The 139628-nt window shown below is 45.2% G+C and overlaps 8 protein-coding genes and 1 long non-coding RNA gene across 11 annotated transcripts in view; 4 read left to right on the plus strand and 5 right to left on the minus strand.

Annotated features, from left to right (window-relative positions):
- Window positions 1-524: 524 nt before the first annotated feature.
- GAS7 (growth arrest specific 7) lies at window positions 525-54896 on the plus strand. Its single transcript, XM_079323164.1, has 14 exons — window positions 525-665; window positions 4019-4142; window positions 16788-16859; window positions 18407-18492; window positions 21792-21845; window positions 29666-29755; window positions 32262-32377; window positions 37761-37835; window positions 40399-40477; window positions 41573-41701; window positions 43462-43585; window positions 44614-44693; window positions 45959-46057; window positions 46783-54896. Exons 1-14 carry the CDS (start codon window positions 633-635, stop codon window positions 46894-46896), a joined length of 1275 nt encoding a protein of 424 aa, XP_079179290.1. The 5' UTR covers window positions 525-632; the 3' UTR covers window positions 46897-54896.
- Window positions 54897-61040: 6144 nt separating this feature from the next.
- Window positions 61041-86909, minus strand: GLP2R (glucagon like peptide 2 receptor; the record flags this gene model as incomplete). The annotated part of the gene is made up of 13 exons (XM_079323160.1): window positions 61041-61358; window positions 63494-63535; window positions 67683-67821; window positions 68357-68445; window positions 68922-68991; window positions 70096-70156; window positions 72141-72300; window positions 72809-72965; window positions 73543-73649; window positions 75191-75312; window positions 77260-77364; window positions 79695-79788; window positions 86805-86909. The coding sequence occupies 13 exons, from the start codon at window positions 86907-86909 to the stop codon at window positions 61041-61043; spliced, it is 1569 nt and encodes a 522-aa protein (XP_079179286.1).
- Window positions 86910-89235: 2326 nt separating this feature from the next.
- Window positions 89236-98408, plus strand: LOC306810607 (germ cell-specific gene 1-like protein). Its single transcript, XM_079323361.1, has 5 exons — window positions 89236-89596; window positions 91185-91232; window positions 93485-93637; window positions 95659-95770; window positions 97665-98408. Exons 1-5 carry the CDS (start codon window positions 89287-89289, stop codon window positions 97918-97920), a joined length of 879 nt encoding a protein of 292 aa, XP_079179487.1. The 5' UTR covers window positions 89236-89286; the 3' UTR covers window positions 97921-98408.
- A 2271-nt stretch (window positions 98409-100679) lies between these two features.
- On the minus strand, window positions 100680-111556 carry DHRS7C (dehydrogenase/reductase 7C). Its single transcript, XM_079323812.1, has 7 exons — window positions 111395-111556; window positions 110773-110928; window positions 106389-106501; window positions 104332-104542; window positions 103978-104070; window positions 102099-102254; window positions 100680-101609 (listed from the first exon to the last, which is right to left on the minus strand). Exons 2-7 carry the CDS (start codon window positions 110924-110926, stop codon window positions 101401-101403), a joined length of 936 nt encoding a protein of 311 aa, XP_079179938.1. The 5' UTR covers window positions 110927-110928; window positions 111395-111556; the 3' UTR covers window positions 100680-101400.
- A 3739-nt stretch (window positions 111557-115295) lies between these two features.
- Window positions 115296-116396, plus strand: BLOC1S3 (biogenesis of lysosomal organelles complex 1 subunit 3). Its single transcript, XM_079323653.1, has 2 exons — window positions 115296-115336; window positions 115889-116396. Exon 2 carries the CDS (start codon window positions 115892-115894, stop codon window positions 116369-116371), a length of 480 nt encoding a protein of 159 aa, XP_079179779.1. The 5' UTR covers window positions 115296-115336; window positions 115889-115891; the 3' UTR covers window positions 116372-116396.
- Window positions 116397-117157: 761 nt separating this feature from the next.
- Window positions 117158-120176, minus strand: CCDC61 (coiled-coil domain containing 61). 3 transcript variants are annotated; one of them, XM_079323734.1, is made up of 14 exons: window positions 120036-120176; window positions 119377-119537; window positions 119215-119297; window positions 118962-119119; window positions 118763-118891; window positions 118593-118668; window positions 118437-118519; window positions 118237-118349; window positions 118064-118142; window positions 117892-117956; window positions 117724-117802; window positions 117591-117654; window positions 117430-117496; window positions 117158-117341 (listed from the first exon to the last, which is right to left on the minus strand). In XM_079323734.1, the coding sequence occupies exons 1-14, from the start codon at window positions 120053-120055 to the stop codon at window positions 117244-117246; spliced, it is 1275 nt and encodes a 424-aa protein (XP_079179860.1). In that variant the 5' UTR covers window positions 120056-120176; the 3' UTR covers window positions 117158-117243. The 3 variants fall into 3 exon arrangements, with proteins under 3 accessions (XP_079179860.1, XP_079179859.1, XP_079179861.1); XM_079323733.1 differs by having other exon boundaries at window positions 120069-120160; XM_079323735.1 differs by having other exon boundaries at window positions 119377-119553; window positions 120036-120099.
- Window positions 120177-121415: 1239 nt separating this feature from the next.
- Window positions 121416-124521, minus strand: LOC306810803 (ADP-ribosylhydrolase ARH1-like). The gene is made up of 7 exons (XM_079323791.1): window positions 124448-124521; window positions 124158-124381; window positions 123410-123508; window positions 123234-123339; window positions 122620-122699; window positions 122367-122550; window positions 121416-121862 (listed from the first exon to the last, which is right to left on the minus strand). The coding sequence occupies exons 1-7, from the start codon at window positions 124456-124458 to the stop codon at window positions 121490-121492; spliced, it is 1077 nt and encodes a 358-aa protein (XP_079179917.1). The 5' UTR covers window positions 124459-124521; the 3' UTR covers window positions 121416-121489.
- A 2428-nt stretch (window positions 124522-126949) lies between these two features.
- LOC306810814 (ubiquitin carboxyl-terminal hydrolase 17-like protein 6) lies at window positions 126950-131748 on the minus strand. The gene is made up of 11 exons (XM_079323802.1): window positions 131738-131748; window positions 131261-131461; window positions 130711-130821; window positions 130527-130629; window positions 130321-130388; window positions 130103-130173; window positions 129478-129560; window positions 129132-129243; window positions 128737-128877; window positions 128422-128522; window positions 126950-127697 (listed from the first exon to the last, which is right to left on the minus strand). The coding sequence occupies exons 2-11, from the start codon at window positions 131445-131447 to the stop codon at window positions 127157-127159; spliced, it is 1518 nt and encodes a 505-aa protein (XP_079179928.1). The 5' UTR covers window positions 131448-131461; window positions 131738-131748; the 3' UTR covers window positions 126950-127156.
- A 7213-nt stretch (window positions 131749-138961) lies between these two features.
- Window positions 138962-139628, plus strand: part of LOC306810737 — a 4519-nt gene continuing 3852 nt past the window's right edge. Inside the window, exon 1 of the long non-coding RNA XR_013776542.1 lies at window positions 138962-139628. This exon is cut by the window's right edge and continues 1036 nt beyond it. This is a non-coding gene — a long non-coding RNA (uncharacterized lncRNA).

Raw genomic sequence — 139628 nt, forward strand, 5'->3', positions numbered from 1 at the left:
TTGCCATCTCTCTATCGTGTGGTTTGGTGCTGAAGAGCTCCAGTGCCCTATCTGCATTTCTTGCTCATTGCTGTTTCCTCTCTGCTGTGCATTTATCAGGAGAATTCCATCCCTGTGTTTCTGCAGGCAGCAGACAAAAACCACTGCTTGTCATGTGGAACAAGACCTGTTGGGTGGCTTGCACATTCCCCTGCTATGTGGAATTCTGATCCTAGGAAATCTCATGGGAGAAAAGTGCTTGTTCTGTTGGATTTTAGCATTTTGTGAAACACTTTGATCCCTTTTCCAGGCATCAAATGCAGATGGAGGAGGATTTCACTGGGGTCACACGTTTGCTGCTCACATTGTTCAGGTTTCCTGTTTCCTCGACAAGTGTTGCAGAACATCCTTTCCGGGTCCAGATTTGCCTGTCCACCACCATGGTGACAGCAGCTGGTGACACTTCCAGCAGTGTCAGTCAGGGGAGTGGCCTGAACATTTCTGAGCTCAAAGGCTATGTAGGAGTTGGAAGGGTTAGAAAGCAGAAGGGACTGCAAGCCCATGCAGCCTGAGCTGGGGCAGGGGTGTCAGGGTCCTGCTTTTTCTTTTTATTGGAATAGAGCAGAACTTCTAGAAAGACGTCCTCAATCTTGATGGAGGAACCACAAGAAGTGCACAGCTCCCTGGTAAGCTTTGATACTTATCCTCATGATTGGCAGATTCTTTTCAAGCTGAGCTTTTCTTCTACCTCTAGTCCCTGCCTGTTGCCCTCTCTCAGCTGGTCTGCAATGCTCTCTGCTGATAGGGAGCCTCCTCTCCATGCAGATGTCCTCTCTTGTGATTTACTGTTCTCAGAAATTATCCTGGCAATAATTGTCCTAAAATAGGAACAAGAAATCAAAGAAACAGTCCAGTATTGCTGATGTGTCTAAGGGAGAGGTGCATCTACACATGGGTACTTCTAAGCACTTTCTTTGTTGCATGTGGCTGGGAACAGGGGTGCCCTGGTGGGAGCTGGGTTTGGGAGAGCTCTGAAGCCTGTCTGTGGGTGCTGGGCCAGATGTGGAGCTGTGCCAGATGTGGAGCTGGCCTCTTGGAACACTGTGTGCCAGCCACCTCTGCTCCCTGTGCAGTGCCCTGTGTCCCAACAGCAGGACTGCCTGTCATCCTGTGCCATGGTCACCAAAACTTCTCCCACACAGCTGTGCAAACATGGTCCCAGTTGAGCTGTGCTGGTGCAAGAAGAAGGGACTGCAGATGCCTGGCTGGGACAGGGTTGTCTCTGCTGAGGAAAACAGCAAGAAAATGTCTCCTTTTCCTCAGATCTCTTGTTTTGGCAAAAAAAAAAAAGGATGATGTGGCTCTCTGGCACTCTCATTTCTGAAAGGATGGCTGGCTGGGTGTGCCTAAACTGTGAGGTACTTAATCTGTGGTGCATTATAATGCCCAGGCTCATGTGCATCCATCCCAGATCTCATCATCCCACACTATCTATGCCAGACCATCCTGGGCTCCTAAATAATGAGAATTATACTTATACTGATATGGCAAGGGGGAATGGCTTTAAACTGGGAGAGAGTAGGCTGAGATTTAGACATTAGGAAGAAATTCTTTACTGTGGAGCTGGTGAGGCCCTGGCACAGGGTGCCCAGAGAAGCTGTGGCTGCCCCTGGATCACTGGAAGTGTCCCAGGCCGGGTTGGACAGGGCTTGGAGCCACCTGGGATTGTGGAAGGTGTCGCTGCACGTGGCAGGGGGATGAATGAGATGATTTTTAATGTCCCTTCCAACCTAAACCAGTTGGGGATTTGTGTGGGCAGCGTGGTGAGGAAACCTGTATGAAGTCAAGTTTTGTGTCTTCTTCTGTTCCTCCCCTATGCCATTTTCAGTTCCTCTTTTCCCCTAAAGCTGCTGTTGGAGTTGGAATCCAAGTGTTGCTGGGAGGGGATTGCACTTGGACCAGTTAGGGGCTCTAACATAGAAATGGTCCCAGCACTTCCTCTGCAGCCTCCATGGGAAAAGTCCTGCCTAATAGTGAGTGACATTGCTCATACATACTCCATGCTGTCTTAGTTTCAGCTCACATGCAGTTAGTTTTTTTTCTAGTAGCTTGTACAGTTACAAGTTTGGATTCAGTATGAGAATAACGTTGATAATACCCTGATGTTTTAGTTGGTGCTCAACAGTGCTCACTCTAAATGGAGGACTCATCTGTGTCTTGGGCTGTGCCAGCAAGGAGCTGCAGTAGGAGTCAGGAGGGAGCAAGGCCAGGACAGCTGACCCCCACTGTCCAGAGGGATATTCCACACCACAGAACATCATGCCCAGTGTATAAATGGGGGAGTTGGCTGGAAGAGGCTGCATGCTGCTCAGGGAAGGGCTGGCTATGGGTGTTAAATGTACCATGCATCACTTGTCTTTCTTGGGTTTTATTCCTCTCTCTTGTTTCCTTCTGCTTCTTTTTTATTTTCATCATTATCATTATCTTTTACTTGATTTCAATGATTAAACTGTTCTTTTCTCATGAATTTTACTTTTTTTTCCTGATTCTCCTCTCTATCCTGGGGTGGGAGGCAGGGAGTGGGTGGCTGTGTGGTGCTGAGTTGCTGGCTGGAGTTAAACCACAATACATGCACATAAAAGCAAACTGTTTCCCATTGTTTACAAGAACTTCAGCATTTGGCAGTGCTGAGATTTCCTCCTGACTGTCATTGACAGAGACCTCTGTGCTCACAGCACTTCTTGATTGGCAAAATCAGAAGCAAAGGTGTAAATATTAGTAACCAAAAAATAGAATTAGCAACTGCAAAACATAATGCTTGTATGCTGTTTGAAGCAATGCATGTTTTGGCAGGGACTACAGCTGAAACACTGTGTTGACTTTATACTGTTTCCATCCAGTATTTGCTGGTATTTACTGTATACCATCCACATCTGTCTCTTGGCTTAGCCTTTGTTTAAGAATGTAGCCATGGCACTCACCTGTGAAGGAGCTCTGCTTTTCCTGCAGTCCAGCAGAGAGGCATGAAGCAATACTGAAAATGTGACTGAAAGGATGTTGTGGCCATTCAGAGCTTTCCTTAAGCAAACTGGTAATGTCTGTCCTTGCAGGGCACTGGTGCTGACTGTGCAAAGTGGAGGAATTCCATGGGACCCTGGAGTGATCAGAGCTTAATGGTGACCTGCACATGGAATCACTGTACGATCTTATTAAGAAGTAGGGGTAGTGGGAATGAAGGGACTTCAGTTCCAGAAGGGAAAGAAGGTGTTAGGTACAGAAATGGCAAGCATGAATCAAAAATGTGTGAAATCTGGATCTTCTGAAACAGAACCCAGGGCTGGGTTACCCCAGATTCTTCTTTTTGAGGTTTTCATGCACAGCAGAGCTAGTTTGGTGTATCTTTGTTATTTTCAAGGCCAGATATCTGTGAAGGGAATGTGAAGGAACCAGCCTGCTGCTGTATTCTTCTGGAGCTGGTACACTCCCACACTGCAGAGTTTACTTTTCTTCAGCATGCTTTTACAAACAATAACAGGGGACCATTAATCCCATGGTGGAGGAGGTGTCCCAGGATTTGTTCCAGTACTCTGTGCTATCCAGTGGAGCTTACTGGGAGAGAGTCTGGTGTTGTGGTTCAGGTGATGATGCCCCTGTAAAATAAATTGTGACAGCATCTCCATGATCAGTGCTTTCATCCACTGGTATATTCATGGGAAGGTAAAGGAGGGCCAGATACCTGTCTCTGTTTCTCAGACACTTGACCATTTCATGGTTTGTGTTTTACTGCTCAACCAGAGTAATTTTATTGGACATTAAATACAGAAGGTTTCATTTCTTTCCCAAATGGTGATTTCTTCAAGGCAATGTTGCTTCACGTTCTGAAGCTAGAAGAGATGAAGGGAGAAATGGACTGAAATTCTTTGGGTATATCGGAATCTCTGGAATGCCAAACCACATCATTTCTTCCCAGCTGTGTGCCTGGTTAGAATTTACATTATCTAGATATTGACTTAATAGGATTTTTATTTTCTATTCTCAGCAGAAACCCCGAAAGGCAACTCCTCAGCCAGGAGAAGACACCTTGAATGGCCACCTTCCCCCTGGCTGGCAGAGCTACATGTCTCCCCAGGGTCGCAGGTACTATGTGAACACCTTCACAAATGGTAAGTGGGGGTGGATTTCCAGTAAATGTTTCACCATGCCAGCACAGATCTGTTTCAGGAAACCAGTTTGCTAGTTGATTTTGATAACAAAAGTAGCTGCAGAGCCAAAGTAATTAATATGACACCATGTGAAAGAAAATACAAGAAGATTATGATACTCTGTCATCTTAATTCTGACCATCAGAAAACATCTGAAATGTTGACAAAAGATAGAGAATGTAAAGTAGAAATACCTCTGTCATAAATGCTTTAGAATCTGAAACACTGTTAAAGATGCAGTTTTTACCACATTTCCTATTTCCTTTACCTGGAGATATTTATGTCTCTATATACATGTACATATGTCTCTATGCACATGTAAAGTAGTTTGATAGAACATTGGATATCACTAAAACACCATTGGGGAAAACAGAAACAGTGAACTGGTCAGACTCAGCTTGCCCATGGAGACAAGGAAAGAAAAATGCATGTAATGAGACAGCACAGACAAAGCTTTCAGTCTGTATTTGTGTGTTCTAGTCACTGTCATGTTGAGAAGCAGATTTAACTCATGATCTTATCACCTGCTCAAGACCTGTCAAACTTGTACCACCTCCACTTTACCTGAGACTCTGTGTCAACCTGCTCTTCTCACCATGAGCTCACAGCAGCATTGCAAAACAGGGTCTTGTGACCTGCAAATCCACATTTCTTTAGCAAAAAGAATGCCATGAAGGAGGAGGAGCTCACCTTGTTCACAGGGAAGCTGCAGCCATCAGGAGTGACCTCTGGCATTCCTTTAACTCACTCACAAGGGAGAGGGCACCTCATGATCGGTTCAGGGGCTGATGTGTTTTATTTCAGAAGCTTTTGGCCCAGAACTTTGCCAAGTCATTATTTACTGGAGTTGGATGCACTCGCATCTTAAAGGAAGCTCCCACTAGTAGGTGCATTTCCATTTAACCCTGCCTTCATTTTGGGGCACAGTTTGCTCTGGCTGATGGGCAGCATCCCCTGCACAGCTGGGAAGATCAGCAGGAGTCAGATACCTCATCCCCAGTGCAGTTCAAATGTAGGGGAGGAGGTGATTATACTCACCATCACTGTGGTAGACCAAAACTCACTGGGCTGAGGCCAGGTAAAACCAGTAAGAGGCAGAGCCTGTTTATTTTGTGCTAAGAGCTCTTGTCACAGGGACCCTGCCTCAGAGCAGTGGGGGACTGGGACTAAATTTCTCCATAATGTCAGACAGTTTTGTACTTCCCCCACAAAAGTTACAAGTAATATAACAAGGGCCAATTTCCATATCCTCCTTGGGAGCTCAGGCCAGAAACCAGGAGATTTCTGATTCCTCTAGGAAGGGAGGATAACTTTGGCACAGGCTGACAAGGGAGGTGGGGCAATCTCTGTCCTTGGAAAATCTCAGAAACTGGCTGGACAGAGCTGTGGCTCAGCTGTTGTTAGCAGTGATCCTGCTCAGAGTAGCTGGGCTGAAGACTTCCAGAGGTCACTTCCAGCCAGTCTTTCTCAGGAGAGTGCCCAAACCACCTATGGTTATGCTCTCAACTATTACAGTGTTGTGTGGTTCTCATAATAACAGTATGTAAGAGAGGGTAGAAGTGAGATTTCTGTGTTCTGAGTCTTGCTTTAGGGATCACTTATTCAAGTTCTGTTTAGATGAGAATCTTTTCACCAGACTGATCCTAAGCTGGCTTTGAAGTTAGGCTTGCTCTTTTTCCTATGCTGGACACAAGAACCCAGCATTTCTGAGCCTCCCATTGTTCTATGAGGGCTGTAGCATTTTGTGGAATAACAGGAATCTCCTGCAGCATGTGCAGGGGCACTCTGACTACCCTCCAGCTTAGTTGGTGTTCCTGGCAAGCTCAGTTTATCTAACCTGCTCAGGTAGAATATTCTGCTGCCTCAGAGTCTTCTAGCTGCATAGACACTGCAGCTGGATGATATTGCTTGAGAGTGTTTTTGCTCTGGTTGGGCTATATTGCATGATCAGACTCATATCTCAAATGCCTGTGCTTCCTCAAGGTGGAATATGTGCCACAAAAGTGTCACTTGTGGTGTCATCTAGGTTTCAGACAATGCAGAATGCAACCTCCAGGCCTTTTGGCTGGAGTGTGTGGTGAAGCCTTACCCAGTCCTGGCATGAGTGGCTGTCTGGACACTATTCTGATTTAATCTGACTAATAAGTTTTGACCTCTGGTCCCACAAAACCTGTAGTTCAGGGCTATCCATAGGCTCATGCTGGTCAAATTTCATGTTGCTACACTTTCTTCCTTGACTGTGCTGCAGAGCTGGGCCTGTTGAGCCATGCAGTCACCATGAGGTCACATTTGGCATGTGAGTCTTGCTCCTAACAGTGGGACAGCACTTTGACATTTAGAATGTACTCCCTGGGTTTGAGCTATAGGGTAAGTCAAAGACAATATGCTATAAGCCTTAAAGCTGCAGTCCCCATCTTTCCTGTGGCAGAGCTGCATTGACATGGGTAATGTTTACTGCCAGTCTCCCAGACTGGACTGCTCACTGCAGACTTGTCTGAACTGCTTATTTGTGCTGTCACTGCTGCAGCTGCTGCTGGGACTAGCAAGATAAACACTAGCAATGTTTGTCATGAGGACATGGTGCTGGCACACATCTCTGTCACTTCATGGGCCTCTGTCCTTCCTGGCCTCCTTAGCACCATTGTTCAGCATCAAGGTGTAGATGTACTTCTAGGCTGCTCTCTGGTCACCATTTACCAGATGATGAAAGTACACTGAAACATTTGAGAGAGGTGTCACTGTTTAATGCACGCACATGGGAGCTCAGAGGTGAGTGGAAGACAGCTGGCTGGCCTTCAGTGGCCTTCACAGATCACTCCAGCCTTCAGGGAAATATATAATTAAAGTTCTCCTAATCATCATTAGCCACTGACAGCAGTTGGGGCATAATGCTCGTGTGTAATGTCACAGCCACTTCTCAGATCTCCCAGGGACCAGGAATCTCTTTATAGAGGGAAGGGAATGAAGGGAAGGAAGGGAGGGAGGGAGGGAGGGAGGGAGGGAGGGAGGGAGGGAGGGAGGGAGGGAGGGAGGGAGGGAGGGAGGGAGGGAGGGAGGGAGGGAGGGAGGGAGGGAGGGAGGGAGGGAGGGAGGGAGGGAGGGAGGGAGGAAGGAAGGAATCCTGTCCAGCTGCTTGCATCCAAGGGTATTCCATTCATGGATGCAGCTGCTGAGTCCCTGATGACAGTATCGTGCTGCAGGGCACCTCTGATCCCACTTTTCCAGAGTCCAGAGGGATGCAGTCTTGACCTGCCACTAAATGCAGTTAATTGCTGGAGTGCTCCACTCTGGCTTTTCCTTCAGGGCTGGTGTTAGGCAGCAAATGTAGCCCTGCATTTTAGGTTGAGCAGCTCTGAGGTCTCTTGGAGCCTGGGGCACACAGATCCATGATCCTTTCTTCTTGCACATGTCCCTGAGGCATTGCTATCGTACAGCCTCCCTTTGGTTGCCCCTTCCAGCACAGGTCTGTCATGCATGAGGTGGGAGAGAGCCACACAGCAGCATGGTGAGCACACTGTGGGAGCTCCAGGCATTGGGTTCACTGTCTGTTCATGTAAATGTTGTGTTTGGACATCCTCACAGTGACATGTCCTTCACTGCAGCACTCCTTGGTGCCTACCAGTTGCCTTGCCAGTCAGTGGGAGATAGATCCCAGGGCAGAGAGAGGGGATTCATCCAGCTCAGGGCTGTGGCTAAGCCCTGGGTCAGGTACAGAGCATCCTTCTGCCCTACTCTGGGGCCTTGCTGGCACCCACTGCCTTTCTCAGGGGGAATGCTATCAAGAGCAGGCTTTCTTGGCAGCTCTGTGGCAGTTTTAGCAGTTCCATCATTGAAAAGCTCTGGTGAGAGGAGGTATAGGCCTTCTTGTGAGGTGGGACTGTGGCTAAACATTTACCCAGCATCCAGGCAGGGTCTGTGGGTAGGGGACCTGTGTGAAGGAATGCAGTTCACTGATGGAAAAACAGGTCCTAAAAGCAAGAAGGCAATTTGAAAGCTGAGTAAATGGAAAACAAAGTGGGGACCATAGTTAAATTGCAATAAGCTGCTGCAGAACTGTTTGCCAGCTCATCCTCAGAGCATGGGGATCAATGGTCCCTTGTGCAAGGGGAGTTTGTCCTGAAGGGAATCCTGCAGTGATCTGCCTGAGAATCCATTCTAGGCAGCATTTCCACTGATGAATGGCATGTTGACATTGAGAGCACTTTTCAAACAATAACTTTTAACTGGAGCTGGGAGAGAACACGGTGTTCTCCCCTGCACAGAACAGGCTCAGAATTCACAATCACCCTGGAATAGGAGGATGCTGTTCAGTAAAGATGCATTTAGGATCAGAGATTTCAACAGAAATAATTAAGTGGCAAAGACAGGCAATGGAACAGTTTACAGATGAAGACACTGGAGCTCTGGAGGATCTGAAGTTGAGTGAGAGCCAGCAGTGTTGTGCTAGTACAAACCAGCCAGCATTTTCCATTGTATAAATAGGAGTGTTGTCTGTGAGGCATGAGGTAAGCCTCCAACTTTACAAGGAAATTATAAAGCCTCAGCTGGAATATTTTATCTTGTTTGGACTCTACACTTCAGGAAATATGTGAGTCAGTTGGATAAAGCCCAGAAGAGAGTAGCAGAAGTGATGGAAGATGTGGAAAACATAGCCTGTGGGTAAATGCTAAGAGATTGTGGGTATCTGCCCTTAGAAAGCAAAGATGTGGACAGGGTCATGAAAGCAGGCCCAAAGTGCATGAAATGCCATTAGGGAGAAGACTGTTTGCAATGTCTGTCATCACTAGAAGATTTCAATTTCAATTTGAATTTCAATTTTAATTTTCATCACTAGAACACATTTCAGTTGCAATCAGGGCAACTAACCCTTCCAAGCTCTCTTGGAAGTGAAGTGTGGGAGTGCAGAGCTGCCTGGGAGTGAGTCTGTATCACTGGAGCAGGTTATGCAAAACCATGAAAATTCACACTGGCCTTCTCTGGGATAGAGCAGGGACAGTATGATATCCTGAAATTCCTGTCAGGCCTGTTTTTTCAGTCTGTAAAGCCTGAACTATGTGAAAAATATTTATCAATGTAGAAACTGACAAATGCCTGGGACTGAATGGAAGTTGCTCTTTATTTCTTTTCTGTGTATTTTCCCAACTTTTCATCATGTCTAACCAGGCTCTTGTCACTCATCTGCTGCTGGTTTGCTTTTGTTTTGCTTGTCTGAGCCAAATAATATGAGTTCAGAGGAGCATTTCAGCCTTTGAAGGAGGTCAGCAGGCTGAAACTGTCCAATGTCTGGTGTGCTGGAGCTCAGTGCTGCTCCCCAGATGAACTCTGTGTAGTTCTCTCTAGTTCTGTGCCCTCTTCCTAAAGGCAAGAGGTGTTGGGAGACCTGCTTGTCTTTCTGACCATGCCTGTGGTGCATCTTCTCTGCCTCAGTGCAGAAACCTGTTTTTGGGTTCAATTGTTTTGTTGCTGGTAGTGCTTGAGCTATTCAGAAGTGGTAACACAAGTATCCACTCAGTTCCTGGCCGGGGAAATGGGATTATAGGGGCAAGTAACATCCTGATTCTTCTGAGCCTTCAGAATACAGCAGATGCCTCCCTTCCTGTGAGGCTTTACTATTATTGTCACCATTGTTTCCAGTGGTTGATGTCCTTCCACACTGGGATTATCTGCCTTTGTTATATATCTTGACCCTGAGATGAGCTCAGTTGGTCAGAGCAGGGTGCTAATAATGCCAGGGTTGTGGGTTTGATCCCCACATAGGCAATTCACCTAAGAGTTTGACTTCATAATCCTTCTGGGTCCCTTCCAACTCAGACTATTTTGTGATTTTACCTGACTGTAACAGTATTTCCATTGTGTGTTTTTGCATGGTCTAATTTGTCTTTACAGGAAAAAACACAAGGAATTGATTCTTAGGTAGAAAGAAATGAAATCTATGAGACAGTGTTCTTATGTGGAGGAAAAATGTTAGAAAAATCAGTAATGAAGGAATTGGGGTGACCCTGGAACAGATGTGCAGAGGTGACAAACAGCACATTCCTGTCTGTCTCCACTTGATATCCCACCAGATAAACACTTCACATTTATCATCCTTTGAAGCAGGTTCAGTCTTGAGACCTTTGTAAAGGCATCTGAGCTGTAAATGATCTGCACAGTGTAGCCCAAGCCAATTTCAGTGTACCTAAGGTTTTCTGAGCATGGCCTTGCTACAGGAAGGTTGAGTCTGCAGCAGTGACATTCCAGCTGGGTGCCTGGCTCCTGCCTTGTGCAACATCTAGAGACATCCCTGCTTGCCATGTCAGAACACAGGAAAGAGTGCCCAGAATGCACAGCCACTACGTGGTTAACGAGTTGCTCAGTGTCTGTAGGAGGGGTTTGCAATTGTGTGTGGGTGGTAGATTCAGCAGGAAAATATTTCATTATGCTGAAGAAATTCTCTGATGGGCTGCAGCTGCAATACCTCTTGCATTAGTCAAACAATAGCACTCCAGCTACCTTGCCCATCACATTAAAGATGGGTTATGTACTTGTGACACCAGTGTTTGTGTGGCTTACTGCCACCTTGCTTTCACAGCTGAGCTCAATCTTACATGGTATGTTCTTATTTCCAGCCTTTCTTGTCATTTATGTAAGGTCCTTCCCATTTACTGTACACCATTTATCTCCTGGAAAGCAGGACTTCTGCTTCCATGTTATCTTGATCCTAATTAAGGCCCATATATTCTTATCATCCCAAACATCATTAGTAAAATGCCAGCTGCAACAGTAAGTTCTGGGGCAGTCTTGAAATGTGTGGCTGCAAGTGGTAATTTCCATGAGAGGTCTCTGAGCTGAGGGGTTTTATTCATACCTCACCAGGTACAGTCAGCTCCTACTCTAACTTGTGAACTGCAGCTCAAAGAGTAAATCCTCTATGGAGACACCAAAGAGATGTCAGGCATTTTTATTGCATGTTTTTTCTCACACAGTTAGAACATTTCAGTGGCAATTTCCCTCTGATACAGGATGCCCTAGCTAAAGGGTGATATAGGAACCTGTCTTGGTAAAGTGGCTTAAAACCTGGAAAAACAAAGCCTGTCTCAGAAAGTGCTGGAAATAGCATTATTATCACTGCTAAGCCTGCAGTAAAGGGCTCACTTTTGTCCCATGGTGTTTGCAAAAGGAGGGGCATGGTAGATATCCCAGTAATCATTTTGAAAGATCAAGTGAGAGCTCTTGTCAGCAGCTTTTCCCGTGCTGTGGAGGTGGTGACAAGCACCTCTCCATTCCACACGTGGACAGAACAATTCAGGAACTCCTGGATGGTGCCTGTCTCCATGGTGTGGCTTTCAAGACTGAGGTCAAAAGCTGTTTGGCAGCTTCAGTCTCTCTTTTATTGAACTGCCTGTGGGATGGAAGTGGATTTCAGCTCTGACACCACAGCTCCTGCTGAACAAGTTCATGTGCTGCCTGGTATTCTGCTTTCAGCACTTGTGTGCTCGACTCTCATGTTGGATGCAGGTGCAGAGAGATTTGCATTAGTCAGTTCTGCCTGCTTTTTTTTGTCTCTTTTTGTTATGTGTAAGGAGGGAGGTAAAGGCCACATTCCTGGGAAGCCCATGGAGGAGTGTGAGGTCACTGTGTTGCAGTCCACAGGCTCATGCATGGGTTGGTGGTTTGGGCATTTTGAGCTGACACTGATACAGGTGGCCCATGCAGGATTCAGTACTGCAGGGCTCAGTGGGCCAAAATGTGGGAGCACAGAGATGAAGAAGCTGCTGTGTTGAATCAGGAGAGTCCACAGCCTTTGGTCTGCAGGAGGTTAGGTCTGGTCTGAGTCACTTCTGTGAACTGATGCAGAGGTGAGACCTCCTTATTCCAATAAAACACAGTCTTGTGCTACATATCCTCTGTGGAATAGAAAGGAAATATTTTCATTGCACCTTCGTTCACCCACTCCTGCTTCAAAAGTTTTGAATGGTTCTTACCAGTCTCAGGGCATTCCCTCCTTACATACCCAAACCCCCACATTCCCTTGGCCGTTCCTTTGGGCTCTTTTCTGCCACACACATTATCAAGAAAAAAAGTGCTAATGGAAACTTTGCCAATTCATCACAATTGGGGGGAGATTTTAGCCAGAAAGGGGACATGAGGTGCAACCCCTGGCAGTTCTCTGCTCCTGGCTGGTGAGGCAAGGTTCAGAGCATGGTGGCTCCAGGCAGATGGGAGGTCTGGGCTGGGAGTGCTTGCTGTTAGAGAAAACCTGTTTCCAAAGCAGGGCTGATTGCCCTCCCTCTGAGTCACCGGGCCAAGCAATCTTTACCCTTTGGGGACCCATGGACAGGCCACAAACCTTGCTGAGAATCTATGGAGGTGCAGTGGAGAAGCACAGAAAGGTCATGGAGGGTTTGCAAACCATCTGCAAGGTGTTTCCTGCCTGCCATTGGCAAGAGTCAAGTGAATCCAAAAGGGAGAAATTAGAACCTCTTCTACCTTTCTGCAGATGTGACTTCTAGTTCTGCTTCTTTTCGGGACCATTTTGGGAGCAGTTTCCAGGGTTTCTTCTTGTGGCATTGATGGGGGGACATGTTCTGTTGTTTTCTTCATCCCTGTCTGTGTACCTTCATCCTTGACCTGTGCAGCCTGCACAGCTTCACATTATTCAGGGCAGAAACTGGGTTTGGAGCTGCTCAGCCTCACAGATTTATTGCTGTTAAAGCCAAAATAAACTCCAAAAACTATTTATAAAGGTGTGAGTTAGCACCAGTGGCTGGGTGACAAAGAGCAGGTGCTACAGATCCTTAAGATCAGGAGAGGTTTCTGCACAGTAAGCAGACCCAGAGGTCCACTGGCTTGATCTGCCCCATTCTTGTAGTTTAGACAATGAAACTATGGAGCATTTAGTTCCAAAAATAGAACTACACATGACAGCATGCTGAGGTACTAAATCCATTCCTGAAAGGAATATAAGCACATTTGTGAGGGAGTGTGCTGGTACATAAAGCCCTGACGTTTGGCTGATGATGTGTGTTCAAACTGGAAAGCAGCTCCTCTGACCTTAGAGTGCTACTGAAATCATGGAAGAGGGACCAACAATTCATTCTTCAGCTGCCACAGTGTGATACAAAAATCGTCTGCTTCAGGATATTCTCACAAACTGTGGTTCTTGAGTAACACAACTAACCCAGAGTGTGTGGCTCTGTGACACATCATGTCATTTCTCATTCTGCCAAACAGAAGTAAACTTACTTCCCTCAAACACCACAGGTTTCCACTTTTCCTTTGGTAGGAAATGTTTCACCACTTCTGTGATAACCCTCTCTGGTTCTGTTGGCCAGCAGAGCTCGGATCTTGTAACTGTTTTTCCTTCTACTATGTCTTTTCAGTTTTAACAAGTGGTTTTCTCCTGCCTCACTGTTCACTAACAAAATTCCAGAGAACCACGAATGGTTTGGATTGGAAAGGACCTTGTGCCAACTCCCTGCAGGGGACACATTCCTCCAGACCAGATGGCTCCTAGCCCTGGCCTTGGGTATCTCTCAGGGCTGCAGTACTTCTTTTTTTTAACAGTCCTCCTGCACAGTCAAGAATTGTCTGCAATTGTCTGCTGGGTCATCTCTCTCAAAGAAACTCTGGTTATTCCTTCCCCACACTGCCTAAACGGTCTAATCAACATGTGGCTAATTAGGTAGGACAGAACTTGGTGTTGGTCTGCCAGTGCTAAATTGCACCCAGAGTAGGTGGCTTTAGCTTGACTGGAACATCCTCTGGGGAAAAACTGTGTGGGATATAAAATCCAGGCCAATATGGAATCTATTCCTAAAAGCCAAGATCACTGTTCTACCACAAGTTACAAGTGGTTTTCTGATTTTCCAAGCACCAGGACTGAAGGCTCTCTGTGGTGCTCCCAGACAAGACTCTGCCGTGGCTGGATCAGACAGTGCATTATTTCTCAACAAGCTTTCTCTGTGTCATCCCCCCACTCATTCCAATCCCCACTCTCACTTCTTAATCATGACTAAGCTGCAGAGAAATTTGTAATGTCACAGTTTTACCTTGGTAAATGTAGTTGCTTCCAGTAGATGGCATTCCAACAGTGCAGTCCTGATCCAGATTAGTTTCTATGCCTACTTGATCTGCCAGAATAATCCCTGCACAGAAGTGGACTTTTTTTCCTCCTAATGCTAAAAATAAATAGAGTTTAAACACTCTTGGTAATTTCCTACCCAATTAAAGATTTTTTTTTATTTATTTAATTCATTTTATAGCATTGGTTTTTTATTTATTTTTCAATGTGTTTAACTCCAGAGTAATTTTATTTTGGAAAATGTGTCAAGACAATTATTGCTTTGGATTGGATTCACAAATCTGCTAACCACTGGACACTGCTCTTTCATGTGTGAATTTTGTGCCCTCAAGTTATGTGTCTGGGTGCTCTGTGGGAGAGGGGAAGAATGAGGCACTGCACAGCAGTTCCACAGCAGCCAGCAGGCAAAGCAGAGACCAGTTACAATTATCAGCTGGTAATTTTCACAGAATCACAGAACATTCTGAGTTGGAAGCAGCCCATGAGGATCATCGAGTGAATGGCCCATACAGGGATCAAACCACAACCTTCATTTATTAGCACCATGCTCTGGCTAACTGAGCTATGTCCCTTTAACCCATTAATACATTTCATGTATATTTGGTAGGTTTTTAGGTACATTCCTTGGTAGGGTCTCAGAAATGCTGGAGACAGATATGCTTGTGTGAACCGCCCAAGCCAAATATGAAGGTAACTTGTTTTACTGCTGACATCAAAGTCAGTGCTGGCAAAAAAACATTACTGCACTGAGTGCACTGGGGCTCAGCATCAGTGGGCATCACATTCCCTTTCCACACATCTCAGTTCACATTATTAATTAATCAACAATTCAAATTCTTTTAAATCTACAAAACATATGGGTACTGTATTGTTTACCTTTTCCTTACAGTAAATGTAAATCTTTATTTAACCATGCACTTGTGGATTGTAAGCCAAGACAAGCTGACTCATAAAAGACAACTCTTTGCATTTGATTTTGCTTCTGTTTAGTTAAGACACCTCTCAGTGCTTCTTTATTGACCTAGCGTGGAATTTATTTACTTACTACCCAATTCACAAAAACAGGCTAAAATTTAAATATTCCCAAGTGACTCAGCAAAGCTTTTAGTTCATCAGATTTTGCACTTGTAAGGGAAGAAAAAGCTCAAAGGATTTTGGCATGGGGAGGGGGTGAGAGGGGAAGGCTGAGGAGGGGCAGGGTGTGTCTCTCAGGGACATTACAGGTGTGGGGGGTGGCACCTGCTTCCATTGGGATCTGTAATCCTGAGTTCTTTCCTGAAATAAAGGAACCCTTGAGGACATCTCTGTTACATATATATATATATTTATATATATACACATACACATAGACATCTATATGCATATAAATACATATATGTATATACAAATGTGCATGAATCTATATATAAAAATAGGCCTTTTCTAGTTCTTGCAGCATGTTAACATCCTGCTTGATGCCCCAATAAACACTGACCCAGGACAGGAAGCCTTATATGGCCTGAGAGAGGTGCTCACTGCCAACCCTAAACTGTTAATTCTCAAGGGCTCTCCTCCATCACCACTTGACCATGGTCACCCAGAACACTGACACAGATGCAGCATTTCAGGCTTTGGCCTGAAATTGTTGATTGGGATTTTGGAAACAGCAGTTTCAAATGAAGCAGGTAGTCTCAGACTTGATTACAGTGACTTGTTTATTTTCTTATTTGATACCATCTGGCAATCAGTTGTTTAGGTGATTTGGGACTGACACATGCATTCAAAAGGAGTGGTGCCTGGGGCTTTCTAGCTGGACTTGTGTGCAAGTTGCTGCTCTCACTTTGCTGTCTTCTGTTCACAACTTCTAAAAAGTTTTGCACTTAAATCTTCTGTCTTCAGCATATGGTCAAAAATAACTTTCCATTTGCTGAGAAAATGAGCAGAATAGTTAAACTACAGAGGCAACTGAAGGGAGAAAGGAGCAGCACAAGTGGTGTGAGAGACATTTGCATATTCCAGCTGCTAAGTGACCTGAGTGGAAAAACAGAAATTTTCCAGGGAAATATTTTTTGGGGGGGGAAAGTGTGCTACAGCTTGTGTATGTGGGAGTGGAACCACATCTGTGTGTCACTCACAACTGCCTTTCCTGGAGAGAGCAGGGGAGGGGCACTGCCTTGCTTGGTGGCTGTCCCCAGGCTGAGGACCATGGCTGGCACGTGGCAATGCCCACAGTGGGCTCAGGCAGTGCCCACGCTGGGCTGGGCTTCAGTGCACCTGGAAAGGCAGTCACTGCAGGCCAGGTGAGTGATTCCAGGCAGAGATCTGGAAGAACCAGTGATGCAGCTTCCAGTCTGCTCTGTCTCCACCCATCCCAGCTGGCAGCTGGAGCAGGAAGAGATGAGGGGAGAGAGGAAGTGCAGGGAGGTGCAGGCATCTTCCTCACAGGGGGAAAAGCTGGTTCAGAGGACAGTGAGGGTCAGACCCGCTGGTTTATGTGTGATAGTCATAACTCTGGTTTGTGCCAAAGCCTCCATCACCCTCACTCTGGTGTTTCCCTTCAACAGAAACGACGTGGGAGCGGCCGAGCAGTGTGCCTGGCACTCCAAAGAGCCCTGTGTCACAGAAGAGCTCTGCAGGTACTGTGTGATGCTGAGCCTGACTGCTGCACTGCATGAATCTGCTTCTCTACCATTCACCAAAGCCAAGGAAATCTCTGTGAAAAGTGGGATAGAGACTTGATGTACATACAGAATCATGGAATGGTTCAGGTTGGAGGGGACCTTAAAGATCATCTCGTTCCACCTGCCTGCCATGGGCAGGAACAGCTTCTGTTATCACAGGTGATGGAATAGCCCAAAGCTCTGTCCAGCCTGGCCTTGGACACTCCCAGCGACCAGGGGCAGCCACAGCTTCTCTGGGCACCCTGTGCCAGGGCCTCAGCACCCTCAGATTTTCTCTTAATCTCTGATATCAGTCTATCCTCCTACAGCTTAAAGCCATTGTCCCTTGTCCTGTCACTCCAGACTCTTACCTAATGTCCTTTTCTGTCTCTCCTGTATCCCTGCTAGACACTGGAAGGGGCTCTAAGGTCTCCCCAGACCGTTCTCTTCTCCAGTCTACATGGTCATGTAGCAGAGCAAACACAGTGGGGCTTTCCCTACTGACACATCTTCAGTGCTTTTTGTTTCCCTGCCAGTCCATCTTCTGTCTGGGTGTCTGAAGTGTCCACTCAAGAGATGGGGTGGCTCCTTCTGGGAGCACAGAGGCAAAGAAGGGCCAAACAAGCACTTCCTCAGTTCTGCTTTCTGACTGGGCGGGGAAATTAAAGAGCTGCAGATGCACATGGGCTGGCTAATGTTCTTCCACACAGAGCATATGCACAGCAAAGAGTTTTAGCATGTGATGGCTACAGGGGTGACCATATATATCATCTCTGGATTGACTTGAGGTTTCAGGGAAGCAAGTGACAGAGTCAGATGCATAACTACACTGAAAAGCTCTTGGGTACTGCAGAACGACAAAGCAAAGCAAAAATTAGAATAAAAAGTGTTAAATGTAAAGGCCATTGCTGCCAGCTGACTGTAAATAAATCAGGTTAGAGGATGTTTCCCTTAGAAATTTTTGTACTAATGTCCCTCTCTATTGGCAGAACTGGGTGGGGAATCTGTGTGAAGATTTTGTATTTCATCGTGACCAAAAGATTTATAATGTAGTTGAGCATCTTGTTCTAACACTACTATGAGCATTACTGAGCTCAGTATATTTTTAAAAAAGGCAATTTATAGTTCCACACAGAACCATAAACATCTTGCAAGGCTTGTCTTCTTGACATCAAAACTCAACTCTCTTGGACCAGTACTTTTAATGGATGCCAGGTGCCCAGCAACTCACTCTGTCACTCTCCTCCTCAGGTGAATGGGGGTGAAAACAAGAAAAGGCTCCTGAGTTGGGATAAGGGCAGGGAGAGATCACTCGTTATGGCCATGGGCAAAACAGACTCCCCTCAGGAAGAGGTTTAATCTATTACCCACCAAATCACAGTAGGGTAATGAGAAATACAACTAAATCTTGAAATACAGTGATCTGTATCTGCATATTCAATTATGGGATTAATTTTTAAATTTGTGCAGTTTTTCATTCACTGTCAGCAGCTAGCCTGCTAACCCTCCATCTGTTCTTACAGTGAATGGCTACTACATCTCTGGGTCCCCAGTGAACCAGCTCGACTCAGGTCATACCAGCCTCCGAAAAACCAGTGGGGACACCCAGGTAAGTTTTTGAGAAAAAGCCAAACAGCAGGATCCAAGAATAAATGGGTTTCTACTTAAGTAGTTTAGGATTCCACCCAGTGCAAGAAGTCAAGAGGTCATTTTCTTTTAGAAACTCTGAGATCAGACAGATTTGTTGCATGTAGTACAGTTAGTCTTTGTGTCCAGCTGGTAAAACAGTAAAAGATCCTTTGGATTTTTTTATCCTATCACTCCTTACTGAAAAATCCACCAGGCCACTTCAGTCCCTATTAATGACCCTATGAATTTTCCTGCCACTCCAGCCTGAGCCCTGGGCCTGTGTCCAGCACAGTCCTCTCTTTACACTTGCACATCCGCCCATGTCTGTATCTCATTGTATTTTCCTGCAGCTCCAGCTTTCCCTCCCAAAGACAGTATTCACAAAGAATTCACCCAGAGCTTTTTTCTCAATTACTTCATCCCCTCCAGCCTGTCCTTTTACAGCCCCTCCTCAGAGCCTCACCCAGCACATCACCCCGAGTTAACCTACAGGATGATGACCTGTGGACAGTTGGCCTTCCCCTGCCTTTGTCCAAATTTCCAATAAATGTTTCTGCTCATTTGCTTGAAACATGTCATATTCCTGGGAAAGGCTTCCCCACAGGTCTGCAAATGCAGCACAGGGCCCTCTTCCAGCTCCTCCCATGAAACCTTTGCTCCCTGCCAAAACATCACCATGTGACTGCCACAGCTGGTGGATCACACTCCAGTTGCACTGTGCTTCCCCACCCTCTGGTTTCCCCCAGTGGTCCCAGACCTGAGTTTTCTGTTTCATTTCTTTATGAAAGTGGTGAGTCCTTTTGCAGTGCTCAATACCCCTGGGGTAATGTGTGTTTAATTGGTGTGCTGTTGGACCTGGCCTCTCTGGTGCTCTCAGTGTCTGTCTGAATTCTCTGTTTCTTGGTCTAAGTTTTGTGTTGTCTGACAACTGTCCCACTTTGCCTTGACCCTCTTTCTCACATGCTGCTTCTTCAGTAATTCCCTTCAGCCTTTCACCTAGGTCAGTGTTCCTGGTTTAGATTCATGATATTTCTCATGATACAGTCCAGCTCTTTTGATTCCCTGTTTCTTCCACATCAAACATCTTGTACTAACTCCCTGTGCTGCTGTTTCTCTGAGCAATTTGCTTGGGCTGGAGATAGTGAGCACCTAAACTAGGTCAAAAGCATTTTAGAGTCTTACATAGTGCATTACCAGATACCCCTGTCTGTATATCTACTGTGACTCCCTCCAAGACCACAGATAAACTTGTAGGCTCTGACTTCCTTCAAAAAGTCCCTGGTTAATCCTTGTGCCAAAAAAAAAAAAAAAAAATTCTCCAGGTATCTGACTCCTGTGTTTTTCTAGTTGGCTTGGAACACAGATAACTAACTTCTGCAGAACTTCCTTTGTAGCAGCATTTGCCACCTTCTTTTTGCAGTGCTGAGTCTTACTCAAGTTCACAGACACCTTTTTACTCAAATTCACTTCTGAGATACCTGAGGAGTCATAGAATGGCTTCAGCTGGAAGAGACTCTAAAGCCCATTCAGTGCCACCCCTGCCATGGGCAGGGACACCTTCCACTGTCCCAGGCTGCTCCAAGGCTCCATCCAACCTGGCCTGGAACACTTCCAGGGACCCAGGGGCAGCCACAGTTTCTTTGGGCACCCTGTGCCAGGGCCTCATCTTTCTCACAGGAAACAATTTCTTCCTACTTTCCTATCTAACCCTGCCCTCTGTCAGAGGGAAGCCATTCCCCCTTTTTATATCACTCCATCCCTTGTCCAAAAACTTACTCCAGCTCTTTTTAGGCCAACTTCAGGTACTGAGAGTTTCTACTAAGGTCTCTCCAGAGCCTTCTCTCTCCAGGCTCTCTCAGCCTCTCAGTGCTAAGCACTGCTTTGCTCAGCTGACTCAACCACCAGCCTGTCAGAAATCCCTTTCATGACTTTGCTCTTTTCCTTCATTGCCTCCATGATAGTTTCTTTCCAATGCTCCTTTATTACAGGTTTTTCCAAACTGAACTCCTGGCTTCATCCCTGCTTTGAACCTGCTTTGAATTAGTTCTGACTCTCTAACTGGCTGCTGGTGGCATTAATTCTCAGAACAGCTTGTGTCTACGCCCTCTTGGGAAGCTGCTTTTCCTGGGAGCTGTGGCAGCTTTTGCAGAAGAGTCCTTAGTAAGGAAAACATCTGACCATAAACTCGTGGTTGCAAGAAGCTGTTCTGCATACCCTCAAAGTCTTTTTGGCCTGTCTCTCTCTCTCCTTGTATGTCTTGGGCCATCCTAAGCTGCTCTGCTTTGACTGCCTCCTTGTCCCTGGCATGGGCTGTCTCCCACTGTGGAGCAGCTCCTAGGCTTTGGCCAGGACACTTTCTTAGACCTGGGCAGCAGCCACCATGCAAACAAATGCTGGCAGGATCCCTCCAGCGAGCTCAGCCACATTTCTTGGAAACAGGTCAGGGGGTGGGGGGAAAAGCCACAAGTGAGAACAACAGGGAGCTATGCTGTGCTGGGCACAGGGCCAGACCTTTTTATGGCTTCCTCGAGAGCAGCTAAACGCTGCCCGTTCAAGTTGTCACAACTGCCACCGAGGGGACAGCAGAAGAGTCGTGCAACTGCACCTGTGTGGTGCTGGCACGATGCTGCTGCTGGGTGTACAGTCCCAGGAGGAGCAGCGGGTGCCTGGGCAGTGGGATTTGGGCTGGGAGTCCCTGGCACAGCCCAGTGATGGTGCCAGGAGCGATTCACGTGCTGCAGAGCTGTCACAGCCTCTGAGCCCCACCAGGGACCTGCGACAGGGACAGGGCCACTGCCCTCCTGGAGAGACTGGGACACATTTGTGTCCCTGTCCCCAGGGGGATATAGTGCTGCCATTCCACAGCCAGGTAGGAACTGCCCGATGGCAGGACACTGCCACCATCGCTGTCCCCAACAGTGGATGGCACCATCCCCGTGCCGATCTCATACCCAGCAGAGCAAAGTGCCACCCCATGGGACACCAAAATTCCCGTCCTCGGGGGGGTGTGACGCCACCGTCCCATGGCAGGACGCTCTTCCCAGCCCCGCCAGCGGGTGCCACCGTCGCACGGGCAGCGAGCCCCGGCCCCGCGCTCGGTGCGGCGGAGGCGAGAGAGGCGGAGCAGCCAGCCGGGGCTCCCGCACGCCCCCTCCCTCCATCCTGCCTCCCGAGCCGGGCCGAGCCGAGCCGTGCCATGGGACCCGCCTCTCCCCGCCCCGCGCAGCCATGCTGGGCTCCGAGAGCGGCCGCGATGATGCGCTCCGCTTCCCTCCGCAGAGCCCGGGCTCCCCGGCCGCGCCGCGCCGGCAGAGCAAGGAGAGCAGCCTGACGGTGAGTGCGGGGGAACGGGGCTGGGAGCCGCGGGGAGCCGTGCTGGACACCGGGCAGCGGGGATGGGAACTGCGGGGAGCCGTGCTGGACACCGGGCAGTGGGGATGGGAACTGCGGGGAGCCGTGCTGGACACTGGGCAGTGGAGATGGGAACATCGGGGATCCACTCTGGACACCGGGCAGTGGGGTGGGAACATCGGGGATCCACGGTGGCCACCGGGCAGTGGGGATGGGAACAGCGGGGAGCCGTGCTGGACACTGGGCAGTGGGGCTCTGAACCGCGAGGATTCCGTGCTGGGCGCCGGGCGGTGGGACTCTGAACCCCAGGGATCCGTGCTGGGCACCGGGCAGTTGAAATGGGACCCGCGGGGATCCCATGCTGGGCACCGGGCAGTGGGCATGGGAACAGGGGGATTTCGTGCTGGGCACCGGGCAGTGGGCATGGGAACAGGGGGATTTCGTGCTGGGCACCGGGCAGTGGGCATGGGAACAGGGGGATCCCGTGCTGAGCAGTTGGTATGGGAGCGGGGGATCCCGTGCTGCGCCTCCTGTGCCAGAGCATCCTGCCCGTTTTGCTGCTTGAACGCCGCTGAGCCCACGGAGGGTTTGGGATCTCTGCCCTGCACTGGAGTCAGGCGCGGTTTTCCGTGGAATAATGGTGGTTCCAGGATGAGCAGGAGGGAACGCCGTACCTTAAGAGCACAGCCTCGGGCTGTCAACCAGGTGTCCTGAAAAAACTTCCTCATCTGATCACGTCCTCTCCACAGCAGCGTCTGTACTGGGAGAAGTACTGAAGAGTTAGGGGAAGACAGACAGAGCAGGATCTTTTTTTTCCCAATCTACATTTGAGGTGTCAAGAAGGTTTCTTGTGCCAGAGTGTCCAAGTAAAGATATCTGGTGAAAAGTATAGGCAAAGGTTTTATATTTCAGTGTATTTATTTGTAATCTTTATAATTAAGTATAACTGATTCCGTGAAAAGACTTTTTACAGGAACATGTAGTGACAGGTCAAGGGACAGTGGTTTTAAATTAAAAAAAAAGGAGGCTTAGATTAGATAGTAGGAAGAAATTGTTCCCTGTGAGGGAGGTGAGGCCCTGGCACAGGGTGCCCAGGGAAGCTGTGGCTTCCCCTGGATCCCTGGCAGTGCCCAAGGCCAGGTTGTACAGGGCTTGGAGCACCCTGGGATAGTGGGAGGTGTCCCTATCCATGGCAGGGAGGTGGAACAAGATGAGCTTTAATGTTCCTTCCAACCTAAGCCATTCTGTGATTCTGTATTGTGAATAGAAATGTTCTCAGTTGTATGATGTATCTCAGTTTACAGACATTAATATCTTTTGCAGGCTTGATGACCTCATCTGAAACACAATTAGCACTTATGGGCTCTTCAGTACAGGGCAGATGATTAAAAACAGAAAGGAAATCAAATTAATGAATGAAAGTGGCTAGTAATAGAAAGTTTTGTTTAAATGGAAATCAGAAGAAAGGAACAGATAAATTAATTTTCAGCAATAAAGAAGGGGCAATAACCATACTTGCAGCTGCAAGTATTGGCAGGGTGTCAAGTCCCTGAGAACAAAAGGAATAATTTAATATTATACATTCTTAATGTTACTACGAGGAGGAGATTGTCTGCATTGTCACGTGCAGCCTGCAGATTTATTTGTTAGTGGGCCAGGTTTCTAGTGACAGAAACCAGGGTTCCAGAGAAGCACATAGAGGTGTCCCTGACTGAGATGTGGGTCAGCCACTGCTGTGCAGGTACAGTGTTCTGGGGCAGGAGGGGGAGATCTTCCACGGTCTTTGAAAAAAAATCCTTTCAATCAGTGATTTTAGTCATTAAAATCAGTTGTTGCCAATGTTAGCACTGTTAATTGGTGTATTGAGAGTGTGCTGTGCTTTGAAGCAAGTATAAATCTGTATGTTCAGACATTTTTGCAGATGTCTGGGAGAATCAGCTGTTCCAGGGCTGCAGTGGCTGTGGCAGGAGACATGTCCCAGCCCCTCAGTGCAGCCCCTGCCTGCTCAGGTTGGGAGATTGAGATAAATCATGGGCTGAACATCATGTCCAGAGCACTAGACATGGTCCCACAGGGTGGGTTGCACTGGACTGCACAGGCACAGGAGTGCTTGTTTTTCTGCAATCCCTGCTGCTTCCAGGGCTGAGGACTCAGGCTGTTCTCTTTCCATATATTTGCTGGCCCATGTGCCATCAGGTAACATCTGCAAAGCAGGAAACAGTGTGTTATGTCAGGGTCACTGGGTGTGCGCTTCTCCAGCAGGAGCCCAAAGCTTTCAAGTAGGATGAATCAGATAGACAAAAATAAGCTAATTTTAACAGCTGTTTGCTCCAAGCCATTGCCTCCATCAAGACAGCATTGTGAAAAATAAATCTCATATGGAGTGTAAACTGTAAAACAGTGTAAGTGTTTTCACTGTCTCCTAGGAGGTTCTGTTAGCTCAGTGCCACTCAGCTGACGTGGGGATGTTCTGGGTAGCAGAGCTGCAGGGCATGTCCTTAGCTTGGTGTCATTTTCCTTCGTCTGTAGCTATGCTCAGGCAGAACCTCATCTTGCAGAGGGGAATTCTGTGATTTACTGTGAGGCTCTTGGTCTGGGAAATCTCCCTTCAAGCCTAAATCCTGTGGCACACAGGCTGCAGACATCAGGTGATGTCCAGCCAAGCTGTTGCTGCGTCATCGCCTTCAGCAAGGAGTGGGAGCATCTTCCTCAGGATGCATCTGCCTCCTCTGCATCCCAGTGGCATGAAGTAGCACAGCTTCTGGAAACCCTGAAGGCATGTGGAGCTGGAGTATTTCCCCTCAGTGTGCAAACAGCAAGAATAATCTGGTGTTTTCTGTTTGGTCAGGGAATGTTACCTTCCATCTTCTTTGGAAGAGAAACTCCAGCTGGGTATATGGGAGGCTGTTATGAAACTGCAGATATGTGGTCCGTGCTGGTTTTACAATGAGTTTCATGGTGCACTCACTATTTTAAGGCTTGATGGTTTGCTGGCTGATTGCTGAAGTCTCTGCCCATGAGTTGTATGTGGAAGCTGGAGATAATTTACAACAGGTGAGGGAGAGTTAAATGGAGAATGTACAGGTGGATATCACCTGAAGAACAGAGCTGTCTTACTTAGAAGAGCAGGAAATCAGCCTGACTATAAGGTATTTCTGAGCATGGATTTCTTTCTTAAAAATTCTCTAGTGCCTCGTTAGGACAGTGCAGGACTTGGAAAATGCTGGTGTTTGGATTGCATGTGCTGGACACGTCAATGGACACGTGCTGCAGATGGGAAGATGAGCAGCCTGTGCACAGGAACTTGGGATTTCCTGCTGCTGTGCTCTGTGTTTGACACAGTGTGATACACAGGGGTTGTGATGAGCACAGCATGAGGCTGCATGTTCAGCACAGGTTCCCCCTCTGCAGGGTAGATACTGTCAGAAAAGCCCTGAATAATCTCTGATCCTTTCTACAGATAGACCAAGTAAAAGGAGGCTCTTCCACACTTTTGGCAGACTCTTCCCTTTGAAATAGGAAGGAATCAATAGATTTGTCAGAAGTGAGGATTTGAATTGTCTGTTGTTCCCTTCTGTGGTACCATAGCTGCAGCATCACTCTGCCAGAGCTAAAACCCAGGGAAACTCATGGTGTTGAAGCTACCCAGACATAACCTAGGCATTTCCAGATTTCCCTGCCTGGGGGGAGTTCAGGGCGCCCAAGCTCTTCTGGGATCTTCTCCAGCCTTTGCATTTGGCTTTTTTACCCAAATAGTTCCAGTTGCCATGTGAACTCTGTGTTGGATGTTGTACTTTTTGGGTCTCACCTGAAATCATAAAGAAGGGACTGAAGTAAGGCAATCTGGCACATCTCTTCTGTGTTTAAGGTGGTGAGAATGTGTAGAAATAAAAAAAAAAAAAAAGTGCATTTTTAAGTTGAAAAGATAGGCAAAAATGTTGCCCTGCTTCAGTCACTTTAGCGTGGTACAGTAAGTTCAGCCACTTTCTGCTCATTTATTTGTGTCTGATGTAATAAACGTGTAGTTGATTATCTAAGCTTTGATCAAATTATTCTTGTTCTATTCATGTTGCTTGGCAATGTCTCATTGACTGGTGAATGGTGGCAGTGACTTCAAAGCCTGTAGAGACTCTGAAATCCAGGAGATTAATGTGCACGTCCAACCCAACAAAGTTTGTTGCTCTTGTGCAAATCCTGTGAATTCACCTGGCTCCCCGGGTCTGTTCCTCTTCTGTCACCCTTTTGTGTCTCAGACATAATTAGGAGTCACCTACAATGTAAACAGCTCATTTTGCCATGACTGCCAGCATACTCATGGGAAATAGGAGCTGGAATATTCAGCTGTTAATATAATTGCATTTGCTCATGATCAGTACACAGGCAAAAGTATTTTAATCCATTGGCTTTGGCACACAGCTTGTCGAGAAATGCATCAATTAGTGCTGCTTCTCTGATCCCCTCTGTGTGTGTCCTCCACCAAGCTTTCTTTGTCACCATGATTTTTTCGTGTTTTGCCTCTGTGCCTTCTGTCCTCTGTGATCCAGTGGCTCTCAGACAGGTTTTGTGGAGCCACTCATGGCCAGTGGCAGCTGGAAAGACAAGCTGCTGTCCTCTGGCAGGTTTGCTCAGCTCTTCCTTGGGGTTTTGCCCTGCTGGTGTCTTGTTATTAATTTTGCTTTGTTGCAAGCAGACAACAGCCATTATTTTGACAAAGAGGCTGCATAAGAACTTAATATCATGGTGAGGCTGATTATCACCTCAGCTGTCCCAGTGGAGCTTGTGGGAATGCAATGCAGGTCATCACACCTTGTTTTCTCTTCATGTTCTGTGATTCCATCATTATCTGAGAGACGTGTTTTAATTTGTTTTGTTTCTTACTGGCAATTAACAGCTATAATAGCCACCTTCTGCAAGCTTTTATTAGGCTTTGCTGGCAAGTCAGCATTGTTAAGATATCCATAGTGCCACAGGTTTGGATCTGGAGCCTAGGCAGCTCTTAGGGATGTGAGCAAAGTGTGGTCTCTCGAAATTAGTGAGGGCAGTGGTCCTTTGCATGGAGGGAGTGTCATTGTCCATGGGACTGATGGAGCTGTTGAATGCAGTCAGACATGGGGACATCATCTTGGGATGCTTTGTCTATCCTTAGCATCACTCAGCTCATCAGTGGGACCTCTCTTGGCTTTTGGAAGCAAGAAAAGGAACATTTCAGAGGGAGGACTGGGAGGGGGGAATGCTGCACTGTCACACCCCTACTGCTCTGTGCCAGCCTGGTGTTCCCCTCCTGCTGGGAAATCCTGAGAGGTTTTGGAAATACTAGGAAATATCAATCTTAGAGCTCTTTTTTGAGTATAAGAAATCTGAGGTAATGAAGGGAAAGAAGGATCACAGGATTTCCCATGTAGTCATACATAATTTTTAGTAATATTTCTAGAGTTTTGAAAATTTTCATGCCCCCTAGTGGGACTTAGTGTAAAAAGCTGTAAGTTCTGTTAAGTTTTGTTTACCATAATGTTTTTGGGGTTTTTTTTTAAGATTGTAAAAGCTTCTGCATTTTTAATTTTTTAATTCTGGCAACAATTCTATTTTAAAAGTGATACTAGACCCAAATGTCCTCATGACTCTTTCCAGACAATTCAACATCATTTCCAGATGATTCAGTCTTTGGAGAAGTAAAGAATGTTTTGATTTATTCCTAAAACTTGGAGAAACATGTGAATTAACCCCACTTTCATTGCCTGCTGATGTGCATATTCACTGCTCCACTTCCTGCTGCATTCCTGGAGTTCTGCCCTCTGCAGTGGGACACTGTCACCAGTCCAGCCTTGGCATTTCCAGTGACTCTGTGGTTATTGCTTCAGGACATTGAGACTCACTGTCACATCTCTAATCAGCAGCTTCCAGCTGACACAGATTTCATTTTTGTGAAACGGGCACTGCCTTTAGCAGGGAATGGGAATTTCCCTTGCTGCTTCTCTTTGCAGATTTTTAAGCTGCAGGATACAACTCCTGTGCACTCCACTGGAAATCATCTCCCTGTCCTGGTGCACAGTGCCACAATGCAGTGATCCAACTCAAGATATTCTGTGTTTCTATGATGCCCAAGCTTCTGTTAAAGGCTGCAGAATACACTCTGGAGGTGCAGTTGGTTAGAGCATGGCCATCCTGCTCTGAACTGAGCTGATTTCTGTAACTCCTGGTGCCTGGCTCTTTGGTGGGGAGCACAGGAGCAGGGAAGGTGTTTGCAGTGCTGTCTGTGGCTGGAACCCTATAGCCAGTGGAGATTGGCACTGGTTGGAGGTGCCAGCTCTGGTTGGAGGTGCCAGCTCTGTTTAGAGGTGCCAGCTCTGCCTGGACATTCTTGCTCTGTCTGGAGAGGCTGGCTCCTGCTTGGAGGTGCAGGGTGACCAGTGCATGGCCACTGCCTGCAAAGCCCAGATCTGTGACCTGCAGGTCAGTTTGATGGGAGCTGGACAGCAAGACATGTGTTATATGATCTAGCTGAGGTGGCAGCCAAAGACACCACAGGTACAGGGTCCTCAGCTTTGGGATGGATTTGGCAAGCTCTGGGCAGTGATTGATGTGTAGCAAGCTCTTGCACTGTTACAGGACAGCTGCTGAACCCCCAGCCTGGGCAGAGGCAGCAGAACCAGTGTGGGTTTGTAGGAGCAGCTTTGTATCAGCTAAAGGTTTTGTCTGCTCTGCTCTGGCGTGGTGGGTTTGTGCTGTGTCAGCACCCACATCCTTTCTGATCCTCTCTGAATAGCCCAAAGGCAGATTCACTGGCTGTAAGCCCTGCCTTTGGGTCTGCCCATGCAGCTGTGCTAACCCTACCCACAGATTTGTGTGTGGATTTCCTATGAGCGTTAACTGATCCAAAACAAACCCCCATCCCATAAGTTATAGCTGTGAGTCTCCCACCCCCAGTATCTCTCAATCCCTTGATTAATACTCAAGTGTTCTTAGTGTTGCCATGACCCTGAGAGGGCCTGATTTCAGGGTGCCTGCCAGCAGGGATTTGGGGTGAGCATTACAAACTGGCAGTGGGCTCTGACTGTACTGGTGCTTCCTCTGAAAGGCTTGGCTGTGTCCAGGGTTGTTCTGCAGCATGTTCTGCTCTAGCTGTGGTGCTTAGTGCCTTTGCTGTGCTCTTAGCACTGTGATGTTCCACTGGCATAACTTAATGAGCTCTTGGACTTTTTTATACCGTTGTGTAATGACTGTGTGATGGGTCCTGTCTGGCAGATCACTGTGGCTTCTGCACACTGAAGGTTCACTGACTCCAGAGAGCCCCTGTTCCTTTTCACACAGAGCATCATTTCCATCTGGAAAGGTCTTAGAGATAGATTGAAGGGCTGTGCAATGAAAAAATAATTCCTTTTTTTGTCATCCTGTAGGAGGCTGGCATAGCCAAGGTGTTTTTGCACCAATAGTGCCTGCAGTGCTCTCTGGTGCTCACTGTGTTTCTGTGCTCAGGGTGTTTCACATCATGTTTTTTATCACAGTTTTTAGGGATCTGGGAGAACTCCCTGTGTGGTGCTTTCCAAATCCAGTAGGTTTTCCTCCTGTGAAATGGGTAGTTTATTTCCCTCTGGGCTGGCACTCCTGCTTGCAGAGAGTAGCATTCTGGGAATACTTAGCTGCTGTTTCCATGCAACAACCAATTTTTCTTCACTGGCATGCATTCACTGCGGATTTTCTGATGGGAAGCACGTGGGTATAACTTTTTATTTACATATCTCTCATTAACAGCTAAATTTCATTACTGTCTAACTCTCTGGGCTTTTTTTTTTTTTTTTTAACAGATCAACTGTGTGACTTTCCCCCACCCTGACGTAATGCCAGAGCAGCAGTTGCTGAAACCTTCAGAGTGGAGCTACTGTGATTATTTCTGGGTAAGTAGGCAGCCAGCCACATGCCACATGCAGCTCCAGAGCTTCCAAGAAAGTGGAATAAACAGCTTGATTTGTGGTACAAGGTAAAGGAGAATTTGGGCTGAGGTACAGTGTGTTGAGGAAGTACCAGGGAGACTGGGGATGCCAGTGAAGATCTCCTGGAAGCATCTGACTAGTCTGAGATGTGGCTGATCATCAGAGGACTGTCCAGAAAGGCAAGGACAGTTCTCAGGAGATGGATTTGCTCAGGAAATAGGGAGGATGTAGAAAAAGCCACATACCTCAAAATAGCACAGGCAAAAGGGCAGTGCAGTGGGAAGAGGAGAATCAGAGAATCCCAGACTGGTTTGGGTTAGAAAGGATATTAAAGCCCACCCTTCCCAATCCCTGCCATGGCAGGGACACCTCCCACTGTCCCAGCCTCCAGCCCCAGTGTCCAGCCTGGCCTTGGGCACTGCCAGGGATCCAGGGGCAGCCACAGCTTCTCTGGGCACCCTGTGCCAGCCCTGCCCACCCTCCCAGGAACAATTCCAGCCCAATATCCCACCCAGCCCTGCCCTCTGGCAGTGAAAGCCATTCCCCTTGTCCTGTCCCTCCATCCCTTATCTCAAGTCCCTCTCTAGCCCTCCTGGAGCCCTGGACAGAGCCCTGAGGTCTCTCCAGAGCCTTCTCTTCTCCAGGCTGAACAGCCCCAACTTTGTCAGCATGTCTCCAGAGCAGATGTGCTCCAGCTTAGTGGCCTCCTCCAGACTCACTCCAGCAGATCCTCAGTTCCATAGGACAGTGAGGTGGCTGGCAGGGAACATGATTTCACTGTTTTCCAGAGTACAAGAGCCAGGGATATACAGGGAAGCAGAGGGTGCATCTTCTAAAACAAGCAGATAGTTAAAAACTCCTTATTAAATTGTACAGCTGCCTTCCAAGGATATTCCAGAGGTCAGATAATAAATCCATTTTTTCTAGCATGAGGTTTGTGAAGGACAGGCCCATTTGTAGCTGAAGTTGAGTAGTTTTAATGCAGCCTGGAGGATCCAAAGTCTTCAGTGGCTGGTTCTGTGTGTACCCCCTTGTGCTCAGGTCTGTTTTCAGGTTCCTGAATCACATTAAAATGAGGTAGCAGTCCTTGGAGTATGGATCTGATAGAAAGTGCTCTTCCAGTGGAAAGCATTTTTTCCACTGGAAGATTTTTCTGGGTAGTGAGTAGAAAACCACAATGGAATCAACAAATGCTACCAAAGGAATCAGCAATGAAGCTTTCAGCAATCTCATGGGTGTTTTCAGTTACTGGTTATTAAGTGTTACAAAGTGTTTCTCTTTTTTAAAGAAAGTGTCAGTGCTGCAGGCCCAGCAGCGTGTCCTCTTGTGTTGCTCAGTGCTGGTGGCAGGGCATTGCTAAAATACATTGACATATTTGAAAACAGTCACATTATCTCAAAATGTCTTCAGTTTCTTCCAGTCTTCTGGTCCCCTAAATCATTAATGGTGTACAGACTGATTTTTTTGCATGTGTCTTACAAAGGTTCCTGCCCTGTTTGGTCAGCCAGTGTTTGGCTCCATGGGTTGGTCACATCTCAATTTCAGTGAAACTCTACTCAGAGCTCCTTACTTCTTGCAGACTTCTATCCTCCCATAACTCTTGCAGGAATTTCCTCTTTGGCCTAGTCATGATCTGCCCACAGCTCACTCTCCTTCCATCATCTCCACTTCTCCCACTCTCTCAGCCTGCTGGTGCCTGGCAGGGCGTCCTGCCAGTCTCCTTTGATTAATCTGGCATTTTCCTCTGGCTACTTGTGCAGCACGTGGGGGATCAGAGCAAAATCTGCAGTGCTGAGGGAAATGTTCTCTGAGAATTTGTTTGTTGGAAGAGGGTAAGAAATGGAATAGGGAAGCAGAGAGGAAAGAGGCAGCAGTTGGGTCTTGTAGCAAGGCTGAAGGCAGTGGAGCAAGGGGCTGTGTAAGGAACAGACAATGAAGAATGGGGTGTGTGTGGTGATCTGTGGGACAAGTTGCTGGTTTGCCTTGTTTTACAGCAGATCTGTGCAGGCTGGCTCTGGTTTCCTTAGTGCAAATCACAGCTGAACTTGGCAGCCTGGCAGAGGTCTTTCAGGGCTGCATTCTCCCTGGAAGGAGCAGCACTGTCCTCCCCTCTGCCCCAGGAGAGTTCCCTTGTGCTGGCTCCAGGATTCCTGCTTTTGGAGGCTGAGCCCTGGGGGCTGACACTTACCCACTGTGGAGGGTGGTGGCAGAAATGACAGCAGGGCTGCTGCTTTGGCCCCCACACCATCCTTTGCTGACTAAAGATAACTGCAAAGCTTTGCTTTTTAAATTAAAAAAAAGGGAGTAAGAGGAACAGGAGGGTGTTGGGCTGTTTCTTGGAGAGGGACTGAGGTGCTGTAGCCATCAGCTGCTCCCAGGGGAAGGTTCCTCAGACACCACTGCTGGGAGCCACATCTCTCTGGGTTTGGCCTCCAAAGCTTTTTGTTGAATTTCCTTTCATTTCTTTCAGGCAGATAAGAAGGACTCACAAGGGAACAATACAGTGTCTGGATTTGAAATTCTTCTTCAAAAGCAACTTAAAGGGAAACAAATGCAGAAAGAAATGGCAGAGTTTGTTCGAGAAAGGTAACTAGCACTTGGTTATCAAATTATTTATTGCAATTGGTTTTTTCCAATTTAGGTATTCCTTTAATATGTTAAGACTTAAACTGCATAAAAGGTATGCTACAAATTCTTAATGAACATTTAATATTTCTTTAATGTTCATCCATGCTTTCCAGGTTTCTCCAGCTCTCACTTGTCTGAGTTGTATTGCACAAAGTCTGTTTAGAGGGAACCAAGAAGGTTTTAAGGTGCAGATTTAAGGAAAAAGCATAAACAGGAGAGAAGCAGAGGGAAAGTGATATTTAGAAGGGAAGTATTTTGTCTAAAAAGTACAGAAGGAATTTGTTCACATGGAGCATAGGCACAGTTTCCTAGAGGAAAATGTGGACTTTGGACTTGAGCTTGGTTATAGGAGCACAGGATGGTTTTGGAAGGCAGGGACATTAAAGATCATCTCATTCCAGCTCCTTGACCTCTACATGTCTGGGGACACCTCCCACTGTCCCAGCTGCTCCAGCCCCAGTGTCCAACCTTGGGCACTGCCAGGGATCCAGGGGCAGCCACAGCTGCTCTGGGCACCTGTGCCAGGGCTGCCCACCCTGCCAGGGAGCAATTCCTTCCCATTATCCCACCTAACTCTGCCCTCTGGCAGTGGGGAGCCATTCCACATGTCCTGTTCCTCCCTACTTTGTCACAAGTTCCTCTGCAGCTCTCCTGGAGCCCTTTTAGGCCCTGGGAGGGGCTTTGAGGTCTCCCCAGAAACTTCTCTTGTCAGGGTGCAGTTCAATTGGCAGAACATGCAGATAGTTGCTTCATTTATAGTTTGTTCTGTTTCTTCCTCTCACCTTTTTTATCATGCTAGGGATGTGGCAGCATGGGAAAATGGAAAGTGTCACAGGCAATGGTGGTGATCAGACACACACAGCATTCACTGGAGGTTTCTGTAGCCTTTGACAGAAGACAGTCCAAGGCACAGTTACAGTGAGACCAGAGGTAGAAGAAAGGAATACCTGGCACTTTAAAAATAGAATTGAGAAATGGGTTTGCTAAGGGAGAGGATGGGAAGGCAAGCAGAATTATGATAGCAAGGGAAAAGAGGGGGAAGCTGCTTCAAAGGAAGTAATATATAATGAAATTTGACAGAAATAAAAGCAGGATGCATTCAAGAGGAAGGGAAAGTTGGTGTGAAATTAGAGAGAGCAAGGAGAGCAGCTCTGACACGTGGAGAGGCATGTCTGTCCTCTGCAGAGGAAGAAGCAGGCATGCTGGAGAGGAAAGAAAAGATTCACTGTGTGCTAGAAACCAAAAAAGGTTGGGAATTAAGTGTGAAGAGGGTCTGGATGGAAGTTACACAAATATTAATGCATTTTTAATTTGTTTGTAACAGAGGATCAGAATTGTTCTGTGCAGAAAAGGATGATGGTGTTGAACTGGAGGGATTATTCATGGAAAAAGAGCTCAGAATATCAGAGGAACCTCTGTGTTCCCAGCTAAGAGGGCTGAAATATTGGTGAAGTTTTCATGTTCCTTGGGGAACACAAGACCACATTAAACTGGGAATTGTCATGTCCAGAAAAATTCTCTCTGTACAATCAGCCTGCTGGAGGTGAGGTTCAGGCAGCCATTAAAAACAGCCCTTCAGTAGGAAGCTGGTATAAGACATAATAACCAGATTTCTTCATCAAATATCTAACAAGAGGGAAGCTAACTGAAATTTAGTTTATCAAGTAGATGCTTTTACAGGAGCTTCTTGTATGTAGCAATCTCAGACAGAGCAATTGCATGTTCATTCAGTTCTTGTTGACAGAGGTAGGGTTTAGTCAAATAGTCACATAACTCTGACTTTTAGGAAGACAGACCTCAAGAAAAGGAGGAAAGTAATAAATAAATATATTGGACTAAAAAATCCAAGGTGTTGGTCTGAAAGAAGGTGTTACTTTGAATCAAAAGTGAAAATAAGGTCCAGAATTTGCATTCAGGGATGGACTCCAAAACAGCAAAAAAAAAATCAGCAGACTGCCCTGAGAAGCAATAGGTATAAGAAGTAGTGTTTCCATTATCAAAGGAACAGTTTCTTATTCACTTTTTAATCAAGCAGTGCTATATTTATAAAATATAAGTTAAATAGCAGATTATGTCACTTCTGCTTTATTCAGCAGATCCATGTGTGCACCTTTCACTGTTTGTCTGCAGCAATTTGTGGAAGAATTCTGCAGTCTCTGCCCAGGAAAAGTAATCATTAATTCAGTTGTCTAAAAATCTCATTGTTCCCTCCTAATCTGGAGGAGCAGTGGCTCAGTCACAGTCTTTGCACTCTGGCAGTTGTGGAGCTGTCTGTCACATATCCTCCACCACCTTCTCTCCCTGCTCCCCCTGTTGTCTTAATCTATTTAGTTTCTTCTTGCATGGCAGTCACATCAGATTATCTTTGCCTCTCTTTGCAGCTCTCTAGTTTTTCTTCATCCCCCATAATATGTCATGACTGAAATTATTTGAGTGTGGGCACACAAATTACTTAAAAAAAAAAAGAAAAGTAAAAGGGAGCAGGAAAGAAACATCCAAAGATCAGCTAGAACTAGTGAAGTCAGAACAGTATGGGTCAAAATGCACTTAAAATCTGTAATGCTTCTGACTATATAGGGAGTGAAATCCTGGAAGTTTTCAAACAAATGAGTGGAAACAATAACTTGTAGTTTTTTTGGGGTTTTTTTTGTTTTTTTTTTTTTTTGTTAGGAAGATGGAACGTGGATGTCTGAAAATGGACTCAGGAGTTCTGGCATGTTGATGTTTCATAGTCACCACAATCCAGAGTTTGCAGTGTGTTTATGTCAGGCAGGATCAAGAGGCAGATTTTTTTCCCCTCTTTGAGATTTATCTTGGTTTTTAGCCCCTTTTGGCTACAGACAGTGACAGGAAGCATAGCTGGGATAGGATAATTTATTTCTTGTATTTGGGGTTCTTCACTCTAGACATTTCACTTTCTTTTTTTAATCTTTTATTGATGTTCCTTCTTGCCAAGCAGTCTGCCCTTTTAGTATTGCCATCCATTTCCAGTACAAGTAACACTTCAAATCCCTGAAAAAATCTTGGAGCCTGGGCCAAAGCTGGAACCAGAGAGGAGCTCTTCCATCAAAGGCAGTGGCTTTGCTTGCCTGGTGCCACATTTAGGACAGGCACTGATGGGCTGTCTTGTGTGTGCTTGTGAAGTTGTGAGAATCACAGAATGGTTTGGGTTGGAAAGGACCTTAAAGCTCATCCACCCTTCCCAGTGCCATGGACAGGGACACCTCCCACTGTCCCAGATTGCTGCAAGCCCTCTCCAGCTCTTGGGCACTGCCAGGGATCCAGGGGCAGCCACAGCTGCTCTGGGCACCTGTGCCAGGGCTGCCCACCCTCATAGGCAAGAATTTCTTCTTAATCTCTAATATAAACCTACTCTCTTCCCTTCTAAAGACATGAGGCTTGTTTCTGTCCTGCTACATTCAATAATGCCCCAGCTTCAGCAGTAGCAGGGAAGAACTTTACAGGATTTTAAATTTGTTATTTTCACAGCAGACCTTTTTGATGGAAGATGTTCAACTGCTGCTCTGTTCATGAGACAATTGACTGAGACAGAGGTTCTGTGAGGGGCTGCATGGCAGCTCAGAACAGTCAGCAGACTGTTGCACCTTTGAACAGCTAGCATCCACAGAAAAGCACTCAAAGGCATCCTAAAGACAAAATTCAGAAGGAATGAAGTTCATGGTGAAGGCTGTAGATTAGAACTTTGTGAACTGAGCCCAAAACAGTGAGGATCTCTGGGGAGAGACATTTGCAACTTTACTACTTTTGATCTGTTAGCTCTTTCCAGTTCACAGAAATTGTCATTTCTCAGACAAGATCAGTTCATCCTGAAGCAGGTCTTTAAAGTACATTAGGTGAAGTGTGCCTGGATGGAGCCCTTGTCATAGTGACGTCCTGGCACAGTGGAGCCTTTGGTGCTTGTGTTTGTTGGTGTTGTTAGAGCAGGCCTGGGGAGCTGGCTGCTTTTGCCTTCATGGGAGGGGGAAGGAGAGGACCCCCAGCTCCAGGCAAGGTCTGCAGTTCTATGTCACACCAAACTGGGTGTCACCTTGGTCCTCAGCCAGCTGCATCCCAATCAGTTGCTGGAAGGGACATGCCAGTCACTGGCTTTGCTGTGGAGCTGTCAGTTGTGGCACCCAGACCTGCTCCCTGCCCTGAACTGCTGTGAGTGTAATCACAGCATGGCACTTCCACTCCCACACATCCTCCAGGATATTTTCAGCAGCCCAGAGCATCAAATGCCTCTCAACTGTCTCAGGGGACCCCTTTTAGTCAAATGGTCCCTGCAGAAGTGCACTTGCTCAGTTAGCCCCTGCAAATGGGCATGCCAGAAATAAGCCCACCTCCTGAGTCTTTGTGGATGGACACTTCAGAGCAGGTTTTGTCCCTGCTCCTGCATAGTTGGCACAGAATCAGTTTTTCTACCTGGGGGCCACACAGCTCTCTCAGAAATGTTCTGTTGAGTGAGCTGGGTGGAAAACCAGTGAGCAGACAATGGTTTGCTGTGCCTGGGAGCATATGCACCTTGCAGTTGTTTCACAGCAGGACAGGGAAGATGGTTTCAGGCACAATGCCCTTCACCTCTGCACCAGCAGCTGCTCATGCCTCCCTGCTGGGCTGTCAGCACCCTTGACCCCTCACTCCACAGCTGCCCTTCTCCTCCCTGCAGGCATCCCACAGCAGCTGTGTGCCAGCACCTTTCCTCCTCTGCTCCCTTGCCTCTGGCAAGCTCAGCTCCTTTTCTGCTGCCTCTGAGTGCAGACAAGGACAGGGCAGTGAGGGGGGTGAATAGAGGAGGGGGTTGCACTGGCCCCATGCTGGTGACAGAAGCTCCTGCCACATCCCTGCCATGCTTTGTCACCCAGAACAGAGAGCAGGAAGCATTTGGTGTCCCTAAGAAAGGTGCACTTCAGTCCACCACATCTCATTTGGATTTTTCCTGGGTTGCCACATTCCTTCATTTTTGCCTCAAGGATGTGCAGCCTCACATTTCACAGCAGACTTTACCACGTGCTTCTGGTTTTGCAGACAGCCCGTGCTGCACAGCAGAAACACTCTGTCCTTGTTATTTGCTCTCCAGATCTGAAGCTTCTTCAGCTAATTTTGTCACACATGCCTTCCTGTATATAGCCCTGCTCCTGCCTCTGCATTTTTAGCATATGGGGGGAGAAGACTGCTCATCAAACTGGTGCTGCCAAGCCCTGGAGACTGAAAGGAAAATTCCTGTGGCAAAATCTGTTAAAATGCAGAGAATTTTCTTCAAATTATGTGTGTGGGTTTCTGCCTTAAAGCTTACTTACTGCTGTCTTTTTATTTTCTCTCTGTGTGTATGTGAGTGTAGGATAAAGATTGAGGAGGAATATGCTAAGAACCTGTCCAAACTGTCTCAGAATTCCTTGGCTGCTCAGGAAGAAGGGTAAGTGTGTCTCTGTGACTTTCACTGAAGACAAATTTTAATATAAAAGGCATTTCTCCCACTCAGGTACATGTAATTTTCCCCAGTTCTCTCCTGTTGAGTAGAGGTTTATTTAGATTAGTACCCTGGGCATGCTGGGGAAGATGGAATTACTTCAGAGTTGTTGGTTTGGGGTTTTTTTTTAGGTTGTTAATGAGAGAATTTTTAGGAATATGTGTATAAAATGTTTCTTTCCACTCAGGTTTATATGCTCTCCTTGTTGTAGCCAGAACTAGTTCCTTCCAGGATTAGCATGTATGTATACTAAACTACTTTGAAAATGGAAGACTATATAGAATATATATATATACACTACTGAGGGTATGTGTGCAAGGGCAATGCTGCTACAATCAGAGCAGTACAGAGAAGAGGGAGGATAAAGAAGTCTCCTCTCATCAGGGTTCTGGCCCTTCAAGAACAGCAGCAGATTGCTTCTTATTTCCAACATTTTCACACTTGGGAAGTTACTAAGGAGACATTAGGCACTGCAGTTCAGACTGATGTGCAGTTCTTCAGTAATAATGCAAAGGCACCAATCCTGAAGCATCAGAACTTGGTAGCTCTGTCTGTTCCACCACAAACCCTCTAAGCACTGAAAGCCAAAGTTGGCAATGACTGTTCTCACCATAGCTGTGCCATAGTGTCTTTCTGCCAGCACTGAAGCTGCATGAGGTGTTTTGCTCATTTTCCAGGAGACAAGGACAGAAATTGCAAGAGAGTAACCTGAGCACCTACAGTGACAATGGTTTCTGTCCTTTCTCCTTAGGGGTGGATGCTCACCTGATCCTAGCAAAGCTAAACCACTTTCTTCCACATCTTCCTTCTACCTTCTCCTACCCCAAGGAGGGAATGACTGAAAAAATGAAGAAGGAGACTAGGGCAGAGTAGGTGAAAAGAGAGGGAATGAGCACTCAAGCCTAAGAAATATTGAAGTAGGGAGCTGGAAAGGACATGGGGCAGAGTGCATGGAGCTGAAAGCACTGTCTAGTGCTGCTCTTCTGGATCAGATAACAGGGTTAGTGTCAGTGAGAGCTGGGCAGTGGGAGAGGACCTCAGAGAAGCAGAAATACTGGGAGCACTTCTGTAGGTGTATCTGAGTTGTTTAGCTAATGAACAACATATTTGAGGACTCAAGTCCTTGCAGCAGCATCAGAGGTGACTGATCATTAGTTTGAGATTGCAGATGACAGGTGATTTTTCAGGCTATCAGGAACAGTCAAATCTCATTATCCTTGAAAAGGCAGTAGGGAAGAGATAGAAGGAGCCAGCGATTGTAGATCACTCAACTTTATTTAACCTTTGCAAAGTGGTAGAATAAACCATGAGACTTTCACTTAGAGGAAAGCTAAGAGGATGAGCAATTGTATATGCATAGAGAACAATGCCAAGCCAACCTAAATTTCTTCAGTGATGGAGTAAGAGAGTAGGTCAAGCATCACAGCTCTTAATTTAGTATTGCTTTTTGTGATGGGAGATTCTCGTAGGCAGACAAGAGAAATGGTGCCCTAAATAAAGCCTAAAGTGGAAAAAACTAGGTAGGAAAAGCCCACTGCTTTCAAAAACTAAACTGCAAAAAGTAGCTGTGGAATGCAATCCCAAAGGGTTGTCCTAAGTCAAGGGGTTTTAAAATGTTTTTTTAATGAGCAACCTATGATAGAAGAAATTATAGATTTACTGTAATCAGAGATGTGACAGAGCTAGGAGGGTTGGCATGTGCAATTTGAAGAAAAGGTTGCAATTCAGAATTCTCCTGTTAAATTGGAGAAATTAGCTGAAAAAAAATATGCATTTTAATGAGGACAAAGCAGCAAATTTTATACTTTCACAGGATGTGAAAGATACAGTTACATAACAGTTTGTGGGAGAAGGATCTGGCTATAGTGAATCACAAGCTTATTCATCAACAACTTCATGCTGTTGTCTAAAAAGGCAATCACAATGAAATATGTAGAAGAAAGAGTGTCTGATACAAAATAATCTGTTACCAGTTTAGTCCCTGGAGTTGTACTGTACTGGGGACAGTGTAGTTTTGGTTATGATGCTTTCAGAGGAATCCAGGCTGTCCTAGAGGGTCTGGGGGAGGGTGCCTCAGCTGCCACTGCCTTGGAAATAATCTGAAAGGAAAAGACATGGAGAAATTTTCAAGTGCTGAAAAGCTTCTCTGAGACCTTTCACCTGAAGTGAAAATTTGTTCTATGAAGTAGGGTGTAAAGTAGAAAAGGTAGTAGAAAAAATGTATTGGTATAAACCTTGTTATGGTAAGGCTAAGATACTGGAGGGTCTTGCTTATGGGGGCTCTGGCATCTCTGTGAGTGGAGATTGTCATGAACTGTGGTTTCAAAGATCTGCTGCAAACAATGTCAACACAGTTCTGCCTTGGTCACAAAGGTTGGTTGTTTGCTCAGATTTCTGTTACCCTGCTTTGCTGGTGAAGATCTGGTACAAAGTGTTGTGCCAGATTTGTCTGACAGATCCCATGAGGAGGGGTGGGGAGAGACTGATCATTGTCCTTCTCTTCCTTCAGCACACTGGGAGAGGCTTGGGCTCAGCTCAAGAAGAGTTTAGCTGATGAAGCAGAGGTTCATCTCAAATTTTCTTCTAAGGTAAGTGGTTCTTACTTTTCCAAAGATTTTTGCCCTGAATTGGTGGCCTCTCACTTCAGTGCATGTTAGTGGGGGAAATACACATGCACGTGGTACAAATTTAGAAGAATTAGTAAATTGGTGAACAAACTCACTGAAATGTACTTTTCCTCACAAAATCAGTTTATTTAGTCTACCTGATGAGTAAATTAAAATACATCTAGCCTTAATTTTTCATAAAAAAGAAGTAAAATTGATTCTAGATGTTGTTCACTTGGACTCTGTGTTCCAGCCAGTAAATTTAACTAGTGCTTGTACACTTTACTTCTGCAAAGGAAGAAATGAAAAGTAATATTTGCCTTCTCAACAAGAACTTGCTCTACCTGTCTAGAAGGAAGAGAACCAGAACTCTGGCTTTTTTTGTATCATTAGCCTTTCTCAAAAGTGTGCTGAGAACATCATGTTATTTTTGGGTTCTATCTCAAGTGATGGAGATTTCTTTTACAAATTATGGTATTTCTCTGGGTTTTTTCCACCACATGAGACATGCTCTTGAATCCTGTTACATTCTGTTAACCTCTGTGGGTGTTCAAGTTCAATACAGTGGCAGATATCTCAGCACAGCAGCCATGTTCTGGAGGAAAATTATAGCTCTGCACCATTTGTAAGCAATTCAGCAGAGGTTACTCAGGCAACCAGCTGCTGCCTTGGTAACCCACTGCTCTGCCTTAAACTTCGACATCAGGGCTGTAATTAGTGAAACACTTTTTGCTCCCCATTGTCCTCCTGTATTGTTTTCCGAAAGGAAGAAATTCACCCTGGAGGGATGTGTGCGTGTAGGCAGGCCAGGTAAAGATGGGCTTTTCCATCATTTTACTTCTTCTTAAACTCTGCACAGAAACTCCTGTAGCATCTTCTAAATCCTTCCCACTGTTTGTGTGCAAACAACATGTGGATGTGGCATTTTAGGGGCAGGGTTTAGTGGTGGACCTGATGATGGGACTTGATGATCTTGAAGGTTTTTTCCAGCTTAATGATTCTGTGGTTCTGTAAAGAGCCAGGAGTTACTGCCTGGCTCCTCATTACTGCCATTTCTTCCTTTGTTTTCATTTTCAGCTGCAGAGTGAGGTAGAGAAACCCCTGCTGAACTTCAGAGAGAACTTCAAGAAGGACATGAAGAAGTGTGACCACCACATCGCGGACCTGCGGAAGCACCTGGCCAGCCGCTACTCGGCCGTGGAGAAGGTGGGAGCAGGGCAGCCTGGGGCTGCTGGCACTGCTGCTGCAGCAGGCCCATGGACAGTTTCTGTCCTCTCACTCAGGACCTCAGCTGCTCCTGCTGAGGGATTTCACTGTTAGCTGGGCTTTGCCCGGCCCCAGACATGCTTTGGTGTTTAGCTCAGATCGGGGAAGTGAGTGGCAAACATCTTTCTGCTGAAATGGCTTTGTGGTTCATCCTCCCCTTCCCAACTTGGGGCAAATTTCTAATTTATTGATGCAAATATTCCTTATTTGTGTGCATCTATTGCCATCAAAATTCAGAGCACCTTGCCTTAGAATGGCAGCAGGGTCACCTGGCTCAGTGATGGCCAAGGAGGGCAGCTGGACCCTGCTCTGCAAATCACAAACCCTTCACAAGAAACACCCTCGCTGAAAAAATCCAAACAGCAGCAGCACCCAGGAATGGGCTGATGTAACAGGAACCAGGAGGTGGCTGTGATTGTGGTGCAGGCAGTTAGACCCACCAAATATCATCTCCCAGCAGCAGCTGGCAGAAATGGGGGTGTTTGTGCCTCAGCTGCCAAGCTGTACCCTCGGGAGGTTTGCTTTTGGGTGTAAATTGGATAGGAAAATACCATTCCCAGTCATCCCCCAAGCTGTTTATGCTTTCATTGAAGCTCAGCAGGAGTTCCCCCAGGGATGGAATTGTTGCAGGATACACAAGGTCATTAGGCTGAGTGCTTGCAAGGAAGGCATTTTTCTGCAAAACACGAAGTTCTTCACACTCCTCTCTGCAAAGCAACTCAGTAGCAATATTGGGAAGAGTGAATTAGGAATAACCTTGGAAAGAAGGAGTGAGAGCAGGGAAGAGCTGTGACTGCAGTGCCTGTGGGGCACTCAGCCCCTCAGGGATTGCTCTCCTGCAGCTCCCTCCAGACCTGCAGGACTGCATGTAGAAATAATTCCAGGAATGCTTCTGCAGAGATGAAACATTTAGGCTGGTCTGACTGTAGAAAACTTCAAGGTGCTAAGTAAACACAGTCATGCCAATTTAGTTTGAAACACTAGTACAGTATAAAAAACAAATGTGGCATGTTTATAACAAATCCATGCAAAACTAATTATGTATTTATCAGCCTGCATGTAGCAATGTTTATTTGTTAAGGTAGTTTACTAACTTAGCTGTATAATATATATTTGTACTGATAAATCAGGTTTTAACAGCTTGAAGAACTCATAAGTAAAGTGGTTCAAGTCATCAGTTGTACCAGACCTCAGTTCTTGGTTTCTACTGTTGGCACAAACCTGAATTAAGTTCCTATTGTTAGTTTGTGATAGGTGTATGTTGAGTCCAGAATGTACTTAAAGACAAATTTTGTGAAATACTTGAAATTACTTCATTGATTCAGTTCGTAAGAAAAGTGAATGGAAGAGATGTCTTGGTAATGATGCTATTTAAGACATTTCAAAGAGGGTCCAGCTCTCTTTTCTTCCAGAAATAATGAGAAGGATATTAAGAAACAGGGGAGCCTGATGATGCCATTAGTCCTTTGCCTCTCTAACTCTGTGAAGAGTTCAGATGCATTTGTGATTTGTTAGTGGTAACTCCTCTGTGGTCATAGGACACTTTTGTGAACTCCTCATGGTGGTGTAAGAACCTGAATCCCTGTTAGTGGCCAGTTTAATGCAACATTGCTGAGAAACACTGGTGTGGAGGAGTCCTGGATGGCTGAAAGCAGCTGCCAGTTCTTCTCTGTAACTGCTGACTCTTCAATTGCTCCAAGGCCCGGAAAGCCTTGACAGAGAGGCAGAAGGATCTAGAAATGAAAACACAGCAGCTGGAGGTGAAACTCAGCAACAAGACAGAGGAGGAAATCAAGAAGGCCAGAAGGAAGTCCACCCAGGCAGGTGGGTACCAGGTGCAATGCACCTGCCTGTCTGTCCACATGGTTCTTGTTTTTTAATGTTGTAGCCACAAAGTCAAAGTGAACCATGCTACTGATCTGTGTGATGGTAAATCCTCAGAAGAAACATGCCTAGTTTTTCCAGCTCAGATGTCACAAATTATTGATAACTGTTGAAGTGAGAACAACAAAAGTAGGGTGAGTTGTCTTTCTGTTTCATGAAGGTGTTTTTGGATTACTGAATGTTTGTGGAACTTCTAAAGTCAGATTCAGATTAGCTGAGGGTGTTTCTTCCATAAGTCATAGTTCCTTCCCTGGTTCTTCCCTAAATCACACTCACCCACAACTTTGTGGGTGCCTATTACACTTACTATTACTGTCTTTTTCCTTGAAAGTGTTTTTTTTTGGTTTCTTTTCCACTGCTGCTCAGTGACTAAAATAATTTCTCTTCTAAGAATACTGAGGATATAGTAGTGTGTGCTGTACTGCATTGAGGATACAGCCACTTGCTATGACCTGTGTATATTTGCATGAGGCTGCAAATCAGCATCCCTTTATCCAGCACTGGGATCTGATGCCTCACTCCCCTTGGAGAGAGAGACCTCTTAGACTGCAGTCTCACCTACAGAGTGCTGCCCTGCAGTTCTATAACTCACCACTGTTGATTTCCCATTTTAATTATTTTATTTTTCAAATAGAACTTTCCCTCTATGGCTTTTTTTTTTTTTAACTGAAGTAATTTACCTTTTTATATTTCTGGGCATTTTTAAAAATACTCTTAATGCTTATGTTTTTCTTTCAAAATTTTGTCTTTTCCCCCTATTCATTCTCACCCCAATCACCTGCTTTTTGCCATACATCAAGTGCAAGCATTTGGTGGAAATGTTGGTCTATGTAACAAATACCATGTAGCAGAACTCTTCTGAGCTCCACCAGGGTTCATCTTCAAATCCTTGGGGTCTACAAAACCTGGCCTACACTTTCCTCTAAGCCCTGGCTAGAAAAGACTGATGTGTTTCTGTCTTGACTCAGGGGATGACCTGATGCGCTGTGTGGATCTGTACAATCAAGCCCAGTCCAAGTGGTTTGAGGAGATGGTGACCACCACTCTGGTATGTAACATCCAAAACTGCCCTTCCAGAATTGTAATAGCCTACAGTATTCATCATTCACAGCTAGCTCAGTGCAAAGCAGGGGGGAAATTGGGTGATATATCTCACATTGTGTTTCCCATTCTCAGTCCTAAGAAAAACTCATCATTAGGGGAAAGAAGAAATAATTGTTTCTTTGCAGAAGGCATTAAACCAGTTCAGGCCTGCTTAGGGGCCAGAACACTTGAATTAGGACGGATGAAGGATGAAGTAATGCACAAGAAAAACACCGAAAACCAGATGATAAATCACCAAATCCATTTATACATCAATGAATTTTTCTATTCCACTATTTCACAATTTTCTTTGAAGTCTCCCCAGAGCCATCTCTTCTGCAGACTTACCAGCCCCAGCTGTCTCAGCCTGGCTTGCTGTAAGCTGCCTTGGAGCATCCCTATGGCCTCCTCTGGACTTAATCCAGAAGCTGCACATCCTTCTTGTGCTGCCAGCCCCAGAGCTGGCTGCAGGGCTCCAGGTTGGATCTCACCAGAGCCTCCCCCAGGCTTCCCCTCCAGACCCTGTGCTGTCTTTGTGATTCTGCTTTGGGCACTCTTAACACCTTAATATGTTTTTTTATATTGTGCCCAAAACTGTGCATCAGTGTATTCAGTCCAGAAGGACTAAATGCAGATTTGGGGTATCTTATCAAATCCAGAAGCAGAGGGAAGCAGAAAACATCAAGAGGAAAGCTATCAATCATTTGCCTTTCCAACTAAAGTGGTGCTGGGTTCTGCTTACTGCCAGCTGAGCAGGGTGAAATCTTGTCCTAGCTCATCATTTGGTGAGCTGTGCTCTGACAGGTATTTGGTTGGAATGGGGGGTGGTCTGAGCCATCTACCCCAATGTGTTTTCTGCTGCCCCACAGAATCACTGTCATTTCTGTAGCTGGCAATAAAGCACACAGAACTTCTTGAAGGAAACAGATTCCCTCTTGCTTGCAGCATCTCAGAAGGCAGTGGCTCCACTCTGCCTTGGTTGTCTCAGTTTTGGAACCTTTTGGAAAGGTGTGACCTTCTTGTTGCTAGGCTCAGGCTGAGATGACTGCTGTTGCTTGCTGTTTCTTATTCTTTGCAGAGCAGAGGAATGTGCAGCCACAGAGCCCAGCTCCAAAGCATGACCCTGGGGCAGTATTGCACCTACTGGCAGCTTTTTGTGTAGCATCCTTTCCCTGGGCCTCCAAGCTCAGGTTCCAGTAAAAATATGGACTTGTTTTTCTTCATGTGCAGGAGCTTGAGAGACTAGAAGTGGAAAGGGTGGAGATGATTCGGCAGCATCTGTGCCAGTACACACAGCTGCGGCACGAGACAGACATGTTCAACCAAAGTGTAAGTGTGCTTTCTGTTTGGTCTCTGTGCTCTTCACTGCCTTCCAGATGAGCAGAATGGTCCCTCCTGGCCTGGTCACACTGGCAGTTGTCAAAGGATGTGGGAGAAGTGTCTGCAGGCAGCTTGGTCTGCAGCAGTGCTGTGGTGCCTCCCTGCAGTCCTGCTCCTCCAGGGCTCTGATCACATTTCATACTCCTGGATCACAGCTCTTTCCTGGGAGAGACACAGCCAACTGAAGTACATTTGGCCAGCATGAGCCATTATTAGCTCTCCCAGCATGATGCACTACTCCCTGAGGTTTTCTGTTTGTGCAGGGAAGATGCTGAATTGTTTCACTGTTGGAAAAGCATATATATATATATATGTATTTTTTCCTTATTAAAAGCTGGCCATTTACCAAATACTAAAATATGGGAGATCCATACTAACTCAGTATAGTTGTGTTTGGTGTAAGGTGAAGATTGCAGGACAGGAGTCAGAGACTGCCTGGCTGCTGCCTGGCACAGGAAACCTGTCTCTGCTTCTTCATGTTAAGCCTCCCTCCTCTCTGCTTCCCACAGGGCTGCACATCCAGACCTGTCTCGTCCATCCAGTCTCATGTAGGTGCAGCTCTCACTTGTCTGCAGACACAGTGTAGGCATGCCCTCAGCTGCTCTGCATGTCAGAGCAATGACTCTGCCTGAAGTGTGCCCTTGACATTTGGATTCTTGTTTTCTTTGTTTCAGACAGTAGAACTTGTGGATCAGTTGCTTCGGAAAGTGGATCCTGCCAAAGACAGGGAACTGTGGGTAAAAGAACACAAAACTGGAGATATCCGACCTGTGGACATGGAAATATAGACTGATCTATAGTTGGATGTGATGATCCACTGAATTATGCAGGCTAACATTTGTGTTTAAGGGTCAGAAGAGCATAGGGAAGAGATTGTTTCACTACCAGACAGACACCTTGTAATTTATGCCTGTATGGGCTATCTCTGTTCCATTTAGTCATTACAATGGTCCTCGTTGTGCCAAGCCTTAAGCACCAGACATTCCAGGGTGAAAAAAACAGATGTGTGCTTCCCACCAGAGGTTCCCAATTGCACGCAGCTTCCAGGAGAAATCTGCTTCCTGGCACAGAAAGTGCTCTGTTCTTCAGTGACTTTGTGCTCCACCCCTTGCATGACTATCTCTATAGGGTATGTTAGAACAGCCACGCAGAGAGCCTCTGGCCAGCAAGGAGATAACTGAGTAGGAGGCAAGGAAGTCCTGATCATGAATCCCAGGTCTATCACTGACTGCTCTCACGGCCATAGGCAAGTCAATTAACTTTCCTGGCTCCCCACTTTATAAAATCTGTGTATCTTGCAGCAATGTTGTGTGAATACATTGCTTTCATATAACACTGCTTTCACCATGGCAGTGAAGTGATGGCCCTTCTCCCAAAATCCATGGAGAAGATTCCTGTTCTTCCTGTTTTATACTCCCTCTCAGGGATACATAAACCCATTTTCATGATTTCTGTTGTCAGCCAGTCGATAAGTTTGAAAGTGTTACCATCACAATTTTTTATCAGGAAAGACTTGGTTGTACTATACCTACCTCATTCGCTGTCAGAGTGCCCTCAATGACAGAAGGAGGTCATATTCCAAGGAATAAATGAGATGTTCAAAATCCTTCCTGCTTATGCAAGGTGTTTTTCCACAGAATCTCTTTAAAGACAGTCCTCTAATAGTTTACTTGGGATTCAGGTTTAAATTTCCTTTGTTGGTTTCTTCAGGTGAATATCACAGGCTTTAGGTATTTTTAATTACCGGGTTTGTCCCGCTGAATTTTGGCTTTTATCTTTTTGGAGCCTGATTTTCAAAGGTGCATTTTCAAAGGTGCCATGAATATGTGATGCTAGATTGCATTCAGTGTAGATGCAGGTGCCCAGCACTTCTGTACCATCAGTCTTAACCTGAGTTTGTTTATGTTACCCTTACTGTAAACCACCAAAAATGCAACGCTGCTCTTAGCAAATAGTGTTATATAGTTTGGAGACTGGTTTTGAAAAGGTATTTATTTTCTTCTGCTGTTATTTCTGATTGAATATTCAGTGTTGCTGTTAATATATTTTTTCAGCATTCCATACAATGCAAAGATTCTTCAGATTCTTGCTTTAGATCCAGGAGAAATCTTGATTCTCACCACTGTGGCCTTTACTCAGTGTTTACTGTGGTCTTTGCTACAATATCCCAATCCATACTATTTCATTTGAACCACAGTTTTGCTCCATTTTATCTCACTGTTACTGTATTTTTCTCCCCAGCCCCAGAACTGCATCTATCTTTTGTTCTACTGCTGTTCCAGCTTTTTGTTCACCATCCTCCAAATGCTGTGATCAGATCATTGGGAATCAATATTCCTCCTTACAAATACAAACTGAGACAGAGAAAAGTCTTAGCTGAAGCATGTTTATGACATTGCTGCAGTGGTTATTTTTTTGATTTATTATTTCAAATTCTCTTGCATTTCTCTATTCTCCCTTTTTTTCAACCATTTCTTTACTAGTGCAGGTTCATTCCTGTCTTTTAAATGCCTTCACAACCCACTCCTCTGCTGCTTCATTAACCTTTATAAGCCTTTAGCATCCTTTGCATGTTGGCAGTTGTGCTGTCATGACTGCTGCATGCTCAGGACACTGCTCCTGGTGTGACACTTCCCCTGCACACTTGGGAATTTGGATTACAGTTTTACTCTTGGTGTTGGAAGAGCACACTGTGCTGTGAGTCTCACCTAAGTTCCTGCACAGACCATTGCAACACCAGTTGAAGTGTTTGGTTTGCCTGAGTGTCCTTGAGCTTAGTGAGAGCCTCCCTGGAATCCTCTTCATCTTCCCTTCTTCCCTCAAGCAGGGCAGTTAATGATCTCTCCTTTCCTTTTTCTACTGATTCCCTCTCTGTCTTACTACATTTTGGCCATATCAGTGTATACTTCTCCTAATTCTTACCTTGCACTTCAGAGGACAAGCACTTTTTTATTTTTTAAGCCACAAGTGCAGGTTGAACTTTCAAAGCTTCAGTGGCCAAAATAATGTGAATAAATGAAAGCTGCATTTCAGATTGGCCCCTGTTCTAGGCTGACTTGTAAATTGAAATGAGCAATCTTGAAAATGCCTCAGCACATTCTTGTTTTGATTGCAAAACAAAGCTAGTTGTGCACTTTATACAGTATTCTCCTTAATAAATACCTGAAATAATCTATTAGCAATTACACTTTATTTTTCCTCTTACTTTAAAGATGTTTGTTACTTTACATGTTTTGGACAGGATATACTGTCCATTAGCACAGGTTTCTCTGGGGACTGTAATGTGTTTTGGTTCCTCTGCTAAGGTGTATTTATGCTGCTCTAAATTCTTAGTTGGGGTTTTTTTGTTGTTGTTTTTGCTTGTTTGGGGGTTTTTTGTTTATTGTTTTTTTTACTTTTGGTTTTATTTCCAGTTTTCTTGCTTCTGGTTCTTGGTCCATTTGAAATTTTCAGGGATGTGAGTTGCCCAGAACAGTAATAATCTTGGTGGAGTCTGTATCTCTTTTTCACTTCAGTAACCAGAGGAGAGCACAGGTACCTGGCTGTTGATCTTTCCCAGCCCCAGGAGACTCTGGGTTCTGCTCCATGACAGGTGAGATGCTTCATCCACAGCATTTCCATCTGTATTCAATGCAAGTTTTGCTGTAAGCAGTTTTCAGCCTATCTCTTTCAAAGGGTGGTATTCCTTCTTGATATGATGCTGCAGATCAGTGTTACCTGGCTCATCCCCTTCTCTGACTGATGGATTTTGGATAGTGTGATGCCTCACAGGTCAGGGCATGCTGGAGTTCCCTTGCTTCTAGCAAGCAGCATCCTTCAGGAGGGTAGGGGCACTTTTAAAGGAGAGCATGTATTTCTGCTCTCACAGGTAACTTTGGGAGTCTCAGCATTGCTGTTTGCCTTCCACTGAGTCTCAAAAATGCAGTGGAATCCTGTTTGTCTTCGTGCTCATCCTAAAGAACTGCTTCTCCAGGACAAGATCAAACCTGGTGTTTTATTAAGACACTAGCATGTGTGGGTGCTGCATGATGCTGTTGCAGTGTAACTGACTCATGGAATACCAAAATTAGTCTCTTACCTCCAGTACTGAGCTTAGGCATCACCTCAATTCCTCTGGCAGCTCACATGCCTAGTGTGAGTTTTTGCTGGTTTAGTCACTGTGGGATCAGATTGGCAGGGTTATGTCACACCTCTGTGTGCTCTGAGGTCACAGAGCAGGTCACTTCTCAATTAACACTGTTTGCTTTCCCTGGCAGAGGTAGAGCAAGGGGGAATTTTGCTCTGGTCCTTAGCAGGTAGCTCTGCTTGCCCAGATCTGTTAAGCCAGGCAATGTTTTGGGAGTGCTGCCACCCCTGTGAGCTCCCTCAGTCTGAGAGATGCTGTCAAACACTTGTCCTGTGCTGGAGGGCTCTCTGGAGATCTCCATTTCAGCCAGAGCCTTTTGGCCCTTCTCTTAGCAGAGAATTCCCTGAATTCCCTGGCTTCAGATCTGCTGGGTGTCCTGACACCCAACAGTGCCAGAGCTGGTGAGGTGCCATGCAGAATGAGAATTTATTCATCATCCAGACCTTCCTGCCTGTGTCTTCAAAGCATAGTTGAAATTCTCTCTGAGGTATTCTTTCAGCTTATTTCCTACCAGAACTCATTCTGGATCCAGTGCTGTTGGAGTTTATGAGCTGAAAGCATTGAATCCTTTACCACGTGGGCCAAATGGACTCTTCTCCCATTAGCAGCAGGATTCCAGTTTCTTTCTTGGAGCAATATCCCCCAAAGGCCTAATTCTCAGTTTGCCAACCTGCTCCAGATTCAGTCATGTCTGTAACTCACACTTGTTCATCACTTCTGTGGGTTGGACATCTTTTGACACTTTGGTTGCTCCCTTATAGGGATGTTAGTTCATTATTGGACACTGGAATTGTAGAAGATAGCTTTAATTTTATTTTTTTTAATTTTAAAATAGTGTAGCAGGAGTGAAAATCATACAAAAATCCCTGTTATGTTTCTAGACTCCCTTTCCCCCTGTGCAGTCCCTTCTGAGCTGCTGGGAGCAGCTGTGCTCCCCTTATTGCACAGGTAAACACTGAAATCACATTTCCTTGAGTGCCTGGCAGGCAGCATGCAAACTTGTGCACTGCTTCTTTTTCCCTTTTTTTTCTTTCCTTAGGTTGGATTTTTTTTTTTTCCCCCTGACAGGAATTTTCTGTGAGGTATTCACAGCAAACTTCCATATGCTTCTAGCAGTCATAGTTTCTCAGGCTTTGTTAGAACTTTCAGAATTTTCCCTGTTTTTAGTGTCATTATTTAAATACTGGCTGCAAGTTCTTAGAAATATAGAAATGAACATTCTTCACCTCTTCTTTGGAAGTGCTTAGCATTAAGAGATTTCTTGGAATACAACAGGGAGCTAGGACTCTTTGAAAATCAGGCTAACAAACAGAAATGCACAAACTTATTTTTTCACCACTTATACTCAAGTACATGGATAAAGTAAATATTAAGAAATGAGAAATAATTAATGTGTAGCTGCTCTCTGTGCAGCTCCCAGAGCTCCAGTAGTGTTGTTGTGTGGGGCTGCACCCAGAACACACCTCTGGAGTGTGGACCCACAGGTCACCTACTGATGCAGCTGTAAAAACTCAACTCCACAATTCAGTGACAAAGTGGCTCTGCCCATCCATTTCTTGTCACACACAGGGAGAGAAAGGGCACTGCTTACCCAGGTGGGTCCTTCACTACCAAGCACCTTAAGAAATCCAGACAAGCACTTTGAAGGTCCCCCTGGAATGAGTAGATGTGGCTTCTTGATGTGATTATTTGGTGTTTCCCTCTGAACTGAGAACAGATTGGCTGTTTCACAGTATCCTGTGTGCTCTTGTCCACCAGTGCAGCCTGCTGTGTCTGTTCCCAGAGATGGCAGCAGACTCCAGTGTCCTGAGGGTAGTCCTGGTCACCCTGACATCCCTATCATTTGGCAATTGCATCTTCAAAAGGCAGTGTCAAAAAGGCAGTGGTCACAATAATGAGCTTTTCAGTTCACAGGCTCTGGAAAGCTGCAGGCTTTCTGCTACCCAGGGTGTGTTGAAATAGGAGAGTGGCATGGCAGAGGTTGCTGGAGCATTGGCTCTGAGGAGTTGCTGCTGTGTGGACATTGCTGCCATCCTCTCAGACTGGGGAGCAGCCCACAGGTGTGTGTGTGCACCAGAGGAGCCTGCTGGCCACATCTGTGCTAACCAGGTGGGCAGGAGTCACAGATAAATTCAGATTAAAGCAGACACAGGGCAGGAAGATGGTAACCTCAGTGGCATCTCTCAGACCTGATGGGTGTTGAGTGAGGATGATGAAGGGCCCAGCATTGTCCAGTGCTGCTCAGCACCTATGAACCAGTGTGAGATGTGTCTGTGTGCTGCAGAGCTGTCCCTGGCTGGGTTACACCAGCAGGTGCCAGTGCTGCCCTGGGGCTGGAGAGCAGCTCTGAGCTCTGCCCCTGGCCCAGGGCAGCTGTGCTGAGCCTGCAGCACTCTGCCTGCTCCAGGCAATGAAGTCTTTCCTGGCAGCAAATCCTGGTCTTTTCCTGAGAAACACTGTTGTAAAATAACACCCATTGCTTTGTCTTACAGTAGATTTTATTCATATGAGTGGTGCATCTTTCAACTCTTTCTTTTTCCCTCTCTGTTGTTACTGGAGCCAGCCCTTCATCAGTGAAATACAACACTTTTCAGGACCTTTAATTTTGAAATTTCAAAAAACATATCTGTTAGTTCAATGTGCTGACCAAACTTCCTGCTTCTGGGTGTTTTCTGAGAGTTTTAAGAGCTTTTTTGGGAGGTTATTTTGGGTTTTATTTTGGATTTTTTTAATCAGCCACCAGGTTTGGAAGTGTAATAACTTCTTTTTGTGAACGCCACAGTTTCTTTTTTCTTCCTGGATGTTTTTTCTGAAGGGACCAACACATAGCACAATTCAACTTAAATTTCTAATCCCATGCATTCCTCAAGGCAGAAACCTTTTGTGCCTAATGATGCATCTGAGTCTAAGAACTGTACATGGATAAAATCTTTCATAGATGAATAATAAAAAAAAAAAAGTCTTAGATTAACCACATAATAATCACAGGAAAAAAAACAACACGTATAGATTTGAGACATTCAAATTTAATTCCCTCAACTTACATTAAGTTGAATTATTTCAGGTGTGTCATAAAAAGACAAACTCAGTGGATATTCAGAACAAAAGCTTTCCAGCTGCTCTATCCAGGTTCAGTGAGTGGACAGGACTATAATTTTGAATATATGCAGTCTTTTAGGGCTACTGATTTAACAAGTAACTGAGTAATGGCTTGTATCACAACCCTATTAAATTTCTGCTAATAGACCCCCTTGAAGTGCCTCTTTGAATATTATCTGCTACAAGCATGGGAAAAAATACACAGATTCACCCTACAAAATTGCCAAATCTCAGGAGCAGCCACTGTGCACAGATCTGTGCAGGATTCTCAGCCCCTTCCTTGCTCTGAACTGTGCATCCTTTTAGGACACTCACATCTCCAGGGGACCTGCCTCTGGCTCTGATGATTTGCTCTCCAGTTCAGGCATCCTAAGTTCTCAATGCTGAAAATGGAATAGAAATAATTAGACTTAAAAGCAATTGCATTGAAGCTAAACTTTGGACCCATCCTTGGTCTCAGTAGAATAAGCAGGGAATTCTGCATAAAGAGAATATGCAGTGATGATTTTGCATAAAAGAGTTGTTACACTTTATTGCATAAAATTAATAAATAATAATGATAGTAATAATAATAATAATAAAGGTCCACAACCTATTTTTTACAGCAGTTGCAGAGAAGAAATGTTCTTGTCCTGGAACTCAAAAGCTGAATGTGATTTCAGGGATCTCACATCTGCTAACATAATCAAAGTCATGTTAATCCCAGATTTTGGGAATGGCTGACCTGAAATCCCTTGTCCCTTTGGAGTTTTTTGATGAAATGGCTGAGATTATCAGAATAGCCTAAGGAATTTGGGTGTCCATGTACTTTTAGGTCAAAAACACTCTTGAGGGACAGCAGCCTCAATCCATTATGAAACCAGCAGGTACAAGTGTTGGGCAAAAATACTTTCTTCTCAGATGATTTCCTTGTTTTCTGCAGCACAAGACAGTGTGAGAATTCCACTGGCAGCTCTGCAGACACTGCAGCAGCAGGGATTCACAGGCAGGCCAGGTTATCAGTCATACACTAAACCAGAGTTTTCTACCAAAATAAAGTTGCTTATTTGGTCCTTTTTGTGCAAGTTTTCCTAAATACTTCTAAATTTCTAGGAAAGTTGTCTTTTGCCAGTACTAATAACTTGTTTTTAAAGATACTTAACCAAATTTTTATAACTTCCCATAAATTTTGGCTGACTAGACCACTTAAATAGTTTATTGATCATACAGCCTCTGTCTGGGTTACTAGTAAATCTTGGATCATTGTGGAAATAATAGGATGGCTTTTGTTCCCTAAGGATAGATGAAGGAATCACTTACTGAACTTAAGTTGAATGAAGAAAAGATTTAAGGGGCAGATCTTCAGCTTGGGTAAACTGGCAGGGTTCAGTGGAAGCTACTTGATGTCAGCTGTGGATCTTGTCCTTCAGTGTTGAAGGCATTTCCTATATGTAATTTTTCTGTCTTACTGTAAAACAATTTCATATGGTTAAACTGTATTTTCCTATATTGTTCTGCAAGTTTATATACACCATAGTGCTCATCTCATCTCCTGTAAAATAAACTGTACAGAGACACATTGAGCATGGAATTGTCTTTACCCAGTTGCTTTTTCTTCTCCCACAGCCCCACACCTCATGAGTGCAGTTTGATCCCAGACATCCTGTGGGGTTCCACATGCACATGGACTTTGTTGATATTAGCTTAATGCAGCTTGAATTTGCAGCCACATCACTAGGTTGTAATCTTCTTGTGGTTACCCTTTTCAGATCTTCACATGATATTCAGGCACATATGGTTCCTACCATTTTTTATTTTCAATTTTTTTCTTTCCTGGAAATCAATTGAAGAAACACGTGTGGTTAAGCAAACAAGCTGACCATGAGCAGCCTGAGAGCAGCTGCCATGGAATGGATGTGTTTTCATGTTTTAAGTGATCTGGAGCTCTTCCCCACCCAGTCACTCCTTTGCTTTCAAGCTTCACATGCAGCTTGAAGCTCAGTTGAAAACCCTGCTGTAAAACCTTGTTAATGAATTTTCTCCTTTCAGTATTTGAGTTAACATACATGCTGACAGGTTTTCTGACCAATCCTGCCTCACCCAACACCTGCTTGTGGAAGGGGGCTCAGAGTACCCAGGGTCACAGTTCTGCAGAACATGAGTTCCCCTTCCAGCAGGGTGCTACTCTTGAGGCAGCACATCCATACATCTCATAAACCTCTGTGGAGATTCTTTCTAAGAATTTTTCTGGTTTTGAACTCATATAAGAATTTATTTCTACAACCCCTGCACCCTGTGCTTGTGCATGGAGGTGGGAAGTGGTGGCAGATCTGTGCACAGTCTTCATGGAAAGAAGACCCTGAAGGTTAAACATGGAAGCTGTTTTCCCAGCAGTGTCTTTGCACCTTGTCCAAAGTTGCCTAAATCTGTTTAAAAAAATCTCAGAACCGTGTTTCAGATTCTGATGCATGGTTTAGAGCAGCTGGTGAATCACCTCCACATGCTGTGGTACATTTAGCTCCAGCCTGACAGCAAAAAGCACTTCCTTGACTTTGACACAACCTTGAAACCCACACTGGGGAGATACTGAACAAGCCATTTGCTGTGCTGGTGTAGTGCCAGTGCCCAGAAAAACATCACAGTGCAGATGCTGGCAGTGGCAGGGTGGCAGCCTTGCAGTCTGCAACATTTAGAGATCATGAGGTTTAACACCATTCTGCACAGGAATGTCTGTGCTAGGCTTCTGCTGCCAGAGCCATTAAGAAACCAGCTTGGATTGCACAATGTAATTAAGCCATTGACTTCTGAGGCCCATCCAAGAGGAGAAGCAGGAGATAACTGCACCTACAATGTGCCTTAGACACCTGCAGAGGTCTCAGCCTGAACATAAAGCAGTGCTCCTGGACCATGGGCCAGCCCTAAGGCAGGTAAGTCCTGTTGGTGCTCCTGGGGGCTCTGACAATGATCTCTTGGAGCTGTCTTCATCTGTGTTGGCCACTGGACACACAGAGACAACTCTGCCTTGCTTGGAATGGACAGGCAGACAGCCTGCAAAAGGTCACAGGTGTTTGTGATGATTTGCAGTGCCCATGGAAGAATTCACATAAGGCCATTGAAATAGGAGTAGACTTGGCTACTGCTGTCAGTCAACTGAAAAAGTTAAACTTACTCTACAAGGTGGATGGGCTAAAAGAATTTTTTACACCTTCAGAAGCCAATGTGACCTGTGTTCTGCAGGAAGCCCTTAGAAGTAAAGCTATGTGCAAAGTTAAAGCAGTTGGTTTAACTCAGACCTTGTAATCTTCCCTGGTTTGCTGCACTACCACCATTTCTGTGGTTTCAGTGAACACAAGGGCAGTTTCTGAGCTGAATGGTCAAAAGGCCCAGGGAACTCTCTTTGCACAGCTTACTTTGAACTAACCTCACACACAAGGGAGTTTCAGCATGATCCTCTAACGTAACTTGAACCACAGAAATACTCATGTCATATTTCTCCCTTGGAGAAGTTACTGTCTCAGTCCTTATACAAATGAAAAAAAATTACAAACATGCACTGGTGAAGTATTTATTGTAGGGACAAACAGTCCAGCCTCAGTGGTCTGTGCTGCAGGCTGTTTGCACTGTTTTTTTGACAAGTCCCTGAAAGCAGAGGATGAAAACCTTCAGCTCAGATTTGATTTTTGACTTCCTGTTTTATCAAGTAGAAAACCAAACACTCGAGTCTCCCAGAGCTACAGCAGAAGTTACAGTCCTTTTATTTACAGAGCTATGATTTTTTTTCTTTTTTCTTTTTTTTTTTTCAGACTTAGCAAATGTTTTAAGACACTGTCATTTGTCTCTGGTTCTTTGCTCAGAGACTGGGACTGGTTTCTTGTATCAGCTGCTTGGATGTTTTTAAGCTGAGTTCTACAGTCAGCTCTGCTCTCAGGCTTCAGGGGCTCTTCCCACTGCCCTTCCACTTTGTGCAAGTCTGTGTAAAAGGGACAAAGACTGGGTGGCACTGTGATGGAATGTGGAAGTGTGGGGGTTAAGTCCAGACACCCTCCTTGCCCTGCTCCCCGTTCTCAGGGATCTTTCACGTTGGCTCACATTCCCATGAGAATGCCTGCAAGTTGTGTCAGAGCACAGTTTACAGCCTGCCTGCTGTGGTGCTTGCTGAGAGCACAGGCAGATGTGTGCTCAATGCCTTCATGACCTCTGCTGCTTTGTGCTTTTCCTCTTTTGCTGAAACAAATTCATTTCTTACCTCCCAAATCTCTGAAAAGAAAATCTCTGGATTAGGCCAAAGGTCCATACAGCCAAGTTAGCTTGACAGTGAGTAGCAAGCACCAATTTCATAGGGAAGGGTGGGAGAAGAAAGTTTTGTCATGAATCACATGGAATATATTGTGATTCAACCCTAGATTACACTTTGATCCTCTGCTCAGGGACTCCTCCCCAGCAGTGTCAGTGTTGGAGTTAAACATCACTTGACAGATTTTTTGCCTCCCTACAGATAGATGGACAGTTCAGTTAGTGATTGATAATTGATTGTCTGTGATAAAGTCCAACGAATCCACCCCTTTCCTTCCCTGAAAGGCAAAGGAGAAAAGGAAAATACTGAAGAATTCATCCTAGTGCCTTTTTGGTGATTTTGTTCCTTTCCTTAGTTCTAGGTGGTGTTTTGTGTCCTCTTTGCTAACCAATGTGATGCACAAGGAAAGAGCTTTCAACCCTTTGAGGGCTGGGGATGTGGCAGCTGAACTTTAATTTCCTGGAGCTAATTGCAATGATGAAGCTCACAAGCAGCTGCTTCTCATTTGTAGCTGTGTGTGGCTCCAGGAATGACTGCAGAGATATCTAAACAGGAGATGACTTTTATCACAGCAGAGAGTTTGTGAGACTTGAAATGGCAGGTGGAAAAAAAATAGTTAAAAGTCCAGAAGGGTGGTTGCTATGGAAGCTGGGAAAGATGATGCCAGTAAAATAACATCATGAAGAATTTTATAGATCACAGAATTTTCCTTAATGATAGCTCAGACTGATGGGAAAAGGGAAGAAAATTCCAGAATCAAGTGAAGTGAAAGTAAGGACCAGTGTTATTGATTCCAAAGCATAACTGACAGAGCCTTCCAGAATGGAATGTTTGTGCTTTCACTGTTTGAGCCTTTGAGGCACAGACTCTGGCATGCAGAAGCAATATATTTAACAAAGTTAAAAATGTAAGTACACATGAATAATTGGCATACAGTTGACATTTCTGGCTGTAGGAGGAGCCACTGTGTCTGGAAGGTTGTGCTTTAGGTGTAGTAAAATATAAAAGATTAATAGCCTGTCTCACAACAGATTACTGAGATGGAATAAACCTTATTTATACATATCAGACCAGTTATCACACTACATCTAATGGCAAAGCTCTTCTGAGCCCCACAGGCTATTCTGGGCCTGGAATGCAATTTTTGTTTTCCTTTTTTTTTTTTTTTTTTTGGTCATGCAAAAAAGCAAAATCCTGGGCAAAGACAACTCCAAAGCTGTGGCAGTCAGGTTTGGGTATGGGTTGTCTCTGATGTCCTGAGGATTAACAGACCACCTTGTCTTACTGAATTAATTGACTCAGAACTGTGGGGAGCCTTTATCTCCCTCCAGGATTTCTCATAAACCAGTGGAAATCTGGGGAGTAAAGGTGAGAAACCAGTAGATAAAGAGAAAGGACCTGTTACCTGTTTAAGCATAAACCCCTGGGGGAATGTTGAGCTTTCTGTTGCCTGATAATTAGTCAATGTGCAAATTAGATACACAATTTACATAAAACACCACATGCAAACAAGCACCAGTTTAGGTCAGGCTGTCTCCTCCACTCTTGTTTTTCAAAACAAAATCCAATTTCTTGTCCTTCCCACTGTTTCTGTGTGTCCAGTCTGCACTTTAGCATCCCTGGCTGCTGCAGGTATTTCATCAGGTTTCAGTTTCCCTCCAGGAGCTCCACAAAGGGTGGAAAGAAAATCCCAGGAGGATTCCTGACCTTCAAGAAGTTCCCAGGAGGACAGTCAGCTACTCCTGACTCTGACTAACATGTGTGATTTGTGAAGATTGCTGCTGTCTCCTAGAAATATTTAGAAATGAGGAGCTTGTAATGATTCTGTAAAATAAATAACTTGTATTCTTGCTGTTATCTACTTAGAAAGGCGCTTTCTAAAGGAATCCATGTGATGGTTGTTTTTGTCTGGATCAGACCTCAGGCCAGGGCCTGCTTATATAACAAGAGTTGATTTTTATAAACTGAATGAGGCAAAAAACCCAAACACTTAATAGAGAGGAGAAAATGCAGCTAGAGGGACTGTTGTTCAAAACACAGAAAACTGGTTTTTTTGACCATATGAAAATCTTTAAAATGCAGTCAAAAATAAACTATTTTTGTGAGATGCCATAAAATCTTACCATTTCAATGTTTTAAACATCTAAGTAAAACACATTCTAAATCACTTCAATCTCTTCAGTTTCTTAAACAATGGCTCTAGAAGAAATCAGTGTGTTTTAAATTGAGGAAGACACATTGTGTGCTTGTGTGGTGTCTGGTGTTTCCAGTGGCTGCTGCAGAAATCCACTGCAATAAAATGCTCTACGAGCAGAATGCACATTCTAGTAAAAAACCCTTAAAAACTGCAGATATGTTATTTTAAAATGGATCAAACATTTACAGTTTATTAATATAGTACTGAAATATACAACTTCATATTGATTAAATAGGTTAACACAGATAGAACTGTAAAAGAAATACTTTTTTAAAGTGCCAGAAATATGTTCTTGAACTAGTGCTGGTCAATGATTTGACCTGTTCTTTGCAATAAGAGTATAAATGCCACAGGTTGCATGGCTAAACCTCTGTAGGCTGATAAATAATCATAGAAGCATTGGTAAATTATATAAGCTGGATCATAGAATATTAACAAACTGGATTGCATTTCATAGGTCTCTGGATGAGTTTGGGTGTGAGGAATGAAACTTCATCATGGCTCTTGTTAAATGGAGGAAGAATGTCACAATGTTCTCTTGGTGCTGGCACAATCCCATGTTTTGTCACATGGACACATGTAGGGCAAACCAGAAGTCAAAGTGGCTTGTGAAAAAAAAAAAAAAAAAAAAAAAAAAAAAAAAAAAAAAAGGAAAAACTCCCCAAAAGATAGTATCAGAGCATTTCATTTGGGCATATGGGCATATTCCATGAAAGTAGATTGGGTTTTCATCTCATAATGACATTTCCAGCACTAAACTTTAAGTGAAGATGCTAAAAAATGCAAGCAAAAGCTTAGTTCTTCCCAAGTTTGTTTTTTGGTTTTATGTATGTGTATATATATATGTTTGGTCTGGTTTGTTCTAAAATTGGGGTGGTTTTCTTGAGATGGGGTATGATTTCATCAGTGAAGGAAGGAGTTTTCCACAAATCTCTCTATTTATGAACCACTCCAATGAAAGAGAAAACTTCTCATGACACCACAGTCACATAAGGATGAAGCTGACAAAACGTGTCTCCAGAGCTTACTTATTTCCAGAGTTCATCTTGCTTCCTTGTGTACGAACAAAGCAAAAAAATATCAGCTCAGAGCAAAACTGCTGCATCCAGAAGAGCTGCTCTCCGCAGCAGGAGCCGGATAAACAGCGAGCGCCCGGGCGAGCAGCGCCCGTCCCGGCAGTGCCCGTGCCGGCCGAGCGAGCCCATTGCCGGGCTCTGTCCCGCTGTCGCTCCGCTGCCTAGATCTCGCTCTCCTCCAGCAGCTCCTCGGTGGTCTCCGCCGTGGTGGGCTCCCCCTCGCTGCTGTCGGACATGCTCCTCTGGGCCAGCCCGGGGCCGCGCTCCGTCCTCCGCCCGCCCGGCCCCCGCTGCGGCCGCACCGCCCGGGCCTCGCTCACCTCCACACGCAGCTGCTGCGTGCTGCTCGCCTGCTGCTTTGGCCTTTTCTGGCAACATTTCCTCAGGTATTTTATGTTCTCCCCGAGAAAGCAGAGCTTGCAGCCCAAGGGATCTGCCAGCAGGAAACGGGACCACTGCTTCTGCAGCTCTGCCTTCACCTGAGGGGAGGAGAAAATGGTCATTGCTAATGGCGTGGAGCAGCCTGTAGTTCACTGCCACCAACATGCTTGGAAAATGAGGGGAAATGCGCCTTGGAAAATGAGGGGAAATGCCCCTTGGAAAATGAGGGGAAATGCAGGTGCTGAGCCTCCTGCCCCTTTGGGATTCACCTGGGCCTTGCGGAGTGGGAACAGGTCTGTTTGCTGAATCCATCTGAAGAGTCCAACTCTTCACCCTGACCTGGGGAAGCTTTTCCTGTGCAGATCTGGTGTGTGTGAGCTCAGTGACTCCCCTGTTCCCAGTCTGCTGAGCCCAGGGGCTGTGGAAACGAGGAGCACACAGCTTTACCCTGGAGCTGTGCTGGTGTAGCTGGTTTGTTGTGTTAGAATGGAAATCCCCAGCACTGGGTGTCCCCTGCCTGCACCAGGCTCCAGCTCTGGCAAGGAGCTGCGGCTTCCCCTGGCTCTACAGCAGCTCTTGGGTCTCAGAGCTCAGACATTTCTGCATTTGGTACAAAACCAAAAGAGCAGCTGCTGACATCTAATGAGAGCTGCTGACCATCCTGTGCCCTCTTCAGGTGTCAGACAAGCACTTCTCTGGTGCAGACAAGTGCCAGCTCTCTTAATGCCTTAGGACTTTAGCTTTTATATTTTTCATATATTTGTAATCCTGTAAGTCTTTAGTGTATTACTCTAAACTCCATATAAAGTGCTAGCTACTGTCTTCACATTTTAGTCAGACAAAACAATTCCTCTCAAGGACACCTGTCTGTTCCAGGCTCTGAGAGATGTAAGCAGCAGTGAATTAAGGAGGGGGGGGGAAACTTGGAGTAAATCACTTTATTACCTGAAGCTGTAATTGGAGGATTAACCCCTGATATGCAAATAGACCAAACTTATATCTGTCTGAAAAGCTCATGACCATTGTCCATTTTGTGTGTAGCCTCTGTGAGGCTTTTGACAGCCCATGGTGTATCTGTTAAAGGCCTTTAATAAATCCCCATTTTAATCTCAAACTCTACCTAGCCTCTGTTCTAGGGAGCCACTCCAAGGCATCACTCTTTTTTTTATATAAGTAGTTCTGAAATTACTGCATATTTCCTTGACAGATATTATAAACATCTGGCCTGCCCTGTGTCTAAACCCCATCTGTTTGTTTCACTGGTGCCCTTAGGGGAGTGCCCAGATCCCTGTAGCTGTGTCTGTGTAGTGTGTCCCCTGCCCCTTGTCTGTGCTGAGCTTTTGAGTGTCTGTTCATGGCAAATAGTGGCAATCTGAACAAAGAGATTCAGTTTAGAAAACATGTTAAATGGGCTGAGATAGCATCATTTTCCAAGGTAGCAAGTCAGGCTGAGAGGGCTGGGGTTGTTCAGCCTGGAGAAGAGAATTTCTGAGGAAATCTTAGTGCTCCTTCCAGTGCCTGAAGGGAACATATAAAAAAAAGCTGGAGAGACACTTTTTACGTGTGCAAATAGTGGTAGGACAGGGGGAGCATGGTTTTAAACTACAAGAGGACAGATTTAGATTAGATGTTAGGAGGATGTTCCCTGTGAGGGTGGGCAGCCCTGGCACTGTGGCTGCCCCTGGATCCCTGGCAGTGCCCATGGCCAGGCTGGACACTGGGGCTGGAGCAGCCTGGGACAGGGGAAGGGGTCCCTGTCATGGCAGGGGATGGGCTCTAAGTCCCCTCCAACCCAACCCATTCTGTGATTTCTATGAAATTATTTTTTCAACATGTTGATGTCTAAGATAATGAAGAACACCAAGTGTGATCACTTCACATGGAGCTCAGGAGTAAACTCAGAGAGGGTTCAGCCTGACTGATCAAAGTCTGGGCTTTCACTGATTAAGGGAGGGGGCTTCAGGTGCCAGAAGCCCCTCATGGCATTTCAGCCACCCCAGGCTACCCACACCTCCACTGTGCTCAACACTCAGCCTTCAGTGGAAATAGTTTGCATTTGAGCCCAAACCTGTGGCAGTTCTTGCTGTTCTCTTCACTCAAATCAATTTTACCAGCTCAAAATAATGCACACACACTCTCAATGAGCAGAGCTGGTCACTGTGTCCATCCTTCTTGGTGTCATTAACACACTTCACTAATGAACTAAAAGCTTCTCCCCCAGCATTGTTCTTACCTCTCCGTTAGCAAAGCAGTAGAGAACTGCTACCAAAAAACCCTGTAAGAGAAAGGAGTGAGAGGGAAAATCAGTGTGCAGGAAATATCTGAAGATGTAATTTAAAGGTAATATTAGTGTTAAAACCATCAATATAAACAGTGCTCCTTAATGCTCAGAAATGAAACTAGTTGTATTTATTTATCAATTAAGTACCCAGTCATTTGTTTTTGTGCAGCTCCTTAGCAAGTGCAAGGAACATTTTGTGCAGATGCTGAAGAACAGATTATAAAACCCAGCTTTATCTTCATTTTGCTACCACATAATGATTGGGTTTTTTTCCAAACTATTGCTGTTATACTGTCACTGCTGCTATTTCCAAATGTGGTAAAATTAAAAAAAAATGCAGCTTGGTTTCTCACATTTTTTATATGCTTGTTTGGGTTTGTGAATGATTCTACTGAGATCTCATTTGGGTTCTTTTTACAAATTATTTCTATATTAAGTGATTAGTGTTAGTGCAAAGTGCAGCTATATTCAGTGTTTTGGCCACTTGGAATTGCTGGTTTTCCTTTGAAACTGATTTACATAAACACCTTAAAAATCCTACAGATACAACTTGCTTTAAAACAACCCCAAAATTATTATTTCCATTTGCCTCTATCTGCATTTGATCTCAGGCTAAAGCAGCTTACAGGCTGCATCTCAGCCCCACAGACATGCAGATTTATTCCCACTGCTTCAGGAAATGCCCTTTTTTGGTGTGTCCAAAGGCATTTGTGACACAAATTCTGATTAAGAGAATAAATACTGTGAGTCCCAAGGCAATATTTATATCACAGTTACAAAGGTGCAGTTCATTTGACAATATTCAAGTGTTCCCACACTTACATTTTTCCAGAAATGTTTCTGCTTTGCTCAGATAAAAGTTTAAAAAGAAATTCACATACACAAAGGCTTGACATGTTTCATTATAGCTAGAATTAACCAATAGCATTCTGAGCCTGATGTTAATTTTCCAGCAGTCCTGAATTATTTAGAGTCATTAATTCCTTAAGCATATGTGCAGTTTATCTGCCAGTGGAAATGGGGACAGAAGAAACAGCCAACAGAATTGCTTTCTCCAGGTTTTTTATTTCTATCATTTTTCATGCTTCACCTGGGTTATGGTAGGAATATATGGTTAATTAAAGCTAATAATAGGTGATGTCAAGTACAGATTGTAACATAATAATTACATTACATAAATATATAGTCTAACATTTTAAACATTATATTAAAAACAAATTTATTAGCTTAAAAAGCAACTTTTTATGCAGAACTTCTCCTGCTCCTGGAGGCAGTTCTCTTTTTTGGGGGGATAGAAAGTTCATGACTCTGCTGGTAGTTTGGGGTTTTTGTTATGGGTATGAACTCTAAGGCTCTGCAAGCAGAAACAGGATTTAAACTTCAGTGCTGAGCCTGGTGATAGGAGCTGCCTGTGTGACATCCCTGGGCTGCTTCAGTGTGTGAAAACCTCACTGCTGCAGATCAGAGCAGTGACAAGCACCAAAATCACACCAGGAGATGAAGACTTTCTGATTATTTGTATTTGATATTAACTTTAGATCCTGGTTTCTTTAATTTTTCTCCCAGTAAATTGGTTTTCACACTTAGAAACCTTTCCAATGAGCTGTGACTTCTCAAACACACGTTTTCAGAATTATCCCAGTGTGAGTGAAACAGAATCAGAAATTCAGAAGGAATGTTCATTAGCAGAAGCTAATGTTCATTAGCACAGAAGCACATCTGCAGAAGCAGAGGTAAGCCTCACAATTGTTCTTCAGTTCTAATGACAACTACAATGTGATAAATTATTCATCAATAGCTGATGAAACCAGTGTGTTTTCGTGAGGGTAATAATTTCCATGCACAAGGGAGCCAAGATGTTTAGATTCCTCAATTTCCTAGAGCAAAGGAGCATCATACCTACACCAGAACTTCTATTTAGAATTTCATTTTCTGCTCCTTAAAATTGTTTGAGTTAAACCTTCAGCCGAGATCCCAAGGATAATTGTTTTTCTTTAACAAAACAGTTTAACTGCCTTTTAAAACTACTGAGAAGATTTACAGACTAAACAAATGTAATTGGGTACAGTTTATGTGCTTTTTGGCTAATCCCTTCATAAATAATACTGCAGCTAAAAAAGAAAATGTGCAATAAACATTGGCTAAGATCTCTGGGTAATTTTTAATGGAGTTTTGCTTCTAAAGCATGGAATGCTGCCAAGCACATGCATGTTTCTCTAAAAGGAATGAAGTTTGTGTTCTTTAGCAGGGATGAATAAGCTGGTTTATATATCAGATTTCTTTCTACAAGCCAGTAAATAAAATCTTCACTTAAAATGATTCTGCACTTTTAAAATAACATCTAGGCACTGCAGCCTCTCCAAGTAAGGATATGTCTAACCAAGGAACTTATACTCCAACATTAAGGTCCCTTCCAACCCAAATAATTCTGTGATTTTGTGAACACCATGTCAGCCGCTCCTTGGGGTTGTGGCTCTCCAGGAATTCTCTGCTGACACTCAGGACATTTTTCCCCTCAAGCTGTGGTGGAAATTGTAAAGTGCAGCCTCAAAAACAGTGTCAAAGCACTGGTGCATACACACACCAGAGCACAGGTGCAAATATGCAAAGGTTAAAACATCATAAACTGTGGGGAAAGTGCAGCAATGCTCTTTGGCTTCAGCCCCAGGCTGCAGAAGAGGCAGCAGGGTCAGAGCAGGGAATGCTGAGAGCCAGAGAGATTACTGGGTCTGCAGCAAATCAAGATCTGCAAACCACTGTCAGGGTGCCCCAGCAAGATCAAGGCAGGAAGGGGTGGAAAAAGGACAACTTTGCTAAGCAGGAACATTAATACTAACTCAAAAATTCATGATTTAGCAGGGTGCAGGACTCAAGACAAGCAGACAGAATGTTTTGTGCCAGTGTCCAGTTCTCTGGCTCAGCAAACTGGAGAGCAAATAGTTACAGGGAAGCACACCCTGTGCCTGTGGCCATCTGAGAAGCACCTCTGAGGTCCAACAGCTCACCCTGGAACCTGGTAAATATAGCCCAAACCTTCCAGTGAGAAAGGCTGGTAAAACATGGCTCAGGCCTTGCTGTTCTGGCTAAGCTAGCCTGGCAAGATCCCATGAAAATGGAATCTTCTGGCAGTAAGAATCAGTTAGCACAACTATCTGTTCCTGTAAAAAGCCAGTTTGCACCTGTGAAGAGAAGGATTCTACTTGTCAGAATCCATGAAGAAAAAATGCAAACATCTGTGTAAAGAGAGAATATTAGCACCTACACACACAAGCACCTTCTAACCCCTAATGAACTGAGGGGCAAGAAAGTTGTCAACCAATTAGAATTAAACATGATGACTTTGAAAACTGTATAAAAATGGGCTGTAACTTTACAGTGTGGCTTTGAAAAGTGTGTGTCTCCTCTCATTTCTAACACGAGGTCACAGCAGCAGTGTGTACCCAGGGCTGGGTATTTTACTGGGCTGTGGCTCCTTTAGCCAGAGTGCTGCAGCTGAGATCTGAGGGCAGAGTTTCCCCAGTCACTCTCCCTTCCTCACCCCAGGCTGTTTACTCACCCCAAACTAAGGCAGGGGTCTGAACATCTGTAAAACACTCCTGACTGCATGGTGAGAAACTTCTTTTCCACCTGCAGATGCTGTCCATTTTTCTGTTCCACCATTGACAAATTTTCTCCTAAAACTAAGATTTGATGCAGATGTACAGCACTTTTGTGAGTTTTCACCTAGCAGTGTCACTTTGCAGATAGGGTGAACAAACATCCTCAAGGAAAATGGAGCCCAAACCTTGGATGAGCAGACATTCTCATGGTTAAGATTTTGGTTGGGAGTGTTTTAAATGGACCATTTTAATCCTGTTTTCAGGGGTCTGTGATGAACTGTCACCTATTTCCAGAAGACTTTTTTTTTTTTTTTTTTTTTTTTTTTTTTTTTCTGAAAATGTCAGACTCCTTTTTTTGGTGTTTGGAACTATCATATTTGAGTATGCAGTTTGTGAGTGTTTTATCTTGTTACTGCAAGTGTATTTAGAGACATTGTAGGCTGGGTTATAATATTAAATCAGAATTCACTGTAAGTGTGGTGAGCTGCAAATGCACCTGGATCTATGAAGCCTAAAAACAATATTTGCAAAACAGTACTTACATGAAATGAGCTCATTGTCAGCTGAATGAAAAGTCTGATATGTCTTGAGAGTCCTTCCACCTGTTCATCAGTGATGAAGGTAAATACAAATTCGTGGATACCCAACAATGGAATCAGCACAAGCGTAGATCTTGCCAATCTTAAAAAGAAAATGTTTGATTATTGTATTTTGTAAACATCCTTGCTGCCAAAAAACTCAAAGAAATTATTCCAAATCATGCCCTTGATATTCTGACTTTGGAATGGTAGAAGTAGTTTTGTGATGTTGAGGATAATGTATGCATCAATCTGTGGATTTGAAGTTAAAAAGCATGTGTAAATGAAATGTTTTCCACAGCACATCCTGGCAGAATAAAGTAATGCCTGATTCTCTATCAAGCTACAAACACAGCACTAGAGGGTTTTTCTTTTTCTACCCAAATTGTGGTGACAAAGGGAAAAATGTGTCAGAGCAGCAGAGGCCACAGGTGTGAGAGGAGACACCTGAGAGCAGAGATCTCACTGCACTGAAAAGCCTATGTGGAAATGTCCCCCAAACCCAGCACTATTTCCCATATTCTGAATATCTGTTACACCTGGAGGTGGTAGGTACATATCTAGGGGAAGCTGGCAAGTTTTTGATGTGACAAAATTTTTAAAAAGGAGCCAGGATTTGTGTGTCTTTTGTTACATACCTGTATTTGTAGTCATGAAAACTCATTTGCTGAGCTTTTAGTTTGGAAATCAGCATTCTGAGAATTTTTAAGAAGATGACAAAGTTAACCTCGAAGGAAAATACAAATGGTTTACTTTCAGCAAAGGTTATGACATTAAACAGTTAACTACTAAATAAATGTGCAATTGTTATCAAACACTTGCAAAACCTGCCAGCAAATAACTGGAATGCAGCTGGGATGAGGGTGGAATATAAGCAGGTTTTTGTCTTATATTAAATATACAAAGCTGAATAACTTAGCATTGCCGTATTCAGCCTGACATATAATTTGATTATAATTACAAAATTACAAACTTTGATTAAAATTTGATTAAAATTATAAAATTACATTTCAATTTTTTAATACAGAGCCCTGCTTCCTCATCTTTTGAACAAAACTTTATCCTTTCTGTCACTGTATGTCTCCCTTCATATTTCTGTGCCAGGAATCTGTATCTTATTTGTTCCAAAATTTTAAAGGACAAAATTGGCACTAATTACAAAGACCAAGGAGGGAAAAAAAATACAGGGTGTGTAATTCTTACTGCAATGGAAAACAGCATTGGTCCTCGGATGATCCACCAGATCCCCATGTGTTCATTTGTTCCCCAGCACCTGACAAAGAATTTAAAGTATAATTATTTTCATAGGGAAAAAAAAGTTAGAATGCTCACATAACTTGTATACACATTTCAAAAGGAACTTGGTGAAGTTCAACTTTTTCAGGTGCCCCCCAAAAGAAATGGAATAAAACTAGGAAGAGTTTCACCAACAACTCTGGAGATGTTTCCACATGAATGTTGATAAAGGTTTCCCTAGACCAAAAACTTCAGAGCTATCTGGTAAATTTAGTCTTTGAATCCATAAAACATGACACCAAACCCCCAAATTGGAATTAATCCTACTTAAATTATCTGAAACTGGAGGCTGGAAATGAGGAAACTGGGAATTGTGGCCATGCTTCTCAATCTGCTGAAAAATATCCATGCTGTTTCCTTGCAGCTGTCTCTTTTTCTCCTGTTTAACCTTCTGCTTTGTCCTATTTCTTTGCTAATTAGCCTGAGGTTCTGGAGGATCTTGGCTTGTCATTTACAATTTACATGACATCTGACTCTGTAATTATGGTTTGGATGTTGCTTATTATCCACGTTGGCATTGCAAATACAATTCTCTAGAAACCACAAAAAATAAGAGGAGAACAAAAGGTTCCATACATAAACCACAAAGTTGATGTGATGTCACCAAGAGCATCACTGAAGAACAGAAACTGGTGCTTGTTAGAGCAGGTTACTGTCACTGGTGCCCTCACCAAATCTCAGTGACTATCAGGTTTTGTCATGAGCCTCCACTAAAATTGACTTTTTTTCTTTAAAAAGTAGCAGTAAATAGGAATTAAACTCAAATTGTCTCCAAGGAAAGCACTGTTCTCCTCTCCTGACTGACAGGGTGCTCTCCATGGAGATATTGGTGCACACAATTTGCTTCATGTAAATGGGTGAACATTTCAGGAACAGTCAAAGTTCATTCCACTCCTCACTAAATGCATAAATAAATCTGAGAATTCCTAGAAGTTTTTTAATGTAAAAGTACTAAAGAGAATCTTGAAAATGCAACAAGTATCAATAATAATCTGCTGGTTAGTTCTTGTGTCAAGTACTGCCAAGAGTTTTCAGCCATGCAGAGTCAGGATTCCAAAGAACATTTTATTTAATAACCTACCCAGTGTTCTCCAGTTTGGATCTGCTTATTCCCCAAGGGCCCACAAAGAGAATTGGAACAACTGAAAGAAAAGAAGAGTTTATTCCAGCCAAGCTTGTAGAAGTGTGGTGTAAAGATTTGTGCTTTTCAGTTTTCTATTTAGAACAATACAAAAATCAACTTCATTTGCAGTTCAAATCCAAAATCATTGTTCATGGTGCAGCTGAATCTTGCATTTTCAGACTGATGAATACATTCACACATAAACACACTGAGATCTGCTGAAATCTAAATTTCTGACCCTGAGAGTTCAAAGTAATTGGCACAGGAGGCCTCACAGAGCTCAGGCTCAGCTGCTGAGCTTTAAAGGAGTTTCCAGTGAAGGTGTGGAATGCTGCCTGGTTAATTAAAACAGCTGACAAAGGATTATTGTCCTGGACACATTCAAGAAAATCCCAATCCCTTTATTGTTGCCTCCAACCCTTCCTAGAGGTCATAAACAGCAGGCTGAAAACAAAAAACCAAACAAAAAGCAAACAAACAAACAAACACAAAAGTCCCCACAAACCCTAACGTAAAGTGTTACTGCAGTGTTCCAATGGATTACAAGAGTGAAAGCCCAAGTCTCAAATCATCAGCTAAAAGCAGTGTTCCACTGAATCCCCAGCCCCATAACAAATGGGATTTTCTGGTGGATGTGGCAGAAATTAAAGCAGGTGTGAGTCCCTGGGAGCAGAACAGGGACAGTTCAGGATTCTGGGACACTGACTAAGATCATGGAGAAAGATGGAGTGTGGCAACAGAGAAAGGGCTAGAAAGAAAATACTCTCCAAGAGAATAGATTTCAGAGTAGATAAAAGGGGTGAAGGGATGAAAGGGTCTCACTTGGGTAGGAGATGGTATTGGTGCAAAAAGAGGGTCTGCAGGGACAATTGGGGCAGCTGGGGACAGAACTGCAGACCAGGGGGATATGAATTGGTCTCATCCCAGGGTGATGAGGGGATGTTGTCAAATGCAGTTCCTGGGCAGCAGCTGAGGAAATGTCAGAGTGAACCCTGGGTCAGCCTGCTGCCTCAGCAGCAGTGGAACCACAAATGTCTGTAAGATGTGTCCCATCTTAGCAGGGATTGTAATAAACAAAAATAAAATTGAAGCTGATTTGTGGGGACATCCTTTAGAAAATTGGTGAATGTGGTGTGACCAATGGACAAGGACCAACAGGCAAATGATCATTATTATTATTATTATCATCATCATCATCATTATCATCATATTATCATTATCATTATCATTAATTCTCTTCTGGTAGGGAGCAGATTCCCTAACAGACTTGTCCATTGCAGCAATGAAATGACTGATCCCCATTCCAGCAAACTGGTGATCAAAGCAACAGAGGGGTTTAGAGATGGTGGAAGAATGGAACAACACTAAAAAAACATGAAAAGCAGTGGTTTGGTGCATAAGAACCTGTGTGCTCATACAGCCAAGGGTCCTTTAAAGAGGAACATGAGAGGGGACAGAGAAATCCAGGCACAGATGGTGAGAATGACCCCCAAAAGTAATTACCTTTAAATTGTCTTTATTGCATGGATAATGCCTGAAATGTTAGACCTGACTCACACAGTGTTTCAGATTGTCTCCCAATTTAAAGCACACCTTAGAACTTTCAGGTGAGCTGGGAAGGGGAGCATTTAAATGAAAATTGCTAATGATTTATCACTTTTGCTATGGAGGTGCTCTATTACAAAGGGAGGAAATGAAGTTGCTGGCAGTACCATAATGTTCAGTGATGACAACATACAGCCCAATGTAAGGAAGTTTCTTCTTGTTCTGCCCACCAGGCATCTGTTTTCTCACTAAACAATTCCCTGATTTCCTGTATCTGCAGCTCAAGCTGAACTGCAGCCAATGTCCCACTGCTGACATATCTCCAATTTACAATTGCTGGCTTCAAAACTGACAAATAAAACAAAAGTCAGATTTTTTTTTAGCTTCTTCACAAAATATCCTCCACTGACTCAGCAAAGCACCACATAGTCAGTGCTTGGAAACAGTGCAGGACTTACCCCATCCTATGACAATGTATGTCTGCAGCAGTCGTCTTTCAGAGAGCACCACAGTGATCAGTAATGTGTGCAGGTAAATCCCTTCTACTAACAGCCAGAAGTAATTTGCCCCAACAAAGTAATGCATGAAAAACTGGGCAGTCCTGCAAATGATTACAATCTGTAGGAATCAGAGACCAAGGGTCATTGTAAATATAGTTGTCATAATCTGCATGGGAGAGTTTTTACTGGTGAGCTGTTAAAATAATAGTCATCATTAACATCTTGCAGATAATTTTCCTTATTGACATGGGCAAGCTCTATTTCTACAACATACAAGAATAATTTATTCACGGTAGTCATAAATGAGATGTAAATAAGTGCCAAACAAAAGCAGAGATTTCTTTCTGAAAGCTACAAGATGTGATTTGTTTTGCTTAAGTGGCTATTTCTAAATATTACAACCAATTAATATGTTCTTTCTATTAATTTAAAATAAATCTCTTATCTCCTAAAAGAAATCAGGATATAATTTTGATTACCCCAACTTTTATCAACAAAATTTCAGCATCCAAAGATCAACTTATGAACACCCCAACACTTGATGCTGTAGGGCAAACTTCCAAAACTGCAACTGTTATAACCACTAGAAGCAAACATTTATTATTAGCTATGAATTAACACCTTACCTCTGGGCTGAGGTATAATATCCATCCAGTTTCATCATTTGGTCTTTTTGAGTAAATATTGTAGTATACAGAATCTTTTATAAGAACTGCTGCAGCACGCAAGATAAAGGATGCAAATAAATTCATGTGGATGTAGTTTCTTGTGCAGTGAAGTTTTCTGTGGGAGAAAAAAAATAATGTATGAATCCTCTGGAATATATCTGATTTGCAGAAATAAAATTTCTAAAAACAAAAAAAAAAAAAAACCCAGCAAAACAGCTGTTGTATTCATATTGTTGCCATCAATGGTTTCTGCTTAGAAATTTTATTTTTATTGCTCCTTAGAAAAATACAAGTTATTTACATGGAATCAACAGAATGGTTTGGGTTGGAAAGGATCTTAAGGCCCATCTCATTCTATCCCCCCCTTCCACTAGATCAGGTTGCTTCAAGGCTCATCCAACTTGGCCTTAAAATCTTCCAGGAATGGGGCAGTTTCTCTGGATGAGCTGTGCCAGGGCAGCATAGCAAAGAATTTCTACCTAATATTTAATCTAAATCTACCACCTTCAGCCTAAAGCCATTTCCCCTTGTCCTACCACTCCATGCTCTCATCCAAAGTTCATTCCCAGCTTTTTTGTAGCCCCTTCAGGTACTGGAAGGCTGGAAGGTAACTAAATAATAACTTCAATTTCATAAAAGGAATATGAATACAGGGCTCTGTATGTTTACAATGCATGTGAATTTGTACTAACCTGAGTAAAGAAAGTATAAGCAGAGCTAATATCAGTGAGATGAGGGAAAAGTAATATCCTATAGTGTACAACAGCTGTAATGTGGTGAGTAGTTTATGTTCTTCTTCCTGGGAACAAAGAAGAAAAATATGTTATGTGGGCAGGTGACAGAGCAGAAACACAGCTCAGAAACTTTGGGGATCCCCTGCTTTGAGTTCCAAGGATCCAGGATTGTGATCCCTGCTCTCTGCACTGCCTTTGAAATCAGTGTGTGACAAAGACACTTGCACCCAGAGTTTTTTTTAAATGCAAAGGCACTCCCAGGTTTCTCCTGCACAAACAGAAGTCTTAGTCCAAAGCTGATCCTTGCCCCATTCCTGCTCCATTCCTGTCCTGGTGGGAGCAGCTGCAGCACCTGAGCCTGCCCAGCAGTGTGTGTGTCCTGCAGGGACCAGCTGGGTCTGCACACTCAGCTCTGCCCAGAGCTGCTCAGACTGACTGGCTGCCTTGAGTTCAAAGGGAAAAACAGGAATGTCATCTTAGGGCTGTCTTGGATGTCTCTGGATGACAAACAAGACCTCAGAGGAGGAGGAGAACTGCTCACACTTTCATAGATTATCACACAACATCCTGAGTTGAAAGGTACCCACAAGGATTGTTCAAGTCCAGCTCCTGGCCCTGCACAAATTTCCCTTCAATTTGCCTAATTTAACATTTCTTTTTCCTAACTTTTTTTTTCTATTTTAGCTGCATATGTCTACCTCTCAACTATTCAAACTTTGAGCCAATTAAATAAAACAAACAGGTACAAGCCCACATTTAGTGTTGGTAGGAAAGCTGATTAAAGCTCTCAAAGAAATTGCTGTCACACAAGATGAAATAATATATCTTGCAGAAACAACTATGCTATCCAGAATGGTCAACAAACCTTGGAAAGCACTCAGAACTTATGAACATTTATTACATTTATATAAATAAACTGAAAGTTTGGAAATTCATGTACTTACTATATAAAGAGCTCAGTAAAAATGTAATAACACACAGAGATACTAAACTAATAATGTTTTGTAACTTTTCAGTAAAGCAGTGTTACTCGATAGAGTAAGAAACAGCACTCAGCATTAAAAAGTGAAAAATAGTGGTAATAGTGCTTACCTAAGAGACCTAATTCTGACATCTGCTAAGCTGAACTCCATGGCAAAAGAAGTTTGGCTGACAAAGTCAATATGAGAAATACAGGAAGGATGGCATTAGATGAGGGTGAATCCTCCAGTCTCTGACCAGCTAACTTTGAAATAACCAATTAACAGCTCATTAAATGCTGAAAGACTCAAAGGGAAGTTGTCTTTGACAGACTAATGTGATGTGGGGACATGCTGGGATGCTGATTTGCTTGACAAGTTGCAGTCATTTTTAATTTTATTAGGAGAAATCAGCACATGTGAGCACTGGACTCTGAACACAAAATAACTTGTGGCATCTAAAGCAGGAATCCCCTTCTTTAATATTTTCTCTTCTGCTTCTTATAAATAAAATAACAGCTTTCCATTTGGTTATTTAAATGAAATCTGAAGATCCTTTGCAGGTATTAAATGGAAATGTTTTGTCAGTTACTCAAGCAAGGATTAAGAAGATTAAAGTTTTCAACCATAATATAAAACATACTTACATTTTTTTGGAAATGATTTTTCTCAGAACATTCTGAACTATCCCGCCAAATGTCTGTGGAATTTTCCTTTGTTTGCCAAATCCCTTCATCCAAGCAGACTCTGTATACATGTCCTACACTTCCTGAAAGTAAACAGAGTTTTAGTTTGAAAGGTCAAAATAGACATTTCATTTTTCATACACGTTTGAAAGATTTCTGCCTTACACCTCCACAGTGGACTTTATACCACCCATACTCAAAAAAAGAATAAAATCCACTTTTCTTTTGTCTTTGTCAATATATTGTCTATATTCACATAGGACAAAGCAGGATGTAATGCAGCAGAAATAAATTCTCAGAATGTACCTGGTTTTTAACAAGAAAACCCACACAGTACATTCAAAAGAGAAACCTACATCTCACTTTATTAATTTTTCCTCAATAAACTCGTGAATAGGTAATTCACTGACCAGGATTTGATTAGGGAATGATCTTTCTCTGTAACACCTGATGCAGGCTGGTGTTTCATGTCTGTGCTCTGGGCCCCCTTCAGCAGGTGGGGTGAACTGAAGTTTTTTTGTTTTTACTGCATTGTCCCAATTTATACTAATTAGGAATTTGCCCACAGCATCATAGGAATGGTGTGGAGACCCTGGTTGATGTTTGATGCTGTCCCCAGTAGCTGCCATTCATTTATTCTGATCAGACCTGAGCTCTTTCAATCATTTTTGTGTTTAAAGTGTTTAAGGGAGGTAGCAACAACCAGAACATCTCAGAAATATCTGAGCAATGTGTTTTGCTCAGCTCAGAGCTGAGAGAATTGCTTTGGGAGCACAGTTTGTTGTGATGGAGCAGGAGCTCTCTCTGAATAGTAGACACAGGAAAAACCTTAAACCATCCATGAAATGTGATCAGAAATCTTGCTTTTGTAGAAATTCAGAGATAAAGGTCTCCATTCCATGGAGGCAAGATGCTTTTGTTTATTATGAAGAGCTGGGTTTGTTTTAGATGGTTGGCAGAAGCAGTTTGGGAGATTAGATAGAAAATTGGTGTCTTAACGTTTATTAGAATTAAAAAAAAAAAAAATATTAATGGACAAACCATGTGTGGCTTGGGCTGGAGAAAGGTGGGGTAAGCAGCTGGTACAAGCCTCCCATAAATTAAAGGTCTGGGGCAGAATTGGTCCCTCCAAGTGGAATCAGAAAAGCTGCTCAGAAATGTGTTTAGCAGGATCCAGAAATGCTGCTCTGTGCTGTTAGCAGTGCCCTTTCATTCCTTCATGGCAATCTTGCCTGTCCTCAACACTTCTGCCCATGAAGGTGTTTTCCCCATTCCTGAGAGGCTCCTGCTGCATTCCCTGCAGGAAAAGGCTGCTGCAGGGCTGGGAACTGGAGGTGCTGGGAATACCCCTGGATTTGGCTCTTCCAGGTCTCTGGAATTGTGTCTGGGGTCAGTGGGGACCTGAAGCAATGATTCCTTTCCTTTCTCCAGTCCTCAGGCTAGCTCTGGACCAGAGATGGGTGGAACTACTTCATGGACAAAGGTGAAAAACCCAAAGAGGCTCTTAATCCTGGGAAACATCCAGTATTTTATTCCTGAACCACATCCAGGGAGAAGGAGAGAGAACAGAGGAGTGGTGGGGAATTTCAAACCCAGGGTGAGGGGGGGGAAACTGAGCTGCAGCAAAGGGTCACACTGGCAGGGAGGGGCTCAGGGAGGGCTGAACCAGCCCCACAGAAGTTCAGGGGAGTGCAGTGCAAACCGTTTTTCTCAGTGCAATATATGAACCTACACAGTGAAATACAACAGGGACCCCAGAGGTTGCAGCTCAGGAGCTGAACCCTGAATCTATCCCAATAATAAAGCCCTGGCATGACCCTGCAAATGTTCACTGCAGACAGTACAGAACTGGGGTAAGAACAGATGGAGAAAAAGAGCAAATAAACATCAGAAATTATTTTGTGCCTCAGTTCAGCAGTGGTAGAAAGAGGTGAGACTTTCTCCCTCATCATCTGGAGCAAGACAGACAAGCACCAGCTCTGCTTTAGCTGAATTCTGGCACAAACTCCAAGTTACCACTTTCACATTACCATTTTCCAGCCATGGCAAATACGAAGGACAAGGAACAGAGACATTTCCTGGGGGTGAGTAAGGCCAGCAAACAAATTGATCAAATGTCCCATTGCAATGTACTCCTGGGGAGAGAAGCAAATAAAAGTTTTACAAAAAGTTGTGCAGACAATGGATAATCATGGAAACCATTTTGTACTACTCCAGGTAACCTGCAAGCTACTCCAGAGTAACAAAATATTGCAGATAAATGTTGTGTATTCACTGTGCAGTGCAGAAACAGGAGCTGCCCTTCTTCCCTGAGACCATGCATCACCTGAAGGCTTTGCACTCCACTATGAGATAAATTTATTGCTTAAAATCACAAGGAAGTGAGGTCAGACCTCACCAGAGTCTGCAGGTTCCTTTTGAGGGACAGCACAGGGACAGCTCTGGTCTCTGCTCTGTGACAGTGACAGAACCCATGGCATGGCTGGAGCTGTGCCAGGGCAGGTTTGGGTTGGATTTAGGAAAGGTTCTTCCCAGAGGTGCTGGCACTGCCCAGGCTCCCCAGGGAATGGGCACAGCCCTGAGGCTGCCAGAGCTCCAGGAGAGCTGGGACAGCACTGCCAGGGATGCTCAGGGTGGGGCTGGTGGGGGTCTGAGCAGGGACAGGGGCTGGGCTGGATGATCCCTGTGGGTCCCTTCCAGCTCAGGGTGTTCTGTGATTCTGTGATTTTATGACTGTATGATCCCAAGGCCCCCGTGGTCCAAATGTGACAGTGAGATCCCAGGCATGTTATCCCTCCCAGCAGGCTGGGAATGGAAGATATTTCATCTTTCCCACCTTTCCCTGGGAGACCAGCTCTTACCTCTCAGTTTCTCACAGTGACTCCTTTTAGTCTTTGGGCAATAACTCAGATTCCCAGAAATATTAAATATCCCTTATTACCAGAGGTTATATCTCTAATATCTCAGAGTAACTCAATTTTAATCTCCTCAGTTATCAGATCACTCAAAGGGTGGAAGGTTAACATAAAACACTTGATAATGCAGAATTGAAATGGTGCAGACAGGTGACAGCAACATAAAATAAAATGCACAAATGGCTGCCCTAGTGACTTGGTTAGTTTCTGTCTTTTTTTTAGGGTAACACCAAAGTTCTTCCCTCTTAACTTTAATGCTTTTGCTCATCCTAAACCAGAATAGAATATCCCAAATTATTTTCCATAGTGCTTAGCAATACTTTGAGAAACTTGTGTGGGAAGAAGAATACAGGGAGCAAGATAGCTCTGTGCTATCTCATCAGCATCTTTTTGGGGTGCTGTTGCTAAAATACAGAGCACAGGATGTGCATTCTTACTTAATATTCTGCTGTACCTTTGAGGCAAAGCATCTGTGTTATGATCTCTGTAGCTGTTAGCATTTATAGCTGCATTTTTATTGTTCTTTTCCCCAATTTCTGCTTGTTCAAGTGTGGACTGGGGAGGCTGCCAGGAGAAAAATACCTTTTTCTTTCAATTTCATGAAAGCTGAAGTTCTGAAGCCCTGCAGTTCTCTTGATTACCCACTACAAACTACTGCCCTCTAATATCTTTCTGGGTCACCTGGCTTAGTTCTAATTGCCACCAAAGCCACTATTCCCTGCTTTCCTGGCAAAACACAATCTTCTTTTGCATCATGCTGATGTTTTCTGCACACCAGGTGCTCACCACAGGCTATTGACTTCTGCTGCTCTCTGCTGCTCCTTTCATCCCTGTCAGCATTAGTTGTAATCCATCCTGCAGGTACTGGCTGAGCTGGTGTATGCTTTGTTTTGCCTGCTTTCCATTTTTGTCCTCTCTGCAGTCCTCATCACTCTCTTCTTGCCTCCTTGACTGTAGTCACACTGTCAGTAACTCATGGGAGCTTCTCTGCTTTTCTGTGTTTCCCCCTTCCTTATTTTCCACAAATGGCTCTGACTTCTGACCCCTCCCAGTTTGGAGTCACCAGCAAATTTGGTGAGGGGGCTTTCAGTGCCTGCCTATAGCCAGTGAGACCAAAACAGAGAGCACAGATTGACTTTCCACCTTTCCTTGGTGAACAGCAGCCATCCCTCTGCTAGCCACACCTTGGACTTCAACTACTCAAACCAAACCCATGCCATCCTTTCCTGAAGTCAGACTCCTAGCTGAGCAGAGTTTGTACATTTAGGAGTGAAATAATGACAGATTATGAAGTCCCCTTTTGGCAAACAGCAGAAAACTTTGAGCACCCATCAAAGGCTTGAATTCAGGAGGAGACACTGTAGGTGTCCTTCTCCTCATTTAAGCATCCAAAAACACAGAGACAGGAGAATAGACAGGGGACTTTAGGCTAATATTTGTGTCAGGTGAATTGTTCTACGTTTAGAACTTAGGAACAGACATACAGCAAGACAATATTTGCATATTTGTCAGTGTTAGTCAATAAATGTCTTCATTGCTTAATTCCTTACCACTATCTACAGATGATTCCTGCAGCATTTTCAAGCATTCCTGTTTGTATTTGTTCCATCCAGTAGTGGTTTTCTCCAGCAGAGAACCTTTGGCCTGGGAGTGAAAATACTGTATATGAGAAAAATCAGTTAGAACCTTTCAGTCCTTAATAACAAGTGTCTTTCCATTATAAGAAATTCTGGTCTGAGCACCAGGAGGAGAGGAGAGGAGAGGAGAGGAGAGGAGAGGAGAGGAGAGGAGAGGAGAGGAGAGGAGAGGAGAGGAGGAGAGGAGAGGAGAGGAGAGGAGAGGAGAGGAGAGGAGAGGAGAGGAGAGGAGAGGAGAGGAGAGGAGAGGAGAGGAGAGGAGAGGAGAGGAGAGGAGAGGAGAGGAGAGGAGAGGAGAGGAGAGGAGAGGAGAGGAGAGGAGAGGAGAGGAGAGGAGAGGAGAGGAGAGGAGAGGAGAGGAGAGGAGAGGAGAGGAGAGGAGAGGAGAGGAGAGGAGAGGAGAGGAGAGGAGAGGAGATTGGAGGAATGGTAGGTAAAAAGGCCTAAAGGGCTTTTTGGTTTTAGAATCTTTTTAAAGGTAATCAAGCACTCCTGGTTGAGTACTACAGCAAAAACCAATTGAATTAAACAGTACTAAATAAGCAGTGCTATTTAGCCACTAACACATTTCCTCCTACTCCTGTCCAGCATTTCACAGACCATTTATTTTACCAGCAGCTGCAACTGTGCCATACAAATCTTTCTATTCCTCTTTGCCCCCACATTTTCTTCTTTTTTTTTTTTTTTTTTTTTTTTTTTTTTTTTTTTTTTTTTTTTTTTTGAGACACTTCTGTAAATTTCAGTTTTACTTGTCCATTCATACTGTGTTGCCCTTTTTGCCTCAATAGGGCACTTTTTTGCTTTCTTCTTGTGTCTATAGGTGAGAAGAGTCTTCACCCTCTAGATTTCCCACATAATAAAATGAGACACAACCTGTTATAGAACACTCTGACTGCAGAGGTCTGTAAGAGGACCATGGTTGATCATTGCTCTTCAGGAAAGCAATGGCTAAAACCCAGAAGAATTAAATGCAAAACCACTTGGTGTTTTGGGTGAAGAAATTCCTTATTAGGAGCAAAGCAGTTCAGAAAGGATAATGGGAGATGCTGCTTACAGCTCAGTGTTAGATGAGGATTTGGTCATTATTTATCCATAGAACAGAACACCATCCTAGGCACTCCTGTGCAATAAAACCCCTGCTCTCCTGAAACCAGGGCTTTGGGAGGCACAGCAAAGATTTCTGCTACTAGAAGTCACCAAAAATTCAAAATTCCTTACTGGTTGAAAATGTTTCCGATTGTAATTTTGGAGAGCAAACAAAATATAAATTTTCTAAAGAATATTTTTACTAAAAGATATCATTCAGTTCTTCAGGAAAAGTCAACTGCTTTTTGTCTAGACTACACTCTTTCTTTGAAATTGCCTTTAACACATGTGTGGTTGTCCTGATGCTGACAGAAAATGGTGATGTGCCAAGGGCTGAGATATAGAACCAGAACAACATATGGCTGGGAACTTCACCTTAGTTCTTTAAACCTATGGTTCATTTTTATTTTAATGAAGAAAATCATATTTATTTACTTTCAAAACAAGAGCAGGGCTTTGATGGGCCAGCTCTTATTCAGGATCATTATTTCATGCATGTTTTGACTGTGTAAAATGTTGCCTGGTCAATACTCTGCTTTAGCTATTTTGCAGACACCCCACTTTAAGCTTGAGGGAGCAAAAGGACTATAATCATTCTTCTGTGGATGGGCTTGCAAGATAAGGAGAGAATATTTACAGCAGCCATGAGAAAGGAATGCATGTTTCCAAATTAAAAAAGCATCTTGACATTTCCCTCATGTGGGCCTCAAAATGCTGGGAGCCAGGGGAGATTCTTGAGGCACCCGGGGGTCAGTGAACCTCCCTTGGAGAGGAGAGACTTGGGGATGACGCATTTGCAGACAGGACTCTGGGTGGAAGGAAGAACACTCCAGTTTCTGATAAACAAATGCCTTAAACTGATGCCTAGAGAGGCTACCTGGAGCAGAGGCTGGGATATATTAAAATCTCTGCTTTTAATATCCCAAGGCTCCAAAGGATTCCCCTTGGGCAGTGCCACAGGAATCCAGCAGGGATTCATGCCAAGGCTCCAAAGGATTCCCCTTGGGCAGTGCCACAGGAATCCAGCAGGGATTCATGCCAAGGCTCCAAAGGATTCCCCTTGGGCAGTGCCACAGGAATCAAGCAGGGATTCATCCCAAGGTTCCAAAGGATTCCCCTTGGGCAGTGCCACAGGAATCAAGCAGGGATTCATCCCAAGGTTCCAAAGGATTCCCCTTGGGCAGTGCCAGGGCCCGGCCGTGGCTCCACCCAAGATGGGCCCAAGATGGATCCCAGTCACGAGTTCTCACACTTGCATCACTTTGGCTCCATTTCCATCTTGGCTTCACTGTCCAATCCCAGCTGCAGCTCCTGCACTCCCATCCTCCCACATTCTCTCCTCCATTGGCTGCTGGTTGCACTTTTTGGGGCTGAAGCTGCAGCGTGTCCTTGGTTGTGGGGCTGGAAAAGGATTGTTTTGTGTGCCTGAGCTGGGAGGAGAACTTGGGACACTTTGGATGGAGTTCAGAGTCACACACCAGTGCAGTGCAGAGTGTGGGAATATGAAAGGTAAAACTTAAGGCATCAAAACAGCCAAGGACATCCAAAGGAAATCAGCACTGGCTGCCTGGCAGCTGCTTTGGGTTCCATTCCTGGAGGTGAGGTTCATACACAGTCATGGAGAAGTTCACTCAACCAGAGTGAGGAGCTAATGACAGTTCCACATCATTTCCTGATGGAATTGTCCATCTCCTCAAATCTTCAGGCATGGTCATATAGCCAGTACCTGATCACTACTGATGTGAATACTTGTGAGATAAATTTGTATTCTATCATAAAACTTTCTGATGAAAAAAAAATCAAGTTTACACAGAATCAGAGCTTCAGCTGACATAAAAAAGTTACGAGCTGTCAGCTGACCTGAAAAATTAATTTTAATTATAGTTAGAAGGACATATTTAAAAAATAAACTGATCAAAATGAAACATTTCACAGAGTAGCTGTGGCTGCCCCAAGAGTCCCTAATGGTTGATCTAAAGGACTAAGAAATCCCTTTCAGATAACGTTTTCAAAGAAATAATAAACAGATATTCAACAGGAAACCATGATGGCTTGAATGGCAGCAACTTGTGAATTGATCATCAGATACTTACAGAGGCACTACCAACAAAAATGGGCTGAACAAAAGCAAACTTGCTGTTTGTACATGATTATTCAGTGTGCAGGGGTCTCCACCCTGGGGAAAGGACATCAACACAGACAAAGGCTGAAGAATGCTGGCAGTGCCTGGGAATGAGGAAAATCAGCTTTTGTTCCCTTCATGCTGTGAAAGGGTTTGATGCAGGTGCCCCAGGGAGAAGATTTCAGTATTTTCTGCAGTGGGACATCCTGTTAAGGCTTTTGTGTATGAACTGTATTTTTAGAGTTATTTACTGTCCTGAATCACAGAATGTCCCAGGTTGGAGCACAAGGATCACCCAGCCCAGCTCCTGGCCCTGCACAGACACCTCACCAACCCCACCCACCCTGCCCTGAGAGCTTTGTCCAAATTTCCCTGGAGCTCTGGCAGCCTCAGGCTGTGCCCATTCCCTGGGGAGCCTGGGCACTGCTCTGGGGGAAAAACCTTTTCCTGACATCCAGCCCTGAGCCAGGTTCATGCCATCGCCCTTGGGACTGGGTCCCAAGAGTGAGGATTTTGCAGGACACCTCTGAGCTGCCACTGGAGGGGAAACCAAGGAGGCTGGAATAATGCTTTAGAGGGAAGGGGAAATGAAGGGGGGGAGACACCTTGATGTTCTGTGTCTGTGGAAGTGTGATAATTGATAAAGATTTGTGTTAATCACAGAAGGTTTGGAGTTTGTATAAACCAGAATACTTAGATAAGGCATGGACCTAGATAAAGGGAAATACATGATTAAAATCATTCTGTTTTAAATCCCCCTGTTATGAATATTATGTTCTCTAAGTAAGTTGCATTTAATACCAGTTTGCCAAACAAGGCTTTCCCACAGCCTGAACGATTTTGCAAAATCAGATTTCCTGCTTTTGTGTGATCAACTGCAGCCTATCCCTGAGACCAGATTCCCTGATTTCTGCCATTCCTTATCTGCCAAGAGCAGATGGTTATCTGTGGGACTGGACAAATCACCCAGAGACTTCACAGTTGGTTTTTGTTTTTTTTTTTGACCACCACTGCTTACCTGGCAAAATTATGACAACAAAAAATAACACTTATTGATTATTACAAGAAAACCATGCTATAAAGAGAAGCTGCAAACTGGATTTGGATGGAGTGTGGAGTGGGCTGTGACCCCTCACATCCCCCAGCGCTGCTTTGCTCTGTCTGTATAAAATAAAGCAATCTAAATTCTGCTGAGTATCGAGACTATTGATTCTCATTTATAACATAAGTGAAAAGGAGTCAACAAAAGGTCAGAGGCAGGCATGACTCTGTGTCCTGCCAGCCCTGGCTCCTCAGGGAGGGGCTCAGGCTCGAAGGAGGAGGGTGCCCTCCAGCTGGGGCAATTTGGGGAGCACAGAAATCACTGCTGCTAATGGTTCTGTCATGATGGAGAAAGCCAAAGAATGACACAAAGGTTTGGGTTGGAAGGGACCTTAAAGACAAGAAAAATCTTGTTCCAGCCCCTGCCATGGCAGGGACCCCTCCCACTGTCCCAGGCTGTTGTGTTTGGGCTATAGGAGAGCAGCTAAAGGACATAGCTACAAAGCTTTTCGTGCAATGGAGAAGCAAAAGGAAAGTTTTTATTTAATGAAACACTACACTTATATAAGAGTAGTTTGTGGAGCAAGAATAGAAATGATTTAATTGGTGTCAGAGAGGTGACATTCTTACAAGAGAATGTAACCTTTGGTTACGTAGTTCACACACGTTGCAGGTGTTCAAACATTATTATAATTTTGGGGTTTTTAAACGTTTTTCTTGAGCAGGTGCAGTTTGAGTTCCAGGGAGAAACACAAACTTCAGGGACATTTCCCATCATCCCAGCCACTGCAAACACCAGATTTTGATCTGTTCTGTGTTTCAGTTGCCATTTGGTCACTGCTTTAATCAGGACTCCTGAACTTGGCAAAATTCATCTCCAGTATCTGAGACAGAAGCTCAGAAAGTCCAAAAAATCTTTTTCGCCACACTGGACATCATTTCAGGTTGTCTGAATTTTTTTTTTCGGCAATTTTTTTTTTTTTTTTTTTTTTTTTTTTTTTGCCTGACAGCCTGGCCCCTGCTTGTGCTGAAGTTCAACCATGAGGAAATTCAATCAAAATTCCCTGGAAGTGTCTGGCCTTTTATTGAGGTTGCACTAAGAAGACACCACTCTTTAGAAATTTGTTGGATGCAGAAAAAATTGCTGCCTGAAGCCTTCCTTTAGGAAATGGATTATATTTGCTTGCAGACCTGCTGAAATTTAAGTTTTTCATAACGGACCAGAGTACAGCCAGAATGTCACCCTTTAAATTCTTTTTTCACTGAGCTAGCAGTGAAATGAAATGTTTCTGTTTATTCAGACTATGCTCTTATGGACAGAGAAAAGCCCCTTCAATTTAGGCATAAACTAAAAATAAAAGCTGAAAAATATTTATTCATTCCTTCAGCCATGATCTGGGTTTAGTCTGATGGATATTTTTCCTATCTATAGAGGTTTTTGCTAGAAAATACAGATAAAGTGATTTATGGCTGTTATTCCTTGCAGTGTTTCTTTCAGATGAAATAAAATATAAAGAAACACAGCATATATTTATTTTAAAAAGTTCAGGAACCACTATGACAAATTAATTCACTGTGATTAGCCTAGCAAAGTTCTGATCTCACAGAAGTATTTGGGAGAATTTCTGTTAGCATTGATGGAATTAAGGCTTTGGTCGAGGTGTCTCACAAATCTGAGAGTTGTTTCACTTCTATAAAGAGAAGTTCTTAGCAGCAAAACTCTAGATTTGAATTATATATTAAAAAAAAGAATATTTTATTTGTTAAAAAAAAGAAAAGCATTTGTCTCCTGATAATTTTTTCTTCATAAAGATGTTAGAAACACAGATATGGGCTCTACAGCACATACAGATGCAAACCCACTTTCTTAGAAACCCAAGAAAATAGATATTAATTGGATAGAAATACCTTTTTATTTTCAGTTTATTTTCCTGATGCTCATACACGTGATAGAAATGTACCCCAAATATATTTTGGGTGTGAATTATATTCAGTTAAATTGAATTTTTTCAAATATCAGTAATTGTTTAAAAAACTATTCAAATCGAGATTGATATTAATAAATAAATAAGAATCACTAAAAGCCTGCATGAAAATTTCCTTTAAGTGAATTACATTGATATATTTTCTTATTAAATACCTAAAGCCTTTCCAAATTATAAGGTAAGAAAGAGGTGATCATTTAGAATTTTGTAAATATTTAGGGAAAATATAAAAATAAAGTGGTTTAGTGGATCTCTTCAAGAAATAAAAACGGAAATCTCATACATATTTATTTGCTTTCTGTATGAAGGTGAGGTGCAGAATGACTTTACAGATTTCACAAATTGGAAATTCAGTGCTCACAAGTTAGAGGCTAAAAAGTAGTGCCAGACACAAATCAAAGCTGGATTTAGAACAGAGAAAAAACAGTAGAAAATAAACATGATTCATAATAGCATTTTTATCTGGTAGGAAAACAGAAAAACAAATGCAATTCAATACTGATCAATACTGGTATGAAAAGTGATTGTGCAAATGATGTAAACATAATTTATTCACTGTATGAATGAGGATTAACAGAATAAAATTGTAATAAATTACCTAGTCAGCGAGAGTTCTAATATAAAACTCTACAGCTTTGCAGCTTTGTTTCTCATGACTAATTAGTAATAAAAATAAATGATTATGCTGGAAGGAGTTTTGGTACAAACATGCTGCTTGTGGCAGTTCAAATGCGACGTGCTAGGAATTCCCTTTTGTCCTGTCTGTTATTAATGACGGAATCAGCTTACCTGTTTCACAAGAAACAATATCATGAGAGAGCTGGCAGATGTTGGAGGGATCCTGGACCAGAGTCCCATGCTGGAACAGAGAGCAAAAAGTGTCACCATGCCCATCCGAATAAATCTGTCCCCAATATGCTGCTATTTCACTCTATAGATCAATTGTATTTAAAAAAAAAATTAAAAAGAATAGAAGTTAAAATGTCTTCTTTATGAATGCCACTGTTCCATGAATCTTCTTTCCAAACAAGTGAGGAAGTCTCCTGAAGTGTTTAGCCTTGCTAGACTCCAACTACGGTTTGGTTTTTGTGATTAAAGGAAGAGAGAGCTTAGTCTAAACTTCACAGCAACTCTGCTTACTCTAGCTTGTCCATTAGCCAATAAGAAGTCAGAAAACTATTAAAACATTAAAGGGCTGATCCTGTTCCTTGAAGCTCCACAGGAGTTTTGCCAGTGATTTTTCCAGAATGCAATCCAGCTCCACAAATACACACATCTCTATATTAATGCACACTTCATGAAACCAATAAATGACATTTCAGAACATAGAAAAGTTCTGTGTAGGGAGCAAACACCTCCCATTGGCTGTCAGAAAGCAGCTCAGTAAAAGTTGGTTTTAATCTTTTTTGATCAAATTTTGTCAAATGTGCACAGCCAGTGCAGGATCAGAAAGAATCTAAGTGTGAAAAAAGTTATGCTGCCAGCAGTTCAGTTTTACTACAATTCTTGTGATGTTCAGTGTTTTCTTCAAAGCTTCAGCTGCCAGGTGGATGGTGGCTGTCTTGGTGTTACCTGAATATTTACACAACTTTATTCCAGCAAAAATCACTGTGTGTAACACTTTGCTTGAAGGGAGGTTCAGCAAATCAATTTGCTCCTCCCTTACTTTCTTTTTTCACATTAACCAATAAATACTCATGCAATCCATTTCTCCTATTAAACAGAACATTCTTGCATAAAAAATTGATTTGGAAGTTGTGTTGCCAGCATTGCTAGGGCATGAGCAAAGAACTGTCTCTGTGAAATATCTCAGAGTGCAGTTGTCATCCAGAAATTATCAATGGTCTCAGCGGGCTCAGAATATATTTAATTACAGCCATATGCAGATTACTCACAGGAATAGAAACACAGACAAGTGTTTAATCCTCAGGATTTCTCTCCCTCCCTCCTGCTCCTCCTGCTCTCACACTTGCTCCCATCCCTGTTCTCACAAGTGCTACACCCTTGTAAAAATGCACAAAGATGAGACAAAGAAAATGAGACAGAGATGTAGAAAGAAAAAACTCCTGGCTCGAGTTACATCTGGTTTTTGGGTTGTGAGATTTGCTCTGCCTTTGCAGACCAGACCTGCTCTGTCTTGCACTCTGTTTCTGGCCAGTTCTGTGAGCTGAGCTGGTCACAACACCTAAAGCAGGCACTTATTCTGTTATCCTTGAGTTTCATCCTGGGACTCATTTGACATCTTTGGGTACAGAGTTGTCTTGAAAATCCAAACAATTTTCATTTGAAAATACATATGTGACTTCAATATCTGTCCTGTGGAACCATTCTCCCCCAGGGCACATGGTTTGACTTTACAGTGGTAAAATGAAGCAGTGGATTCTTTACTAACATCCCAGCTCCTTTTGGTTCTTTTCATAACTTACTTGCATCACCAAACAGGCAGAAAAAAACAATATATATAAAATGTCAAGATGGGAATTGTTTCCTAGATGAAGAAAAAAGAAATGCTATTTCACTGAGTGAGAAGATGCATATATAAAATAAGAATAATTCAGCATTTTTTAATGTTCCACCTCAGTTGGGCAAAACCTGTGTTGTGTGTTCATGGAGGCAGACTGGACAGTGCCCAGGAAACCATGGAGAGCAAAGTCAGGTAACTTATCCCTTTTATTTGTCACTGGTGGAACTCTGAACATGGGCAGTCACCTTTCCAGTGCTGAATGCTGTGAAATGCTGTAGCTGGCCAGCCAGTTTTAGCTCCTTATGAGTTTTTTTTACAGTAAGAGTCACACCTGTATTCAATTTAAACAGTGTTGAGTGTTACAAGAGCATTTGGAACTGTGAGATTTTGTTTATTCCTTAGCTAAGGGATAGATTCCATCAGTGTGACTCCACCTCTGGTCAAGGTAAATAAGCACGTTTTGTTTGTATAAATAAAACTTTAGTGATTGCACACTGTGCTCCATCCAATGCTCCTGTGCTCTGTGTATGATTCAGGGGCAAACTATCTTTTCTTGTCACACTTCCTCATATTTCTTCCACAATACATTGCTGCCAAGTAACCCTGTCCTTTATTCTTAATCTCCCCTGCCACATGATTTCTGGTCATGCCCAGATCTCCGCTGTGTGTCTTAAACTCCTAAGCCAGCACAATTTTCTGAGAGGATGGAGAATGGGATGGTGGATGCAGGCAGGTGTTTCACCAGGCTCTAGATGCATGATTTGCCAGAGGGATTTTCTGGAATAATTGCTGGGGCAGCTCTGGAAGATGCCAGCCCCAGCCCCAGAGGCAGACGGGCGGCACAGAGCCTCAGCAGCATTTTCCCTGAGTTTCCTCTCCCTAGTTTTCTCCATCACAGCATTCAGCAGCAGTTACTGGTGTGAAGGCACCAGGAAAGTTGCCAAACCTTTCTGCAAAGGGGACAGCAAAGGGGAGCTCTGCATCCGCTTCAACAGCCCCGAGGGCAACAGCAGCCAGGCTGTGCAGTACATCTGGGAGACGGGAGATGACAAGTTCGTGGAGAAAAAGTTTCATGCTGGCATCTGGTATTCCTGTGAAGAAATGATAAATGAAGATGGTGAGTAAACCCATGGAAATGTGGTTAATGAAGTAATCACGGTTCTGATTTATTTGATGTGCCCTTGCCCTCTGCTTCATTATTGTCTATGTATTTTGTGGTGTTTGTAGCCTTGGAAAGTTGCTCTTCTCTGGTAAAGGGACATTAGAGGGTGATGTCTAGTTAACTCCTAGAAAATTCCTAATAAATTCTGCAAAGAACATTAGCGTGACAGGACAGGTTTTGATTTAGCTGACAGGTTGGGTGAAGATAAAGATTATTATTTTTTTATTCTACTCACCATAACTGCAAGTTAAATGATTTTAACAGGAAAGAGTTTCATTTTTCCAGGGTTTTTATTCCGTTAGTCAAAAATGAACATACTTGTTTTAAGTGATTCCTTCTGATCCCCTATGGCAACATAAAAAATGCAAGCTGTTTTTTTTTTTTAATCTTTTCCACTAATTTATCTGTGGGATCTAAATTAGTTCCTGGGTTTCTTCTTGAGCGCAAGAATTTCTACTTTCTTACTGTGATCTCAACTTGCATAAATCAAAGCAGAAGAGGATTATTTTCATCCTTCTAAAACATTATATGGAGACTTGCTAGCCATAAGTGGTGGCATTTAATTAGGTCTCACTCTGCATATGTAAATATTATTAGAATTAAATTAGCTTGCCATTACAGAAACTTTCTAGTTAATTTTGGATTTTTATATAAGGGAATTGCTGGTTCAAGAATTCAAGCATTTATTGTAAAACCAGATCAACATTAAGTCTCTCCCTTTATTGCCCTGATCAGTTTACAGGCAACAGCTAGAACAGAATTTCAGAGAAATCAAAGCAGCTGTCACCTGTGCTATAAAATATGAATATTTTTTGCAGTCACCTGTCCTGAAGGTCCAGTTCTACCAGAAGTTTTTTTAAATTATGCAGTTTTGAGGAGTAAATGTCAGAGGTCAGAGCAAACTACATGCCCAAAAGTCACCTTTTATCCACGCTGTGGGTACCAGGGTTGTGTAATTTGAGCATCTGCTGTGGAAGCTCATGTGTGGAAGCTCCTGTTTTCCAACTTGGTGCAGTTAGGAGCTGGAAAAAAACACCCAGCATGTTGAGATGGAGCAGAATTAATTCCAAGAGCTTTGTTCACAGCATCTGTGTGGGGGCCAGGAGGTCATCTGGGTTTGAAAAATCAAAGCTTACAGGAAGAAATTGGAATGAAGCTTAGAGGGAATTTGTGTGAGCAGCCTTGCTACTGTAAGGAGAGCAGCTCTGCCCTGACAGGAGGATTGCATCCAGCTGCCAGCTCTGCAAAGGAATTTTCCTCTCCTGGCTTTCACAGCTACCAGCTCATGAAAATCAATTCACAGCCTTTCTCTGAGTCTTCCAGGCTCTGGTTCCACCTTGAAATAGTCTGTGAGGGCTCTCTAGTTAAGGCCCAGGAGAAGGTTGATGTCCCAGGGTCTCTGTGTACATTAAAAACAACTTCTCATCATCTCTCTTTCTGCTTGCATGGTAGATTTTTCATTTTCTTCTTTCTATTAATCTATTTCTTTAGACCATTACAAAATACAAAATAATCCTGAATTTTATTTAATTTATTTTTTTAGGTGAGAAATGTAGAAGCTTTATCAGTCTGACTCCAGCTTCTGACCGAGGTAGATACGAATATTTTTTTCTCTGTAGTCAAAACTTTCCTGGTCACACTTACCAATACAAGTGTTCTGCATTAAATTAAATTAATTTCAAAAATGCTTGCTTTAATCCCAAAGAGGTTTTTTTGTCTGTTGTTTAGTTTCCCAACTTTAAAAGAAAGGTCATATGACTTACAGTATCAGTCTATGTCTTTCTGAGGACACACCACTTGAATATGAATGGCTTTTAAAATTTTAATATGGATACTGGAAGTCAAAATTTGTATAAATTTGTATATTTTTGCCCTCTCTCTCCTCATCCCTCCATATTTGCAGCCAGAAGTTCAGTGGCAGTGTGTGACCATCCAGCCAGCAGGTTTGTGTGCTGAGGGGATTGAGGGAGAGGTGCTGTGCACCAAACCAGCCTTGGTGGAATCTGAATCCCCTCCCTGTGCCTTGCTCACAGCTGTGAGGACACATTTCCATTCTGTTCTTTCAAAGAAGGGCTCACATTCTTATGAAACATTTCTGCAGATTCCTGTGTGCTTTCCTCTTGCCTGATCCCCAGTATGAGAACGTCAGTCCATCACTGATCTGATTAGACCAATCAATTCACATGAAAAAACCCCAAACTCTTTCTTCCCAGCATACTGGGATTGGAGTATTTTCCTGGATAAGCAATTTCAGACCCTTGGAGAAGGAGAAATACTCAGTCTCTGAAGGCCAGTCTCCTTCTACCTGCTGCAGCTTGTCACAGTGCCTTAATTTTGCTGTGTGAGAAGAAAAATAAATGAGATGTGGGTGTAGTCACAGAGAAATGAGGAGTGTTTTCTTGTCCCTGCCTTGAGAGCTCCTCACACAGAAAACTGCTGGTGGACAGAGCTGGAGTCAACTCTGAGCAGCAGCAGCAAATGCCACAGGCACTGGCAGGCCAGAGGGAGAGAGCCAAGAAGCATCAGGGTACCTAAAACCCAGAAATCCCTCCAGCCTGCATGTGCAAACACAGGTTTGTGTGATCCAAACCTGGGGGCACCAGGCTCAGCCCTGGGTGGTCACTGGGCTCAGGGCATTTCTCAGAATGGCTCCCTGAGCAGAAATGTTAAAATGCAAACTCTCACAGCTGGAGCAGCCAGAGCTGTTGGGCAATGCAACATCTGGAGTTCTTAATGAAAATTGCAATTTTTTACTGAGACAGATTTCCTGGAGAAACAAACCATGTCCAAGAACACCCACACAGAGCCTGGCCCAAGAATTCCATGACTAAATGGCCCATCTGAATCTGAGAAATCCCACAGCCACTGTCAAGGGCAGCATTTGGGGTTTTACACCACACAAACCTTGTCTCCTGCTCTAGGTGGTGTCTGCTAATCAAAGATGTCTCTCTGAAGTGTTTAAATTTATGGTTTTTTGTGTTCATCTTCACGTGCAACCACTGCTTCAATCTACAACCAGGTGTCCAAGGACACAATAGTTTTTCAAAAAGTTTGGGGAAGATCATTTGCCAGATCTTGCTACTGCAAATTTGGACACAAGAATTCCTCCTGCTCCTGGCTGTGGGACATCAAACAGCAGGCTGAGAGACTTTAATGGAGGATTAACTTCTTGTATAAAATGTAATTAAAAAATCTCCAAAAAGAGAAGAATTAACAGATAACTAGAGAAATAAATCTCAGCAAAACCTGGAGGCTGTCTGGCTTGTGAAGGCTTCTCTGCCTCAAAAAATCAAGATCTTGTTTGGTTGAAAGTTGAGCCTGTGGGGAAGATTTTATTGAGTGACCAAGCCCCCAGGCAGGGTAGGTGTGTGCATGGCCCCAGGCTTCAGCTGGGTCTGCTGCTCCAGTGTGCTCCTCTCTGCACTCACAACCACCAGCAGCTCCTTTTGCATTCCACTGGATCCTTTTTATATCCATTTTTGTTCCTTTAATATTCACATGGGTTCTTTTTATAATAACTTTGGTTCTTTTTATAGTCACTTTGTTCTTTTATATTAACTATGGTTCTTTTTGTATTCCCTTTGGTTCATGGTGATTTTAGAGTAGCTACTGAGTATAAACCACACTGTCCCATCTTGCAGGAACATGAAACTGCTTTTCCAAAAATTATAATTTTGGGTGTCCATTGGCACTGAAGTCTTCCATTGATGTTTTCATTATCCCAGCACCCTCACAACCTTTGTGCTTCTGTTGAACTTTGTATGAAGGACACAAATGGAGAAGGAAATGGTGGAAATATGAAATGATTGCTGATAATACCAGTGCTGTTGATTTGGTTTCCAGGGGTTTTGTGGCTGTCTATTGTAGCAGAGCTTCTCTACGTCCTTCTGCTCCTGACTGGGAACATTCTGATGTCAGCAGAAATGTGCTGCTACAGCTCTGTCATTGATGGGCTGAAGATCAATGCCTTCTCTGCAGTGGTCACCGTGTTAGCAGGTACAGTACAAGCATCTCCAGTAATTACACCCAGAACAGTCCATCTGAAAATTAATAACTGTCCAAGCTTCAAAAGTGTTACAATACCTACTGAGAGGCCAACAATATGAACTGAAGCAATATTTTATGGGAAAACATTATTTTAAATTAATTATCTCTTAACGTGGTCTATTTTATATTTTATATTTGTGGCTTTTGCTATCACCAACTCAATTGTTTTAATTTGATAATTTTTAATTTAATTGTCAGGTTGATTGCCAAAGACTAAAAAGTACATCCTCTTCTAAGTAACTTGATTTTTTATTTCCAACATGCTGAGTATAAAATTAGCAATAGCCAAACACAAATAGCACATTTAAGAGGGAGTAGAATGTACTTGGGTAATTGCTAATAGAGAATGGTCATTAAAATTTCCTTCTATTTTCTGCACATTTCATAATCCAGTGCTATTTAATCTTAGGATTTTAGGCAAATTCAGTTTAGATGAAATTTCCCCAGTCCAGTTTGAGGAATCTGGTCTGAATTGTCTGTTTATAGTCTGTGGGACAGGAAGAAGTTGGAGCAGAAATTTCTGAAGGCATCTCAAAGATTCAGTCTCTATTGTGGAATTCTTACTGAGGAATGTTGCAGTAAAGCAATTACAGTTAATTTATTTACCAGAATTTCTTGTGGAGCACATGCCATTCTGCTTCACATGTTCAGAACTGTTCAGAGTGATTTCTACTTGGTGACAGCATATCTTTTATGACACTAAACTGCAAGTCAGAGAGCTGGCAGATGGCAAAAAATTAATCTCAAGGCATTTCTCTATCAAAAGTTTTGGCTTTTATTCTGATTCTAATATCACTGGATTTAAGTTCATGTATTTGTGCCTTTTCTTATGAATGAAAGGATTTTTTGTTATATTTTTTCCTCTTAAACATAATCACATATTTAGTTCATTCACCAATGTCTTTTTTGGGGTAAATAAATGAAGTTCATTAAACATCTGATCACAAAAATGGGGAATAAATAGAGCAGATAATTCCTTTCTCTTTGCAGTTAACTTTTACACAGGTGAAGATGGCACTTTCAGCTCCCTGTAGTCCAGAGTGCAATCCACAGCCTTTCCTGTGGCTGGATTATCTCCTTTCTTCTTAATGACTGCCCTGAAAGACTTCCAAGCAATTAAAAATCTCTACTATCACCAATGCCATTAATTGCTTAGAAAAGGCCCCATTTCTCCTGTGTCTGACCAATCCTCATGATCCACTGTCATGTCAGTTTTCAAAGAAAGAGATGTGAGCTTTATTGAACTCCTTAAGCAGTTTTGTCAACTACTAACAGCTTTCCCCTCTCCCAATTCACTTTTATTAATATTATTTTTTGTTTTGGGCCTGTACAGTATTAAGCAGACCTAGACTGGAAGCAACAAGTTTATCCTGGACATTCTGTTTACTTCCACGAGTAAAATTTCTTGAAATACTAAAAAAAGGGAAGAACATTTGTTCTAGCTGTTAAATTTATGTATGAATCATTTGTAGGTATAAACCAAATCTAGTTGCCCTAATCTGTAATGAAGATGTGATTTCTTGTACAAGCATACTCCTGATTCTATCTGACCAATGCAAATTAAATTATTCAATATCAACCTCTTCCATAATCTAAATTTGCAGTACTTACTAGTAAATATTTGTCCACTTCTTCATTTACCCTCACAACTGATAAATCTGGCTGCATTTACAGCAGTGGCTTTGGAAAACTTTCCACTCATTGTTTCTGAAACTGGGGGCAATGTGTCACTTTCCTGTAATAACTCAAAATTTTACTGCTAAGAAGTTTTCAGAGGATGAGAACCAAGTGTATGAGTGGCAAATACACAACACATTAAATACACTTTAATGGTAATGTCCAATTTTTTTGAGTGCTTTGTAGAATTCAGATAGTTCATAAAATATTCTTCAGGAGTTCAAACTACACCTGCAAAGAAGAATGTCCTCAATTTACAATTTCTAATGTTATTATAACATTGTATTTTTTAGGTCTTCTGGGCATGGTTGCTCACATGATGTATACAACTGTATTTCAAATGACTGTAAATCTTGGTCCTGAAGACTGGAGACCTCACACTTGGGATTATGGCTGGTCCTATGGGTACTAACTGGTTTATATTTGGTTATTGCATTACATTTTGGTCACTCAGTGTTGTATTTTAGGCTATAGGAGAGTAGCAATGCAACATAGTTCCTTGTGCAATGCAGAAGCAGAAGAGAGAGAGCTTTGTTTAAAGAAACACAACACTTACATAGGGTAGTTCATGTAAAACAGAATAGAAAAGACTCATTGGTCCAAGAAGCAACACCTCTTTGAAATCATGCTTTGTGCAAAACAGCACCAGACACTCACACGGCTCTCAGAACCCTGCAGGTGTTTAATCATTGTTATAATTTCTTGTCCTTGTGGAGCCTGAGAAACCCAAGGCTTCAAGGCTGCTTTTTCCCTGGTTCCCAGCAGCATCCAACAACAACTTCCACCTATGTTCAAGGAATTATATCTGCTTTATAAGCAATGTCTTTACCTTATTTCACTTCTGAGGATGCAGTTTGGTACCCAGATGTCATTCTTGTAAATCAGTTGTCTGAAATTGTTGCCCAGAATGTAGAAGTGTGCAAGGTTTGTATTTGCCATCCCTCAGACAGTACAGAGGGCTCCAACTGCCCTGCATGAAGCAGAGGTTCTTCTCCATCCACATCAAAACCAGGTTTAGCATTCTCATCTCCCAACTGCCTTGCCTGAGTTGTTCAAAACTCTTCCAGCTTCAGTCATTTAGGTTCACATTTTCCTACCACATATTATATCTGGAACATTTCACAGAATCACAAGAATTAACCATGTTGGAAAAGACCAGCTTTCATTTGAGACTTACTCAGGGTGTAGTTTGAATGATGTGAGGAGCAAACACTGCTTGAACTTCTCCCCTTCTTGCTTCTGGGAGCCTTCACATCTCCATGCCATAGTCCACCATCCTCAGATTCTGTCCACACATCTGGTTTCTGATTGCTCTAGAGATCAATCCTGGCCAAAAATACTGGGAGAGAGGAACGGGGGAAAGGTGGGCAGTGGGGGAGGGAAGGATTTATTTTAAAATGTAAATGAGTCTGTTGAATCACATCATCAAGGATGTGGTTACACACAGCTCTGAGGGAGAGGTGAAATAAACAGGAACATCTTAAACTGATTTCTCCACCAAGGCACATTTCATTTGATAATTTTAACCTTGCCATGTTTAAAAAGCTACTGATGAGCAAGTTCCAGCACTGTGAACTCCAATTCATGCTCATGTGGCCATATTTTAACATGCTGTTTTTAATTTCACACATTCTTAACAAACACTATTTCAATATAATTTTTTTTAATTCTGTCTCCTTAGGAGGTTACTTTTAACATTTCAGAGTTGATGTCTTTTTCTCTCTGTTTGCTCATGCTATGCCTTTTCTCAGAAATGCATTTCAATGCTCTGAACCTGCTTTACTCAGCTATTTTTTATTATTTATATTTATCATTATTATTATTATCATTATCATTAATATATTAATAATAGTGCCTTCTCTGTTCTTTTAACACTTTTGGGTAACTCACATTTTTCTCAGTGTCCCCCTGTGAGATTCATATTTTTAATAACTGCACCTTTTAACTTTTTATGCATTCCTCATTTTTTAATAAAACCTCTTTCTGATATTAAGCTCTAAGATTTTAATAGAGAAGTAAAGTTTGAATAGAGCTTAAATAGAGAAATTGAAGGTAGGGTTTCATTAAACAGGTATGTTAAATATAGATATTACAACAAATATGTAGAGGTCAACTCTACAAGTCAGGTCTGTAAATGGTCATTAACCAAGAATATTTCTTCCTCATCTGTCCTGTTCATCTTTCTCTAATACATACCAACACAATCACTCATAAGCAGTGTTTTAAAAAATAAAATTGAAGGATTTGAATATGAAAATGTGCTGCTAATTTCTGCTATTTTTTGTTATTTTGTTTATAGCCTTGCATGGACTTCCTTTGCTTGCTGTATGGCTGCAGCTGTCACCACTATTAACAAATACACCAAAACTATCTTGGAATTCAAGCACAAAAGAAAAAAGCTGGAAAGGAGTTTTAGGATTCAATACAAGTTTCCTGACCACACAGCTCCAGAGAAAGTTTGCAATGTGTATGTGAACTCTTTCCAAAACACCACAGATGACCCTGCACACGCATTGAGAAGTCTGCGTCACCTGGCCACTATTTCAGTCCTGTAAAGCTGAACCAGACCTCAAAGCATTCTAAAATTATTATACTAGATCCAAACAAAACAGTGTTCATGAATAAAATGTATCAATGTGTAGTATTATTTATTTTTTCTTAATAAAGAAATTATATTTCTGTGGATGTTTCAAGGAAGTTTCGGTATTGGAAAAGAAGATTCAGGTGTCTCAGCTCAGATAAAAACAGTGACAGAGGTTCCCCACAGTTCCAGTTTTTGAGAGGTGTCTAATGGTGATAGAGAGTATGTGAGTTTGTTAGAATTTTAGAGCATCACTCTACTCTGATTCTTTATTAAAAAGACAGTAAAAAATCCCATCCTGAATCCATGAAAAGCAGGACAGCAAATAAGGCATGTGGGGCATGGCTTGAATATTTTTTTGCAATTTTTTTTGCAATTTCTCCAAGAAAATCTGTGCACCTCAGCTTATGGTTCAAGTTTCACCATACACACAGTGGATTTGCTGTGAGAGGAAGCTGATAGAGGTAAATGAGAAGGCAAACTGAAATCTGAGAAATACATGGTTGTGGACACCACACAACTCACCTATGGAATTCTCCAGGAATCATTCTGGCAACAGAGTAAAAAAAAATCAAAATTGGATTACATTTATACATGAAGAATCTATAATCACATTAAAGATGGGGAGGTGGAAATGATGGCAATCATCACAGATCATGAACATGGAGCTTCCTCCTGAAACTGAGCTGTGTGCCTGAATTGTTGGACACCAGCTTTTTTCATTTTTTGGGTGAACATTCCTGTTCTTGAGCCCTTTGGGAAACACACTTGTGAACTGTGGATGGCAGAGGTCTTACACAGTCTGCTGAGCAGCTCTGGGCTTTAGGAAAATCCCTATATACTTTTACTCAGGCAATAAATTGAGTTTGAACTTGTTATGCCAGCAGGATCCATAGCAGGTCAGGTTATGGCCAGTGATAACAGAAGCATCATTAAGTCAGAAGAAAACCATTAGTGGTAAGAGAGGAGAGTTTTTGTGTATGTATTGAATATATTCAAGGAATGAGATTTCCTGACCTTGTTGACAACAGGTGCTGCAATTGTAGAAAACTATTTCCTAATATCAAATCAGAATGTCATGTCCCAGCTCATGTCCATCTCCATTTTTTTCTTCTACTGTGCATATTGGAGAAGAATCTTGCTCCATATTCCCTACACCATCCTACTAGGTGGCTGCAGATAAGATTTGCTCTTTAATCTTTAGAAAAGTCTGTCTTTAGCCTTTACAGTGCTCTGAAACTGCCACCTTCAGTTCAGCAGGAGAACAAAGCAGTTGTTGGAGAGTTTGGTGCCCACTCAGTTAGAAGCTGAAGTTTGGTCAATCCCTTGACCAAAACTCAAGGTTTTGATTCTTTCCCCTTGTTTCACACATTTATTTATGATGGATATGTTTCTAATACCTTCACTGACAGAGGAATTCCTCCTGATTCAATCTGAATTTCTGCTTTTTGTAAACTCTAACTCTTTTTACAATGGATTTTTACCCCTCTCATATTATTCTGGGTCTCATGGAAGAATTTCCACCTCATCTAGGAACACACCTGGTTGATGCCTGTAAGTCCTTTGAAAAATCCAATTTAAGCAAGTGCTTCATGATTTTTTTTCTTAGCCTGCAGGTTACTAACACAGCCTGATAGCCTCTGTCACACTTTCCTCAGGATTGTTTCTTGCACTGGTTTGAATGCATATAAAGTGCTGTAGGTGGGCACAAACTTTTTAAATAATTGTGCAGTGAGAATCCATCCAGATCCACTCTTAAATCTCCAACTGTCTGTTTTTCTCATGCTAACCATTCAAGAAGCTGTATGTTGTCTGCTGGATATCTGATAGATAAATTCACCTGATGAAATGCAAGATTTCTTATCCCTATTTGTAAGCCACCATTTCATATTCTGGCCCTTATTCTAACTTTTGACACCCAGTAAGTCCTGGAACCACACAATTTGAAAGCAGAGGAAAAACACCAGCAGCATTTTTATTCTGATTCATTAGATCCAGTCAATTTTGATGAATATGGCATTTCAGTAAATTTCAGACGCCTTTGGCACAAATACACAGACCCACAGTAATTCCTGGTTACCACTGGAAATTAGTGAGAGAAATGGGAACCTCTGGGATGTAATTCCTGCTATCCTGAACTCATCTTAATATTGCTTTTTCTCATCATAATATTTTTATGTACAACATAAATCCACAGGTGAGACAGCAAAAAAGAGATCAAAAATGAAATAGAAATCTTCAGATTAAATAACAGATTTCCCCAGAGGGAAAAAAAAAAAGCAACTGAAATACCAGTGGAGAAACCTCATCTTCAAGATGAGAAAAAGCCACTAAATTGGAGAAAAGTGTGACCCATTTAAAAGGTCATCTAATCCTTCTTTTCTTCTAGGGAGATAAATTAAAACTACATTGCTTTTTTACAGATGTTTCATTAATCTCTTCTTTAAACCTTCCAAAGACAGGCATTTGAAAATTTCTGTGGCAATTTATCCTTTGTGCTTAACTATTCTTAGCAGAAAATGCTGTCCCTGTAAATCTCCTTTGCAGTAATTTTAGCACATTGTCCTGCTCCAGCAGAAATGGAGAACAGTCCAGCCCCACCTTCTCTGCAGTACATTTTAGGAACTGGAAAATCATTTAGATACAAATTTCCTCTACTTTCTAGATAAAAAAAACATGTGTTTTTAAAAATTTTCTTGATAGGATACAGGTGTTATTTTACCTCTTTCAATATTGGTTCATGTTTAGCTGGAATGTCCTGTGGTGCCTGATCCTTTTCTGATGAAATCATGCTTATTTTGCATCTTGCTCTTATGGAAATGTGGGGGACTTGGCTGTTGCTGAGGTACAGAAAAAAATATCACTGAGATCACAGCAAATGGCCATTGGTTTGAAGGAGTAGAGTTCTGCTAAGGACCAAGAAAATTTTGAACAAATTACTGTTTGGCTTCTCAGTTAAGGCATATTCACTCACACAACAGTAAAACCCCAGTGCTACAGCAGAAATTGGATGAATTCCAGCAGGTGCTGCAGGAGCTGACCCTGCATCCCAGTGGTGAGAACCTCCCTGAGTGAGAGTCCTTGGAGCCAGAGCAGCTCAGAGATACAGCAAAAGGTTCATGTCCCTGCAAGATGACATATTCCTTAGCCCTCAGAATTCCTCTCATGTTTGGTGATTCTACTGGAGAGTGAGGTATGATAGTGAGCTGGAGCTGGAAGTTACATGAGCAATGGGACTTGCAGCAGCAAGAGCAGTTTGGTTCCAAAGGAACATTGTCATCATCCCTAAAACCAGAAGAGCAGAAGCTTTCTAGATGAATGTGTGTGTCAGTGACAGTGGCATTATTCTACCCATAGCAAGCAGCACAAGTCACTTACTTTCAAAACAGAAAACATTCTTTTTTTTTTTTTTTTTTTTTTTCAGGTCAAAAGCAAAGAAAATAATTGAACAAAATCAATTTTCCTCTTCTGTCTTCAGCTTTTCCCTAATCCCTGAGGCAACAATGGCAAAAAACAGCTCAGGAAAGAATGTTCTAATGTAAACTGCTGCTCTGGGGATGGGATTGGCCATCAGCACCTCCTGCTTCTTCCTGCTCACTGTGGCAAGGACTTCCTCTGCCACCTCCACGGGGTGCACACCATAGGACACCTTCCTGAAAAAAACTGTAAACAAGAGAGGAGTGAGGGCTCCAGACACACAGGCAGACAGACAGGCAGATGCTGTGAGGGAATGGTGATAAAAAGATAAAGAACTAGTGAATCAGTCAAATCAATTTAATTTCTATGCACTTTCAAACCCTTCCTCTCCATTCTCCTCAGCAGTATGTGGCCAAGATCTTTTTATAATTGAGGTAAAATCATTGAAGTCTCTAAGAAAAGGAGCAACCTAAGTGCAGTGGAATTGTCCCTTTGGACCTTTCAAGCTCTCCTGCCCCTCCATTCCTGATGCCCTGATTTATTTATTTTCTCACATAATGTTGTCTCATTCCTTCTCTTTTCACCAGCCCAATATTACTTCTCCAGTATCTCTTTTCTTTTGCTCCTCATGCCTGTTCATCTTTTCTGTCATTTCCATTATTTTCCCTTTTTATTTTACCCTGGTAAAGCCTCCTTCCTGCTTTATGTGCCTCATCTTCATCCCCCCAAACTTACATTTCCAAATAGATGCCTCCCAGTTGCCTGGTGCTGGCTGGCGATGGTATGAACAGATGAAGGTTGGATTCACAGTGCTGACAGAAATATCAAATTCTTCCATTTCAGCTCTAAGGCAATCAAAAAAGCCTACAGCAGCATGCTTGGAAGCAGCATCTAAAAGTGAAAAGCACAAATATGCATGTTTAGATATATGGTTGCATGGAAGCAGGTGTATAATAAAGCAGCAGTGTTTGGGAAAATAAACATGGAATGATTAACCAAAAATGCAAAAGAATTATTTCACCCAGTGAAATTATCATATGATCTATTTAAAACAAGCAATAAGAAATTACTACACAGGATAGTCTCTTGGACATGTCAAACAGCACGTGGCTGCATTTCCCAGTCAGAAACAGCACATTCCAGGTTGGGAAATAACAATTCTGTTATCCCTACAGTTCAAACATGTCTTTGGGGGATGGAATTGTCCCTGAAATGAGTCCTCACACCTTCTGTTTCTGCAGCTTGTAACATTTCCATAAAATGCAGTGCAATACATGCCCACTGCTGGAATGCAGTGCTCCTCATGCTTTGTAAACTCATTAGGACTTTGCCCTTCAGCAGCAATCTGAGCTACTTTTAATGCTAAAGTGAATTTTAAAGTAACTAAATGTCAAGACTGTTTTTATCTGCTTTTAGTCTTGTTATTGAGAACAGTATGAATAAGGTGATAGTATGTGAGACTTGATCAGCAAACAGAACTGTGTGTGCAGTGCAGCAGAGTGCAAAGTGCTCAACCACCTTTGCTTGACTCAGTTTACAGTGAAAATCAACCTGTGCCCATCTAGGCAATGGCAGGGGGCTCTGGGAACAGAGATGCTCCTGCATGCATTCATTTTGACATCCCTTCTACTGGCAGCTTCATTTCATGCAAATCAATATTGGTGGGGGCACTGTAAAAACTCTCTCTGTTGGCTTTTCTGCCTCCTGTGGTTTTACACACACACAATGAATCTTGACACAGTTGTCTGTATCCTAGATGGGAAGTATTCCAGATGTCACATCAATGTGCTGCTTCCTTTTTGAGCCCTTTTTGTAGTTCTTAGATGTGGGCTCTGCATAGACTTATGCATAAATTTACAAAGACATAAAGACATGTTTTAATTTAGTTTTTTCTGCTGCTTTCCTTACAGCTTATGTCACTGTAGTTTGCTTTCATGGCTCTGTAACTCACAATTTTGAGGTCTCACAGACTTTTTAATTCAGAGCCCATCACTCACTCTTTGTGTCAAGCTAAAAATGTCTGTTTACATCTGTCCCACGTTTAAAACATCAATTTACTTATCTCCTATATTTTCTGTCTACTAATTTTATATTTTATTAATGCAAAGACCTTCTGTCAGAATTCAGAACAGCCTTGATTCCTTAGGAGTTTTGGATGAAAGACCTTGAAAATTTTCTGGAAAGCCAAGCAGAAAGCAATTCCTACATCTCCTTTTAAACTCCCACACCTAAACACATTATTGCTTCACAAAGCAGTATCTCTTATCTACTCATATTTTATATTTGCACTCTATTCTTCATAAAGGTTTCTATCAATATGCACAAGTATAGATCAGATATTGATTTTAACTACATAATATATATTTATACATATATTTAAAAATTTCTGTCACATTTTTTTATCATCCTACTCTCAAGTCTAGCAGCAGTAATATTTCAAAGGTAGCATTTTCACTATTTCTAATTGAGTTACAATTTGAAAAAAAAATCAGCCAAATACTGTAGTAATACCAAATTTGGATGCAAATTAGCACTTTTAATAACCTATGATGAGTGCCACAGACTCCTCACAACTTATGCACTAAAATGTATGTTTTTGCAATGTATAACTTACAAGCTGCACGAAATGGAATTCCTATTTTCCCTTGGATGCTATTAATGAGAACAATATGGCCAGTTCTTCTTGAGATCATGTTAGGAAGAATGGCTGCAAAAAGAGAAATACAAGAGAGAGTCACATAAGTAAAAGCGTGAAAAGGAGTGAGAGCTGAAGTGTGAACAGCACAAATTCAATGAAAGTTGTCTCAATACTGAAAGCAAAAGTATCACAAAATCCAACAGCTGGAAATTGTCTTCTAGACTTCACCTGAATTCTACACAGAGAGTTGGCTGCAGTATTAACCTATTTTATTGTCCATGTGATTTAAGTGGCAACAGCAAAAAAAACAACAACAAAAAAATAAAATACCTTTGGTTAATGTTATAGGTCCAAAATAGTTGGCATCCATTATCTTTTTATCAAGTTCCAGTGAAATGCTCTGCACTGCTCCTTTCACCTTCATACTTGCATTGTTGATCAGCACATCCACACAGCCATAGCAGTTCAGGATTTCCTTAGCCACATCTCGAATGCAGCTGATGTCTGTGATATCCAGGAGCATCAGCTTTGGAGCATATGTCTGATGAACAAAAGACTCATTTCAATGGTGCTTGTTATACACAAACTCTATTTCTATTTATTTCTATTTCTATTTCTATTTCTATTTCTATTTCTATTTCTATTTCTATTTCTATTTCTATTTCTATTTCTATTTCTATTTCTATTTCTATTTCTATTATTTCTATTTCCTTGTCTTGTAAATGAATTTATCTTGATACTCAAAGTGTTTTTGACATTCTTACATAAACTTAAGATTCTGAGATTAACTCACTCTTGAAAAGGAGGTGGTTGTCTCCAGGCTGAACAAGCCCAGAAATGAGAGCTGGGGTTGTTCAGCCTGGAGAAGGCTCTGGGGGACTTTAATGCTCCTTCCAGTGCCTAAAGGAGCTCCAGGAGAGCTGGAGAGGGACTTTGGACAAAAGCCTGGAGTGCCAGGACACAGAAAATGGCTTCTCACTGCCAGAGGGCAGGGCTGGATGGGATATTGGGGAAAATCCTTCCCTGTGAGGGTGGGCAGGCCCTGGCACAGATTCCCAGAGAAACTGTGGCTGCCCCTGGATCCCTGGCAGTGCCCAAGGCCAGGTTGGAGCAGCCTGAGACAGTGGAAGGTGTCCCTGCCATGGCAGGGGGTGACACTGGATGGTGTTTAAGATCCTTCCAATCCAACCCATCCTGTGATTTTGTGATTCTGTGAGAATGGGTATTCATAGACACAGAACTTCAGATGAAGCAGAACACCATGGGGAGGGTCAGCTGGACTTGATCCCAGTGAGTTTTGTCTCTCCTGCAATCAATGGGGACAGAAAATAGACACAAGGGTGACTCCTACCAGTTCAAGTCTTTCTGGGAAGAGCCCTTGGCTGGCAAGAGACTGGGGTTTAGTGCTTTGATAGATGAGCTACATACACATGGGGCAGATGGAAGGTAGGAATGGTTTGTTTTGCTATAGGTTATACAAATGGAGTTCACATTTGTATGATTCTGCAAAAACAGATTTTATCAGCTGTGGGACAGAGGAATGAACTCGAAGCTTTTTCCCTGACTGTATTACTTAGACAATGTAATGCAGAACACTTAATCACACTTAATATTTTTTCCTAGTTGAATCTGTGCAGGCTGACATGAACACATTACTTTTGTGGTTATTTATGCAGATGAATGAAGCCCACTAAAAAAAAAAAAAATAAAAGAAAGAAAAAAAAAAAGAAAAAATACAAATATTTGTAGGTCTGATGAAAAATGGCTGCAAAATTTATGTGATGCCTTCAGGAACACCTGTGCCCTGGAATGAGTCAACTGTGTGTTGGTCAAAGAAGGGAAGCTTTGCCATGAACCTCAAGAAACTCCCGCCAAAAAGCTGGAGGAGGAGCAGCTCTGCAGGTCCACTGTCAGTGGCCATGAGGAAAAGACTGCTCTTGTTTTTACTCCAAATCCCTTCTACCTGGAACTTTTCCCCAAATAGTAGAGAAGCTCAAAATGAATTTGATCTTTAGACCTATCTCCCACTCCTTGAGCACAGTAATTATATGAAAAATTTCCTGTCATTAAATCAAGCATTTGGATCCCTTTCATCCAAATGACCAGGCAGATTCCTCTGCTGAGGATTTCTAGCTGGGTGGCTTGTTCAGAACACAGGAGCACTCAGAGGCTTGACAGGATTAGCTCCAGAGAGCAGAATTTTGGCATCATGCTCTCAATACCCTCAGAGGTGTGTGTTTCTCTGTCTCTCTGGACTGTGTTTGGTGTTATTACCTGAGTGACCAAAGCCACCACTGACAGAAAATCCTGTTTCACATTGTTTTACTGGGTCTAGAATGACATTCTGTCCCTCTGAGCAAGGTTTGTCCCAGGCTATGAGTACCTACCGTGCTGGGGTCAGTCACACTAATTAAGGCATCATACAAGGCTTCTAACTTTTCCCAGTTCCTGCCACACAACACAAGCCTTGCTCCTCCTGCATGAAACACACGAGAACATTCTAGGAGAGAAAGACATTAAAAATATATCATTACAATAGTGGCAAATTGATTTTGTTTGTTTTGCTTGAAATGGAATGCTGGTTTTACTAAGGGTGTTGAATCCATGCTTTAAAACTCATAAATTTTGAAATAATATGAAGGAAAAAGAAAGCATTGGTTTGTGATGGTACATAGGTGAGAAATAAATTAAATTTAATGTTATGGGATAATGCATATTAATGATACAGCACAATGCCACTGTTAAGTAATGAGATTTAATTAAAAAGTAGAAAATAACCATATTAGTCAATGGATGATGAGTTAGAAAAATTTGTCTGCATGTCCTTCCCAGACACACGTGCTATAAATAAAACTACACATAAAATTCAAAATGCATCTTTTGCAAACCTTCATGTCTGCTGCTCTATAAAGAAACCAGCCAGCCCCAGTTAACAGACTCTTGGCAACACAGAACTCACCCACAACTTTGAAAAACACTAAACTTACTTAAACTGGCCCACTGGTGAAGCACTCATGGGAGAGTCCTTTCTCCAAAAGACCCTCCCCTCCAGATATAATCCATCCCAAGAGCTTTATCTCCTGAGCACTAAACCTTCCCAGCAAGCAGAGGCATCAGCTTGTTCAGCTACATCCCCTGAAGCCTTCCTGAGAAAAGCACCAAAAAGTTTCTGGGAATGCAGGGCTGGCACTAAAGGTCTAGGCTAGGGGTCTACCTCAATTTAAGACAGGTCTCAGAGAATTCTTCTCCCTTTTTTACACAAGTGAACTATGATGGTGCATTTCTGAAAGAGGGGACTCAAATAACAACAGGAGCTGGCAGTGAGTGTTACCTCCCATCCCAGCTCAGCACTGGCTACCAGACAGCAACCAACCCTTAGTGCAGGGTCTTCATGTGGTCTTCAAGCTAAATGCTGAAATACAAGGCTGGAGCACCTTGACAGCTTGTGTCTGGTCTGTTTTCTTCTCTAGGTGTGTTGAGGGAGAGTATGTTCCTCACCATCCTGTCATGTATTGCATTATTTAAAAACATGAAGCACAGATACCCCATGGGCATCCACTGTTGGCTGGATCCCTCTGGATCTCCAGGTGCCTGTTGTAGCTCAACCGAGCTGAAACAGTGATGTTCAATCCAGAAATCCATCAAGGCTGTCCTCCTAACCAGGAAAAGTTCACAACTGCCTGCCCTTTTTCCTCAGAATAGATAAATTCTTGCAGACAGGCCTGAGGATGAAACCAGAGGTGTGCTCTGGGTGCAGCCAGAGGGGTAACTGGCAGTGGGTTGGTTTTGTGTGCTTATATAATTGAAAATCAAGAGTTATTTCTCCTGATTTAGTCTTTCTTCAGAAAAGCTCTCAGCCTTGAAGTTCTGTCTGGTCCCTAATCAAATCTATGACAGCCACATGCACAGGCAGCATGGGAGGAAAAGGAACATGGTTTTACCATGCTGTGCCAGCCTGTTTCCTTTGTCAGAACAGAACAACCCCAGTGCCATGGCCTGCTGTCCTCCAAGAAGCATTTCCTTCAGATTTCAATACCCACAGGAAATCCAGTGATGCTAATCTACCCATTTTTAGATTTCTTAAATGATCATGTTAAACTCTTAATATCTGTATGAAAGTATTTATGGATCCACCCTTGTAGTTTTTCAAACCTGTGCAGCTGGAAGCTTTTATTTAAACAAACTTTTTCATTATTTATAACAGTAATTTTATGAACACCTTCCATTTTCCTTTTTTTTTTTTTCTAGCATAAAAGGGTTTTTAATTTAATGTCCAAAAGAGTATTTTCCAGAACAATTATAGCAATATTTTCCCTATAAACAACAGTTAAGGCAATCTTGTGAAAAAAAAAAATGAGAAAAAGACTTGTATGTGAACAGCAATAAAGGTGAAAAAGGGAAACCAATGATGTTCTCCTCTAGAACTTCAATGTATTTTTCTGAGTTACAGCACTCAGAAGAAACAGGAACTAGGTTTCAATAACAACCCCAAACCATTGAAAACATCTTCAATCATCATAGATTTGTTTCTCTTTTTTAACTTCAATGAATGTCACCTTTAGTCTGGAAATTCTGGCATGTAGGAAAAGAATTTGGCTGTTTCCTTAGAGCCCACATCCAGAGCAGCTGGCCACACAGCTGGTATTTTAAAGCTTTGAATGAAAGGCCATCACATATGCCTGAGTGGAAAGTTAATTCTGCATTATTTGGAATCATTCAAGCCTGCAAATAACATCCTGGTGTCAACCTATGGGATACTTGTCATAGGTATATTTAGGGGAATAAAATAAAAGTGCTTTGAGTAATCTCATTTTTTAACTACATGAAAAGGAGTGTGGGGGCACCACACACACACAATTGCCTTTCCAGCCTCAAGAGAAAGGTAGCAGCTAGCCACAGGAGAAAAAAAAAAAAAAACAAAGAAAAAAAAGAGAAAAAAAAAAAAAAAAGAGGGGAAAAAATGTTAATAAGCAAACCAAAGTTAAGAAAATATTCCCCAAGGGTCATGCAGTGCTGGAGAAAAACAGCTGGAGAAATGTTCAATAAATGTTCTTTCTTCTGGAGGAGTCCAAGATTTGGCTTGATGCCACAGCCAAACAAATTCAGCACAGGTGATATTTCTGCTCCAAGTGAGATTCTTTATCTAGAAACCCAGACATCATATAATTCTACAATACATCCAATCTCAGTGGAAGTACTCTAAACCATGCCTCTCTAAAACAAATTTGAAAAATAACTCCCCTGGTTCTGGCCAGAACTACTGCTAACTACTGTTAGCTACTGTCTCCACATTTTGGTCAGACAAAACAATCCCTCTGGGCCTGTGATCCAAGGGCACAGCACAGCCTCAGGCCCCAAAAAGTATAAACAAAAGTGAATTGGGGGGGAGCAAACTGGGGGAATATGACTTCATTACCTAAAGCTGCAATTGGAGGGATGTGGGAATTGCAAGCACAGAGTGCTCCCAGGCCTTGTGCACACAGGCTGAGAGATAGAGATGGACACAAGGTTTGACCTAAGACCTTGGAGAAGCCTTGGAGAACTAGAGCATTGAAAGTGAAACAGATATAAAACAAGAATATAAGTTTGTAGCTTAAGTAGAAATATGTTTTAAGCAAACAGAGATATGCATTACGTAAGCAAAGCATTATGTTAAGGAACAGTAAAATACTTGAAAGTTTAGCAATAGAACCTGTTATAAAGTTAGAAGTTTGAGATGTATTTAAGAATGTATTTTAATTCAAGATGTATGTAAGAAGTATTAAGAGGTAGGTTTGTGAAGTGTTACATGACTGGTTAAAAATGACACATTGAGGCAAAGCCTCGAAGAGCAAAGCAATTAAAGACTGGTGCAAAAAGAGAGTACCAAGTTTCATAGCAGTGTGTGTTTGGCTAAAAAACTAATATAAGGCATTATAAGAACTGAATTAGAATTAGACAGCTTCTGATATTATGGCATTGCATGTAACATCATAATTCTCACCTTTCTATGAGACTGATGCCATGAGGCAATAAACCATCTTTTAAAAAGATTGCCCTGTGCTCATAATTTTGATCTCCTGATAGAAGATTAACCTCTGATATGCAAACAGACCAAACTTACAATTGCCTGAAAAGCTTGTGACCATTGTCCATTCTGGGTGCAGCCTCTGGGAAGCCCTGACTGCCCAAGGTGTATCTACTGAAGGCCTTTAATAAATCCCCACTTTATTCTCTAACTGCCCAGCCTCTGTTCTGGGTGGGCACTCCAAGGCATTCCCCCTCCTTGTGCTCACACTGCACAGAGCTAGGCAGCCCAGCTGGAAGCACTGCAGGATGCCAAGGGAACAGCAATGAGGGGCAAGAGAGATGAGCACTGCTGTTCACAAGAAGCAGGAACTGCTGAAGTCTCCCAGGGCTGAAAAAGAACATGTAGAGAGAAAGGTGACACCTGTTTGTGCAGCCACCCTGCACTGACAGCCTGTGCCAGGAGATCTTACAGTAGAACATGCTAAAAATAGCACTCAGTGTTCTTATAAAACATCTCCTTCTATTGAATTAAATAAATACAAAGCTCTGCAGCTCCTGCTAATTCACCAGTAGTTCCCATGGCTGAGGCTGCAAATACACACTTTAAAAAATCATAGGATTTGTTTATAAATATATTTATTAGCTTCTGCATCATCCAGCCAGTTATGAATACACCCAAGGCAATGTGTGCATGTTTATCACCCAGAGGGTGGCTCTGGCTGCTTCTGTTCCCTGACAATGAGAAGAAATGAGACAACTCACCCTTGCCTAGTCCAGAGATGGCATCTGTGATCACCACTACCTTGTTCTGCACCGCTGACTTGGACAGCAGCCACCTGACTGACTGGTAAATATAAATAATTCCACTGATCCCTAAGAGAAGCAATGGCAGAGCAAGTACAGAAAAGATACCCATGGCTGTGGGAAACAAAAGACCACATGAGAGTACAGCAATCACAATACACGCTCATTATTTTGCAATTATTCCTAGCTCAAAAAGCAATATTTTCTTCTATAGAAAAATTAGGGATCAGCATGCAACTTGAAGTAGTAGGGAGGTTCCTTTCCAATCAGTGGTTTAATACTGTTTTTTAATAGACAGGGTAATATTGTTTCTTTGTTTTTCTCATTTTTGTATGGTCAGACAAATCTGGATTCCTTTTATGCAAAATTACTGTTACATTGGCAAGAACATAATAAAACATACACACACATATATATACAAGAATATATAGTCAATTGTGCCTTGAGGCAAAACATAAAATAAACACTGAACTTTTAATTACATTGATATTATTAGAAAACAGAGAAAAAGCTTTTAATACAAATTTCAGACAAAACTGACAATAGTTCTGCTTTAAAAGATAAAGATACAATCACCTACCATGACTATGAAGACTCCAGATACAGACAGAGCATTCTATGGTATTTTTGTAAACCTTTGCATCACAGGTTTAATTAAGATCCTTCAGCACTTCCACAGAGCACAGATTTGTTGAGGCTGCTTGCCCTGAATGAGAGTGGCTATGTATGGCCTGGAGACAGAGGCACTGCCAGGGTAAATATAGCCTGCCCAGTGTGCTCTGCATGCCTGACCTATCTACCCAACAGCCTGGGCAGCCACAGGAAAGCTCTGAGAACAGCATCAATTCACCTGTACAAAGAACCACCTCTCCTTCTGCCTTGTGCTCCACTGCAGCTGCTCATGATGTCTCAGTTCCTTGGGATTTACCCTCCAAATGACTTAACTCATCCAACATTTGTGTAAATGCCATAATAGGTCTTCAAAACCAAGCATAAAGAAGTTGCCACTTGAAATAATGCCAGTTCAGCAACAGGAATGATGTTTGGAATAATCTCAGTTCAGCAACAGGAATGATGTTTGGAATAATCTCAGTTCAGCAATAGGAATGATGTCTGGAATAATCTCAGTTCAGCAACAGGAATGATGTCTGGAATAATCTCAGTTCAGCAATAAGAATGATGTCTGGAATAATCTCAGTTCAGCAACAGGAATGATGTTTGGAATAATCTCAGTTCAGCAATAGGAAGGATGTCTGGAATAATCTCAGTTCAGCAACAGGAATGATGTCTGGATGTGTCAGGGAAAGGTCTCTGAGCAGGCTGGCTGGGCAGTCAGAGCATCACAGAGCTGCTGCAGGATCTCAGTGCTGGACTCCAGACCAGGCTGCCATCCTGTGCTCCCAGGGGCTGCAGGCTGCTTCCCACTCTTGCTGTCTGCAAGAGAGATCTCTTTCCAATTTTCCATTTGGAAATTTTAATCTTGGCAATTTTAGGACCATTCCAATTTAAGACAGGTGATCTGCATTTCACATTTTTACACTTACCTCTATTTAACATTTCCTGTAGAGACATTATCTGTTCATAGAATCACAGAATGGTTTGGGTTAGAAAGAGCCTTAAGCCTCATCTTGTTGCACTCCTGTACCAGGGGCAGGGACACCTCCCCTTGACCAGGCTGGTCCAAGCCACACCCAATCCCCAGCCAGGTTCAAGGCTCCAAGCCTGGAACACTTTGAGGGATGGAGCAGCCACAAGCTCTTTGGAACAGCTGTGACACCAATCCCTTGAGTAAAGGATATGTTCCTAACATTTTATCTAAATCTATATCTCGTAGTTTAACAATGTACCTTTTTGTCCTGTCACTATTTACCCATGCAAAAACTCCTTTCTCTCTCTGTGTTTTATAACCTCTCAAGTACAGGAAGGCCACACTGAGGTCTCCCCAGAGCCTTCTCTTCTCTAGAACACCCCCAGCTGTCCCAGCTGCCTCCAGAGCAGGACTCTGGTCCTCAGAACATCCCAGGTGAGGTCTCAAGGGCAGAGAAGCTGTGATTGCTAACTGACATTTATTAACTGACCTTTGGAGTTCTAGGAAGAAGAATGGTTCACCATAAATCATCCCTGTTTTGCTTATTAAAAGAAAAAAAATTATGACTGTTTTAAAACTGCAAGTTCTGACAACCAGATCCATAGTTCTATTTGTGCTCTGTAACTGGTCACCTAAACTCTACTTTTCATTTCCAGTGTGAGAATGCAATTCTACAAATAACCAGGCCATTGATGTTGGAGATTTCCAACAAAGAACAAGGATTTCGTGGTCAGTTCTGCAGGTACCAGGACAGTGGTCACTCTGGAGATTATTTAAGTGAGTGTAGGAGGGGATGTTCAGACATGCTTTGTAAACCTAACTTGCTCCAGAAGCTACTGGCTTCAAGAAACAAGATGTCCACTCTTACCTCAGTTGAAGTTGCCTGCCAAAGAACCCATGGTTTAAGATTTCCAAACCACAGAATTCTATAATGTGTCAATGTGTGAAACACTGCATGCATTTCTAGCTAAAAAAGAAATGAGGCAGATAGGAATGAATACCTGTTTTTCAATGCAAAATGGTCACAGTGTACATCAGTTTCTGCAAGCCAATGTAAAAACATTAAGTCATGCCAGGCCACCTGCAGCAACAGAGAGGAAATCCAATTTTCCATCATTCCTAAAGCCTCAGCTATCCTCTCTTGCTTTTAAAGCATCAGCTTTTAATAAACAAATGATCAGTTTCCTATCAGCAACTGAGCCAGTTTGTTCCTTTTATGGAACATGATGTGTTGTTTGTTTAATTCATTCAGGGTTCTGGAAACATTTTTCCTGGAAAGTTGAAACATTAAAAAAATAAAAAAGCACACACTAGAGATAGAGGGCTTCTATGAGTTCCAAGTGATTTCTTTCCAAATGAACCAGAATAAAGGTACAAAAATGTAAAAAAGCAAGACTAGGAAAAAGTCAATTGAAAAAAACTAGATAGCTCACAGTGTATAAAACTGTAAAGATAAAATGCTATCAAATCCATTAATATAACGAAAAATTATAAAGGAAAACTTCCTGAGTCACCTGGGAAAATACAAATGGACAGTGACTGCATTAAGCAAAACACCCAAATCTTCTGAAGCACAGAAATCTGGTGAAATAGCTGAGAAATGCATTATGCACTGCCACCTTCAGAGCACTGCTGGGAACTCCAGGGGAACACGGATATCTAAAAATTGTTCTAGAGGGCAGTTCCCTTAAAAAGGGTATATTATCTACAGAGAAACTTGAACAGAAGTGAGGCTTTCCCCTCCCTCAGCTGGCTCTGAAATCTCCTGATATAGATACATGAAATATTTATATCCTGAGCTCCAGGACCTGTCCCAGATGATGCCAGAGCTGAACAGTGTGTGTCCAAATCTGAAAACTGATGGAGACCTAGGGCTTATCTCCTTGCAGTCCTCAACCCAGTTTGAAAGCATCAGCATGCACTTGTAAAAAATCTACATTACTGACATTTCACATTATTCAGAAGTGCTGTACATACTTTGATGTTTTCTTTGTGGGCAGGGCTAAGGGTGCTGTTAGGGGCTCAGAGTGCTGCAGGAGGTGAGGCTGCTGTGGGATTTGGGGTGCCTGGGAGCCAGGGCTGGGTGCCAGAGCACAGGTGGGCCTGTCCACAGCCATTCTTGGCCTGGGTGTATTGCCCCTCCTGGGTCTGGTTCTGGGCTTGCTCCCAGTCCCATTCCTGGGTCTGGATGTGTTCACCACGTTGGTCCTGGTCCCCAGCATGGTCCCGATTGTGGTGTCCCCCATGGTCCTTGTCTCAGTCCGTTGTTATCCTGTATCCCAGCTGTTGTCCCAGTTCTAGTCCTGGTCCTAGTCCTAAACGTGGTTCTGGTCTGGACCCTGCTCCCAGGCCTGGTTCTGATCCTTATATCATATGAGGGGTCTTATAGATGTGAGAGGGCTCTACACCACCCCCTAAAGCCCCAGATGCCCACAGATCTGCAGCCTCGGTGCCCCAGAGGCATCCCAGCCCCTTCCCCAGGGGGGCTCCCAGAGGCCGTGCCCTAGCTCCCCAGTTCGGAGATGAGGATGGATGTGGGACATGCCAAAGCAGTTCAGCAGTGCCGGCAGGAGGCACTGGTCAGTCTTCCCTGTCACGGAATGCCGCCAGCCTGGTCCCACAGCGCGCCCTCATGAAGCCTGCCTCGGGCCAGTCCCTCATTCCATCCCATCCTGGCTCTCCACATCCCACCCCTATGCTCTTCTCAGGCTACAGGGCCCTGCTGGAATCCACACTCAGGGCCCTGAAGCGGCCCCTAGCCGCTGCCAGCCCCGCTCGGCTCCTGCGTGTGGAAGCGCAGGTTCCCGGGCGGTCTCACCACGAGCCCTTTAACGGGCCGGGCAGCAGCTCCCGCCCGCCATGCTGAGCGCCGCCGCTTCCGACCGCGGTCACGTGGGCGGCGCGTCATGTGACCTGCGGCGCTGCGGGCAGGAGGTGCGAGCGGAACGGGGAGAGGGATGGGGGAGAGGGACCGGGACCGGGACCGGGGAGCGGGATGGGGGAGAGGGGATGGGGGGGAGCGGGATGGGGGCAACAGGCACTGGGGGGGGGATCTGGGGTCACTGCCGGGTCGTGGGAACCCTTGGGATCGGGGGGACCCGGGATCCCGGAGCCTCGGGGGATGGGGGATCAGGAGCGGGCGACCTGGGGTCACTGCTGGGGCCGTGAGGCTGCGAGAGCCCCTGGGATCGAGGGGACTCCGGTGTGGGATCGGGGGTCACTGCCATGAGAGCCCCTGGGATCGAGGGGACTCCGGTGTGGGGTCGGGGGTCACTGCCATGGGAGCCCCTGGGATCGAGGGGACCCGGGTGTGGGGTCGGGGGTCACTGCCGGGGCCGTGGGGCTGCAGGAGCCCCTGGGGTGGCTGTCGAGGGCCGCGCGGGTTAGAGGGGTGTGAGCACAGGGAGGATCGGGGAGGGATCCCGAAGGGATGAACCCGGATCGCCCCCGGTGCTGCCCTGCTGACCCCCCCTGTGCCTCCCCCAGGGCATGGCCGCCCCCTGCCCGCCCCGGGTGGTGCCGGGCGAAGCCTCCGAGAGCGACTCGGAGCCAGAGCTGCTGGTGGAGACCACAGCGGAGGCGCCCGGAGCCGGGCTGAAGGTGCCGGGCGAAGCCTCCGAGACCGAAGAGGAGGAAGAGGAGGAGGAGGAGCAGAGGCCGAAGACGCCGCCGGTGCCGGCGGAGGAGCCGGCGGCCGTGTGGGGGGGCGGCCCGTCGCTGCTGCAGCAGCGGCTGCGGGAGGGCACGGGGCGGCTGCGGGGCGCGGTGGGCAGCGCCCTGCGGCACAGCTACGGCAGCGCGGCCCGCAGCCTGGGCGGGCTGGGGGGAGCCCTGGGCCGGGCGCAGGTCACCGCCGCCGCCGCCGCGCACTGCCTGCGCCTGGCCCGCCGCGACCTGCGCGCCGTGGCCGACACCATCGACATCGTCACCGCCTGTCACCTCCTGCCCGACATCCGCGGGCAGCTCTGACCCCACCGCCGTGCGGCACCGCCTGCACCGAACCCGCTGCGGCGGCACTGGCACCTGGCAGACATCTGCGGGCAGCTGCCAGCATGGCTGCTGTCCCTGTCGTCGCCAGTACCGCACCTGCCACGGCAGCGTGTCTGATCGCCGACAGGATCAGCGTCCTGCCAACGATGCAGCTCTGGTGGCACCGAGTCATGTTTGCAGCACCCCACAGTGACCCTGGAGACCTCCTCACCACGGTGGCATCATCACCAGTGTAGCCACAGTGACACCAAACTCTGGCACAGAGATTTCCAGCCTGGTGCCCCAGGATCTGCATGCTCTGGTGTCATCATCGCTGCTGGTGCCCTGGCTGCTGCCACCATCCCTGAACTGCAACCTGGTGCTGGCTTGTCACCGTTATCTCCAAATGCTACTGTTTTATGTGACATGGAACTGAATAAAGCCGTGGTGGTGTCAGAGCCATAGTGGGGCTCTACTGGCCCACTATGAGGACACTGTGTCTGCTGTGAGGACAGTAATGTGGCAGGAGTGGGCCCAGAGACACCCTAGGCTGCAGGGACAGAGTAGGGTGACATGGCTGCTGGTTTCACATTGCAGTGGCCTTTGAATTCACTAGTAGCCCAGGGGACAAGTTTGGTGGCCTGGGCTGTATCCCACATATCCCCAGACACTGTTACTGTCATCCTCTTGCGATGTCCCTGGTGCCCCCAGCTCCAACACTGTGTCCCTCCTGGGTGGCACCACTCCCACCCCCATCCCAAGAAGGACACACTCTGTGGCGACACAAGTATTTATTTGGGGGAACACTTGTACTACAGCACCACTGTCAGCTGCTGAGGACACAGGGAGAGGGTGTGTGTCCCTGCAGGGGGTCACATGCGTGTGTTCAGGCTGTCCATGTACTCCTGCAGAGCCTGCAGCCGGGCATCGATCTCAGCTAGTTGAGCTGAGGACTCCTTCATGTGGTTCTCTGGGGAGGCCAGTGCATGAAAAAAGGGTTAACAAAGGCTTGGACTGGGGTATCCCTCAAATATCTAGGGGCTCAGATGGGGCCTCACCTTTACCAGGGCGCTTGCCACCAGTCCTGCACCCTGGCAGCCTGTGGCTGGCAGCTGGGCGAGACACCTGGGGGGGGAGGTTGGGGGTCACCAGTGACCTCCTGGTCACCCTGCTTTGGGATGAAGAGGCGTGGGGGAACCCCAAAGGGGCAGCCACTGACCATGCAGGGGCCATTGCAGGACGAGATGCTCAGGGGTCTCCGTGTACGGGTCAGTCTCCTGTCCCTGAGCAAGGGGGGGAGGTTAAAGGGTGCTAGAAGGGATGCCCAAGCATCCTGCCCAACCCAGCATTACCTGCAGGGCACGGGCTCAGCCCGCTCACTGGCTCTGCTGCCAGAGCTCCCTCCCAAGCGACAGCTCCGGGAGCTTTCAGCTGCAGGGAGAAATGGGGATGGGGAAGTTACAGAAGGAGCCTGAATGTCCGTGGGTGCACCCCCAGTGCTCTGCATGTTCCCCACTCACCAGACGAGCTGCGCCTGTGGCTCCTCGCCGGGCTGGTGCTGCCAGAAGCCACTCCACGGCGCTGGCTGCACCCAAGGGAGATAGTGGTGAAGGGGAACATGGGGCTGGAGGCAAGAGGAGACCCCCCAGGTACCAGGGAGGGCTGGTGACAAGCTCAGTCACCACTGCTTACTTTCTGAGCTCGGCTTCCTTCTGCCGGCACTGCCGGGCCCTGACAAAGGCAGTGGGGTCGAAGCGTGGTGGGCGGGAGCCTGGCAGGGGGAGGCAGAGGAGGGGGTCAGGGTGAGGGGGGGAGAGCTGTGTCCTGTCTCCACTCCTGGGTGTGTGTTCCCAAGTGTCCCGCACCTGCAGGTGATGGGGACTTGGACGAGGGGTGGCCCCGGCTGCTCCTTTGGCTCTCCAGGGATGCTGAGCGTCGCTCCTGGGGGCGTGAGGCTGGGCTGGCAGATTTCTGGCGGCTGCCAAGAGGACCAGTCCCATCAGGGGGGCACAGGAGAACACCCCACAGTCATGCGTGTCCTCCTGAGGGTTCACCCCGACCTCACCCCCTCTTGCAGGAGGCCAGTTCAGCCGTCAGGTTCTTCACCCGCAGCTGCAGCCTCTTCTCCGACGCCTTTGCCTGGGTCAGCTGCAAAGGGGGAGAGAAGGTTCACTGTGCACCTGACTGCCCCTGTCCCCGCCCACAGCAGCTCCCAGCCCACCTCTGCAGCCATCTGCCGGTACTCGCGCTGGTGCCGCGCCTCTGCTGCCCGCTTCTCCTCCACTGCCTGCCACAGCCTGGGGGGATGCCAGGGGGTGGTCTGGGGGTTCCTTCCTCACCCTGGGAGACGGGAACCCCCAAACCCTTCCGGCTGTCACCGGCCCCACTCACGCGTCCCGCAAGTGCTGGGTCTCCTCCAGGCGCTGTGCCCGGAGCTGCGCCAGCTGCTCCTGCAGCTCCCGCACCAGGGCCAGCAGGTCCGGCCGCCCCGCGTAGGGCAGCGGCAGCGGGTAATGGATCCTGGAGGAGAGCGGGGAGGAGGTGAGGCTGGAGTCACCCCCTGTGACCCCTGCCTGGCATCCCCTGTCACCTATCGAACTCCACCGAGTAGACGAGGATGAGGTAGCGCTTGCTGTTGAGGGGGGAATGGGTGGAAGGGGGAGGCCGGGTGACTGCCCCCACTTTCCGGCTGTGCAGGGTCTCCAGGTCGGTGTAGGTGAGGAGCTCCAGGCTGACGGAGTCGCTACTCTGAAGAAAGTTTGAAAAGCAGGAGGGCTCGGTGGAATGCACACCCCACCCCAGGTATCCCCAAAACACTGTGTGGGGGAGCAACACGGCCACACCTGTGTCAAGGCCGACTCCAGCATGCTGCAGAAAATGCCAAACTGCTTGAAATTCCCCGTTTTGCGGGTCAGGTCCTCGATGACTGCGAGCAGGGAGGGTATTTCGGTCAGTGGCAGTGTGGGAGATCCCCTCAACCCCCCCAGGCTGCCTCCGGCACTCACAGGTGGCATCGAACTCGCCCCTCCACAGGTCGGCGGTGCCGTGAGCCTCCACCTCCACCCGCAGGGTGCTGCGGGACAGGGTCACCCGCACCGTGTGCGCCCCGGGCCGGAACGCGCACTCGGCCTGCAGGAACCGCGGCTCGGCCATGGCGCCAGGGCGGCTGCGGGAGAGGGAGCCTCGGCAGAGAGGGGCACCCCCGGAGCGCAGAGAGCACCCCCGGAATACAGAGGGCACCCCAGGGGTACAGAGAGCACCCTGGGCAGACAGGGGCACCCCAGGAGTGCAGGGGGCAGCCTCGGGAAAAGGGACCCGGCTGGAGGGCTCGGGACGGGTGAGCTGGGCTGGATTCTGCGCTGCTGAGCACAGAGAGGGAGCAGAATCGACGGGCGCGCACTGACGGGGTAACAAGGGGAGCCCTCAGCACCGCGAGCGCTGACCGGACAGGACCTTAGAGCTTTTGTTGACTTGGGCTCTGCTGGGGGCGGGCACAGTTTGAAGGGGTGGAGAGAATACAGAGGAACAAGGGGAAAGCCGTGGGCTTGGGCCTGCTGCCTGGGGAGCAGCGGGGATCCCGGGGCTTCGGGGGGCGGTTTGGGGGTGGCGGGGGAAGGGAACTGGGGGTGGCCCGGAGCCGCGGTGACGCTCGGCGGACAGATACCGGGAGCAGCCCTGCCGCATCGGAGGAGCTCACCGCCCGCCGCGATCCTCCGCGCCGCCGCCGCGCCCCGCCCCGCTCATTGGCCGGCCGTACCGCTTTCCGCCGTTCATTGGCTGCCGGCGCCGCCCGTCATCGCAACGCCGTTAGCCGCCCTGCGCTGCCCGCCAGCCTGCCCTGCCATTGGTTGTCAGGCCAAGCCCGCCCCCACCCCTACTGCGCCATTGGTTAATGCAGCTGTCACTCATTTTTGGGGACAAGGTAGAGCCACACCTGCCTGTGGCAGGCCCCGCCCCTTCTCTTGCTCCGTGAGGGGCCGCGTCTCGCTCCCATGGCGGGTACGGAATGGGGCGGGGGACTGGCCTGGGACAGAAGGTCTGGGCTGGATATAGGGGTAGGACAGAACCGGAGGCTGTGGAGGAGGGCACCGACAAATTGCGGAGCAACTGAACCACCAACCTGTTTTTATTAACCAGGTAGAGACTGGGGGAAGCCTGGGGGACGCCCCTAGAGGCCCCAGAACTCCACAATGTTTAGGAGGATTTCCCCCTCCCCCCCGCCCAAGTTACAAAGTTTCCTCCTGACATGGTTGGAAAGGGCAACTCCAAATCCCCCTCAGAACGTTGCAGGAGGTTGGCCGCCACAAAATATGGGGGAGGAGAGCAAATCCAGCGCTCCTCAGCACAGCCTGGTGGGACTGGCAGCAGCCCTTCCCAGGCAGCGTGCGACACTGATGGCATGGTGAGATCAACTTGGGACCTTCAAAAGGACACTCTGGGCCCTCTAAATGAGTCTTAGACTTTAAAAACATAAACCTTGGAATGTATAAATGTGGTTTTGTAGCATGAAAATGTCGGTTTGGACCTTAAATTGACTATTTGGTCTTCCAAGTGTGTAGGCTTCGGTGATTTAAAAGTGATGCTGTTTTCTTTACTTTTGAGGATTGCATTAGATAAATAAAGGTTTGCCCTTGAAAAACTTGGGGCAGAATCTGAAGAGCAGATTCTGCTTTGGCAGAGGCAGGATGAGAGGCGCAGGGCACAAATCCAGACCCAGAGTGATTCAGGAGATGTTTTTACTGTGGGGGGCTGAGGCTCCTTGGGCGGTTCTGGGCTCTCTACCTGGGGCTAACTGGGGTGGTTCTTCCTTGGACCCCAGCACACCCTGGATGGCCCAAGCCCCTCCGTGACACCATGCAGGGCTCTGCTGTGCCCTGGCAGCTTTCTGTGGAGAGGGCCAGCAGGTGACAGCAGGGACAGAGGGGTGCTCAGTGTCCCCCCCAGGCCAGCACAGGGACAGGGGCACTCACTGTCCCCCCCAGGCCAGCGCAGGGACAGGGGCGCTCATTTTCCCCCCCAGGCCAGCGCAGGGACAGGGGCACTCACTGTCCCCCAGGCCAGCGCAGGGACAGAGGGGCACTCACTGTCCCCCCCAGGCCAGCACAGGGACAGGGGCGCTCACTGTCCCCCCCAGGCCAGCGCGTGCAGCCGGTGCGCAGTGTCGCGCAGCCGCCCGCGGTGCTCCAGGCGGCGGTGCAGCCCCGGCGGGATGGAGTCCAGCCCCCAGCGCAGCCCCCAGCAGCCGGCAGCGATGGTCCCCGTGGAATCGCTGTCCCCTCCGTGCAGCACTGCCCTGGCACACAGCTCTTCCCAGCTCCCGCCGGCTGCCAGCAGCGACTCCAAGGCCACCATGGGTGCGTCGTGGCCGCTGCGCCCCGGCCACCCCTCCAGCGCCCAGCCTAGGTACTCTGTGTCCCGCTCGGCTGGGGAGGGGAGGGATGGAACCCGTGGTGGGCCACGGCCTTCCAGGAGCCCACGGGAGTCCAGGTACCTACAGAGACATGGGGACACTGAGGTCCCTGGGGACACTGGTGGCACCAGACAGTGGGGTCACCAGTGACACTGGGGGTCGCTGGGCTGTGGCCAGTGTGACAGCAGCCTCTGTGACCCCAGATACCTGTGGGGACACTGGGGACAATCAGGAAACTTGGGGGGTATCATGGCACTGGGCACAGTGGGACACAAGCAAGAAACCCAGTGTCCCGGGAACCCCAGGGACACAGAGATCACTGTCCCCAAGGATGGCACCTCTGGCAGGGACACAAGGGACGCTGGGTGCAGCAGGGACAGGATGGGCACTGCCAGCCCTGTGGACAGATTGGGCATCAGGATCAGCAGTGGCACCAGTGACACCACTGTGATGCACTGCTGGGGCTGGCAGAGAGCCTGGCACTAATGACACTAGTGGACCCTGAGTGGACCTATTCTCAGTATCCTTCCCAGCCCCTCCCTGTGCTCCCAGTGTCCCCCCACAGCCCTCACAGTGTCCCCTCACCGGTGCCACGCCTCCCCAAAGAATGGCCAGGCAGCAGCGTTGTCCTCCACAGCCACCCCGGTTCCTTCCACGTAGTCCCATGCCAGGGGCAGGACCCGCAGCAGCTCAGTCCCCCAGCGCTCTGGGGGTTCACCCCGAGCCCCCAGTGCCCCAAAGAGGGCCACTGCCAGTGCTCCGAGGTACCCTGTGGGGACAGGGGGTCAGGGGGGTTCTGCCATCCCCTGCAGCCCTCCCCTGCCAGTCTGGCACTCACCCGTGGGGTGGTGGTGGGTCATGCGCCCACTCTCGATGCTCACCCGGATCAGGGTCGGCAGCTCCCAGGTGTGCGGGTACCTGCACTGGCATCAAACCAGTCCCCACCCTCTGCTCCTGGATTTGCAGCCTCTTCCCCATTCCCATACCACCACCCTTGTCTCTGCTGTCCTAGAGCACCCTCAGCTGCTCTGTGACCTGTGTCCCTCTTCCCTATTGCTGTCCCCATGTTGTCTGTCCCCAGCCTCCCAGCTCCAGCACCACATGTCCCCAAGCCCTGGACCTTGTCCTTCACCCAACCCCATGTCACCACCCTACTCTGTGGGGTGTGTCCCCACCCATTCCTCTCCCTCTGACATCCTCGTGTCCCTCTTACTCTACCTCCATCCCTTCATGTCCCCTTCCCTCCAGCTGTGACACCCCATTTCCCCAGCCCAAACATCCTCATATTCCCATCCCCTTATTCCCATTCTGTGTGCTCCCATCTCTCCCCATGTCCCTGTGTGGCATCCCTGTCTCCCCCATTGCACCCATTCTAACACCTCCACATCCTTGTCCCACCCCCAGCTCTGACACCTCCCTGTCGCCAGCAGTCCCCGGCGTCCCGGTGCCCACCTGAGGCCGATGGCCAGGCTGCGCATGGCGGCGCCGCAGCCGGTGCCGCGGGGGTTGAAGGGGATGCGATAGCCCTCGGGCTCCCCTGGCCGCAGCTGCGAGGTGCCTGGGAGCGCACGGGGCCGTGAGGCTCCCTGAGCCCCCTGCCTCTCCCTGCGTCCCGCGGCTCTGCTCACCTAGGATGCTGCTGGGTCCGGGCTTGCGTCCCTCCATGTCCCCCATGGCGGCCACATAGCGGCGAGCCAGCTCCTGCAGGAGGGGCTCCCCCTCCAGACCTGTGCAGGGGTGTGAAGACCCACCTGAGGTTACCCAGGCCGGCGGGGAGAGCCCCATGCACCCCCAAAACTGAAAGGGGAGAAGACCCCTATTGCACCACACCCCACACTGCCCCACAGACCCCCCAAAACTGGAGGGGAAGCAGGACAAGTTGCATGGAAAAATGGGGAATCCTCCTGAGTACCCCAAACTGAGTGAGAAAGGGGTACCCTGCCAGGTTCCCATAGTGGAAGGGGGAAATGTCCCCATCTCCAGCACCCAATATGGGAGGAAAGGGCAGATAAATGAGGAAAGACACACAGACACAGACAGACTCACAGCCCCCACACCACCCCTACCCAGAGGAAACGAGGAAACACATCTCCCCAGGCCTCCCTGGAAACCCCTAAACGTGGGGGGAAGTGGAATAACGATGCCCCAAAGCCCCCAGAGCTCCTCCCAGCAATGCTCCAGTTTGAGTCAGGGACATCCCAATGCTGTAAGGGGACACCCAGTCACACCCCCAGACACCAACCAGGCAGCAAGGAACAGAGCAGGGACCCCCACCCCCTAGGGGACATCCCTAGGGGACATCCCCCCTCCAGTGCCAGCCTGGGGCACCCCGGGCACGCCAGCCCCCTGTCAGCGGGGTGTCACGGAGCCCCGCACCTGTGGCCAGCCCCTCGGCGGTGGCGAGGTGCAGGACGGTGTCATCGCTCACGGGCCACTCGGGGGGCTCCAGGCTGATGGCTGCCAGCCCCCCCAGCTGGGCCAGCTCGCCGTGGATCTGCGGGCCCGAGGTGCAGTACTCCCAGCGGCCTGCCCGGTAGCCCAGCGCGTCCCCCACCCCGCTCAGCACCATGGCAGCCTCGTAGGACTCCAGCGAGGGCACCCTGCGGGAACAGCGGGCTCAGGGGGTGCCAGCGGCGGGGGAGCCCCGCGGGTCCTGCTGCACTCACGTCTCCTCCATGCTGGAGCAGCTGGGAACGCCTGTCAGGCTCAGGGCACGGGGCCAGTGCTGGCCAGGGGCCCTTAAGGGGACCAGAGCACCCCGGGGATGTGGGGTACATTCACAGAGAGGGGGTCAAAGCAGGGAGGGACTGCAGGGGCATCCCGGGGTGGGAGGAGAGGGAAACAGAGGATCCAGGACATCTCTCCTTAGGGACAAAACTTTAAAATGGCAACAAAGCATCCTTTGAGGGCACAAAACCCAACTTCAGAGTTCAAACTCTCTGTTTTCAAAGCTCAATTTTTAGGGCTCCAAGCCCTCTTTTTAAGACCTCTTTTACTGCACAAATTTTCCACTGGAGTGCCTGAAGTTCTCTAGTCAGCACCAAAGCTTCATTTCTTAGGGTCAGAGAGGTTCACCTACATTGCAGGGTCCACAAGGTCATTTGTAGCATCTCACCAATTAATTTTTTTCATACCTAAAGCCTCCATTTTGGGGCCCAAATCCTAATTTTTGTGTTCCCAACTTCTCTTATATTAGCTATAGCTTTTTTTTTTTATGGCACAGAGTTTCATCTTTGGGGTCCAAACCCTAATTTATTGGACAGAAATCCTGCCTAGGCTGCAAATCTACATTGAAAGGGTCCTAAACCTGATGCTTCCTTCCCAGGGTCTTAGTTCTGGCTTCCTAATCAGCTCCTTTTAGGCTACAAAGTCTCATTTTTAGTGTCCAAAGATTGTTTTAGTTCACAAATTCTCTTTTTGTGAGTTCCAAGCAGGGTTTTTCCTCTCCAAAGCCTTCTTTTCAGGCTATTAGGCTCTTTTCCCAGTTAAAAAAAAACAAACAAAAAACAAACAAAAAAACCCACAAAAAACAACCAAACCCCTGTTTTTTCTTGCTTGATCATGCTTTACAGAAATTAATGTGCCACCTCAGACAGGGTTTGGTTCTGAAGGCAAGTTTACTGTTAGAATAATAACCTCCAGGCTGATGATCATGAAATAACAGAATTCTCAATTATTGGTGAAACCAGGTGGAGCACCAACAAAACTTCCACACTGGGCTGCTGGAGGGCAAACTTCAGCCTTTTCAAGAAGCTGATTTGGAAAGGTCACTGGCAAACAGCCCTTAAAAACAAAGGAAGGATGGATGTACTTCAAGAAAGTAATCTTGAAGGCACAGCAGTGTGCTTTGCTGTCCCTGTGTGCTGAAAGATGAGCTGTCAGGGATGACAACTGGCCTGGATGAGCAGGGAACTTCTGAAGGGACTTCTGTTCTTTGTGTCCAAGCCACATTGTGGACGAGTGACCAGCTGGCAGAGCTGAGTTTCTGCAGTCTCTGAGTGCTCCCTTACTAGAGGCAGCACGTGGAGGGGAGTCAGGGCAGTCTGCTGGTGCTCTTTGTGCAAGCTGCTCCCTACTAGGGATGCTTTTGGTGCTTCCTGCACTCCTCTTCTTCCTCTCTGCTGTTGCAGAAGTCAGATCATCTGCTCCTCCCTCATCCAGGCTGACAATCTGCCCTGGACACTGCTGTAGTGGCACAAGTCCCTGAATCAAGCACCACTCGTGGTGCCCTCTGCCAGTTTACTGATCATTCTCTCTGCCCCAGCATCCAGTTCAGAAAGACATTAAACAGGATCAGCCCCTGATCCTTGGGAGATGCTGTTTGTTCCTGGCACATCCAGCCCATGTCCCTTGGAGTCACTTGAACTCTATTTAAACCCATATTTAAAAGCAACAGATTGCTAGGTGGGCACATGCAAACACACAGCTTTCAAAATCCTGCCACACAAACATCACACAGTAGGTATTTCCACCAGCTGCTTCAAAACCTAGGAGGAAGGAAACACCCTGTAAATTACTCTTACAAAACCATGTCACAACCCACTAAACGGAGGCATGATATCCACTGATGTAAATTGCATCTGGCTTAACAAAGACACTACATGATGTGTCAGAGTTATTGTTTCCATAACTCTGGTACCCAGCCCAGTATTTAAAATCAAAAGTTGTTGGCTAGCAAACCCTTAAATTCTACATGAGGCTCCCACTAGTGGTGGCTAACAAGCCCTTAATTTCATATAGTACACTTCAGTAATTTCTCAACTCTCACCACAAGCTCTTGAAAAGTGCTGGTTAACAAGACACAACACACTTCCAGAGGCTCCCCACTCCCTCAACAAACTTCATTGTGAAGCACAGGGTAGAATATCATAGCCATGCTTTGCTAGGACAAAGCAAGGGAGGAGAGAAATGAAGACAGAAAAGGGAGAGAGAGGACAAAGCTTATCACCAGTCCATAGATCCCATCTTGGTTCTAGTGTGGATGGTCTGGAGCTGGGACTACAAGACAAAAAAAAGCCAGAGAGAAAGAAAAAGAGAGCCAGGGGGTCCAATTGGCTTCCTTTAATAGTTAACTTGATGCCTACCTCTGACACAGACTAAACTTTTGGAGCTGCTTTCTTCATGCAGGCACAGCCAGCTCTTTTGGCCCTGTGCTGGGAAGTGAGCATGAGTGCCAAAGCAAAGCAGGACTTTGGCTCAGCACAGTGCTGCCCCACCTCTGCAGCATTGTCTCCTCCAATGACCTTTCCAATTGTAGTCATCAGAATGTTTGAGACAAAACATACTTAGATCTGGTCCTCCACAGGCCAATAAGGGGTTTTAATTCTGGCTTTGGCTTTTCTGCTTGTTGATTCCAAACAGGTGGGTTGTTCATTTCAGATGCTGTGCTGCTGCATCACCCAGGCTGTGTTGGTCTGATAGACATCTCTGGGATGCTCAGACCTCCACACTGACTGGTAAGAGTTCATGATCTCCACAACCTGGCTCCAGAGACCATAGTCCTGCCATGAGGATCTGCCCAGCTCTCTCTGTGCTGGCAAGGCTTGCACCCAAGCACGGCTTGGTACAGACACCTGCTGGCAGATCCTCTTGGAGGGCCCTGGAGCTGTGGCAGTCCTGGGAGTGTGGTCAAGGCTTAAGGGACTGGTTCTCTTCCTCCTCCTTCCTGTTAAATCACTGTTGGTGCTGTTGATGATCCAGCTGAAGAGATCATTGCCCTGCTGTGGGGATCTGCTGCGGGCCCTCTCCCTGGCATGGTTCCTCTGCTTGTGCAGCACCTTAATCCTGCCAGGCAGAGCCTGTGGTGCTGCAGAACCTGCCTGCTGCTGGCTGCCTGCTCCCTGACCGAGCTTGGAACGGGCATGTGGTGCTGCTGCAGAGGAAACTGTCCTTCCTCTCATTTTCAAATCCGAGCACCTGGAGGAAAAGAGTTAGCTCTGTTTCTGGCATTCCTTGTAGATTCCTCTGGAATTCAGTTGCTTTCTCAGTGCAACACAGAGAGGGCTTCACTAAAGTCACCACTGGTGAGTTTAACTAGGGTCTTCCCACCAGGTCTGCCACTGTCAGAGTGAGTCCTCATCTTTTTACCCCCTATGGCCTCCACTTCACAGAATCCTAGAATTTGGATGAAAGAAATCTCATTCCAATCCCCTGCCATGTGCAGGGACACCTTCCACTATCCCAGGCTGCTCCAAGCCCCATCCAGCCTGGCCTTGGACACTTCCAGGAATGGGGCAGCCACAGCTTCTCTGGGCACCCTGTGCCAGGGCCTCACCAGCCTCACAGGGAAGAATTTCTGCCTAATATTTAGTTTAAATCTTCCCTCTTTCACTTTAAAACCATTTCCCTTTTCCCCATCACTACACTTCCTGACAAGGAGTCCCTCCCCATCTTCCCTAGGGGCACCCTTTAAGTCCTATTCTCTACATGAGCCAGCTGCAGAGAGCAGACAAGGGGCAGTTTCCACAGGGCAGCACCCTAAAGCCCAGCAGGGAAAGAGGAGGATGAGTGAGGTAGTTCAGAAGCTGAAGGATGCAGGAAGGAATTGTCTCCTATGGCAGAAACACTCAGGAGGATGAGAAGACAAACAGATAAGACAGGATAAGGAAATGTTTTCTGACCACACGATCCTGGTTATTACCTGGCATAAAACAGCAAGTAGGCTTGCTGCCCTAGGACTGTGTGGATATCACAGTTATCCACAGACTCATCGTCCACCTTGTACCACAGCCCATTGCTGGCCTGCAAAGAAAGGTGCCAGTTCTGAGAGGAACTGCAGGGTTTATCCACAGCACCAAAGGCAGAAAACTGCCAAACCAGGAGTGCACAAAAACAAATCCAATCGAGCCCTGATGGAGACCTTCTCCCCAAGACCTTGGCTGCCTGTAACACTGCTGGGAAAGTTTGTCTTTCCCAACACACATTTCTCCATGTCATGGTGGAAGTTGCTCTTTACCTTTATGTAGCACAGAAAGTGTCCTTCAAGACAGGTGTCCCCACTGTGAACCACGATGGCATATAAGGAGAAGAGGAGGGGCTCTCCAGATGTGTCAGACATGTATGGCCGAAGATCCAAGTACTCAGGATACTCCACAAACTACAGAGAGACCAAGAGGGCTCAGAAATTAAGATCAACCACCACATTAAAAAAAACCTTCAGCATGTAATGGCTTGGGTGGCTGGAAACTGTTCTCAACCAAAGCAGCTGTGTCAGAGCAGAGTCCAGGCTCGTCTTTTCATGGGAATTCTCCTCTCCACAGAAGGGAACACAAAAATCCCAACATGAGCCTCTTTGACAGAGCTTTGGGGAATCTTCTGCTTTAGAAAGTAGGACTTCACTTGCATACACACCTTGCTGATCTTTGTGCCAGTCCATTGGTCAGCCCTTTCCAGACACAGTGTGAGGACTCTGGGTGCACGATGGACTGTAGTTTTCTTGGAGGCAGCAGCTTTCTCCTTACACCTTGAAACCAAGCACACAGCCAAGTGCTGAAATGCACCCAATCTTCCCCAAGAAGGCCAGGCAACCTTTCCCCTGTCTCACACATCTTTACCCTACTTTAAGGTTATTCAGAGGCATACTGAAAGAGTTGTGTCTTGCTATTGTGCATTAAACCTCCTTGAGAGGATGACTTCTGTTCAGTGCCATGTAGCCCCTCATGGATCTGGGGTTATTTTTCATGTGGAATCATCTTACTTGCTACATCTGAAGCACTCTTTCTGATCCAGCTGCTTGGGTGTCACACAGTTCTCCAGAGCTGTGGTGAGGGATGAGGCTGCCTGGAGGAGTGAGAAGGGAGCTGTAGGAAATGCTCTTACCCAAACACTTCCCTGGAGCTGACAAGAGGACCCCAGCAGCTGATGCTGATGAGCCAGCATTACCCCAGAAGGAGGCAGAAGGAGGGTGTGATGCTGAACATTTCCCTCATGTCCCAGGTGCTCCCAGAGTCACCAAGAGCTCCCTCTATGTTGCCACCACTCAGATCAGCTACCAATGGCATGCAGGGGCATCAGCAGTGAGAACTGATCCTACCTATGAGCCTGGGAGCCAGAGGGGTATTGAGGGAGGGCAAAGGAAGGAGTAGGAGAGTATGTCAGGGTGCAGAGAGGGTAATGATTGCTAGTCCAGCCCAAAGCCAGCACCACGGGCAGACCAGTGCCATGGCCTCTGCAGGAGGACACTGAGGACACTGTGCTTTCCCCTTCCCGCTCACCACCAAGCTCCCTTGTGCTCACAGTATAGGTTTTTTAAACAAGTGTTTTGGTTCTGGAAAGCTACAGGGGCCTTGGAATGTCTTGAAGCTTAGTTGCAAACCTCTTACTCTGATATCCAAAGAGACATCCAGGAAGGCCTTGTAGAAAGCAACAACTGCTTGGCAGCTCAAGCACGTGACTGGAAGGAAAATTAAAATGCTGAGTGAAGTTAATTGACTGTGCTGGTTTATGCTCATGGGTTCTCCTATCACAGCACCAGCTATTTGTGACAGACAGACAGAAGGACACAGACAAGCCAAGTAAAGCAGTAGTTATGGAAATGTACCTGTATATTTCATGAAGCCCCCAAATATTTGATGGACGATGGTAATTTTTTGTGAAGAGACATCCAAGCTGGAAATAAATGGCAAGGCAGAGAGTTACCTCCTCCAAGGGTTTAGCCTTGAAAGGTCTGAGTTTTCCTTGATGGGAGCACATCAAGGAGTCCAGTGGGCCGGGGAAGATTGAAACTTGCAATTTGCTTGTGCTTACTCGCTGCTCCCACTGAGACAAGCTCTGTGCATGGCGCTGAGAGTACAGCGCAAGAACTCGTAGGCGTTCTCCTGCCTGCCATACTCAAACTCTTCTCCTATGACTAAGAAAGAATTTAGTTGCTCCCCCTCAGAAGAAGGGAAAACATAGAGGAAAATGTGTTGGAGCACCTGAAACAACTTACATTTGAGGTCCCTGAGGACAGCTCCAGGCAGGATGGCACTGGCTGAGGAGCACAGGACCTTCCTGACGTGCTCTTCCATGGTGCACATCATGCAGAAACCTTGCTGCTGGCCTGCAGGGAAGGAGGGAGGGAGCAAGGAAGGGAGGGACAGAAGCTTCTCAGGGTAAAAAAAATCTCAGTTTCTTGAGAAACCTAATGGAGATCCTGAAGTTCTAAGAACAGTCTCCTTTACTCCCAAACTGCCAGTGTCCCAACAAGCCCAGAACATTTTAGTGTACATAAAACATTCTTCAGAGGGAGGCTAACCTGGCAGAAGCATTCTGTTCAGTGAGTTCAACTTGCAGGGATAGAAACTTGGGACTAGAAAGAGGTGTTCTGCTGAAAGTAAGTACACCTTGATAGGACAGGCATCTTTTAGCTGATACTCAAAGAACATAAGCTCATAGGGCCAAGAAGGAAGAGCTGCTGTTCTCCTAAACCTGATTCCATATTCTGGGAATCCTTGGGATGTGCCCAAGATTTCCAGGGAGGTGTTGCCAGAGGTACTCACACGACTGGCTGTGCTTGGAGGAGAGCAGGTAGTTGGCCAGAGGGGGGGTGTATGTCAGGCACTGCAGGATAACATTGACGTAGCAAGTGTTGCCCAGGTTGAAGAGCCCTGCTCCAGGTCTCTGCCTTTGCTGCCAGTCCATGCAAATCTTCTCAGGGGGTGAGGCAAGCCTTTGTGGCAGAGCCATTCCCTCGGCAATGTCTGCAGGGAGACAAAGTTTGACAAGAGATGAGACAATGTTACTCAAAACCATGTTGGGATGCTGAGTTGTCTACAGGAGCACCACGGACAACAGCTCTAGTCACCAACTCAGAAACATCGGGGAAAGCCCAGCACCCTGCTGACATCTACTGGCAGGGAAGCAGTTTTGGAAACCTGTTCTCCTGTGTACTCTGCCAAAAGTCCAATAAATCCACTCTGATTCTGGGCCTCAGGCCACCTTCCTTTCCTTCTAGAGTGTTTTATGTCAGGACTCACAGGAGCTGTTCCACCTTGCAGCTATCACTCCTCTCAGGAACAGAGGGGAAATGTTTGGATTGCAAAGCTTTAGAAAGATCTCCAGAAAGATCAGGCCAGCACCAATCCCATCACTTGAAGCAAAAGGAAATAATTGTAGCTCAACAAAATTATTTAGAAACCCCAAACATGACTCACAAAGCACCTTCAGCTATCAAAAACGTTTTGATGGTGCTTGTAGCTGTTGCCAAGGATGAAGAATGCTTGGAAAAAGGCAGGCCCACACTAGAAGGAGCCTAGATATCCTGAAGGCCAGCTCAGCCCAGCTGAGCTCTCAGTGGCTCACTCCTCAGGTGAGCATTGGGCAGGTGAGATCACAATTGCAGGACCAGTGCCATATCTCTGCCCCTCTGTGACATGAGGCCACATGGGGTCCTTTGAGGCCACAGAACCCCATGGCCTGGGCATCTCTCACAGCTCAAACTGGACCAGCTGCTGTGAGCCAAGGGCTGTTTGTCTGTCAGCAGAGCTCCTGCCTCTCCCAGCAGCTCCAGCAGCCAGAGGAGCCAAAGGCTGCTGAGGGCTGGAAATGAGCCTGCTCACAGGTCAGGTTGGTACACTTTGGAGTGATGGGGGGCTTCTTTTCTACTCTTCCCAGCTTCTTCCAGGCTTTTAAGCCTCTAAAGATCCTTTTTTTTTAGGAGAAAAGCCTTTGGTTGTGGCAGTGAAGCATCCTTTGAGGGCACAAATCCTAACTTCAAGGCCCTCATTTTCATTTCCAAAGGCCCATTTTAGTTGTCACAGACCCAATTTGAAGACAAGTCCCTTTTGAGGCTCCAAAGCTCTCTTTTACAGCTCGCTAGAATGCCTTAAGCCCTCTAGTCAGCATCAAAGCTTTGTTCCTTGAGTCCAGAGAGGAACCATAGCTTCACCTCTGTTTGTGAGAATGAAAAACTTTCTTAGCACAAATTAATTCCTATTGCCTTTTGGGTGTGGTGCAAATAAGAGTTTGTACTTAGAAGGGGAAGGTCAGTGAAGTCATTCAGTCCTGACAGAGCTGATTGGAAAGCAGGGATGTTTGCAGCTTGGCTCTGTGCTTGGGGTGGTTTCCAGCTGGGCTCAGTGCTTTTCCCTCTTTTGCAAGTCGGCAGCGCTCTCGTGTGGGAGTTTTGGTGAGAGCTGACAGTGCCCAGGAGAAAGCCAAGATCTTCTCTGTGCTATCCCCACCCGTGTGAGAGCTCTGTTGTGGATCTTGGCTCTCAGAGAATGGAAGAACATGATCCTGCATAGGGATGGGAAGGAAGATGAATCTTCTCGTTGTTGGTTCTGAAGTTTATAGGCAAAAAAAAAAAAAAAAAAAAAAAAAAAGTGAATTCCAGCACTGCCTCTTTCTTCTTCTTGAACATTTCGTGTGGGACCAGCTGTTGAACGTTCTTAGTTTTGTAGCTGGACTCTGTATGCATGAGGGTGCAGAGATGTGTGCCGGGACAGAGCATCTTGGCTCTTCCCTGGGCACTGTCAGCTCCCACCAGAGCAACCACACGAGAGCGCTGCCGGCTCGCAAAAGAGAAAAACACACCCCAAACGCCACCCAGCTGCCAACATCCCTGCCCCAAATAGCCTGTGTCAGGGCAGAAAGCTTTCACTGCCCTCCCCTTCGAAGTACAAACTCTTATTTGCAGCACACCCTTCGGGTGTGACACATGAATTCCTTTGGAAAGAAGTCTTTTCACTCTTGCAGAGTCCATCTATAAGAGAAAGTTGAAAACATCGGGCAAAAACAGAGCTCACGAAGTGCCTGCTGAGAAAGATTTTGCTGCTTACAGCTTCAACTGCACCCATCAGACTGCCCTGGTGTCTTCCCTTTCCTTCTCAGCCCTGTGTCCTGTCATATCCTTCAGTCCCAGCGAGTCAGGATCCAAACAGAAGCACCAGGCACTGCTCCCACACTAAAGGTGCCAGCACTGAAAGCTCAGCAACCTGGAGTCTGCATTCCCACTGGAACACTTCAACAGGTCTAGCTCACAGAGCTGCCTACTAGGAAAAGCAATTAAATTCACCAAGGATGAATTTAATTCCCAATATGTGGAAGCAAAATTGGTTTCTTTGCCAAAGAGAGGAACTATAAGACCGTCTAAAAGAAATGGGAGTCCCTCCTCCAAAATAGAAAACATCTGAGGATTGATCCCATGAAAAGGTGCCAGAAAAGCATGGCAGAGAAAGGCAGGCCCAGTGATGGGTAGGCAAGGGTAATCAATGGCAGGGTGGTAAAAGCAAGGCAAGGACAGGGAAGAAAGAAGTAGGTAAGTCATGTCAGGTCATGGTCTCTAATATTGAAAATGAGATTTCTTTTCTGAAATAAAGAAATCCTGTAACCCCAGTGTTCCAGGTGCAGATGAGAGGTGACTCAGGGGAGGTCAAAGGCAGCCAGGCCTGTCTCTGCTAGCTGCTTTTGTCTGGGAGAAATCCTGAGATTTGTGTACTGAGACTTGGAGGTGCAATGCAAATATTGGCCATGGGCTCCTGCAGGAGAAGGGCAGCTCTTCCCACAGAGGAAAAGCATGAAGCCCTAGGGTTCAAGTGCAGATGAGAGGATGCCCACAAGAGGATGAGGCCAGCCAGACTCATCTCCCAGCACATTTCATCTGTGAGCAATCCTTGAATGCACTGAATTTTGGAGGTGGAATCCCAATTTCAGCCAAGAGCTTCTGGATGAGAATGGCAGTTCTTTGCTATAGGAAAGAAATCACACGGCCCTGGTGTTCCAGGTGTGATGAGAGACATCTCAGGGGAGGTCAAGGCCAGCTAAAGCCACCTGTCCTGGCTGATTTTATCTGGGAGCAATCCTTGGAGGTACTGAATTTTGGAGGTGCAAAAACAATTTTGGCCATGGGCTCCTGGATGAGAATGAGTTCCTCTCCATAGGAAGGAAAGAACACAGCCCCAGGGTTTCATGTGCAGAGGAGAGGCAACCCATGGGAGGTTAGGGTTAGAGGGTTAGGGTTACATTTATGCAAGGATTGGTGTTATGGTCAGGGTTAAATGAGGGTTAGGATTAGGTTTATAGAAGGGTTAGGGTTTGGGATAGGGTTAGGGTGGATTTGGGTTTCAGATTGTTCATGTAATGGTTTGGTTTAGGGTTGTTTAGGGATTATTTTTAGGCTTGGTGTTATATGGTTAGTGTTGAGATTAATGTTTTTTTATATTCCAAATTAGGGTTAGTTTTAGGATTTGAGATTAGTTTATGTGTGGATTTAGGGTTAGGCTTTTGTGATGAATCAGGATAGGTTTAATTTTAGTGTTAGGTTGAGAGTGATTCTTGGGTTAGGGTTCCTTTTGGGATTATAGAAGATTTTGGGCTAGGATTATGTGGGGTTTACCATTGTGGTAAGGTTTGGGTTTAGGCTTTGGGTTAACCTGAGTTTTATGATTATGGCTAGAGTTAATGTTTAGGGTAAAGTCTAGAGTTAGTTCTGGTGTTAGGCTTAGGTTTATGGCCTCAGTTCTGGAGCAAATGCCCGTGGCTCTCTGGTGGCTGGAGCTGGGCGTGTGCTGGTGCCACACAGCAGCAGCAGCTGGGGCAGCAGTGGTGAGTGGAGTGTCAGCTGAAACCTGGCAGGGCACAACCTTTGCACCTCCCACACAGAACCTCTCCATGGCTGCCAACAGCCTCCTCCACCGCTGGGGTAGCACTGGAGTCAGAGCTCCCAGATTTGGGTGTAAATCTGGGCTGGACAGGCACCCTGCTGGCCAGGGCATTTCCTCATTGCAGGACTGATCCTCAGCCAGCCTCTGCAGCTCCTTTGGGTTTTCTCACATGGCTTAGAGCATTTGTGGATAACGTGGGGCTGGTGCTGCTGGAGTTCAGCATCTCACCAGCAAGAGCTAAAGGGCAGCAGAACATCCTGGGCCAGGCAGTGAGGGGAAGCAGGAGCTATGCAGCCTCTTGCCTTCCCCTCAGCAAATATTTATGCTTCAAGCTTTCTCACTTAAAGGCCTAATTGGAGTCTAGGTGAGCTGGCACACTAGAAGAGAGCCTAATAGAGACATTGCAGTGCTATTAGCACAGATGGTTGTCATATGTATGCAAATGAGGAGCAAATTGAATTTGGTGTCCCCTCTCACCAGCTGTCCTATCAGCACTGGCTCCTGCAGCAGCAAAGGCACTGCCACTGCTCTGCTAATCTGTCATCGCAGATTAATTACAACCAACACATTAATCTTCATTTGTTCCCCCATACAAAGGAGGTATCCTGTTCTTTCAAGTACACTCTGATGGGATGGGGTGCTCCAACCTGGGAAAAGGAAAAAAGAAAGGGAAGGAGGGCCAGGCAGCTTCATTAGTGGCAGCCCCGGGGCTGGGGCTGCTGAGCCTCGGTGGGGCTGGCAGCTCCTTCTGGCAGAGCAGACACGGGGGCACGGGGGGCTCAGCCACCTGCCAGGAGCTCCTGGGACCTGCACTCTGCTCAGGAGCCTGCTTGGACACGGCTCTCTGCTTGGCTTTGTCCTGCAGTGACAGTGTCACTCCTTCCCCGAGCTGGCAGCTTCCAGGGGGGTGGTTGGTGTTACACAGGAATTGCTGCTCCCCAGTAAAGCAGCTTTAATGGGTGTGCTGGGCCAAGGAGACCCCTCAGGATGCTGCAGCCCTTCAGGCTGTGGCACTTTTACTGCTGCCTTGGGTGGGGAGAGAGCGACTTGCTTCAGTCTCACCACTAATTTTGACATTTTGATGAAAAGCAAAATAATTCTTTCTGGGTCTTTTGTTGTTTTTGGGTTGGTTTTTTTTGTTTTTGTTTTTTTGTTTTTTGTTTTTTGGTTTTTTTTTCCCAAGTGAAAATATTGCAGCTGAGATATTTTACAGGCTTCTGGAGTTAGCACCCACTATTTTTTTGGGTAGAAGTCTAGTCTTTAATTCCCCACCCCCCACCAGTTTTCTGCTATTTATTGGAGTAGCCTGTAGTTCTCCTCAGCTCTCCATTAGCTTGGTGCTTGGACTGCTGTCTGCTCCATGTGTGGTCTCTAATGCTGTGATCTGGAGTGTCCTGATGGCAAATGTTAACGATGTGTGTTTAATCAGTGTGCAGGAGCTCACATGCCATGTATCCCATGGGCTGGAGAGATGCTAGAGGAGCCAAGGTGAGCAACTCCAGCCAGCTTGAGACAGCAGCAGCTCTCTCACAGGCAGCAGCACAGCCAAACCAGCTCTTTCAGCCATCCTGGAGCTGTTTCCATGTGTCCTTTGGATCCTAAACCTATTCCCCTTGCTGGGCTGCTCTACCCCACCACTGCCCAGGATTCACCATTCCCTTGGAGTGCATCTGCCAGTGACCCACACTGGGTGGATTGCTGAAATTAAATGAAATGAAAGCCTTGTGATGGCATCACCTCTTTTCTCAACCTGGTCCTGCATCAGCAGAGATGTGGCTGTCACTCTGCCCCAGCCCTGGTGGGCTCTGCTCTGGGAGCCCCCAGGAGTGCCCATTCCCTTCTTTCTGGGCCATGGAGCTGCTGCTGCTGCTCAGGAAGGGGAAAGACTTGGCACTTTCCCACCTCACAGCAGCACTCACTTTATTCTCTGCCTTCTGATGGCATATTTGTGAAGCTTGGCAGAAGTAACACTAACACCAGGAGCATTCTGCTGCAGGGATTGCCTGTCAAGGTGTTAAACCCAACTGCAGAGCAATTCCCAGGCAAGGAAACCTGAGAAGGTGGAGCTGCATTAGTGGGAGTGGGTCAGGAGCTTGTGAGGGATAACCATGACTGAAGTGTGATCATTCCTAACCTGGAAGAACCAACAACAGGCATTCAAAGACACAGCACAGTCACCCTTTCCATGGAGCCCCCAGAAGGAAGCAAACCCACTGCTGTGAGAAGGTTTGCCAGAACACAAACAGCTGCAGAGTCTGGCAACAACATAAAACATTTTGTGGAAATGAATGGAACACACACCTCTGCTGTTCTAAAATTTAATGTTTTGTACTGCTCCAATGATTCTTAAGTCATCAGAAATTGCATTTCCTACTGTTCTGATTGCCATGCCCTGCTCCCAGGGAGCTGGAGCTGGCCTAGGTGGAGTGGAAGGGAGAAGGGGCTGTGAGGGGTACGCTGCTGGCAGCTGGGGAGGGCAAACCCAGTCACTCTTTAATAACTCCTCATGAGAAAGTTGAAGAAAAATGTTGATTAACAAGAAATGGCAATTTTAATATCTAACTGTCTTTTTGCTGGAAGTTTTCCATAATACCTAAAATACAAAGTTTGTTCTGAGCACTGAAAATGTGTTTGTTTGGCCAAAGCACAGGCATGTCTCATGCCAGGCTGGTTTCCTACCACGTGCTCCCTGAGGTGGGCAGTGTCCTGTCCCAGGGCTGTGGTGCCTGAGGTGACACCCAAAGGTTCTGTGCCACCCTGCTGGGCTGGGCACAACCAAGGGCCCCAGGCATGCCTGCTCAGCTCTGGGGTTTGGGGACAGGGACAGTCCTTATCAAGCAATGCAGATTAATGAATTTCTGAATGCTTCTAGAGTAGGTTAATGGTGTGTTCAGTGTTGAATTGGGCAGGAATGCTGGATTTGGGGTTCATTTCTGGCCAGGGTACAGAAGATATTTTTCAAACCTTGTATGAAGTGCTTGTATCAATACCAGCATGAGCAGGGCAGCCCATTTCTGTCCCAGTCTGCTGCTGCAGGTGAGTGGTGCTGTGCTGTGAAGGAGCTGCTCAGTGTGGGGGGTGTACAGTGGGAATCACACCCCCCAAAATGTGACTGCCCACATCATTTTGGGCTCAGCAAGAGTAGTCTCTGGGGTGATGTGGCCCTGCATGTATTGGAAAAAGATCAGCAAGGGCACAGAGCACATTTTAATGCCTTCAGAGACACCCTGTGCTCACAGTTGCAGCAGTTTTTTGGAGCTGAAGCTTGTACTGCTCTGCTATTAAACTTAACTGGAATGTGCATTTCTTTGGAGATGGGGTTTAACTCCAAATTCCTACTGCTTTTCAGAGAAGCTGTCACATTCTCAGAGGGATGGTTTGTGCTGGTGAAGCCTGGGGTCAGTGCACAGACAGTGCAGAGCTGTGCTTCAGCACCTCTGCCATGAGTAGCCATGCCCTGTGTCTTTGATCAGGTTAGATCAGTGGGACAAGAACCCTCAGACCTGTCAGGCAGCTTTTAACTTCTGCCTCTGGCAGCTCCAGTGCTGCTGTGCCCATGCTCAGATGGTGATTCAGCTTCCTGCAGGTGCCTGGTAATGGGATTATCCTCCTGCAGCCACAGCAGGACAACTGCAACAACATCCTTAATGAAGGAGATGTTTGTCACTGTTGGTATGTTTGCTTCTGTCAGGTTGAGCTCTTTAGCTGTGCAATCTCCAGCTGACAGTGTTGTTACCTTGTGTGGCCCCCATGCAAGCAGAAATCAGAGGGGCAGCAGAGGTGCCCTTGAACAGCCAAAATGGATATTTCCTGCAAATTCCCTGCACAACAAGTTGCACTTCAGGCTGATGTGACTGCTGCAAGGGGTCACATTTTCCTGCTCCATGAGCAGTGCTTCCCTCTGACACACAGAGTGTTTTCTGTGGCTGCAGTGTGGAAACTCAGATATTCCTTCTGTCTAGCAGGGTTTGAAGCTGCCTGAAGTTGGGAGTGCTTCTATTAACTGCAGTCTTCATACCCAGCCCTTAATCCATGGGCTGGCAGGGTGCTGGGGCAGCTCCTGGCATGAGGGCAGGGTTTGGGGTGTCCCTGAAATTTGTATATTTTGGCTGGAGCTTGCCTGTGGGCAGAAAGGTTTTTGGGGCTTAAAAGGGTCTTTGAGCAGTTGTGCTCAATGCTCTGTAAGGGTTATGTTAAAGTGTCCCTTTTTTTTGTCAAATATGTGTCTAGACAGCAAATTTGTAGTCGTGGCCGAAATGTTTCC

This window comes from Erithacus rubecula (genome assembly GCF_903797595.1).
Source record: "Erithacus rubecula genome assembly, chromosome: 20".
In the NCBI taxonomy this organism is placed as follows: Eukaryota; Metazoa; Chordata; class Aves; order Passeriformes; family Muscicapidae; genus Erithacus; species Erithacus rubecula.

What these genes read in the sequence shown, in the direction of transcription:
- GAS7 (XM_079323164.1), top strand. Translation starts at nt 633, where the DNA reads ATGGAGGAACCACAAGAAGTGCACAGCTCCCTG. An exon ending in AAGAAGTGCACAGCTCCCTG is followed by an intron (nt 666 to 4,018) that starts GTAAGCTTTGAT and finishes TTCTATTCTCAG; the next exon opens with CAGAAACCCCGAAAGGCAAC. An exon ending in GCTACTCGGCCGTGGAGAAG is followed by an intron (nt 41,702 to 43,461) that starts GTGGGAGCAGGG and finishes AATTGCTCCAAG; the next exon opens with GCCCGGAAAGCCTTGACAGA.
- BLOC1S3 (XM_079323653.1), top strand. Translation starts at nt 115,892, where the DNA reads ATGGCCGCCCCCTGCCCGCCCCGGGTGGTGCCGGGCGAAGCCTCCGAG.
- LOC306810814 (XM_079323802.1), bottom strand. Translation starts at nt 131,447, where the DNA reads ATGGCTCTGCCACAAAGGCTTGCCTCACCCCCTGAGAAGATTTGCATG. An exon ending in ATGTCTCTTTGGATATCAGA is followed by an intron (nt 129,561 to 130,102) that starts GTAAGAGGTTTG and finishes TCACTCCTCCAG; the next exon opens with GCAGCCTCATCCCTCACCAC. An exon ending in ACTTTCTGTGCTACATAAAG is followed by an intron (nt 128,523 to 128,736) that starts GTAAAGAGCAAC and finishes CTTTCTTTGCAG; the next exon opens with GCCAGCAATGGGCTGTGGTA.
- LOC306810607 (XM_079323361.1), top strand. Translation starts at nt 89,287, where the DNA reads ATGCCAGCCCCAGCCCCAGAGGCAGACGGGCGGCACAGAGCCTCAGCA. An exon ending in GACTCCAGCTTCTGACCGAG is followed by an intron (nt 91,233 to 93,484) that starts GTAGATACGAAT and finishes TTTGGTTTCCAG; the next exon opens with GGGTTTTGTGGCTGTCTATT. An exon ending in AGTGGTCACCGTGTTAGCAG is followed by an intron (nt 93,638 to 95,658) that starts GTACAGTACAAG and finishes TGTATTTTTTAG; the next exon opens with GTCTTCTGGGCATGGTTGCT.
- DHRS7C (XM_079323812.1), bottom strand. Translation starts at nt 110,926, where the DNA reads ATGGGTATCTTTTCTGTACTTGCTCTGCCATTGCTTCTCTTAGGGATC. An exon ending in GTGTGACTGACCCCAGCACG is followed by an intron (nt 104,543 to 106,388) that starts GTAGGTACTCAT and finishes TTTGTTCATCAG; the next exon opens with ACATATGCTCCAAAGCTGAT. An exon ending in AATTCCATTTCGTGCAGCTT is followed by an intron (nt 102,255 to 103,977) that starts GTAAGTTATACA and finishes TTTCACTTTTAG; the next exon opens with ATGCTGCTTCCAAGCATGCT.
- LOC306810803 (XM_079323791.1), bottom strand. An exon ending in CGGACCCAGCAGCATCCTAG is followed by an intron (nt 123,340 to 123,409) that starts GTGAGCAGAGCC and finishes GTGCGCTCCCAG; the next exon opens with GCACCTCGCAGCTGCGGCCA. An exon ending in GACCCACCACCACCCCACGG is followed by an intron (nt 122,551 to 122,619) that starts GTGAGTGCCAGA and finishes CTGTCCCCACAG; the next exon opens with GGTACCTCGGAGCACTGGCA.
- CCDC61 (XM_079323733.1), bottom strand. Translation starts at nt 120,145, where the DNA reads ATGAACGGCGGAAAGCGGTACGGCCGGCCAATGAGCGGGGCGGGGCGC. An exon ending in TGGAGTCGGCCTTGACACAG is followed by an intron (nt 119,120 to 119,214) that starts GTGTGGCCGTGT and finishes AACTTTCTTCAG; the next exon opens with AGTAGCGACTCCGTCAGCCT. An exon ending in CTGGCCTCCTGCAAGAGGGG is followed by an intron (nt 118,350 to 118,436) that starts GTGAGGTCGGGG and finishes TCCTCTTGGCAG; the next exon opens with CCGCCAGAAATCTGCCAGCC.